Source organism: Lissotriton vulgaris, chromosome 3_1, assembly GCF_964263255.1.
Source record: "Lissotriton vulgaris chromosome 3_1, aLisVul1.2, whole genome shotgun sequence".
Classification (NCBI taxonomy): domain Eukaryota; kingdom Metazoa; phylum Chordata; class Amphibia; order Caudata; family Salamandridae; genus Lissotriton; species Lissotriton vulgaris.
Genome location: NC_141689.1, coordinates 1,705,269,385 through 1,705,413,563, shown reverse-complemented (window position 1 = coordinate 1,705,413,563; position 144,179 = coordinate 1,705,269,385). Strand labels below are relative to the sequence as shown.

Genomic DNA, 144,179 nt, shown 5'->3' with positions numbered 1-144,179 from the left:
CAGCACCACCACATTATCACTCAGCACCACCACATTATCACTCAGCACCACCACATTATCACTCAGCACCACCACATTATCACTCAGCACCACCACATTATCACTCAGCACCACCACATTATCACTCAGCACCACCACATTATCACTCAGCACCACCACATTATCACTCAGCACCACCACATTATCACTCAGCACCACCACATTATCACTCAGCACCACCACATTATCACTCAGCACCACCACATTATCACTCAGCACAACCACAGCACCACTCAGCACCACCACATTATCACTCAGCACCACCACATTATCACTCAGCACCACTCAGCACCACCACAGCACCAACCAGCACCACTACATTATCACTCAGCACCACCACAGCACCACCACTCAGCACCACCACTCAGCACCACCACTCAGCACCACCACTCAGCACCACCACTCAGCACCACCACTCAGCACCACCACAGCACCACTCAGCACCACTCAGCACCACTCAGCACCACCACTCAGCACCACCACATTATCACTTAGCACCACCACAGGACCACTCAGCACCACCACAGCACCACTCAGCACCTCATCTCACCCTCACCCACCCTCACTCACCCTCACTCTCACTCACCCTCACTCTCACTCACCCTCACTCACCCTCACTCACCTCACCCTCACCACCCTCACTCACCCTCACCCTCACTCACCCTCACCCTCACTCACCCTCAACCCCTCACCCTCACTCACCCTCAACCCCTCACTCACCCTCACTCCCGCACCCTCACTCACCCTCACACTCACTCACCCTCAACCCCTCACCCTCACTCACCCTCAACCCCTCACCCTCACTCACCCTCACTCACCCTCAACCCCTCACCCTCAACCCCTCTCCCTCACTCACCCTCACCCTCACTCACCCTCAACCCTCACCCTCACTCACCCTCACTCACCCTCACCCACCCTCACTCACCCTCAACCCCTCACCCTCACTCTCACTCACGCCTCACTCACTCACGCCTCACTCACTCACCCTCACTCACCCTCACTCACTCACCCTCAGCTCACCCTCACTCACCCTCACTCACCCTCACTCACCGTCACTCACCCTCACTCACCCCCTCACCCTCAACCCTCACTCACCCTCACTCTCACTCAGCCTCACTCACCTCAACCCCCCACCCTCACCCGTCACTCACCCTCAACCCCTCACCCTCACTCTCACTCATCCTCACTCACCCTCAACCCCCCACCCTCACCCTCACTCACCCTCAACCCCTCACCCTAACTCACCCTCACCCTCACTCACCCTCAACCCCTCACTCACCCTCACTCACCCTCAACCCCTCAACATCAACCCCTCACCCTCACTCACTCTCACCCTCACTCACCCTCACTGCACCCTCACCCTCACTCACCCTCACCCTCACTCACCCTCACTCACCCTCACCTCACTCACCCTCACCCTCACTCACCCTCACCTCACTCACCCTCACCCTCACTCACCCTCACCCTCACTCACCCTCACTCACCCTCACCCTCACTCACCCTCACCCTCACTCACCCTCACTCACCTCACTCTCACTCACCCTCACTCACCCTCACTCACCTCACTCACTCACCTCAACCTCACTCACCCTCACTCACCCTCAACCCCTCAACATCAACCCCTCACCCTCACTCACCCTCACCCTCACTCACCCTCACCCTCACTCACCCTCACCCTCACTCATCCTCACCCTCACTCACTCACCCTCACCCTCACTCACCCTCACCTCACCCTCACTCACCTCACTCACCTCCCTCACCACCCTCACCCTCACCTCACCCTCACCACCTCACCCTCACTCACCCTCAACCCCTCCCTCACCCTCAACCCCTCAACATCAACCCCTCACCCTCACTCACCCTCACCCTCACTCACCCTCACCCTCACTCACCCTCACCCTCACTCACCCTCACCCTCACTCACTCACCCTCACCCTCACTCACCCTCACCCTCACTCACCCTCACCCTCACTCACCCTCACTCACCCTCACCTCACTCACCCTCACCCACTCTCACCCTCACTCACCCTCACTCTCACTCACCCTCACTCACCCTCACTCACCCTCACTCTCACTCACCCTCAACCCCTCACTCACCCTCACTCACCCTCACCCACCCTCACCCACCCTCACCCTCACTCACCCTCAACCCCTCACCCTCACACAGTGCAATAGGTCTCGGAGCATTTGAGTTAGAGCTTTTAGAAATGTTTATGGCTTTTTTTTTAATTCTTTAGCATTGGCTACAGGAAACAAAAATGCTAAAGATTTACAAAAAAAACCCATAAACAATTCTAAAAGCACTAACTCTAATGCTGCGAGACCTATTGCATTTCCAATGCTTGTTTGTTGTTGCTCTAGCCCCGCCCCTCCACTGACCCCGACCCCACCGGTGCGGCCCTCGGACAGACACAAACCACACTGTAAATTTGGCCCCCGAGAGAAAGTTTGTGAGTACCCGTGGGCTAGACCTTCATTTGTTTTGTTCTGGTTTTTTTGCGATGCCCATCGAACCTAGGGCCATATGTATCATCATCACCATTTGCGATTTCTAAATAGCGATTTTTAAGGAATCGCTATTTAGAAATCGCAAAATGGTATGTACGTAGAAAAACGCTATTTTTTCGCGATTTCCTATTATTCCTTATTTGCGAAATCGCAATTTGCAAATTCGCAAATAAGGAATCATTTCCCATTAATTTCTATGGGCCAGGAGGCCCATAGAAATGACAGTGAAATAATTCTCAATTTGTGAAATCGCAATTTGCTAATCGCAATTTGAGAATTATTTCAAGGGTGCAGGGGTGTCTCAAGGACACCCTGCTGCACCCCTGAAAATTACATGTGTGTGCATATGGCACACATACATGCCCAATGGGCATGTATGTGCGTCATATGCCACCCTCACAAATGCACAATTGTGCATATTTACAAGAAATCACAAATTACCTCCAACTACAAGTTGGTGGTTATTTGCGATTTCTAAACCTGAATTCGCAATTTTGAAAAGATTTATACATAGCATTTAAGGAATCGCAAAATTGCGATTCCTTAAATGCTTAAGCAAAATAAGGAATCGCAATTTTTTGCGATTCCTTATTTTGCTAATTTTTCATACATTTCAAAATCGGATAAAAGGCTGTTTGCGATTCGCTAAGGCCAAAATTCTGCGAATTTCGGCCTTACTGAATCGCAAAAGGCTTGATACATATGGCCCCTAGAGATTACGTGAGGCAAAAATCTGCCTTCCCAACAGGATTGTAATTTTCACTAATGTTGCAAGTGCAGCTGCACTGGGGTCCAGTTGTCAAAGCAGTACACTACATCTGAAGTATGGCTTTTGTTTGGTTTCCAGAGGGGCAGGGTGTTCCTGTAGAAACCCATTTCCATTGCCTACTACAGGCCCCAAGGCACCCTTGCCACTCCACTGCCTCCAAACACTATAGTGATCAGACTATTTAGAAGTGTTTTCTCAAATTTGGGAAGCTAGATTTCCATGCTGACAAACTTCCATTCCAAACGGCAGGTTTGGATGGCCCAGGACTAGTAATGAGAAAGCCCTTGATTCAGAATTGGAGGCATTTTTAGTGACAGGGGGAAAGATGAGGGAAGCAACGCAGAATAGATGCAGCTGTCAGGCCTTTTCTTCCACTGGCATTTCCCCAGTGGGCTGAAGTCCTTGGAGATCGGTTTTGTTGAGGCAGGACCACTCCTGGGGCCTTTGCAAGCTGGATTGGTAAGGTAGGTACTTGGGCAATGTACCATGGTCTGGTTTCTGAGTTGCAGCTGTGGGCCACTTTTTTGGATAGCGTGTTAGCCGATTTGGGCTGTCTGTTCTGTCCAGATGCTGCCACCGGGCCAGAGGGGGCCTGAGCAGCCTTCTGGAGGCAGATGGACCTCTGTTGCCTGTAGGGTGACCAACCGTCCGTAAATTTCACGGACAGTCCGTAATTTCGGCCGTCTGTCCGTTGTCCGTGAAGGATTCTTTAACGGACGCCATTTGTCCGTCATTTTAACAGGGCACCGGTTGCTCCACCCTCAAGCTGGCACCGCTTGCACCCGCTCCCTTCTTCACTCCGATGCTGCATCAAAGCTCCTCAGATGCCCCGCAGCATTGGAGAGGCACAGCGGGGTGGCTACCCTCACACCTCCAGCCCTTGATGACCTGTTAAGAGGTGCTTCGAAGGTGACTGAGAGGGAGGGGCTGCCGGTTCAGGAGCAGAGACATCCATTCACATGCAAACAGCCCTGAATGTGTCATGTCTCTGCTATTTAGAGGTGGGCTCACACATTCCATTTCTACCCAGGGCCCCAAACATCCGAGACTCGGTTAGATTACACCCCTGATTACACCGAGGCAGCACGTGGTTCTCTTCACAGAGCTTAATTACTGATGGATTGATAAGTGCAAGGGTAAATGAATGGACGTATGAGTGAAAGGGTGTATGTAAGGATGGATGAGTGAGTGAAAGGGAGGGTAGATGGACAAAAGGATGAATAGATGTGTGAAGGAGTGAAATGATAGATGATGAGTGATAGGGTGAATGGATGGATTCATGAGTGGATGAGTAGATGGATGGATCGGTGGGTGGATGGATGGATGGATGGAAGGAAGGATGGCTAAGTGAAAGGGTCGATGGAGAGAGAAAGGGAGGATGAATGGATGACTAAAAGAGTGGATGGGTGGAAGGATTTGTAAGTGAAAGGATGGCTAGATTGGTGAAAGGGTAAATGGCTGAATGGATGAGTGATTCGATGGATGGGATGAAGAGTGGGTGGATAAGTGTACAGATGGATAGGGTGTAAGGGTGGATGGATGGATGGATAATGGAGGATGAGTGAAAGGATGGATGAGGGGATGGATGAAGGGATGGATGAGTGAAATGATAGATGGAAGGATTCATGATGGATAGGTTTGCAAATGGTTGAATATGTTTGGAAATGGCTGGGCTTACTTATATACTATTGCGCGACCTCTGATGTGTCTGTAAAACGTACCTATTGTCCTGAAGTTTTGTCCTGAATTTTGACCTCCTGTCCTGAATTTGTGTCCTGAATTTTGACCCTTTGTCCTGAATTTTTACACTCACCGTCCTGAATTTGCACCAATGCCAGTTGGTCACCCTAGTTGCCTGCCTTTTACCAACAGGGCAGCGGTGCCATTCTCAGTCACTTGTTGGGCCATCCCATTATTATATGCAGATTGAGCAGGAGCAGGTGTGCCTGAGGAGAAGTAGCTTCACTTATATCAGATGTGGTTCACCAGTGTGTACTAATCCGTTCACAAAGAGTGCAGGCAACTTTTGCTTTTTTTTTTATCTCAGTGAAGTTAAGAAAACATGCCTCTCCCCCCCACCCCCCCCTCCCTCCCCCGCCACCTTCTTTTTAGAAAACTTAAAAGACTAAGGCACTGTTTTGTGGGAAAGCGCAATCCGCAAATGCGGGCCACTTTTTTTTTAAGGCCCGGGCCTATTTTTTATCCCAATCCAGCCCTGGTGCTTTGACACTTTCTGCAGCAGGCACAAAGAGAGGGAGGGAGGGCAGAGGCAGAGAGATAGTGACACTACAGGGAGAAGAGAAAGCAGAGAGAAGGAGAGAGAGAGAGAATGGTTGCATGGAAAGAGAGAGGGTGTGCAAGAAGACGAAGGGAGCGGGTTGGATTGAGCATTTTTGCAAGGACCGCTTTTGCTTCCCCAGTAGAGCCCCGAATGGATGGCTAAGCTAGCAAAGTTCAAAGAATATATTAGTGGGAGTCTCAGAAAGTATGACGCAAACGTCTGTATCTGTAATCTTCAAGCTTAAAGATTGAAGATGCTTGCCTTCCCCCTCACTACATGCTCAATCTTACGCCAGTACATCTCTTCCTTTTATTTTGCAGTTAGGCAAGGAACATCGCATTTTTATTTGAGCTGTCTCAGGAACACATACGGGTCACTATGCCTCAACGTGTCTGCATTAGGCAGCTTTCTGCCAATTTCATCTCAGAGGTGTTTCATTTTTCTTTGTACTTCCATTTAGTTCAGTCTTGAAGATCTAGCAGGCTTGACAAGCAGGGGAAGGAACAAAACCTCTCAAAGCCATCCTCTGTTCAGCTGCTAAGCAGCAGACATTTTAGACAGAGATCAGTGAGGTGTCTGCTAAATCAAAAGAGCCATGATCAAAATCGAAATGAAGAAAAACAGAGCTGGTGCTACAAGACAGACAGTATAGAAAAGTATAAAATGCCAGCAAAAGGCACAGTCAGTGATTTGCAAAAACACATAAGGATGGTGGATTTCTGCTCAACCCACAATTCCTGGAAACATTTTCTCACTTCACGGGTCAGTGAAAGCCTGCTTGTAATTATTTTTGCCTTTCCTATTTTCAGAAGAGCAATGTGATCTGTAAAACTTTCACTGGGATTGCATTGGACTGTTGTAGCCAATGAAAGCGCGTTGGTCAGGTGCTTGTAACTTGCCTTTCCAGTTCTCAGTGTCAGCATTAGTCATAAGAGAAAGAAAGGTGGCGCACGACATTTTAATATATAGATTACGGAATGACAGCTGGGGTTGTGAAGGAAAGAGAAAACAAAGTTTTAATTAAGTTGGTTAAAACTTCATCAGAGGCTAGGTGCATTTAATGTTGTATAAGTTAATTGTTTATTGACACTTGAAAGATCTAATGAATATTATTTTACTGCAAAAGAAGGTAGGACTAAATGAATAACAAAAACATAAGACAGAGGTTTTGTGTACAAGCATTTGAATATTTCTAAGTATACATAGGGCCTCATTTATGAGGCCCCTTGCGCCATGTGAGCGTCACTTTTTTGTGACGTTCCGTTGCGCAGGAGCCTGCTCCATATGTACGAGGCAGCACTAAGCCACTTTTTTAGGCTTAATACTGCCTCGTAAATATTGTCCTCCCCTTTATCGCAGTTTTCTGCGTTAAAGTGGCGTGCAATGGGTGTTGCTGGGGGCGTTCCCAGCAACATCCATGGCATTTTGACATTGCCCCAGATTTATGAGAAATCATAAATCTGAGGCTGTGCAAAAACGCACGCCTCCCAAGGGCAGGCGTAAATGAGGCCCAACAAAGAGAAATCTCTTTATTTCTCTCTGTTTTTCCCTTTTCTATGAGTGCTGCATTCTACAGCACACATAGAACAAGCATTGGCATATCCAATAGGTCTCGCTTTTGTTTAGTTATGCAGCACAATATCCTTGGTGCAACATCAACTATTGCATGGCTAAACACTTATAAGGTCCCAAAGGCGAGGCCTATTGGCTATGCCAATGCTTGTTTCTCTGGATGTCCCTTCTCTTTTTTGAAACTCAGGAGCAGCAACATTGTTGTGGTGTCACCAGGGCTGTAAATGGAAGCTTTTTCAATATTATATACAAGCCATAGTTGCTGCTTATTTATCTTATGCAAATAACGACCATTGACAAAGCCAATAGTCCTGACTTGTTGTAGGTATGTTGTTATTTGTTGTATCATATATCTGGATGCAATGACAGAAACAGCAAAATACAAGTCTGGCGGCACACTATGCTAAACACAGATTTTTAGCTTACGTGAGTTTAAGCCATGTCCTTAAATACATTGCCCACGCCCATTTGAGAGACTCCACAGTTTTTTCATCCCACTTAAAGCCTTGGGTGGACGGACTGATGTTGTAAGTTATATGTTCATGGAGTATTCTGTATGATGTTGTGTACTGTTTTTGTTGACTGTGAATCAGTGCTGGAATTGGGGGAGGAAATACTCTGGGAACCCATAAACTAGGGGTCAAGGATTGGCAAAGGGGGTGGAGGGACAGAATCATGAAAAACAGAGTGGGACCATCAACTTATACATATATTTTTCAAATATGTGCTGCGAAGAAATTAGCATCTAGGACAAATGCGACAGTACATCTGGTTGCGTTTGCCAGGATGCGCAGAAGTCATCCACAATGTTATGTTCTTGAAAAGTTGATGTGAATGTTCAAGAACAGCGGGAAATGAAGCACATGAAAGAAGAGCGTGAGAAACTAGCATGCTTCGTGCTTGAACGATGCTTCTCGGTATTCTCTCCACCCAAGAAGCTGAATGAATGAATGACTACACATTTGTATAGCGCATAGCTACCCGGAGGCATCCCAGCGCTTCAAAGACCCATTCATTCCCGATGGCTCAGAGGAACAGGAAAGTTTTTTTGCATCTTCCTAAACCTAAGATGGTTCTCTTCCAAACAGATGGTGACTGGGAGGTTGTTCCAGAGTTTTGCGGCCTGTAGGGAGAATCACCTGCCACCCATGCGGATTCTCTTTATCCTTGGAATCGCCAGCAGATTCTTATTACTGGATCTTAGGGTCCGGCCGGTTTGATAGAGGTAGAACATAGGTTGGATTAAAGCTGGTCCAACCTTAGCCAAGGCTTTATGAACAATGGTCATGGCCTTGAACTCAATTCTTTGTTGCACTGGCAGCCAGTGAAGTTGCCGCAGCGCTGGTTTGGCTGAGGTACTTCGCGGAATGTCCAGTAGCATCCGGGCCGCACAATTTTGTGCAGTCTGAAGGACCTTGACTGTCCCCTGTGGGGCCCCTAAGTAAACTGCGTTAGAGTAGTCAAGACGAGATAGAATCAGGGCCTGATTCTATCTATCTATCAAGAAGCTAATAGTATTACACGTGGAAAGCGCTGGAGAGCTGGGAGCTTCCCCCAACCACACGTTCATATTTCAGCGACGGGAAACGGGAGCTGCCTGTCGATTCTCACTGGCGGGGACGTCTCTCCCGTCTGCTGCCAGATAAAAGTGATGGCGACAGACGAGTTCGCAAGAGAATCCATAAAGAAAGCTCTTCATGACCTCAGCAGCAATCGCTCGTCACACTGCGGCCAGAGCAGTGGAAGTGACGCTGCAGGCGAGACGCGACCTGGAATCAGGTGGCAGAGGATCTGGAGCACGCGGCGGCGACATGGCAAGGTGGGGAGGCTGGAGGGCATCGAAGGAGAGCGGAGGAATGGCCAGATCGTGTTTGGGTAACAGTAAATCGGAGTAGTGAACTGTAGTGGGGGGACTGAAGAATAGAATTGAGGTTCTTTACAGTACCTGAGGCAGGGCAAAAGTCCTATAACGAGCGCACGCTGCAGCAGGGGGGGGGGGAAGGGGCCTTGGCGATTCCCTTGTGGGAGCGTGCGGTAATTTGGAGCCGCGCCCTCAGCAAGGAAATCACCAGACGTACACGCGTTGCCATTGAAGGCAATGGAACGCCTGCACCTGTTTGGCTGAAAAGCCGAAGCGATAGGAATAGGTCATTTTGCCTATGCAGCGTATGCGTGCTGAGTAGTGAGACCTAAAAAGGAAAAAGTCTCTTATGATTGTTTTTATACAGATAAACAATCAGCCCCTCAACATAGGCACCTTTGCACCACAGTGCAAAGGTGCCTGCTTTGGCGCACGGCAGTCCATTGAGCGCTGGCGCATGGGAAAAGGATAGGAATGCGCTGTATCTCATAGATACAGAGCATTCCTGTCCTTTTCTTTTGTCGTAAGGCAGTGCAGCAGGAAGGCCAGCTGCGCTGCTCTATAGGAAAAACACATAAATGAGACTCAAAGTATTATAGTATTTATTTTTACACAGTTTAAAGTAAATGCATCATTCTTATACATTTTTCAGTCGCTGGGCTGGCAGGGGAGAGCATTCCATGTCCCCCTTATGCCACAGGAAGAAGTGGGACACAGGCCGGGGTCCAGGCAGAGCTCTACTTCCATGCTGCATTTTCCGGCTGGTAATGTTTTCCACCTAGGGACACCACTCCACCCCACATGTAATTAGCCCCTTGGAGTTCATGTGGTGAGTGATGCTAACATAGTTCAGTGATGTAAACATATTTGTTTGAGATTCTTGCCTTACTCCGTCAACAAATGTGTGGAAGTAACACTATGGAGATACAAGTGACACATTGTAAAACATTGGATTGCTCTCTTGTTGCTCCGCCCATTCTCAGGTAAATCAACATGTGGGCGATAATTAATTTGATCTAAATGCTAAGGCCCTTGTTTCTGGCTAAGTCATGCAGTGCTACAGAAAGTCATATTGCTGCACTGCGTGACAAGGAAAGTGAGGGAATGCTGCATATTTAAGTCAATACAATGCATTTTTGCCTTTTCCTCTGTGCTGGTGCCCTTACAGCACCAACACAGGCACCCTTAATGATGGTGCAAGGGTGCTTGCACTGTAAGGAGGATTGTTTTCGTGCAGGATGGGTCACCTTCCTGCACAAAAACAATACTCTAAGGCTTTTCCCTCTCTATGTGTGTTGTAAAATGCAGCACGCATAAAAAAGGAAAAAGCAAGGAGCCTCGTTATGCCTCACTTGGTAGGTTTTTGGCATATTTCCAGATCTATCACCTTTGGTGAATCTGGGAATGCATCAAAATCAATGGGTGGTTGTGTGGCAACACCAACACAATGCCCATGGAAATGCCTTCCTGGTTCAGAGTAATGTAATGCAGCGAGTTGAGCTGGGTTGCCTTACTCAGGATTTATGAAGCCACTCAGGGCCACGCAAGATGGCCTTGTGTGTCTTCATAAATCTAATTTTTAATTTACGTCGATCTTGCATTATGTCTTGTGGTGTAAGAGTGATGCAAAGGGGCTCTTAAAAGTGACCCTAAGGCCCTCATTGCTAGCCGTATTGAAGGAGTTTACTTAAGGTACAAACTTCATGAAATTTTGAAAAGTAATTGAAGTTGATACATAATTAGAATAAAAAACAACCAAAGTTTCAATTATACAACAATACAGCACATACCATCTAATAGATGTTTAAGATGCCTGAAACAAGCAATTAGGACATTCACTGAAAAGAAGGCATCAATATGGTGGTCAAGTTGAAGTGTCATAAATAGGACATTTCTAATTTCCCAATCCTAGACTGAGTGCAGCAAACCTCATAGATAGCAAATTTAAAGAAAGGATAGAGCAGAAAAGAAAGAGAAAAATGGGGGAGAGCCCGAAACCATGTGTCGATAGCATAAGGATATTCTTTGTCGGCACTCCAAGGGAAGGAAGTGGAGGAATTTCCACATAACTCAGTTTTGTTCGAGTTGAGCTTGAGACAGTTCAGAGACATCCAGGCCGAGATGTTACTCAGGCAATTCCTAAAATTGGTAAAAGCAGCTTCTGAATGCTCCTTGAAGGAGAACGCCAGTTGGGCGTCATCCACGTCAGAGACCACCCTCACCCCGCATGATTCTACCAGCGCTGCAATAGGTGAGAGGTAGGCCTTGAGAAGAAGAGGACTCAAGGCAGATCCTGTGGAACCCCGCAGAGCAAAGGTTTCTCGTCAGAGATGAAAGGACGGAGAAAGGCTTGTGAGACCGGTTTCACAAAAAAGTCCGGATCCAGGACAGGGCTGTACCTTAAATACCCAAGTCTCTTAACCTATACATAAGAATGGAGTGGGCCACATGTCGAAAGCCGCCGACAAATCTAGTTGCACAAGCATAGCTGCTTTGCCCAAATCGATACTCTTGCGGATACTCTTGGATACTTAAAGGAGGGCAGTCTCCATGCTGTAGCCTGCTCTGAAGCCGGATTGAGAGTCATGAAAATATTTTCTCGATTCCAGATGATTGGAGAGTTGCTCTTGGACAATTTGTTCAAGAATTATAGCTGGTGCCAGTAAAAGGGAAATGGGCCTAAAGTTTTTAAAAGCAGCAGGGTCAGCGTCAGGTTTTTTGAGGATTGGAAGGAGATAGACCTGTTTCCACACTGCAGGGAAAATTCCTGAGCTCAAAGAGGAATTCCTGATCTGATTCAGTGGTGCATTCATGCATGGTGCCAGAAGTTTAAAAAAACTGAGCCGGGCAGGGATCGCCAGGTGACCCAGATTTGCAAGTTAGAGGTTTTTGCAGCGAGGTATCGAGAGAGAGAGGGTGGAATGTGGTCATCGCATCATTGCTGACCGACAAAGCCCGTAGGCTCTGACGTAGTCTGTGGGGCGGGGCAAAGGTGGTGTATATAGCTTGGATTTTGTCCTGAAAGAAGTCTGATAAATCCTGTGCACAGAGAAGCGGTAGGGAGAACTGCACTGGCAGTGGGAACTGGCTTAGTGAGCTCTTGTACAATTTTAAAGAGTGTTTTAGCTGAGTTTCCCTGCTAAGCTGATCTTATTGGTGAAGTAGTCTCTCATCTCTCATAGTGGTGAGCTTAAGTTTGTGAAAAACTTTTAAGGCTTTTTTGTATGCCATCTTTGGAGTGGGGTCATGTGATAATCTCCAGAAGCGCTCCAGTTTTTTTCAGTGGCTTTTCTCAGCAAGGAGCTCAGGGGGGGAACCAGGGGGCTGATGCTCTCTGCCTAGAAGTGGAGACAGGTCTGAGGGGGGCTACAATGTCTAGGGCTGAAGATACCCAGTTGTTAAAGCTTAATAAATCACTGTCAGAGTTGCCTGAAAATTGGAGGGGTGTTGTGAAAAGTGCAGGCATATGGCCTGCAGAATACATAAGGCCTTTAACCAGCCATGTCAAGTTAAGACTGTCAAATATATCGTCCAATTGACTAACTTTGGTGCAGTTGTCATCATCCATATGGATGTTGAAATCCCCTAGGATTGTAAAACTTGCATGCTTGAGCAAAAGGTCAGCTGCTGTATCATAAAGTTTTAGCAGGTGACCGACTCTGGAGTTAGGGGGTCTTTAAACTAAGATACCGGCCATCGCAAGGTCTGGCGCAATCTTGACACAGAAGAACATGGCTTCTAGGGCCCCATATTCTCAATCTTCCTATGCAAAACTTCCTAGCCCAGGTTTACCGCCACACCTCGCCCGGTTTTGTTACCAACCCAGTTGACCCCTAGGAGCTGGTATCCAGCCGGAATGGCTAGTGTGAGGTCAAGGTTAGAGCTGTCTTTGATCCAGGTTTCGTTGAGGGACATTTGATCCCACAAATGTGCCTCCAGAGAGAGCCAAATTTAGTCTGCGCGTCCCGCCTAAATGCCCAGCTGACGATGGTGCCAACGGCAAAATCGTCAGCAGCTCCATCTGTAGTCATGGTAGGGGATTTTAACTGTCACCTTTGCGCAAACCTTAGGCCATTAAATAAGGATTGGTCACGGTGTACAGTGGAGAAAGGGCCACACTTCTCGCATTCTATGGAAGGGGTGAAGTTAGATATGGTGCTGAAAGGCCACAATTTGGTCAATACAATGGACCTGATAGAAGTGGGCAGTGGTGAGGAGCTCAATCCTACTTTTAAGGGCAGAGGATGTCGGTCGTACATTGACTACATTATGGTGTCACCTATACTCAAAGGCTGGGTTAGTAGGGTGGACATAGAAAGTAGCATATTTAGCGATCATAACCCTCTGGTGCTAGAATTAAAAAGCGCTACTATTAAAAACACATCATGTGGGGTAGGAGCGACAGAGAAGATATCAGATCAAGGGAGAAGACTTAGATGGTCTAAAATAGATGGGGATAATTTTTACAAAAATTTAATAATTACAGGGGCAGATGCACTAAATACATGCCTCGACCCCAATATTGAGGGGGTCGCCGTAGTAATTGCATTTGAAAAGATGGCGCACCTCATTGACGGACTATTAAGGACCACTAGGACTAGAATATCAATGACCCCCGAATCTAGATGGTTCGATAAAGAATGCTCAAAGGCACACAAAGATCTTAAATCTAGCTTAAAAATAACCCCTAGAGATAGTATTTATTTACATAGCTTAATGTAGGCTGACCTACAAGAAGGCACTAAAAGCCCGTAAAACCAGTCTTCAAATACAAGCCTGGGCGGTTCTAAGGGAGGCGGCGGAAAGTAGAGACCTGACTGAGTTCTGGAAAATTATAAATAAACCAGGTTTCCAGGACTCAAATGCCCCACAAATTTTAAACACCATTTTGCCAGAGCAGTGGCACTCCCATTTCAGAAATGTATACAATCACACGGGAGAAATAAACAAAGATGAAGGGCAGAGGTTAAAAATGACTGCACGGCCAGAGATTACCTTGGCTGAAGTGGAAGGGGCAATCCGGGGGCTAACTAAAAATAAGGCACCTGGCCCAGATGGAATTCCTCCTGACCTATACCTCAGTAAAAGAGAGCTGTGGGCACCCATCCTCACGAGGGTCTTGAACGCGGCTGTGGAGGCGGGTCTACCGCGTTCTTGGTCTCGGCAACCATAGTTCCAATTTTCAAAAAAGGAAATCGAGATGACCCCAATTGCTATTGCCCGATATCTTTGATTGATGTCACGGTGAAGGTCCAAGGGTAGGGTGGTTTTAAATCGCCTGACCAAATGGGCAGATACCCACCAGGTAATAACGGACACGCAACATGGGTTTAGGGAGGGGAGGTCGACCACGGACCAATGCCTGAATCTCCACTTGTTGTTCGCTAAGTACGCCATAGCCAGCAAGGAGGAAGTCTACCTGGGGTTCATGGACCTCTCTGCGGCATTCGATCATGTGAATAGAGAGAAGCTATGGGCCCTGATGAAAGGTTTAGGGGTGGACCAGGATTTAGTTCACATCCTAAGGGCTTTGTACTGGAACACAACAGCGTCCGTCCGTTTTAACCAAGACCGAAGCAAGACCTCACCGTATCCATGTACCAGTGGAGTGTGGCAGGGCTGCATTTTAGCTCCTTTTTTGTTTTCACTATATATTAACAATTTAGATAGGGATTTATGCAAACTTGGAGTGGACTCCCCGCAAGTAGGCACCCGCACAGTTCCCGTCCTGCTTTACGCGGACGACGCGGTGTTATTAGCCCGGACACCACAGGGGTTACAGAGGCTCATCGATAGATTTGTGAGTTTTATGGCCTCACTTGATTTGACAGCAAATCTGGACAAATCATATGTTATGCTCGCGGGGTCCAGACCAGACAAGAAATTTTCTTATAAGATAGGAACCCATAAAATTAGTCTGGTGCAGTCCTTTCCCTATTTAGGTGTACTATTTGATGGGCTTCTAAAGTTTAGATCTTTAGTGGACAAACACTGTGCAAAATTGGTGGCCTCATCTGGTGCTATAATGGGGTACGGGAGAAGGCTGGGGAGATGTTCTCCCGAGCAAGTGATGAATTTGTACAGATCGATATGCTGTACTAAGGCAGCTTACGGCCGGAAGTTTGGGGTTTTGTGAACATATACCCGGTCCAGGCAGAGGAAAACAAATTCTTCAGAAGGATATTGAAAGTCCCATCTATTACATCTGCCTACATTTTACACGAGGAACTGGGTGAACCCTACATTGAAGACCAGATTAGGATCAGACCACTTTTGGCCTGGGTGAAAATCTGGTACAACCCAGAGGCAGACCTCAGTAGACAAATTATCACAGACTGTTTGAAACGCGACAAATGGAGTTCTATCCACTGGCTAAATTATGTAAAGTGCACCCTAGAGGCCATTGGCTGTAAGAACCTCTTTACGGAACCTGAAGCCCTTACTTCCCAGAATAAAGTGACGGTCAAGAAAATGTTTGGGGAATGGACAATTGCAAGGAAGGCGGCTACTGAAGAGTGTAAATCCACAGTTGTGGCTTATAGATTAATGAAAATAGAGAGTGGAAGGGAACCCTATCTCTCACTGATCCATAATGCACAGGACAGATTTTATATGACCCGTTTTAGATTTAACCTGTTGCACCAGGTTTTTTCCTTAACGGTCGAGCAGAAGGGTACCTGCAGCTGCGACAATAGGTCTCCGCAGGATACCCTTCATTTTGTTTTGCTGTGACCTTTTTACTCATTACCTAGGCGAAAGTTCCTGGTGGGATTACTGAAACAAGCCAAATTTAAACATGCTAAGGTAGCATTAATGTTTTTACAGAAGGCAAATGATGCATATACCCTTTTCTGTATTATGAGTTTTATTAAGATGGCAGTGAGGCTAAGGAACTCAAGAGAGATGAGCTGAATATGATGCCCTGCAAATTGAGGCTTTGGACTAAATGAAATGAAATGTATTGGATGAACAATTTTTTTATGTATTTTTAACTGTTTTTATGTACTTTTATGGTATCTTTTTAAGTGCCGAATAAAGAAATATTTGATTTGATTTGATTTGATTTAGTCTGCGTGTCTGGGAAGGGATCTGCAGTTGATCAAGCAGGTCCTTATAAGGGAGGAGTGAGTCTGAGCCCTGTCAGTAGGGGCGGGGCTCGGAGATGGTACAGAGTTGTGTTGCAGGCAACCTGACATAGGAGAGTATTGGCAGATGTTACAGTCTGTCAGTGGGAGGAACCCCATGCAGTCTAGTTTGAAGGTGTGCTCACAATCTCTGATCGACATATTCACAAATTGTTCCCTGGACCAGTGGATGCGTCTGCCGGGAGAGCCACTGGCTCATGTTCCCATGAGGCACAGGGTCATACTGATTTGCATATGGCCATGTCTGAACTGGGGTGGTGAAGTGAGCTGAAGAATGATGATGGATTAAACCCAGATCAGTTGACTGGGGTGAGTGTGTGATTTGCTCAAACGCTCCGTCCATCACCCCCTTTGGTATCGTTTTGTTCGCCCTAAGTTGGCAGGGTATGCCCAGATGTGGGTCCCTTGCTCACTTTGCCACTGGATTCAAGTTAGCCTGGCTGATGATGGCTGAATAGCAAGAAACCAGTCCCAGGATGCTTGTTTCCGGTCCAGGGAAGACATGGCTTGGCAGTTCGGGCTGGACTGTTCCCATGAGGCACAGGGTCAGACTGATTTGCATATGGCCATGTCTGAATTGTGGTGGTGGAGTGAGCTGAAGAATGATGATGGATTAAATCCAGATCAGTTGACTGGGGTGAGTGTTTGATTTGCTCAAACGCTCCGTCCATCATCCCCTTTGGTATCACTTTGTTCACCCTAGGTTGGTAGGGTATGCCCAGACATGGGTCCCTTGCTCACTTTGCCACTGGATTCAAGCTAGCCTGGCTAATGATGGCTGAATAGCCAGAAACTGGTCCCAGGATGCTTGTATACGGTCCACGGGAGACATGGCTTGGCAGTTCAGGCTGGACTGTTCCCAGGAGGAACAGGGTAAGACTGATTTGCATATGGCCATGTCTGAACTGGGGTGGTGGAGTGAGCTGAAGAATGATGATGGATTAAACCCAGATCAGTTGACTGGGAGTGAGTGTTTGATTTGCTCAAACGCTCCATCCATCATCCCTTTTGGGAGAGGCAATGGCAGCATGGCTCACACTGACAGCGGTCCGGAGGCGGACGGGCGCAGACGGGCTTGCCTTACACACAGGGGAGGTGATGCGTTGGGTCCTTGTTGGCAGGGGAGATGATGCGTTAGTTTTCGGAAATGCGGCCTCAGTTCCTTACTGCAGTGCTGTGTCAATGAAGAGTCAGAGGTGAGGGATAATGCTTCGAAAATCTAGATGCTCTGTCTCTATGAAGCAGCGTCGATCCAGACGGTGCATCGATTCTTCAGCAGCGAGCAGTTGCTGCGTTGGAGTCAGAGTGCCGGTGACAGAGTGCCTGGAATTCATGCTGCAGTAAATCTTCTGACGCGCTGTGATGCCAAGCTGGGTAGTGCGGTGAAATCCGTGGTAGATGCATCAAACAGGAACCATGCTTTGGTGCAGGTAGCAGTGATACATCAATTTTTTGCAGCGATGCATCGAGTAGACAGGTGCTAAGAGTTGTTGCATGAATTTTCTCCTGAAGATCAGAAGGTTACACTTCCAATGACCCAGCAGTTGGATTTGGCACCACTTGGCTAATCGGGACTCTCAGCAGAAGAACCCAGGCCCTGAAGGGTGAAGACTTTGATGGCCCTGAGATTTCTTTACAGGAGGAAAGCACGCACAAGTCCCTGGAGATCCTTGGAAGTAGGATGTAGAAAGCAAAGTCCAGTCCTTTCTCTGGTAGGACAGAATCAGCAAGCAGCAGGTCAGCACTACAAAGCAACAGGTAGAGTGGGAGTACCTCCTACATCATCCAGGTCTACTTACTGGCAGAATGTCCTCAGTCCAGAAGTGTTCTCATTTTGGAGTGTCATAGGTCAAATACTTATACCCATTTCTGCTTTTGAACTAGGCATACTTCAAAAAGGAAAGTCTTTGTAGGGGACAAGACCCAGCCTGTCTCTGACTTGGCTCCAGTAACACTACAGGGGGACGGAGGCAGCTTTGGGTGAGGACAGGCACAGCGCTACTCAGGTGTCAGTGACAACTCCTTCCAGCACTCTAGCTCAGGAAGACCCATCAGTTTAGTGATGGCCATCAGCATTTGCAAAGCACACCTCAGTTCCCTTTGTGTGACTGTCTAGAGTGAATGTACAAGAGCCAAACTCTCAGCCAACCCAGACATACATTCTACAGACAGGCAGAGGTACAGAATGGTTAAGCAAGAAAATGCCCTTTTTCTAAAAAGAGGTATTTTATAACATGCCATTTATAAAATAACTTCACCAGTAGATGTATTTTTTACATTTTGAGGTTAGAGGCCCCAAGTACACTTGAAAGATATTTCAAGGCAATGTTACCCTATGGGAGGGTTATTCCTTGGAATAATGAAAAATGAAATTAGCAGTATTTCACTATTAAGACATGTTAAACACCACAGTCCATGTCCTACCTTTTAAATACACAGCACCCTGCCCCAGGGGCTGCCATGGACCTACCTTAGGTGATACTTACATGTAGTAAAAGGGACAGTTTGGGCCTGGCAACTAGGCACACTTGCCAGGTCGAAATGGCAGTTTAAAATTGCACTCACAGACACTGTAGTGGCAGGACTGAGGCATGTTTGCTGGGCTACTAATGTGCGTGCAGGCCCACTAGTAGCCTTTGATTTACAGGCCTGGGACACCCCTGGTGCACTGTACTAGGGACTTACTAGTAAATCACATATGCCAATCATGGAGAAACCAATCACCAATACAATTTAGACAAACAGCATATGCACTTTACCACTGGTTAGCAGTGATAAAGTGGCCAGAGTCCTAAAGCCAACACAAACAGCTCAGAAAAATAGGAGAAAGAAGGCAGAAGGTTTGGGGATAACTCTGAAAAATGGCCATGTCCAACAGGTCAGATTTGACAATAGGCCCAATAGTTGACTCTCTTGAAGTTTGGAGCAGGAATGAGTCAGCTAAAAGGTAGTCAATTCTAGATAAAGCGTTATGTGGAGAGGAGAAAAAGGAGAAGCCACTGCCCGTGGGATTACGTAATCTCCATCCAAACATCTGAGAGATAGTGAGAGAGGTGTATTTTTAGATACATGCAGCTTGTCTGTCTAAAGTGGGATTCATAGGTAAATTTAAATCCCCCCAATATTATAAAAGCATCATTGGGCACAAGGTTTATTTTACCTGACAATGATTAACAAAATTGAGCAATATCAGCAGTCGGTGCAGAAATATGTATGCACATATCTCATAAGAACCACACTGTAGACAAGAGATCAACCATCTTCACTCATCATAATGTTCAGCGGAAATAATCGGCAAATCTGAAGAGCGAGATATCAAGGTAAGTACCCAATTTGTACTTGCTCTAGAGCAAGTTAAGCAATCAATCCATCTATGTCTCATAGAAATGGTTTGTTTATAGCCTAGTATGGATTCCTGAAAAGACAATAGGACGCCCACAGGGATTTACAGTAATCATGAATTTTCCTACATTTGACATGGTGATTCAATCCTTTGGTGTTTAGAGATATTTTTAGGATGGACATATAGAATAGATTTGTACTTGTGAGATGTGTATTAAGGTGAGATCTTATGCTCAATAAGCAGCAAAAAGTGCAAATATAAAGCCACATGGATACGAAGGAAAAGAGAAACCTGACAGTAGATGAAAAATATGGAGAAATAGTACGATGGTATTTGCATCGCAACCAATCCCAGGCAGAGCGACAGAAAAGATAATAAAATAATATAAAACCCACCTAATGGACATAAGTGAAAAAGTCCCTGAGAGACGAGGTATGGTTGGAATGAATGGGTGCCAAGCCGCAAGTGGTAAGAAATCTAGGAGAGAAAAAAACAGAGATCAAAAGACTCCTCCCATCTGGGAGACATCCCAACAGGGTAAAGTTAAAACAAGTAAATAGTAATACTAGTTGGGTCTTAACACAAGTGTATTGCCACACTGGAAGTGTGAGTCAAACAGAAGTACAGCATACTGTAATAACACATTTTGTAACAGTGATTAAGTCACCCAGGATCATATTCTCAGAAAAAGTACTGGCATTTTGAAATTTCAGGAGAAGCTAGAAAAGTATGACTGATTTTTTTCATGTAAATTCCCAGTCCAAATCTGAAACTAGCAATGGCCCTTATAAGGTACAGCAATATTGGCAAACAGGAAGTTCCCCCAAAAAAGGTAGCAGTAAGCCATATTCTAATAAATGAATGAAAGGGGCAGGAATTGGATTGCAAGACAATGTCAGGTTTTCAACATGTGGAGTTACAACATGTGGAACCCAAGGGAGCGATAGAGAAATGCAACCTAGTTCGGTCATGCATAATGCCTGCATGTCACGCTCTCATCAGGGCCATGCCAGCAAAACAGGTAGGAGTATTTAAAATTAGCTCTCTCGCTCACCCAGAATTTCATGGGAATTCATTAATGACTTTTTTGCATGCTGACAATTTCTACAGATCGATTGGTGCACCTTGGTGTTCATGAGACCAAAGTAGGGAATGCCTGGGAAGATATGCAATGCTCAAACTGTTTCAACAGAAGTAACAAATCAAGTGGGGAAGTAGAGAATGGACTAAATTCAAAATGAAACAAGCATTGGCAAAGCCAACAGCTCTGGCAGTGCCTTCGCAGCTATTGGCATTTCCAATCTTTGTTTCCTTTCAATGGGTTTTCACAAAGTGCAACAAAAAACATTCAAGGATGGGCGCCAATGTATGCATACAGAGAACCGAGGTAGCCATCTTGGAATCATTTTTATATAATTAAGATTTAAAGATGGACAGTACTTGTAGTGTATGTGTGGGATGGGTTCCAATGCAAATGGCAATATAAGTTTGGTAACATTGTCTGAGGAGCAGGCAGCTCTTCACAAAAATAAAACAAGTATTCGCTAAAATAACAGCTTTGACATTTACATGATGGGTGCAGTGAGACACTAGCAAAAGTTACATATTATCCAAGCACACATTGACAGTGCGGCCAACTTTTGGAAAACATTGAACGTAACACATTTTCATGTGAAGTCCAAATCCTAAAGGTAGGCTTGAATGGAATCTGCAAGCCTTCACATACTTGTATATATATCAGCCAATTTGCCTGGCCTTTGTTTAAGGAAAGTGCACTGATTTAATATGATTTGCTATTTTGTATGTGTGGGTTATCTATTCAACCATCTACCAGTTAGACATTCTTGAAAGCTAACACAATGAATATTTTAGACCCTTTTGGCAGAAATAAGAAAACTCTCTCTGTTGTCTTGTTTTCAAATAATGAAACAATAGGCTGTTCGTTTCATGCCTGTTCAATATTTCCTCAATCAAGCTGTCTGTGTGCATAGTGTTTATGCCACATTTATGGCTAAAAAGAAAATAATGTGTTTTTTTGTTTGTTTTTTTGCCGTTTTTATATGGCGCTAACTCGCCGGGAAAGTATTGGAGCGCTTTATATGAGCACCCACCAGTTACATTACACATATAACACAGTTATATGTTGTTAATAATGCTGCACGGCTCACCTTTTCTGTTCACTTTTTACTGTGTGGGGCAGCATAAAGCAACCACAGTCTATGTGGGCCAAAAATAAACTCACACGCATTAATGAAAAACAATTACAAACAGTAAGAAAAAGAATAAAATTAAAGTGTTTCACTCAACACATTTTAGAAGCTTGGAACGGTAAACCTTGCATTGATTACCCTTTTAGGTATAACAGGATTCATGCTTTCTTGCTCATCACTTTTTGACATCTCAATTTCGAGTATAAGAAATTCTGCTGTAATTCAATGGAGTACTATGGAGAACCAGGAACCGCGAGCAGCTCACACTAAAATTATGAGCCAGGCCCTGGTCACTAGTGGTTTTAAAATCTGTGAAACAGATTCAATGACTAAATTGTCACTAAAATATACTGGGAACTATAAGACAATGTTAATGCACATTAATTAGGATAACATGATAAAATGTTCACTTCAGGTGCTACTCAAAGGCAACTTGAACTGCATTGACTTAATACTCATCTCCGACAATGGAATGAATGCGACATTCGGGTAACATGCCAACACCGAAAGGCACTACATTAACAGACCACTGCACTGCTTCCAATACAAAAGTGTAAATTGCAAGTGGCACCACGAAATACAATTTACTATAACTGAGATAGAAGTACAAATGTGTTTCACCAAACTATTTCTATAGCATGTGGAACTTTTTACCAAACTGTATGAATTCCATTTTTTTTTTAGAAAGCATTACATTTTCTCAAAATCAGATTTCAGCATTGAATGGCATCTTTAATAACTATTACAAAGAGATGTTTAATTAATTTTCTAGGTAATGCTATTCCTGAGATATATATTGCGATTTTAATAGGTATTCAGTGTTTTTAAATAAGACAGCTCGGCATGCCACCATGAAAAATAGCTTTAAAGTTCTAGTCACTGTAAGGATATGACATTAAATTTCTACATGTTTTACGAAGGGGCAGATTTAGTAGAAGTGACACATAGCTGCGTTAAAGCAGCGATTTGTCAGTCTTCTTGCGCCTGCGGGAGAAAATCTTGCGCCGCCATGGATGCATTCTAAAGACCTGGCTCTTCTCCCAGGCGTACAAGGGGTCCTGCATTCGGCTTTCTGAGACTTTTTTGTTCGTCTGTCCTTTGCGCCTTGATGCCCTTTCTGGGCTAAGTCTGCGCGTTATAAAACCTTTTTCATTCATTCATTCATTCATGCACCGTATTTACAATATGGCACACAATAAAGCAGGGTTTTTTGGTGCATTGCTGGAGTTAACATGAAAGCTGATGCAACTCAAGCAATGTGTCAAAATTAGAGGCGATGCATCAGTTTTAACTGAAGCACCGACAACTGAATGGGTACCAATGTGTTGGAGCGTAAAAAGGTGACAAAGTCACTTCGCACTCAAAAATATTGGTCCTGGATGTGATATATAAAAGTGGGCAATGTGCCAACTTGTATGTGTGACATCAGCACATAATGTCACACGTTGTGACATTACGTGCATATACTTACCTTAGGTGGCCCACTTTCCTCAAGTGGCCCATATTGCAATCAAGTCACTACAGCTGGTATGGTCCCTTGGGCACAGCCAATGCATCGTCCCTACACCTGGGTTTGGCAGCCGTAGGGGTTGTGATGCATTGGCAACGCAGTTTAAGGCTGCACCATAAAAATAAAAGGTTGTAAATACCATTGCGGCATTTTCAAGGTAGCTGTTTCTGACGGAACGCATACCTTGCAGAAATTAAAATCTGAGTTGGGGCAGGCGATTTTCACACAGGTGAAAACCGACGCAGCCTGTAGAAAAGTGACGCATCTGCATTCATGTAAATATGGAGCAGATGCAGCGCCGGCATTGCATCAAAAAAAGTGAAACAATGGCGGCGGAAGGAGGTGCAAAGGGCTTGTAAATCTGCCCCAAAGTATTTAAATAGGAGGTTTTTACCTGTCAAGTTTTTCAAGGGTTTATTTATAAAGGCTTATCTGCTTGAACTACAGTTTTTACACTGCCACAGTCAGGCTACACAAAGTAGGTCTGAAGCCATGTTTGAACTACCACTGTATTGGACGGCACAATAGGTGTTGCAGTCCTCTAATGCTTCCATTTCTAACGATAATGGCATTACTCCTAGTCCTACTCCCTCGCCTTCCTTCCATACAATTGAGGCTCCGCCTCCCACCCAGACCCACCCTCAGCATAAAAACTCTGCCCGCCCCCTCCTCCACCTGTACGTAAACAAGCCGAGCTAGCACTCAGTTGAACCGCACCGGGAGGGAGGGAGGGTCCTCGAAGGAAGGCGAGGGAGTAGGACTAGGAGTAATGCCATTATCGTTAGAAATGGAAGCATTACCTCCCGTCCCTCCCTCGCCTTCCTTCCATACAATTGAGGACATAGCAAGCAGAATAAAACAGAGACGGACAACTGAGTGATAAAGAACACCAAATTTAATACAGTGCCCAAAACACAGCAGATCAACATCCCTGGCCTGCATAGAGGACAAGACCCTGTGGCCCAGAACATTATCCAAACGTTCCAGGCTCGCAATTCGATAGTGGCGGACAAAAGTAGACGGAGAAGACCAAGTCGCCGCCCTACAAATCTCCACCACAGAAGCCCCATGCAACTCAGCCACCGTAGCAGCCATACTGCGAGTGGAACGCCCCTGAACCCCCACAGGAGGAACCACACCCTTAAGATGGTAAGCCAGCAAGACCGTGGACCTAATCCAACGACTCAAAGAGGCCGTGGAAGGCTTAACCCCTTTCCGAGCCGGACCAAAGTTAACAAACAAAGAGTCCCCCACCCGGAAGGACTCAACAACATGGAGGTACCACAGCAAGGCCCGTCGGACATCCAAACAATGCAAGCGAGAATCCTCAGCCGAGGAAGGAGCAGGACAGAACTCAGGCAAAATCACCTCCTGACTGAGGTGAAAAGCCGAATTGACCTTAGGGACAAAGGACGGAACGGGAACCAGAACCACCCGATCCGAAAAGACTTTACAAAAAGGAAACTTGCAAGACAAGGCCCCCAACTCCCCCAAGCGCCTCGCAGAGGTGATAGCGACCAAAAAGCAAGTTTTAAAAGTCAAGAGACACAACTCGAGACCCTCAAGGGGCTCAAAGGGAGGACCAGACAGGACATCCAACACCAGATGCAAATCCCACGAAGGGAAGGACCGAACAGGGCGGGGAAACAAGTTCAACAGACCCCGAAAAAAACGAGGCATCAGAGCCCCCTCATCCTGCAAATTACGCCAGGAGCCCCTAAACGCCTGAATAGCCACCCACTGCACCCGCAGAGAAGCCACCGACAGCCCCAGAAGAGCCCCATCCTGAAGGAACTGCATCACCAAAAAGAGGTCAGCAAGCGTGGGGTCAACACCCTTACCAGCACACCAGACCGAAAAGACCCGCCAATGCCTGGCATAGGACAGCAGAGTGGAGGACCTACGCGACGCCTGCAAAGTAACCGCCAACTGGGCAGGAACCCCCAACCCAGCTAAGCCCTGCCGCTCAACAGCCAGGCCGTCAGGTGCAGCCTCCGGAGAGAATCCAGGGGAAGGGCCGGAAACTCCAACGGGGACGGAACCACCGGAAGGACCCACTCCCGGTCGCAACACAACTCGGACAGGAGAGGAAACCAATTCGCCCGAGGCCAATAGGGAGCCACCAACAACACCCGAGCACAATCCCTCCGGACCCGCACCAGAAAGGACCGAAGCAGCGGAAAGGGAGGGAAGGCATACAGCAGACCCCGAGGCCAAGGACAGGTCAAGCCGTCGACTCCCAGAGAACCGGGACACCTGCCCAGAGAACAGAACTGCACCACCTTGGCATTCCCCAGATCCGCAAACAGGTCCACCACAGGGAGGCCCCAATGACCCACCAACTGGAGGAACACACCGGGAAGGAGAGAGAAATCCCGAGACGACGGAATGGCCCTGCTCAACAGATCCGCCCTCACATTGTCCACCCCCCGAATGTAGAGAGCCGACAGACCCAGCACCCAGACCTGAGCCCACCGAAAGAGGACGCTGGCAATCAAGTTCAAGGACCTGGACCGGGTCCCCCCTTGACGGTTGACATAGGACTTCGCCACCAGATTGTCCGTCTGAACCAACACCCAATGCCCCCTCAAAGAGTCCTGAAAGTGCACCAGGGCAAGCACAATCGCCCTCAGCTCCCGCCAGTTCGAGGACCTCCGGGAATCCAGCAGAGACCAGAACCCCCGAACCTGCTCCGACCCCAGCCAAGCACCCCACCCAGACAGGCTGGCGTCCGTAGTCACCACAAGCGGAGCCGGGGGAGTCAGAGAAACCCCCGCCAGGAGATGTTGGCGGCAGAGCCACCAGGAAAGCTCCTTCCGGATCCGGTCCGTCATGGGCAGCAGGGACAACAGACTCTGAGACCCAGGAGACCAACCCAACAGGATCCAATTGGCCAGGCGGAGGAGATGAAAACGAGCCCATGGAACCAAAAACACCACGGAAGCCATGTGTCCCTGCACCCGCAGCCACTGGACCGCCGGAGAAGCCTCCCGGGACATCAAGGCCCGAACCTGCGACTGAAGAGACACCAGGTGCTTGTCGGACAAGGTAACATGGCCGAGCAAAGTCTGAAAACGAGCCCCGATGAACACCAAGTCCTGAGACGGGACCAAAGAAGACTTTCCCCAGTTCACCAAAAATCCGTGTCCCTGAAGAACCTCCAAGGCCCTCCCGATGTGAGAGAGCAAAAGAGACTCCCCCGCAGCATGCAGCAAGAGGTCGTCGAGATATGGATGAATGAAAACCCCTTCTGCATGAAGGAGAGCCACGAGAGGCGGCAGGACCTTCGTGAAAACCCTGGGCGCAGACCTGAGGCCGAAGGGAAGTACGCAAAACTGAAAATGGGCGTCTCCCACAGCGAACCTCAGGAAACGCTGAGAAGCAGCGGCAACCGGGACGTGGAGATAAGCGTCCTCGAGATCCATGGAGGCCAGGAAGTCGCCAGGCTGAACCAAAGGAATGATGGCCTGAAGGGTCAACATACGGAAGTGTACGGGCCGAACCCAGGCGTTGACCCACTTGAGATTGAGGACAGGCCGAAAGCCCCCGGTCACCTTCCGAACCAGAAACAGAATGGAGTAGGTCCCCGTCCCCACCTCCTCGACAGGAACCCGGCAGATGGCAGCCTTGGCAAGCAAACAGGACACCCCGTCCAGCAGAGCCACCCTGCGGGGACCGGAGACAGGCAGAGGAGTCAGCCGAACCCCAGAATCCGGCGGAACCTGCAGGAAGTCTATCACGTACCCACGACCCACAGTGTCCAGGACCCAGCCATCCGAAACGTCCTGCTGCCAACGAGGAAGAAACTGCCGAAGACGACCCCCCACCGGCAGGGAACCGGCCAGACAGTAGTTGTCAGGGACCCTTCTTGGCAGGGCCCTTAGGAGCGGAGGCAGCGTGCCTGGGAGAAAAACGGGGCTGAAAGCGCCGCCTGCGGAAAGATTGACGAGAATCACGCTTCGGGGAAGACCGAGGGGCCCTACTCCAAGGCTTACCAGATGGAGCCGCCCCGCCCTTATACGGCAAGGCATGCTTCCGCTCCTTGAAAGCCTTCGAAATCATGGCAGGCAATTGGTCCCCAAACAGAGCCAGTCCATCAAAAGGCAATTTCAACAGAGCCGCCTTCTCCCCAGGATCAGCCTTCCAGGACCGGAGCCAGAGGGAACGACGAGCCGCCACCAAAGCCCCAGTGGACATAGCCGAAGACTTTATAACATCCGACGAAATGTCCGCCAATAGCCTAGCCTGCTGTTCCATAGCAGCCAGGAGGTCTGAGCACTCAGAGCCCTCCTGAACCGCCGCAGCCAATTTCTCGAAATCCTGAACCAAAGACTGCGCAGAGTAGGCAGAGAAAAGGCTAGCCCTCAGCGCCAAGTTCCCAGCAGCAAAGGAGCGTTTAAGGCCAGAATCCACCTTCTTATCAGTAGCATCCGCCGGGGTACAGTCCTCAGGCTGAATAGCAGTCTTGCCAATCAGAGTGGCCAGGATAGAGTCCAGCTTCAAATTGTGAGGCAAGGGGTCCTCCCCCTCCAAAAGGTAAAGTTTCTGAAGGAAGCGAGGGACCTGCAACTTATCAACCTCACGCCACTCCCTCAGCACCATGTCCTTGACCGGACCCTGAAAAGGCATGCCCAACCTGGATGGAGAAGCATACTGAGGAAAGAGATTCCCATCCGCCTCCAGCTGGAAAGGAGGGAACCCCAAATTGTCCCGCACATGAGCCAGAATATCCCATCTCTCCTCCCTGGAGATAAACTTCCCACCCGAGGAGGTAGAAGGACCATCATCATCCGACAAGGAAACCTCCCTCGCAGGATCCAGTGAGCGTGGACGAGAAGAAGCCGCAGGCACCGGACGAGCCTGGAGAGCCTTAGACACAGCCGCCTCAATCATGCCCTGCACCTCCTCCTTGGACATGAGAGGCACATCACCCCCAGAAAGGCCCCGACACCGAGGGCGCTTGGAGGGAACAGGAGAGACCTCAGGCGAGGAGGAAGAGGAAGAAGACACCACATGGTTCCGCTTAAACGCCCGCTTGCGACCCATGGCAGAAGCACAAAGGAGCAGAAACCCCACGCTGCCAAATGAAGGAAAAAATCACAACCGGGAACCAATGACAGCCCCGGCCAGAAAACCCGCCAAAAACGGGCCCTACCCTCATTACATTTCCTTTCATTTACCAGTAAATGTAAAAAAGAAAAACAAAAAACGGGCAGCAACCCGTCCTACCAGGTCTTCCAGAAGAGTGTAGTCCGGGAGGAGGCATCCATGACAGCCCGACCCGGAAACACAGCCCCAGCCACAGGAGGACCGCCCAACAACGCTGCGGCTTCCCGAGTCACCGCTCCGCCCCCAAACCACGAGGGAGACGAGGAGAGGAGACACAGCCAGGAGAACGCTGCAGAGGACACCGTCGCCGCAGAGAACCAGCACGAAGACTCCCCGGCACCGCCACAGGGAGGAACTGAAGGTAAGTCCCACTAGGGAGACAAAAAAAAACAGGTGGAGGAGGGGGCGGGCAGAGTTTTTATGCTGGGGGTGGGTCTGGGTGGGAGGCGGAGCCTCAATTGTATGGAAGGAAGGCGAGGGAGGGACGGGAGGTAATGGCGTTTAACTTACAGGCTTTGGGTACCTCTTATGCCATATACTAGGGACTTAGAGGTTAGTGAAATATACCAATTAAGAGTAGGTCAATTCAACCATGTTTAAAGGGGAGCACGAGTAGTTTACTACTGGTTAGAAGGTTTAAAGTGCACAGATATCTAATGCCAGCAAAGATAGAGTCCAGCAAAAGGGAAAAGATCCAGGGTGATCACGCAAAAGGCTGATTTCTTACACTTTCACTCACCCACTTTTTTGTCAGAAGACTCTTAAAGCAAGTTTTCATCTGTCTGCATGGACACTGAGATTCCCATTGCCTTTGCTTTCAAAGGACAGCAGTGTTTTTGACATTTCTTTTATAGAGAAGTTGGATAGCATAATTCCTTAAATGTTTTAAGACATCCAGATGTCCCAGCATGAGGCTGGGGCTAGACATGGTACAAGTAGAAAGAAGACAAAAATAAAAAGCCTCCATGACAAAAACAGTGACTCTCTTGGAACAATTGAATGCCAATTAAGATAAACATTTATGAACTGTGACGTTAGTGTTTTAAAAAAATAAAAGCATGAACTTATCAAACAATAAATTAGTACCCTTTAAAAACAGATATTTATGAATCATATCAAGTGTAGTTTGTGTATATAGCCATTAGTCAATGACTTATGTCAAAGGAAAAAGTATTGATTCTAGTGGCAGAACTACCCAGAGTAGGGCAGCCATCTTGGTTTGGGCACTCTAATGAAAAGGGAGTAATGATGTTGTTTGCTCCTGAATGACCCAAGCACTGCATAGGAGGCTACGTGTGCGGGCTACGATACAGTCTTTCCTCCAGTCGTGCAACACAAGAAACTATAGGTATTACAAATGTTTTGGGGAAAAATGACAGCTTGGCACAGAAAATGAGGAGCTGAAAGTCGGTGTACATTGTGTGCACAGGCAAAATGTCATCATTCTCTGAAAGAGGAGCTAATAGGTCAAGTAGGCTGCCCATTGTCCCATGTGTTGAGGTGGTGGAAGCAAAATTCAAATGCCACTACAATTGACCAATGAATAAAGAGGGCTCATTGAAAACCCTTGTACGTATGTATTTTTTATTTCGTTATTTTTTATTTTTAAAGTTCAAACTCAAAAACTCAAAACTGCACAGGTTTCAATTGGAGTTTTTTGTCAGAGTAGTGGATGTAAATGCAAGATGACTGACAGTTTAGTAGCTACTCTTTTGTGCATAGGTGAGGGGAGGAGTATGTAACTCTTCTTAAATTTAGACAAGCTACAACATATCGCAACTAAGTGCTCTATGTAAAAGGCTCCCCAACACATTTATGAATGGTAGAATTCTGCCAAAGTGTCATGGATTAGTGTTGAAATTAATCTATTTTTACCCAATGGTTCATATCTACAGTATACAAATCTAAATATTTATTTGTAAACATTGCATTTCTGCTCTTAACCCGTTGGCTGCTGCCGTCGGCCAACGGTCGTCGCAAGCACTACCTCGGTAGTGCTGCGCACGTTCGTTGGCCGACCCTGCCCCACCCGTTTTTCGAACGTTCAGCACTGGCACAGATTGTTCGAAGCAGCCAACGGGTTAACAGTTTGCAGAGTACAGGAGCAGTGCATTAGAACAGGAGGGGTGGATCAGTAACACAGGTTACTGGTAAATGTGATTAGTTGTGAGTAGGACAATGCAATGACAGCACATCACATACAATAAGGAAAAAGGCATATATGTGACAGGGCTCCCAAAAATATGTAATAAGGTAAAGTATGTAGCATTAATAGGCAGCTTATGTAGTTTGTTATGTGATTAACAGCAAAATTGTCACTATTTTGTTTTCCACAGCTCTTTTCTTAAATGAGGGCAGTGAAAATCCAAGGTCTGACATCCTGTGCTCAGGAGGGCATATATAGGATACATCCCATATCTCCAAGATCTGGAGGAAGAGCATTAAGGTGCCCACGGCTACCTCTCCTTCTCCCACTCTCTTGGGTCCCTGCAGACCGAAAGGAGATCGGATAATGGGGGTTCATGTTCTACCACCATCAGCCTGTTTCCCTTACCTACCCCAGGTCTGTAGAAACCCATAGCTGGCAGGGAATTTCTCTCTTTGATGGGTACAGCAGTGAGAGAGTCAGTCACAGCCCACCACCTCTCTCTGCTCTCTCGATGAGAGCAGAGAGAATGGGCTGGGAAAGTGTTCGATGGCCAAGAGCGAAATGACTAGTTTGGCAGATACACTTATAATTTGGTAGGGTGTTTGATACCCTCGATTGGTATATTTGGAATCTTAATTTAAAATCCTAACTTATGGTGAAGTAAGATTTTAAATTAAAATTCAGAAAATGCGACTTTAAGAAAGATGGCATTTTCTTAACTTAGCAAATTAGTGCCTTCAGCTTGTCTCTGATCACATATCGGTGTAGGTGGCAGTTGGGCTTTGTGTATTCCTCCTAGACAGCCACACAAGTTGGAAGCTTAGGTATGACTGGATAGGCCATCACTGGCAGGATGGAAGGGAGGAGCTGGGGCCAGCCTCACTTATACCTGATTAGGCTGTGTCCTGTCTCCACACAAAGGGTTGCACACCCACTGAAGTTAGTCTAGAGCTAGGGAAGGGAAGAGAGGACATCTGTGCAATTCAAAGTCATTTCTCCAGAAGCTGCTCCCTACTTCAAAGGCACAGCTGTGTATATAAGAAGGACCTGAGACACCACCATTTCAGTACACTTCTGAACCTGTGGATACTCTGCCAGGAAGAAGGACTGCTACATTGCTGGACGGTACGCTGATAGACCCCTCCTGTACTGACCGGCCGCCCTCTTGCCTGGGTGAGAAGGACTGGAGCTGCATCTCTTCAGTACAGAGTCCAGAGTGACTCCAAGGGCTACCTTTCTGGCCTCCTGATCTAAAGCCTCAGGGACATAACAGACTTACAACAACCTTGAATCAGAACCTGGACCCTGACATCTGTGATTCTACCCTGCCAAGTGATGCCACCCCAGTCCTAGAGCCTTGGAAGTGGGCTTAAGTTTTTTTACCAGTGTCTGTGGATCCAGCAGAATTGATGCATCTCCTCTTCTGCATGGCGCAACCCCGGGTAGCACTGACTCATATATATTTTTTTTATAGATTACTATATAGCGCAAACTTGACCCGAATTGGGTATCAGAGCACTTTACAAAGCACCAGTTGCGTTACATGAGGACACATTCATTTTTCTTAGGTACAGGGAGATTAAGTGATTTTCCCAGAATCACAGGATATTCAGCGTCATTCCCGAGACTCTAATCCAGTTCCCAGATTTGAGGTCAACCACCCTAGCTGTTAGGCCAACTCCTCTCCCCATATATGCTGCTGCCTGGATTGGACCCATCGCAAAGACCCACATTACCGCTATGACCCACAATTCCTTTGGAACCACCACTGAGTGATGCATCCTCAGAAGAGGCCCCCACTTCCCTCATCAGAGGCAAACTTCAGCGACGACACCGGACTCCACATCGCAGCTTCACAAGTTTTTGGAACCGACGCATCGCCTTGACAGCATGCCACATTCTCTGTGCCGGACTTTGCATTGCAAGCCCCTACGATGGAATCTTTGATGACTATGCAGGCCCACGCATTACAGCCTCACCACACCACAGAACCCATGCAAGGCTTTGACTGTGCAACACATCTTTACTGTGGATCCTTACAATGCTCCACAAACCGGGATTTAAGTTACATAGTTCAGCTGGCCTAACGGGGTTCATGTAGCACTGCTTAGCTCAAATATCACTAGCCTCTGATGCACACCAAGAAAGATGTGATGTCATTGTTGGCGTTCTTCAAAGCTATGCCCCAGGCCATGCTCAAGCCACCCCTCTAGGCAAATCATACTAAATTTAGAGAGTACCTACAATGTTTTCTCACTTAAAATACTTTCTAATGTTTGAGCGAGAAAGAAGAGCAATGGTTAAAGATATATACTTTTTTGATAGTATTTATCATATTTTACGTGGTGTTTGTTGCACGATTTATATGCTTGCTAATTATTGTGCTCTGGCATTTAGAACCAAAGCAGACCCTTGCTGTTTTCCCATCTCTAGGCGAAATACTGTGAATGAGGGAATGAAACATAAACAGCAGATTTTAGAGAGAAAGTGTGGAGGTCATGGTGTTGTGAAGAGCATGCTGACAAGCAGTGATGTAATGCAAATGATGGGACCCCCTGAAGAATGTGATGAGGGCCTACTAAGTCTCCCATATCTTGCAGATATACATTGGCTTTTGGCTGAATTGGGGCCCCTTGAAGTAAGGGGGGCTTTGAAACGTTACCTAACCCACCAAACAAAATGCAGGTAGTTGGAAGGGAAGTGGGCTTTTCAAGATTGTATGAGTTGAAAAATTGGGGAATGTCTAGAGAAAACAGGGGTGCTAGAGGTCTAATCGTGAGATTTAAGGGAGCACTGCCAAGTGAATGATTGTATTGTATTGTAATTGCATTTATAAAGCACTTATTACCCCTGACGAGGCATCAAAGTGCTTTTTCAGCGAGTAGCACGCTACTCCGGAACCCATAAAGGAATAGTGTTGAATTAGTATTATGAAATATGAAAGTAGTTTGAGTGGTGGATATGTTAGTCAGTTATTAGGATTGAGAAGGGTAGGTGAGGGATAGAAGAGAGAAAAAGGTTTGCATTTATATAGCGCTTGTTACCCCTGATGGGGTGTTAAAGCACTGTTTTGGCGAGTAGCACACTACTCTAGAACCCATATAGGATTATTGGTGAATTAGTATAGTGAAATATGAAATTTGAAAAGTGGGCATGTTAGTCTGTTAGTTTGATTGAAAAGGATAGTGGAGGGATAGAAGAGTGAAGAACTTACATTTTTTTTAAAGTGCATAGCAGTAGGAGGAGGCTTGGGATGAGGAAAAGGGATGTGGAGTGGAGAGGGAAGAGTTGAGAAAGGCTTGTTTTGGGGGATTGGTGTAGTAAAGAGGTGTCAGATGATGCAAGAAGGGCTACAGTAGGGGAGAGTCTAGAAAGGGTTATTTTGGGGATCATATTCGTGGTATGGGATTTGGGATGAATGAGAGAGTAGATGTAGAGAATACATTGATAGAGGTATAGGGTGAGAATAGGGTAGTGCATTTGAAAGAGTAGTAGAAAGAAGTTTGAGATGAGTCATACAGTTGAGTTAGAAGATATATTGAGAGAGGCATAGGGTGAGAAATAGGGTAGTGTATTGGATATGCTGAATTAGTAGAAAGTAATAAATCAATAGATTTTTAAATTCATGGAAAGTATATAGACGCATAAAGGAAGTACCTATATGTAGATTAAAGATATTGATAGAGGCATAGGATGAGAAATGATATAGTGCATTGAATATGCTTTTTTTAGGAGAAATGTAATAAATATATAGATCCAAGTACATGGAAGTTATATAGATGCATGAAGGAAGTAAGTATATGTAGATTAAAGATGGATTAGTCAAACTCTGGTTTTCAAGTGCTGTTGTACTTAACAATGTATCTTTTTCTAAACATAATTATTTTACATATTTATACAAAGCAATACACATATAAAGGTACATATCTATAGTACAAACAAATGTTTATAAACAGAGGGATATGCTGTATATATCTGTTTGTGCGTGGTGCTTATGTGGGGAAGAGCCAATTCTTGAGTAGTTTTCTAAAGATAAGGTGGTTGTCTGTGGATCTTATGTTGGGGGTAAAGAGTGCCATAATTTGGCTGCTTGAACAGAGAAGGACCATGGTTTTTTACTTGTGTCTTGGGATTTTGAGGCGAGGTGCCACTCTAGAGTGGAGGTTCCTTTGTTGAATGTGTTTGGAGATTTTATTCCTGATGAAGTGTGGTCCCATTCCATGTATCGCTTTGTGAGTGATGCACAGAAGCTTGAACATGGATCTTCTGGCAACTGGTACCCAATACAGGGCTTTCAAGGCAGGGGAGATGTGGTCTCAAGGTTTGATATGCAAGAGTAGTCTGGCAGCCAAGTTCTGAATCCGTTGTAGTCTTTTAATGGTCATTAAAGCTGATCTGTGGTAGAGGCTATTGGCGTAATCGGGATTGGACAGAACAAGGGAGATGGTAGCTTGGACCTTGTGTGGAAATCCCAAATGGGGGAAGATTTGTGGCAGGGTTTTTATAGTACCAAAGCTTGATCTTGCTAGTTTGTCCACTTAGGCATTCATTGATAGCTTGGAGTCCATGGTCATTCTGAGGTTTCTTACTTTCTTCAATACTTTAGGCTGTGATCCCAGTTCATCAGGCTAGGCGGTAAGTGGGTCATAGTGTTTCCAATCGCCACACATGAGTATTTGCATTTTGGAAGCATTCAATTTGAGATGGCTCCAAGTCATCTACTGATCCACTGCACTGAGACAACTGCAAACTGGTGAGTTTCCAATGTCTTTGAGGCACTCCAGTTGAAGGAGTATTTATGTGTCATCTGTGTAGTTATAGCAAGTGAGGTGAAATTTATTCATCAGTACTAGTATTGACTTCATGTAGATAATGAAAAGCATGGGCGAGATGATAGAGTCTTGAGGGACCCCTGCTTTTGTGGAGTATGGTTTGGACGAGAAAGGTAAGGGTATGGATGACATTAGTTCTGTTTCAAAGGTAGGACGTGATCCAGTCTAGAGCAGTCCCCTCTATGCCGGAGTCATAGAGTCTTCATATCAGAGTGTCATGGTCAACTGTGTCAAAGGAAACTGAGAGGTCCAAGAAGAGAAGCGCAGCCACCCCGTTGCAGTCAACTGTGTTCTTCTGGTCAGCCCAGATGGCAAGGAGGGCGGATTCTGTGCCTCTTCCCGGACGGAATCTTGTTTGAAAGTCTTAAAGAATGGCATTCTCTTTTGCTGCTCTTTTGTTTCAGTTTGCCCAGGAACGGTCCATTTGTAATGGGTCTGTAGTTGTCAGGGTTCAGCAGGTCCAAATTTATTTTCTTCAGTAAAGGGGAGAGGTGTGGTGCCACGGCCAGGGTGACTGACGCTGGACACTGGGAGTCACGGTTCGATCTCCGGCGGCAGGGGGCTGCACAGCACCATGCGACTCTGGGTAATAGCTTGTTTAATCTTCCCAACGGCCCCCAGCGCCGAGATACTCCTTCGGGAGTGATTTGTGTGCTATACAAGTACTGGATTATTTTTTTTGGGGTGGTTCCTCTGGAAATATTCTGGTAGTTAAGGAATCGTTGATGATTCTTCTTACTGGAGTGGCAGCAGCAGAGGTTGTTAGAAGAATTGTCTTGAAAGTTTGTGGTGGACACGTGTCATAAGGGCTGGCAGCAAGTCTGCTTGCTTTGACCAGGTGTATAAATTCATTTTGTGAAATGTGCTGGAAGGAGTTAAGTGGGGTGACAGGGTTAGAGTATTCTTGGATTGTTGTTTAGAAAAAGGGTTAGTGCTGGTGCTTTGTGTCCGTTTTAAATATGAGTCCAACGTGTCTGCTTTGTCTGTGTAATGATTTGCCAGTTTGTCTGTGAAATCTTGAGTGATGGGGTAAGTTCCTTCTAGGCAATTTGGTTTACAAAATTCATTGAATATTTCATAGAATTCTTTATTTGCACATTTCGCATTTTGAATTCTGTCTGAATAGTACCTTTTCCGTGATTTTTTGATAGCCGACTTGTATAATCTGTTAATTTTCTGCAGACGAAGTTTGTCTTGTTTGTCCTTTGTTTTGAGCCAGGCACCTTGCAGCTTTCTAATTTGTGTTTTATGTATTTTATTTCTGTATTTATCCAAGGTGCTTGTTTTCTTTTGTTCTGTTGTGTGGTTTTGAGTGGTTTCAGGATATCAAAAGCTTCCTGTAGCCACTCGTATCGTTTTTTCAAAGAATATATTGTTTACATATCTGTACTGGATGGTAATTGAGTTTCTAACTGTTCCAAATGTAGGGGCGTATTATCAAGGGCCTTATCACCGCTTTAGCTGGACTTTTTCCTGCTAAAGCGGCGATAATTTTATCACCCTATTAGCAAGCTGTCGCTAACAGCAGTTAGTGACAGTTTGTAGGCGATAGCGAGCAGTTTGGGGCCCGCTTTGCAAGTCCACGATATTTATCGCTAATGACATGCAAAGTGGACATACCCAACTTGTTAGCGACTGAAAGCAGTCGCTAACATCGCTACCGCCTATTATCAACGCAGGCGTAGCGATTAAAAAATTTGCGCTAAGCGCGATTATTGCTGAAAACTAAAGCCTGCTCAGACCACTTCTTAACCTGTATATCCAATGGGAGTTGGATATTCAGGTTAAGACCCTATTGGCGTTAATGCCTGAACATCACTGGATTTCCAGCGATATTCACGCATTGAGCCGCTATCGCCGGATATTTTATCGCATTTGAGATAAACGTTGCTAATAGCACGTTATCTCTGCGATAAAATCCGGCGATGCACGGCGATAGAAAAAATGTCACTAAGCTTATTTAGCGATAAATATCGCTAGTTGTTGGTAATATGCCCCTGAGTTTGTTCCACGGTCGATAGGTGGATGCATGTAAGGTGGTTTTAGATCAGTCGCTTAGTGTTTGCTTATGTTGGAAAGCAAGCAAATGGTGATCTGACCATGTGACTGGAGTTATAGTTTGAAAGGTAACTGATTCGGAATTAGCAAAAATTACATCTAGGATGTCCCCAGCGATGTGTGTTGGTTTGTGGATGATCTGATGCAGGTCCAGTGTGTCCAGGCCAGTTATTATTGTTTTTGGATGGGGCACAGAACACATAGGTTGGAGAGTATTGTTATTAGGTTTGAAACTGTGTCTGGAAGTGTGTCTGGGAATGTCGCCTTGAAAGATGGACGTCTGGAAAGGAGCAGGAACTTACAGGTGGAAGACGATGTAGGTTTGCATCTGGTGAGAAGAGCCTCACATTTCTTTATGGAGACGTCATCAACTTTAGTTATATGTAATGTTTGCCTGAACACAACAGCTAGGCCACCTCCTTTTTTGCCTATACAATTTTGGGTGATTGTTTGATAGCATAGAGCTGTGGTTCCCAAACTGTGCGCCGCGGCACGCCGGTGCGCCGTAATGAGGAGCCAGGGGTGCCGCGGCCACAGTGTGGAAATGTGAAGCCTCTTGCACCCGCAGCCAAAATACGTCCCCCCTGTTAAAAAACGGGGACACGGTTTGTCCCAAGAGCGCACTGCCGCCATATGTGCGTATGTATACGCGTGCGATGTACATGCATTTTACAATCGTCGGAGGTAGTCTACATTACTGGCATACTCATGCTGCCCGCTGTCTTCTGCAGCCTGCAGTCTTCTGTCATAGGAACCTCTTCCCACGTAAGGTAAGTTAATGGGAAGTTGGGGTTGATTTGTAATTTGAGCCGTTTTATAACACACCCATACTCTTTGCTCGTGCGGCCCCAAGTATGTACTTTAGAGATGGATGGCATATTTCACACTGCCCTGATGTTATCATTTTTTGTGTGTTTTGCATTTATTGGGACCAGGCGTGTCATAGGATGGTGCTTACGCTTGCTCGGTTCAGTGTTGCCATTTGTCTGTGCGTCTTTGCTGCAGAGAATGTGACGAGGTCTCGTGATATTCATTTTGACTGTTTCATGGTGTTTTAGCTGGCAGTGCGCTTCCCCAGAGATCCCAAGCATTCAAGATTTTCAAATGAAGTTCTCCGGTATTTACCTATGTTTCGCTCTTCACTTTCGAGCTATATTTCATAAGCGCGCTTTTAGCATCAGGCTTTGCTTGGATAATTTTATTACTAACCATAAACAGGGCGCCTCTATGAACCACCTTTAGGACCGATGAAATATTCATAGAAGGAGGAGGGTGATGAGAAGCAAGTAGGCGCTAAGGCTGGAAAGCAAGATCTTTAACAACCACCAAACACTGAACCAACCTTACATGAAGCCCCTCAGAGTTTGGTCAATTCCTAGCAATGAACCGTGTTTTGGACTTTCTGCAGAATAAAACTCTTGTTCAACAAATTCCTGGTCTCAGCCTATGTACCCCACAAGCACTTGCAATGAACCAAGCTAATGCTGCTGGGTGCACCCCACCCCTGCCCGTGACCTCGAGAAGATGTGGTCAGTGAGCCGGGAAAGATACCTGGCCCTTGCCGCAGCTTCTAAGCACATCATCTAACACCGGTTAGAAGACTGTCGCCATACTACTGACGGAGCCTACATTCCAGCTATCTGGACGATTCAGCCACAGAAAGGCCTTGACTGGCACTGATATTGCTCTGCTGGCACCCTTTACTCAAAGAGGATGCTACCCTAAACCTGGCACTGAGTGGGCACTTAGAGTGCACTGCTGCCATCCTGCATTGAAAGATAAGATTGAGTGGCACATGGGCAGAGATTGCACTGCTGGCAGCCTCCATCCAAAGGTGAGACTGGCTGGCACATGGCCGTAAATGGGCACAGAGGCTGCCCCGCTGGCATGCTCCATGCATAAGTGGCTGGCAGGTGGCACTGAATAGGTTCAAAGTTTGGTCCTGCATGCACTGGGGTGGTCTTTAGAACCAGACAGTGTTGAGGTGATGCTTCCAAAACTATGCAGGACACCTCAAATGAGACCTGATCAACTGGACACCATAATGTAGAGCAACATACAAACTCCCCACAAGTACTCTAGAAGTAGACATAACTTTCTAAAATATATTTTGCTCCCCTGAAGGCTGTTTTGCAGCATCTGCTTGCTTGCTGTCGGCCTTACATCCTCCCCCACCCGCCCACCGGTAGAAAAAATGGTGGGGAGCCACGGCCAACTGCCAATTAGGTCAAGGGAGCCACGGGTCAAACAAGTTTGGGAACCACTGGCATAGAGGGACGGCTTCATGCAGTACTGGAGCCACATCATCTCCGAACCATGATTCAGTTATGAATAGTGTGTCTGATTTTGCGTCAGTGAGAAGATCAAAGATGTGATGATTGTTTATAGAGAGCGATTGAGCACTTATTAGTAGACAGTTTAGAGAATGTGCTTTGGTGACAGTGAGACTTTGTTTAGAAGAAGAGTGATCATTATTGTGTAGGTTTGTATCAGGTGTGTTTTTAGTGCTGGTATTAGCTGTAATAGGATAGCAATCTTGTAGCTGTTCTGAAACATGGTCATCGTCCAACAGGCTAAGAAGACATTTTGATGGGTCTGTGTGCGTAGGTGGTAGAGAAGGTGTTTGAGAGTAGTTGGTGTGCTGTGTTATTTTTGTGCTGTGACCGTGTTGTGCAGCAGACATGGAGAAGCAAAGTGGTGATGTGTGGCATGTTGCTTATATTGTTTGCGTGTTTTTAGGGTGGAAGATGTATGAGTTAAGCATGGTGGTGCAGCATGTGGGTCATGTAGTAAGGTTCTAAATTGTCCAAAGGATGAGAGGTGGTTAGAAGAGAGTTGCTGTGTTGCTGTATGTGAGTTAGGTATGGTGGAAGAGAGAAAGCTTGGCATTGTAGTTTGTTAATTTGTGTAGTTTGAAAGGTGGGTGTATGATTGTATTTTGTGACAGTAAGTATTATGAGGTGTTGTGCTTGAGAGAATTTGTCAGGCTGGTGTGCATGATATGTTTTGTTTTTGGGTAGTAGTGAAAAGAGGTGCTGATGTATTTGTTTTATGAGATGGATTTGTTTGTATAGTATTGTTTTTGAGCTGAAGTTGTAAGGAAAATGGGGTGGTAATGTGTTTGTGAGTTAGAGTGTATGTTGAGCGTAAGAGGGGATAAACTAGAGTTAAGACTGTTTGTCTTAGACTTGATTGCTGCAAGAAGTAATTTGTGTGGTGCTGTGGAGTGTAAGTGTTGTGTTGTATTATTGTGGTAGAAAGAAGAGGTGGGTGTTGGTTGAACAAATGATGAAAGGCTGAGCATAGGTTTGTTAGTGATAAAAGGTGGTCTGTTAGGAGTAATTAGAGTGGAAGTGAGTGTCTGGAAGGGGTATAATTAAGTATGATATGGATTTTGATTGTGTTAGTGATGAGTGGATTGTTAGTGGTATAGGATAGAGTTGTGTACGGTTTGTAGGTGATGGTGGAAATATGTGGTAACTGGGATAGAAGGGAATATAGGTGTGGTTTGTGTGGGTTTGTAGTGTGTACTGGTATATTGATTTGTGCATGGGTTGATTTGTTGTAAATGTGTGGAGTACATTTGGTGTGAGTGTGTTACTCTGATCATGGGTGGGGTGGGGTGGGGTGTGTGCTGATGAATGAGAAAATGGACAGCATTTCTGGCCCTGGTCCTGACCAGTCTCAAACAGGCTCGAACCCTTGTCCTCTCTATCCTTAGCCTTGACGCCCGGGCTGAGACGCCCGAAACCCTGGCCTTTTATAGCTCTAGTAATCAGGTGAATGTTTCAGCCAATGGGCACCCCAGAACTAACCCTAACCAGTCACAACACTAGCCCTAATATCTAGAACCAATTGGAGACCAAGACCTTACAGCCAACCATATCCCTAGTTCAAGCACACAATCACACTGGATAAAGGCAGAGAGAATAGAAGAGGTGACTGGGTGAATACTCAACAAGTAAATGAACTGTAAGAGGGCAGTACTAATAGGCAATCCACTATTCAGCAGGCATTTTCCCAGGAGTGCAAGGTCAGAGCATTTTGCACCAATGCAAAATGCACCATGGAGAGCAGGTAATGCTGCTGTGTTTGGGTAGGAGCATCTATCTGCAAGATTTATCAGTTGTGGTCTGCTGGGACAAGAGAAGTAAGGAGGCATATAGGTAAAGGAAGGCCTCGGGTAAAATAGAAGAGACAGCAGTGGTAAAATTTGAAGATAGAGTTATTATTTATCCAATTTGCCATATACTGAGGTATAGCATTGCCTCACAGAACTACTGCTACTAAATTAAGCAAGTCAGGACTGCCGAGTGCCCACTTTAAACTGTTTAACCATGTTTAGGTCCCAGCATCTGCTCAAATCCTATTATTGAGGACAAATCATTTAATCTCCCTGTGCCTAAAACAAGACAAACATGAATGTGACCTTTGTTAATGTAACTGGTGGTCATGTAAAGTGATCCAAGTGCTCCAATACTTTCGGGCTGAGTCTGCACTACATAAAAACTGCAAACAAAACATGGGGAAGGAGCAGGAAGTGGCACTGCAGAAACCTTTCACAAAAGAGTGCCAATTTAGGAGCATCGTCATGCTTTCTCCAATCAAAATAATGGTGCTGTGATGTAAAAGCTGATTTGCTGCCGCCCAAAAGGGTCACCAACACTTTCATACTGAAATTACGGTAATAACACTGGGGAACACGTCCACGCCACCCACCAAGCCCTTTTATCACTCAATTCGCTCATAAAATGCTCTATGTCAGGGGTTAGAGACAGAAATGGGAGGTATTTACTGTGCATTAAAGCAGGGTACATGTCCTCAAAAAAAGAAGCAGGAGGACTAACCAAGTTAGGCAGTAGGCAAGTGACATCATGGGACATGACATCACAGCGTGCGCCATCGCCACATGTGACATAACAGCACATGACATTACCCTTGGCACCACAGGATGTGGAATCCCAACCCATGAACTCACAGGAAGTGACATCACAAGAAGTGACATCAGGTCTTAACACTTCAGATTTATGTTTAGCAGTTCCACCATACATACATTTGAGCGCATTATGAGATTTGACAAGTGAGACTTGCATCAGGGCTGTGCCAAAAAAAGTGGCGCAACCCTGATCAAAATCTGGGCCTTGACTTACACATTCATTTTTTTTAACTCAGCCACTAACAAAATTGAAAGCAAGGGGAAGTGTGGCAGTAAATCTATTCCGCTTAATTTACAACAAAGTCTGCATTTTGAAATATCTTAAGGAGTTCGGGAATCTGCTGCAGAGATTCTTGTCTGCCCAGTAAATCTCAGGGAATAATAATAATGATAGGATAACTCTGGATATTAACATATTGCTGGAGAGATCTGTGTTTATCTCGTCCCAGTTTTTTAATCCAAGTAGCATAGAGGGTTAATATGTTTCCTGCAATGCACATCATTGAACATGCAGATGGGCAATTTTAATTTTATGTAGCTAGGTATTTGGGTTTAGGCAAACAGGCCTTTCTGGGGGATCCCCGTGCTTTTTTCTTCAGTGCTGATGTTTTTTTACTCTGAAAGTGCACTGGAGCCTGTTAACCAGGCCCCAGTGCCTCTGCTTTCTCCCTTAAAAATGATGGGGCATATTACAAAGCAATAGCGATAATTATCGCTATTGCTTGGTTAGAGACAAAAATTTACCGCTGAGCTGCGGCGATTTTTACCGCAAATAAACCTTGGTCTTACCAAGGTTTATCGCAAATGCGATAAAAATCGCCGCAATGCATGAATATCGCTGAAAAGTCAGCGATATTCATGAATTAGCGAGCTAATGCTCTTAGCCATGTTATCCACCTCCCATTGGATAACATGGCTAAGAACTGCTCAGGGCAGGTGTTAGCTTTTGGAGATATTCGCGCTTAGCGCGAATATCTCCAAAAGTTGGTAATAGGAGATAGCGATGTTAGCGACTGTTTTCACAGTATTATTTTAAATATATGTCAGTCACCCGTAAGGTAGGCATCCTGCATACAGGAGGCAGGGAGTATTGTATGAAAGGTGTAGACATATAAGTGCAAGCTTATATATCCCTATAGTAGCCTTTTTATATTAAGGTCTACTATATATGTTCAGGGGCCAAAGGATAATATGGGCTGGCGCCCTGGAACCCGAGGTTGGCAGTTTTATTATGCTCCCACTGAAAAGTTTTATTTTTGGTATTGAACGACTTGTCTCATCAAATCTGACATGATTCCATGTCGGATTTGAGGTGATATGCACTCATGTGGCTATCTTAGAGGTTGCCACTCTGGTTGCCCTTACCATTCATGGGTCCTGGCTGACAGCCTACAGCTCCTGCAGTCAAGACAGGAATCTGACCCCCTGCCAGGAGCTGTGCATACTCCCAGGAATAAGAACTAAAGGCCTGCCTGGGTGAGATGTATCACCTCTCTCCCTGGCAGGATGGCTAGTGAAGTGGCACATCAAGGCGGTGAGATTCAAAGCTTCCATCGCCTCTGATATGTAACCAGGCTACCTTCCAAAGGAGGAAATAGCCAGTCCCAGGCAAATTTGCACCCGGGCAGGCTGGAAAATTAGTAAGTGTGGAGGTGTACATTCTCGGAAGGCTAACCATACCCCTAGGGTGGCCTATCTGGTCTGTACAACCATTGATGGGATCTGACGTTTTTAAAAGAGGCAGAATAGAGGGTTCTGGGTCAAAAACGTGGCACACACACCCAAATGTGGTTACCTCAGCTGCACATTGCCCGCTGGGACTAGTAGCCCCTGGCCTACTTGTACCAACTCCTCTAACACCCCTTAATGTAGGATTTAAGGAGCACCCCAGGCACCAGAACCTGAGGACCAAGGACAAAGAAGAGACTTGTGACTGTGACTGCAAGACCTGCACAAAGCAAAGGCATGATAAACTGCACCTGTGGCCACAACCCTGCAACTGTACTACCATGACTTGTCCTGGACCAGAGATCAGCTCCAAAGGAAAGAAGAGCCTCTTTGCAAGCCAAAGGCAACTCCAGAACTCTGTTGGACTAGAGGTACTAGTTCCCTGCAGCCTAAATCTCACTCCCAAAAACAAAGAATCACTGGCCATCAGACCCGCTGAGGGATTGTCCAAAAGTAAATGATACAGTACTTTGTGGGAAATGTAGTTCTGCCCTCCAGCTAGTTTCATGTAGCTGCCGTTTTCCCCTGTCCTCCAAGACGCCAAAGTAACTCAAGGCTGAGCTTACCGCTGCCAAGGCTTGTTAGGGGCCAGTCTGACTACCACTACCTTTGTTCGACACTGTGCCTCGAGGGAACTCCGCAGCACCTTCAACCTGTCACCGCTCCGGCCCTGTTTTTGAGATTTTTCATCCGTTTCCACACCAGTACCTTCTACACTGTAATACCAGGAAACTCGCAGCTTCCGTTTCAGCATCAGGGACAGCCAGGACAACTCTGCACCTGGGCCCTACAAGCCAGGTAAAATTCATCTGACCATTGAAGCCTGATCCTAGGACCCGTAACACCTTACAACCCAGTGGTTTCTACTGGACTTGAACTGCTAGTGACCGAGTTTCACTAGTGTGTTTTCCCATTGACCGCAACGTTATCTTTGTGCAAGAGTTAAAAGCACTGATGTATTTTTCCTTTAAAATCCATGAACCCAGTTATACTCTTCTGATTGTCTTTGCTTTTGGCATCTAGAATTATATAAAAATCTGCTCTATTTCCATAAATTGGTGTCTGGTTTCTTTTGAATAATGTCAATTACTTATCGTCCATGTTGCTACTCTGAAATGCTTAACACCGGCACCTCTAGTAGAGCCTGACTTCTCTGTGCCACACTACCAGGACTGAGCTAGGGATTTATTCGTGTGAATCCATATGTCCTATTTTGGGTAGCATGAAGGTATTGCAAAGTGAAGCCTAACCAGCCTCACTACATAATACCCCACTTCTCTACAGTGGGTTACTGCTTTTTCACACAAAGATCCTTTTGTTACTTGTAGTTCCTAAATTGTAATCCTCCTAAATTAGAATAGTAATCTATGAAGAGCTTGTACACCTTGTAACCCTGCCCTACGTAACACATGCTGTACATTAATTTACACACATATGATTTATTGTCAATGTAGAATCTGAATGTGTTATGTAAAGTGCTCTGGCAACGTGCATTGGGACGATTAGCACTTTAAAAGAAAACAAAATGAAGGTATTTAAATTGTTATTTGTGTAAATACTGGGAGAGACCAACACATCTGACATTCTTAGAATACATGCATATCTCTTACATACAGGAAATGAAATAAATCAAAACATGCCTTGCTTAAGTACCTGTGAATTGATAACAAACTTACACTGCGACGACTTTAGCATACTTTAGTGGTGCTCAACTTGTTGGCAGGGTGAACGGCGTCCACCCTGTGGAAGTGATGGATGAACGCCCCTATCTACCCGTGTGCACCCACGACTTGCGCCCTGTATTAAAGATTATTATGAAGGCAACATAAAAAATATCAACATGCGAAGGTAAAACGGGGAGCGTGGAAGCATACGTGTCTGACAGCAAGCAACTTGAGAACTGCAGAATACAAAAATCACTCTTCTACACTAGGACACGGCGGTTTCGCCAGTTTATCACCCTGACTTTAAATGCTTATTTTTGTTACGTTTGTTTGTGACCATAAAGCAACAGGAGATTTAATGCAATCCCTTTCAAAATGAGGTGTTCAGTTCTCCTTTCTGAAGAGAGCCCCGGGCGGAGAGCGTTCTGTATTAAGGGCATAAGGCTTCAGATGTGCTTAAAGGAATAGAGTGGCGGCCTGCATAGCTGATTCGTCGCGCCTCCCTTGGGGTCATGCTCGGCCTTCCTCTTCGTACCCAGGAGCTATCAGAGGCAGGAGAGCGCGGCCTCCCGCGGGGCGGACGAGGAGGCAGAGGACAAGCAGTGCTGGTGGTAACCCCTTCATTTTAATGAAAGAGAGCGGCTGGCTGCAGGCTTGGAGTGAGAGATGACACGGAGACCGTCTCTGCGGGGCTCCGGGAGCCCTCGGGTCATTATTCAGCCGCAGTGCCGTTTATCGACCTTTGACCCCACGAACTCTGACCTCCAGGGTCACATGCTGTCAGTCACTCTTTCTAAGCCTCCCTGCGCACCCTTGTCTCTCTGAACCCCCGCACGCAGAGAGCCTGTTGCATCTCCTAGAATCATCGACGCATAAACTGTTTAGATATGCAGTGCAAACAGTGGCATCCCTGGTTTGTGTCAGAGAGCCGCGAGCAGACCCTCCGGGGAGCCCCCCTAGCCCCTCCTTCCTTGGTATAACCCACCAGGCCCCGGCTGCATCGACCCCAACTGCAGCGTCTCCTCGGCTGCTGCAGCGACGCCCAGCGCCTCTTATTTACAACTGTAATCGCGCCATTGATCCCCGTAATCTTTCCCTTAGTGAGAGTGGATATTAATTCTCTCGCAGGCAGGATCTCCTTTTTTGTTAACCCAGATAATTAAAATTAAGCCAAGTAATGGCACTCCAGAGAGTCGGAGAGGCGGCCCAGCTTCACGGGAGGCTGCAAGGAGCCGGAAGCCAATGTGCCACGAGGTGCCGCGAAGATTTATTGACGATCCCGCGACACATATGGAGGAATTACGATGCCTGCTTAATTAAAAGAGTTTACAATCTAAAATGAGAGCGTGCAATATTGGGAGTACTTCAGGACGTTGGACAGTGCGGGGACACCGGAACTTGTATCAACGTGTACATGGCCCACGGCGAGGTGCGAGGCTACTTTTCCATGTTTTCTTTTTTTAAATAAGCGCGTCATGTTTTGACTGTGAATGCCATACAAGCAGCTAGAGCATTTTCCTTCGTCGAGATGAGCGCTAAATAAAGCTCGTTTAAAGCTTGCTGTGTGTGGCAAGGGTAACACATTTTCACTTTAAAGACAAGGAAAGTATAAGCTTTGGCCGCGTTTGGGAGGTCTGTGTGGTGTGTTTTGGTGAAAGTAGGAGCAGACATTGCTGATTGGTCTGTATGTTTATGTACAGAGGCCACTGCAGGAAGAAAGTGTTCTGCAAACAACATTGTGTTAGTGCAGGGTCTTTCCCTGCATGCATCCGTGTATACAGCTTGGTATACTTATATACATATATGTTTATATAAATATATAGCTGCGTGAATGTACTTGTTTATGCATCTCTGTAAGAATATTTACATATGTGTGCAAATCTGTATGTAGCTCTGTGTGTGCATATATGTCTCTGCAACTATTTATCTGTATGTATGTACAAATGTATGTATCTATGCATACAATTGTGCACTTCTATAATTTAGCTCTACATGTGTGTAGCTGCGTCTCTTAAAGTGTGCGATTGCCTGTGTGTATCTTTTTGTGTGCATGTGGGCTTCAGTTTGCAGTTTGAATTGTTGCATTGCTCTATCTGGGTGTTGTGTGTACCAGTGGAGCGGACGTCATTTTGAAGTAGTGCTTCTCTGTGTGTGTGTTTGTGCTGCTCCGGTGTTTTAGTGTTGGTGTGTGGCGGTGGAGAGTGGGGGCAGATGTGGAACACGGCTAACTTCCGCGTGCTTCGCCAGGTGGCAGCGCCCCAGCGCCCACCGCGCTCACCCTAAACACATAGATGGGCACAGATCGCGAATCAAGATGCCTGCCTACTGGTATATCACAGCCGATAGTTGGATGTTACGAGTGATACAGCTCGCATTCGGCTGTTTAATTCATGTTGCATTACTTTGCTCAGAGCATCGCAAAAAAAAATCCATAAATCATTTTCTGTTCCTTGTTTTGTCTACGTGCAATTTGTCATGTTGATTTAGAGGGCTGCTTCTGATCGTCGGGCCTCTTAATTCGAGGGTTTCGGTTTAACATGTCGCTCGAGCTGGCTGTTGGAAGTTTACACCAAGGGCTGCACCTCACCAAACCAGGGGGCGCGCGCAGGGAAGGGCAGGGCTGTGGTCGCTGCACTGGGAGGTGCGGAGGCCATGAGATTGGCAGACGTTGCTCTAGGATGTGCCCTGCTGTCAGTCCGGGGTGTGCACTGGAAGCTCTCCTATAGGCGCTGCAAGCCCTGGAACGTGCCGTAGGATGTGCACTGTCAGGCCATGGGAGTGCACTGGGAGTTCTTATAGACACTAGTAGCGCAGGTATGAGCACTGGCGGGCCTGTGCTGGGCGCTGGCTGGTCTGGGATGTGCAGTGAGTGGTGTGCACGCTTGGCCCAGTGCTGTGCATTTGAAGCACTTCACTAGAAGGTCTGGGGTGTGCCCGATCTGCCCAGGAACGTGCACTGAAAGACTTTATGGGCGCGGGCAGTCCTGGGATATGAAGTGCCAGTCCTGTGATCGGCAGCCTGTGGTGTGCCCATCACAGAAGCCCTGTTATAGGCGCTGACATTCTTTGCATGTGCATGGCAGTCCTGAGACATGCGCTGGCACCCCTGTAATGTGCACTCAGGTTCTCTGCCAACCCTGAAAAGTGTAGTGGTGGCACCCCTCAGCTGTACTTCGGCAGCCCTGGTTATGCACCATGTGCACGGCGCTTGCTTAGTACTGGAGGATTCGGCGTGCTGGGTGCCGCGGCGCTCCTGGCGTGCCCTCGGTGCCCTGCCATGCCCCGGTGACTGCACTGCAATAAGAGTTGCTATCCCAGTTCCGCTGCTGCTGCAGAGAGAGCAGCTATGGAGACCCGAAGATCCATTTCTCCAACCGAGTGAGCAGCCTGCAGCTCGCAGAGCACGCGGCGTTTAAAGATGCATCAAGGCCACCGGGGCCACGAAGAGCTGCCTGATGGGAAAGGCCGGCTCCTCGTCTGCAAATGAAACCGCCATTCTATAAGGGAAGTGCAGTTAATTAATTAATATTCAGTCCAATTATATCTGCGTCGCGGTGCTTTTGTTTTGTGCCTGTCTAGTGCGGGACTGAAAGGAAAGTCGGACAGTTCTGAAAAGGGTCTTCATGCCCTGTCAGATAGTGTGAGGGAAAAAGTGGTCAATGGGCAGAAAAGGGGCAACAGGGCTTCTGTAAGAAGGCCATTGAATGCAAACAATTGGGGGCGTGCACTAGGAGAGGGCTGCAGGACATGTTTGGGTGCACAGAATGGGGTGGAACGTTGACAGGCTATCACTGTCCTTGAAAAACGGACATTCCCAAGAATTGTAAATCAGGGTGGCGACTGAATGCGTGCCATCTTTACCTCTCCTCGGTGTAAACGTGGGGTGCAATGGTCGGAGGCATGTCAGGAAAGTAAGACTGATCCCTTCCCCTTTAAGCCAGTGGGTGGTAATACATTCACCCAGCAGACAGCACACCGTACGCCCTCCGTAGGAGGAGGACGTGGAAAAAAACAAATAATAAATGCCTTGTACGGATGACTAATAGCAGCACCCACAGTCAAAAGTACACTTTGCACACGCCATATGCAGATAAACAAATGCGCGCCGTTGGCACCTTACGCCCAATTCGCATTCACACTGAAAAAACAAGGAAGGTGGCATTTGCATGTCAAACGAGCAGGCGCTGCCAACTACACACATTGTACGGGAACACAACGAGCAAAATTGACAGTCGTGTGGAGGAAAGAAACAACGGGATCTCGATCGTGCTCATCATTAAAACACGTTTTAATTGGGAAAACATGGCCATCCTGCTTTCAGGCGGCTGTTTTTTTCTAGGCGTGAAAAAATACACTGGCCCATGTTGATTTTTCACATCCCCTTCAGAAAGGGGGGCGTGATTAGGGTAGTTTCGTCCACTTCAGAGTCCGGCATGTTTTCCTTAGTAATTTAAAAGACCACCCCAGGTGTTAATGAGTGGAGCCCTTGAGGTCCTCCGGACGGTTGTGATCGTCAAAAGAAGAGCAGTTGTTGCCGGACTGGTGCCCTGCAGCAGGGGTTCGCCCCCTCCCGCAATTCTGCATCTAGGTTCGAACGACAGCTTTCTCTGACGCGGGGTCAGTGCGCTTCATGGCGTAGCCTAGCGAGTCACACGGACAACTATTAGGATGAGTGCACGATACCAGAATAGACGCAGCCGAACCCGCTCTGCTCCGCCCCAGCAGCTCTGGGGTCTATGGAGGGGAACAAACGAGCAAAGAGAAAACAAATCATATCAAAGCCGGCCTCGCAGAGCAATCAGAGAAAAAAAACGACACTAGATTTATAGAGACAGTCAAGCGTGACTCCTCGCTGTGCCACGGGTCCTCGAAAAGAGGAGAAATCAGCTGACCACAGGTACATACTAGATCGTCTAGAGAAACAAGCGATCGTCCCACAAATAAGGCGTTGAGACTTGAACCACGCACCCGCCCCGTCCAGCGTGCCCCACTGCATCTTGAAAGCTGCACTCTGATTTAGACCCTCATTTCTCGGGAGTACTCGGGGACGGACCCCTACAGAAAATAAAGGTTTTTCACACGTGTTTTCGTCTGACTTGAAATGCGCCTGGAAGACGCTAGGGGGAGCTTGCGGCCAACAATTGGAAGCAAGCTTGCAGCGAGTGAATAATATGCGGTTGGCGGGCACCGCTCAGAGATCATACCCAGGCACGGCTTCCACCTCAGCCAGCCACCATATCCGTCTGCTGACCCGTCTGCAGAGGTCTGTGCCATTCACCTCTAGCTAAGCGTTGTGTACAGATGCAATCAGTATGAATGTCTGGAAACTCGAGAGATCAACGTCTGATCTCATTACACATTAAATGCTTTACACACGATTGTTTCTATGGCGCGCTTAGCAAACTAGAAAAGCAAACCTGCGTCACTCGAACAATCAGTGACACGAACAGTCTTACTTCCTACGCGTTCTAATTTTTGTTTACATGTTATACGTTTTATGGAGGGGTCTAGCCAGAGTGACGTGGGCAGTGGACAATTATTTTTTTCATGCAAAGTATCGCGCATTAGGGCGTATGGTATTTTAATAAAAACAATTCAATACTTTAAAATCGCTAGCATATTTTTATTACTAGGATGTGGCTGTTTAACATGAAGCAGCGCAGGCGGCGGGCCGCTGGGCACGGGTTCTCCGACGTGCTGTGTGACCTGCTGCCAGACCTGTGCGCTGATTTATATAAAGTGTCTTCCAGGCTGGACGTGCTGTGCTCGGGCAGAGCCTCGCCTCCTGCTCAGCGCGGCTGCTGAGGGCCATTTTCTGCTGCTTCTTCCTCGGCTGTCAGATAGGTCCGCCCAGAGTACGGAGATGGAGTTTTAATAAAGTGCGGCTCGGCCGGCGAGACGCGGGCAGACAGGGAGCGCCGCCGCGTACGTGCCAGAGGAGCGGCGGCGCGGGCCAGGGCTTTGCCCAGCTAGAGATGCCCCTTTGAACGCCCAACGTTAAGCACATACATGCACACATATATGTTCATAGACCGAGGGTGGGGGCGTATTTGGTTTGCCGCTCTGTGGCTGGCAGTGGAGGGTTAAAGGCTGTGGGGGCGCTGGGAAGGGTCGATGAAGCATGTTGCGTGGGAAGGGAGGGGCTGGAAGGTGAGCTGGCACGAACACATGGGCAGTGCGTAGCGGGCACGGATCCAGCTCACACGGACCGACTGGACAGCTCCTCGCCGCCCTGTGAGCGAAAACGGGACCTACAGAGGCAGTCGCAGTGAAGCAAACCACCCCCGCGACGACTGCCCACACAGCTCGAGGGGCAGGCTGCGAATACATTATAGGATTAAATGTATAGAACTATAAAAGGGCTGCGACTGCTGTGAGAGCCACCCGCCCGCTGTTCAGGTGAGCGGGGAGCTCGACGCCTGCTCTGCTCCCCGTGTCCCGACACCACACACTGCGGTCCTCGGTCTGGGGAGCGCCGGGCGGGCTCCGGCGCCGGGGACAGACTGGCGCGCCGGTGCCGCTCCGGAGGGAGCACCTCGGCTTTCACGGCGGAATCCCTCAGCCAACTTCTTGAATCAGAACCCTGGCCAGCTCCGGGGCCCGCCTACCCCTTGACGTTGGAGAGCGGCCCTCTGAGTGGCGCTATCCACCCCTGGCTCCGCCCCCGAGGGCGGCACCGCCCCCCATTGGCCGCTAAGAAGAGGGCGCTGCGCAAAAACAGCTGAACCGCGCGCACGCAGCCCACAAGCTGCCAGCCGCCGCCGGAGCCGCGCAGCCAGGACAGGAGCACTGAGAGCAGCCAGCCACAACGGGACAGTGAGCAGAAAGAGGCGGACCGCCAGCTACGGGCACTGACAGGAGGGTGCAGGGATCAGCAGCACTGCCACAGCCTCCTCGGCGCACAGCACTCACCCTGACCCGCCGCAGCACCTCTCCCCTCCCAGCAGGTTTCCCCGGCTTCAGCATCGTCTCATCTAGCAGGGGAGTGCCTTTCTGAAACCTGGTCACGGGCACCTGCTTCTCCGTATCTGGGATTTGGCTCTTTCATTTTCATGCACATACTTCTCCACAAGCTTTGGAATAAACTGAAACGGATTCATGGACGTTTGAAAACACATTGGGTTTTAAATTGCATTGGATTATTGTAAAATGCATTGGACTGAACATGGACTGGACTGGAAAAAATGAATAAAAACGTGTTTTTAAACATATAACAATTTGAGAACTGGGCATGAAGGTGGATTTAGTCTGGATTGTCGTGCCTTGGCTGCCCTGTGTGCGGAGGATGCTGTACGCTTCCCATTGCCTTCCTCTGCTGCGTGAAGTGATGCGGGTCCCACAGCAGGACCAGTGAAGCCCCCCCACCCCCCAGTCCCGCTCTCTGCTCTGCCCTCCCGTGCTCCGGAGATGCCTCTCTTCCCCTCACTCCTCTCCATCCTGCTGCTGTACGTGGGCTTGGTTCGCCCCCAGCTGCACTACACGGTGCAGGAGGAGCAGCCGCCGGGCACCTTCGTGGGGAACATCGCCGAGGACCTGGGCCTGGACGTGACCAAGCTGTCCGCGAGGCGCTTCCAGGAAGTGCCCGCCTCGCGCTCGCCCTACCTGACGCTGGACCTGGAGACCGGCGTGCTGCACGTGGCGGAGCCCATGGACCGCGAGCGCATCTGCCGCCAGAGCGCCTCGTGCCTGCTGCACCTGGAGGTCTTCCTCGAGGGGCCGCTCGAGCTCTTCCGCGTGGAAGTGGAGGTGCTCGACCTCAAGGACCACGCACCCGCCTTCCCGCGCGCCGACCTGCAGCTGGAGATCTCGGAGAGCGCGGCCCCCGGGGCGCGCTTCCCTCTCGAGAGCGCGCAGGACCCGGACGCCGGCACCAACGGGTTGCGCACCTACGAGCTCACGCCCAATGCGTACTTCACGCTGGACGTCCAGACCCAAGGTGGGGGCGGGGCGGCTGTGCCCGGGGGAGGGGCGTCCGAAGGCGGGAAGTTCGCCGAGCTGGTGCTGGTGCAGCCGCTGGACCGAGAGTCGCAGGCTTTGCACCGGTACGTGCTCACCGCGGTGGACGGGGGCACGCCCCCGCGCACTGGCACCGCCCTGCTTAGCATCCGCGTCCTTGACTCCAATGACAACGCGCCCGCCTTCGCCCAGCCTGTCTACGCCGTGTCCCTCCCCGAGAACGCCCCCCCTGGCACCCTGGTGCTCCAGCTCAACGCCTCCGACCCGGACGAGGGCCCCAATGGCGAGGTGTCCTACGCCTTCAGTGGCCACGGACCGGCGAGAGCTCGCGAGCTCTTCACCCTGGATGCCACCACGGGGCGCCTGGAAGTAGCCGGGGTGCTGGACTTTGAGGAGAGTGCCACTCAGCAGGTGTACGTGCAAGCACGTGACCTGGGCCCCAACGCGGTGCCAGCGCACTGCAAAGTGCTGGTGCGCCTGGTGGATGTGAATGACAACACGCCCGAAGTGACGTTCAGCACCGTGAAGGAGGCTGTGAGCGAGGCGGCTGCACCGGGCACCGTGGTCGCCCTCTTCAGTGTGTCAGACCGCGACTCGGAAGAGAATGGGCAAGTTCACTGCGAGCTTCTGCCAGCCGACCCCCCAGCACCCTTCCGCCTTAAATCCTCCTTCAAAAACTACTACACCATAGTGACCGACGGGGCACTGGACCGCGAGGCCGCGCGCGACTACACACTGACTGTCCTGGCCCGCGACCGTGGCACACCCTCTCTGAGTGCCACCAGTTCCATTCGTGTGCGTGTGGCAGATGTTAATGACAACGCCCCGCGGTTCTCACGCACCACCTATGATGTGTATGTGACTGAGAACAACGTGCCCGGAGCCTATATCTTTGCTGTTAGTGCAGCAGACGCAGACGAGGAGCGCAATGCGGAGCTGAGGTACACCATCCTGGAGTGCGACATCCAGGGCATGTCTGTGTCCACCTACGTGTCCATCAATCCAGAGAACGGCTTCCTGTATGCACTCCGAAGCTTTGACTACGAGCAGCTGCGGCGCTTCAGTTTTGCAGTGGAAGCACGTGATGCTGGAGTCCCACAACTTAGTGCCAATGCTACCGTCTCCATCATCATACTGGACCAGAACGACAACGCCCCGGCTATCACTTTTCCACCTCCTGGTTCTGCACAAGGACCTGCTCAGCACCAACACTCAGGCCCTGGCCCGCGCGCTAATGGTTCTTGGGCAAGAGAGGCCCTGCTGCCACGGACTGCTGAGCCTGGGTACCTTGTGGCACGGGTGGAGGCAACAGATGCAGACGAGGGTGAGAATGCACGGTTGACATACAGCATCTTGAGTGGCAATGAACAGAGCATCTTCCGCATGGACTGGCGAAATGGTGAACTGCGTACTGCCCGTAGGGTGCCTGCGCAGGCCAAGGCCCTCACGGCCTACGAGCTGCTGGTGGAGGTGCGGGACCATGGCCAGCCACCACTCAACTCGACTGCTTGGCTTCGTGTGGCGCTTGTGGATGGTTCTGTGGCAAGGACAGGCATCGGCGAGCAGCGGCCTAGTCGTGGTGCAGCTGCTGAGAGCTCACTGGACCTGACTTTGATTCTGATCATCGCCCTGGGCTCGGTGTCCTTCGTCTTCCTCCTGGCCATGATCCTGTTGGCTGTGCGCTGCCAGAAGGAGAAGAAGCTGAACCTGTACAGTTGCTTGGCTGCTGATGGCTGCCCCTGCTGCTGCTGCCCACCCGGCCGCCGGGCCCGGGCACGCAAGAAGAAACTGAGCAAGTCAGACATCATGCTGGTGCAGAGCTCGGCCTCTGCCCTGCCGAGCGCACCGCCGGGAGGCCCACCCCCAGAGGACACTGGCTCCTTCGGCTCCCACCACCATAACCAGAACTACTGCTACCAGGTCTGCCTGACCCCCGAGTCTGCGAAGACTGACCTCATGTTCCTCAAGCCCTGCAGCCCCACTCGTGGCGGGGATTCCGAGCTGAGCCCGTGCGGAGGGGCCCTGGTGACCGGCTACAGCGACCAGCAGCCTGACATTATCTCCAATGGCAGCATCTTGTCCGGAGAGGTGAGGTGATACTGGGCTTAAGGGGGCTAACTTAGGACATTCATGGTTAAATGGACATCCTGTCTCCTTTAGGTAGAATGGAGTGGCCAGCTCCTGCATGTAAATATGTCATGAACCTAGACAGAAAGCAACGGAGGGCTGAACACCCTGCATCGAATGTACTGAAGGGAGTATTAATATTAAGTTCCTCTACGTTCGTGGGGATGTGTGGCAGGGGGTAACCTGCAACCCCTCATCCATAGGAGCCTGCATCAGGGTGGAGCCTGGGACCATAGCTCAGGCATGAGATCCACTTATGGGCACAGAGGGATCCATTTCATGCAGAGGGGATTCAGTAAAGGGAATCTTCACCAGAAGCCAGGAGCTTCCACGTTGAGTAGGGTTTGTTGAATAGCTTCTCTTGTTTGGTGATGTACTGAGAAGGCTGTGGTGTGGGGGGGGGGGGGGGGGGGGGGGTTGCGGTGGGCCTGCCAGGGACATCAATCTCCTGCCTGAAGAGTGACTGAAGGAGGTCATGGGTGCTTGGGAAAATGTAGTGAAGTGATCTAATCGTCCAATGGAGGCAAATTTCAGGGTTTTTTAAGAAGAGCAGTGAATTCAGTGAAGCGAGGCGCTTTGAAGATGTATTCAGAGGGGCTTGGACTTTGTGTATAAGTGAGAGGGCCAGGCTTGTGGGGTGTATCAGAGTATGTGGGGTTCAGGTGCACTCCATGCACGGGTGGGCATCCATCTCACTTTGGGAGCCGGCTAGGGGTGGGATTGACACGCAGGTCGATTCTGAGCGCCCGGGAGCTCTGATTTTATCAAAGGGGACAGCACGAAGGAGGGGTCAGTCGGGCGACAAATAGAAGCCCACCTGCCTCCGCAGGAGTTGTTGGGGGATCTGAGAATCTGAGAGCAGGAGTGTAACCCTTCGGAGTAGTGTGACCTCCGGGGGTTTTGCTCCCCTTTTCCATGGGGGGCGGGGATGGCATCGCTGCGCACTGATTACAAATACATGCTCTCTGTCTCCGGCTAAGCCTTTTTAAATGACTTAAGCGTTTTACGTTTTGTTTCCTCCTGAAAGCAGATGTCCCTGATCCCCTGTTATCTGCAAATCCCCCGCAGCTTATTTACTGCATCCCGAGCTTACGTCCCCGCTCCCCTCACGCAGAGCCGCTGTCCAGCACGACCTCCCCCTCAGCCTCCCCCAAGGTTGCCAGGCTAGATCGCCCTCCTGTGAAACACACACCGAGCATCTCCGCCTGCAATGGGCCCCAGCACTGGCTGGACCTCGAGTTCAGGAGCATTGAATCCATGCACAGAACCCAGCAGTTGGTGGCACGACGAGAAAACAAATCTGCAGCTAAACGCCTACATGGCGTGCATGCAAATGAAGTCTGCTTGGCACCAGCCACTGTGGTACGGATGCTGGAGGCGAAGCTACCTGTGAGCAGAGCTTGCCAGCCAAGATCGCTCCCCTTTTTAAGCACCCCCACCCGCTGCTTCCCTTTCTGTACATGCAGACATTGGTCCTTGTATGTTCATACATATATGTATAGTCCCAATAACATACTACTTGGGGCAACAGTGCTAATAAACGCACATCCATGTACTTCCACGGTATAACAAATCTGACTTAAGAAAAAGGTTTATTGCCATATAGATTGCATTTTACAGATTCACCCGGGGAATCCGCTGTGGTAGTAGCCTCTTCGATTCAATTTTACTTCAATGCACAAATGTAATCCCTTTACATCGCTCTTTCAACTAAATATGTTTAAAAACACATCTACATGAGAAACTGCAGGGTATAAACCATACATGAAATTACAGAGTCTAATATGCTATTTATTACCATTATTGATGGGTGGGAGGGCTGTCATTACCAATTCCGTGCTTCATCTCTCGTGGGCCATGGCCCTTTCCCAAGCTCAATCGTGAATATATATGTAAATATACGATTATCTAGAAAAGATGTGTGCTAAAACTTAATGGTACCGACTTCAACACTCCTTGCCAGCAACTCCACTCCCTGCCAGAAATCACACACACATATATGTGTGTGATAAAATTATATATGTATATATATATATATATATATGTGTATATATATATATATATATATAAATATATATATATATATATATATATTATACATACACATATCTTTTCACAGTGTCATTTGTTCTGTGGGTCTCCCTATTTGACACCTTTCACTGCCTTTATTTTTTCCATCTCTGCTAATCTCTGTGTTCTCGTACATGCGCCTCTGCCTTTCTCTACCTTCTCATCTCCCTATCTGCTCTCATCTCGCTGTCTTAGAATCCCCCCCCCCTTTTATTAACCTTTTCCATGGTTGTGTCCCCTTTTCTCTCTATTTTCCCATCCTCTTTTCCCGTCTCTGTATTTGCCTCCCACTTAACCCCGTTCACTTCATGTCTGACCACCCTTTTCATCTCCCTTTCTCTGCCTTTTGATTACTCTCTGCATCAGCTCTTTAACTTCTTAAAATAATGAATGGATTTACACAGTGCACCACAACAGAAAAGACTGTCTGTTTGTCACTGTCTCTGCTTCATTCAGTACACCAATGCCTTGGTGAAAAACGATGGCATTTGCACAGAAGGCGTTGCACCATAAAGCACACACGGTGCCCACTCCATATCCTACACTACGCCCCTTCCCATATAGGTTTTTGAAGGGTCACAATAGACGGTAAAAACATGAATCAGGCCTTTAATCAACAGGTTGGGATAATGCCTGCCTTTCAGTAGACACACTGCATGCGTGACTAGAATGCACAAAGGAGTGTATTTTAAAATGGTGCACTCAACGCATCTAGTCGAACTATCATGAAAGCTTCGCACAACTCTGCATCAATTGGCGATCACAAGTAGTGTGCCTGAAAACGGCCATATTTTAACCTACCTGGGTAAAAATACACATTTATTTGTAGGAGATTGCACACAGACCTACCAGTTTCAGCATAAAAAACCCAGACCTCCTTTAAAAATACAGAACATCAGACTCCAAGCCAGTACACGCCTCAAAAGACCACAGTCTCCTTTTCCAGGTTGCTGGTTCTAAGGTTTCTTGCTCCACCTACAACATATCTCTGTTGTTTTCTTTTTTTGTCTAGAATAAACATCAACGGACAGAGCTCAGTTATCTGGTTGACAGGCCGAGGCGGGTGAACAGGTACGGACACAACTGTTCCTGCTCTTCTTGAAACATCTTTTGCATTCTCTGTAAAGCATGCTGATAAAATGTCGGTAGCCCGAACCAGAAATGTAAACCGTAATAAGACATATACCATGGGCATCTGGTATGCTTGTGTTGGCCACTTGCTTAATATACAATGCATTTTATTGACGTGCTAGTTAAATATTTGCGAAATGTATTTCTCTATAAGGGTTCTGAGTTGGGTTCAGTTGGGTCCAGTTTCCCTTCCATTTCAAGAACGTACAGGCAGGCTGCACACACCGTGTGCAAGACACGTCAGAGCTGCTTGCCTTGACTGCTGCAGCTCTGACTCAAAGAGCAGCCTGCCCTCCCTGCCTGCTTGCATCCCACGGTTGCAGGCAGGCTTGTGGTGCACGGAGCTGGTGTGAATGCAGCACCCTCTGCGGCCATGGGATGGCAGAAGATGGTTTTGTGAACGTCTCTTTCATAAGGCGGGTTTTCATAATTCCCATATTTTATGTTTCCAGCTCTGCATTCCAGGAAGCAGACATAGTAAGCTCTAAGGACAGTGGTCATGGAGACAGCGAGCAAGGAGACAGTGATCACGACGCCACTAATCGAGGTCAATCCTCTGGTAAGCCTTCTTGAAAGGGATGACTTCGAGAACAAGTCATCGATCGCCATGAACAGGTGCCAAATGCTGAACGCTGGGGTGGGGGGGGGGGGAGGGGGGGCAGTGGGGCCTGCGCTGCTGTGTGTGCTGGACAGGCATGGCCACACACGTGGAAGTCCAGGGGGTATGTTATTCTGTTAGGCAATGGCACCTCGATTTGTTTCAATACTGTAAGACACACACGTTGAAGGAAGTCCAGAGGGTTTTTGTATCCTGTTAGGCCATGACACCTCGAATTATTTCAATACTGTAAGGCAGGTGTGTCTACTCGAAGTCCATGCCTGATTTCCAGAATAGCCTCATGCGTTAGATTTGCATGATCAATAATGATCAATAAAAAATGTCATCTTGTGGTGAAGTTGGAGGCTTAGGAATAAGGAGAACTGGGTTTAAATCCTGGTTCCCACTTGTGTGGTCCTGGGAAAATCAATATATGTTCTTGTGCAGATCTCGGTTATCTGCCAAAAACGGAGAGGAGTCAGATGTGAATCATTTTGCTGATTGTAAGAAGATTCATTGCCTAGTTAGTGGCAAGTGAATTTGCTTTGCACAATTGTACAAATACACCTTCCACCAGTCTTAAAAATATCAGATGTTGTATACGGTGGCTGTCTTTTTTGTGCAATTATAGAATGATTTGAATGTTATTGTCCACGTTGGCTATCTTTTTTTTTTTTAGGGTGGGGGGTGGGGGTTGTAAAATGTTATTACGCAAGGGGGTTGTTTCCGTTTTTTTTACACACAATAACTGTATTTAACTCACCTCTTAGTTATAGCATGCTTCTGTGCTATACCACAAGGCGAGTTCTCCTGTTACCTGCGGTGAGCTGCTTTTACGACACAAGTAATCGTCTCATGAGTGTATTCCTTCAAAACACTATTGGAAACCATCCAAAATTTTGAGACTGCCAAACTAAATTAGCAATTTCCCATTAAATGAAAAGTGAAAGAAAGGGCAAACCAGGCCCCCTCCCCCAATGGAAATGAGTGCACTTTCACCATCTCGAGCCCACTTTCCCTGAAAATACGAAGAGGATTAGCGGTGGGGTTTCCTCCTTGGGAATCTGCGAGGCGCCGAGCCGTGGAAATGCCTCTGCTATAGAAAGTGATGCTGCAGCTGCCTGCGGGCGCCTCACCTCTTGCCCTCTGGGTCCGGGCTGAGCCCCAGTAATCCCCAGCAGTGTCCTGGCCGGCTGCGGACGTTGCTCCAGATACCCCCGGCCCCTGCTCGGGGCTTGTCTGCGCCCTCGTGCATTGTGCGCCCTGGCATTGAAGGACCCTTGCGAGTCATTAATATGCAGCCCTAATGAGAGCTCGGCCGAGCCAAGAGTCCCGAGGGCCGCTCCTTGCGAACAGAGCGCCTATTTTCCGCCTGGGAACCCCTCAAGTCAGGGCTCGGCAGAAGTTTGGTCCTGAACACAGCGCCTTTCATTGCGCCCTCCTTGAGGGGCTGGGGGCATTGTTCCCTCAAGAAGCTGCGCATTTAGCCTCTCGCCGACCTGCGCGCTTTTAGGGGCGCTGACACAGTAATGGGCATTTCGGGAACTTAAGGAAGCCATTCTTGTCCCGAGGCCGCATCTCATTTACTCGGGCTCCCCATTCCGCCTGGCGCGCTCTTATCTCGATGTAGAATTTCAATCAGATTAGTCCATCAGCATAATGAATCACAATAATGAAACAAGCAGAGCTTAATTAACATGTGCACGAGGTGCAGGATTCGCCGAGGCTGCTGGAAGCAGAGGTAGAAGCACATTCCATCCTGGCTGACTGATTACCGTGTCTGCAAGCGCCAAGTAGCGGAGAGCGCGCAGCAAGCGCGCAATCACATCTCTTACGTGTGCTGACTGATCGTCGAATGTGCAGGCAGCAGAGAGCACGCAGCAAGCGCACACGCTCATCTGTTACCTTTGCTGACTGATCGTCGAATGTGCAGGCAGTAGAGAGCGCACAGAAAATGCAATTTCATATCTCTTATGTGTCTGTGTTGACTGATTGCCCAATCTGCAACAACCAAGCAGCATCCAGCGCGCAGCAATCGCACAAGCATGGCTCATGTGTGTGCTGACTGATCACGGTATCTGCGACCAGCAGGCAGCAGAGAGTGCATAGCAAGCAAACAGGCATATAAGTCTTATGTGAGCTGACTGATCTCGTATCAAGGGCACAAATATATCTCTTATGTGAGCAGACTGATTGCCGGATCTGCAGGCAGAAGAGAGCGCGCAACACGCCCCAATCATATCTCTTGTGTGTGCTGACTGGTCAGTATATGCTGGCAGCAGAGAACACGCACCAAGCTCACAATCATATGCTTATGTGTGCTGACTGCGGTATCTGCAGGCAGCAGAGGGTGCATAGCAAGCGAAAAGGCATATATCTTATGAGTGCTGATTAATCGCCTATCTGCGACCAGCAGGCAGCCGAGAGTGCGTAGCAAGCGAACAGGCAAATCTCTTGTGTGTGCTGCCTGGTCGCCATATCTGCAGGCAGCAGAGAGCGGCAGAAAGTGGCAGGCATACCTCTTATGTGAGTTGGATATAGCTCAGCCTGCAGCAGGAACTGAACCCTGAGGGTCACAGCTGAAGCAGGCGCAGCCGTGGACGGTTTCCTCTGCTCTTCACCCCTCACCTCCCTTACATCCCCACATAATCGCACCTAGGACACCTCTTTGGATTGATTTGTTTTCAGCCCGGAAATAAATGTCTACAGCTATTCAACAATAGTCACAGTGGGGCACATTAGCAAAAACCTAGTTAAAATTATCGCCGTATTAGCGGCAGGTAAGCGGCAGGTAACTGCCGCTAAAACGGCGATAATGGGCTTGCTAATATGCGTTATAGAATTCCAATAGAAGCCATGGTTAGATGTGCAGGACATCTAACCTAGGGGCATATTATCAAGTCAGGTGATAAAATTATAGCTGCTTTAGCGGCAGAAAACTGCAGCTAAAACGGCGAAAATGGGCTTGATAATATGCTCTGTGGAATTCCAATTGAAGCTCATGTTAGATGACCTAACATGATCTTCAATTGGAATTCCATAGAGCATATTATCAAGCCCATTATCGCAGTTTTAGCGGCAGTTTTCTGCCGCTAAAATGGCGATAATTTTAACGAGGTTCTTGCTAATATACCCCAGTGTCTTTTAACTCATCACTAAAACTAAACTGTGCACACGAACATAATTTTATGCACCTACGAGTCAAAGTAGGAGGCCCTGGTCTGAGGGCGGGATTAGGTGCAAACTGTCAGTCAGTTCAGCCATCCTCGGGCGCAATTTGTGGCTGTTTGAAGTGGCTCTGGAATTATTCAACTGTGCAGGAGTTTGTTGTCTTAATACTGTCGATGGTTAGTGGTTTATGGATGTTGGGGTGACACACTTGAATAGTGTGTGTCCCTTAGTTAAAATATATAGATTCCCCAGGATGTGTAACTGTATTCCTCTTTATTGGTGAGTCAAACCAGTTCTGAGTATTTCTATAGTTTGATTTATATTCAGTTTCTATGCAGAATCGCCACAGAAAGCGTGTATTGCCCCTGCCTAACAGCTGTTATGTAATGGCTAGTCACATAATGTTCGAAATTGTGTACAAGATGCTTTTGAATCAATGGATTGTATCATCCGCATTATTGGGCTCTTCTATGTTTATTTTTTAATTTAGCTGTTTAAGTTTTATGCAGAAAGCGCCCAATATTTGCCAGTGGTGGCATGAAGGTGCATGGAATCACGCCAACCCTGTCTGTATGCGCAACAGCAACGCTGAGCCGATTCCTTGCACTCTGCTTGTTGTTTCCTGGTGTTCTTTGGCATCTAAAGGACGCTCGAGGGAGGCCACAGCTTCCTCGGAGTGAAAGGGGTGTGCGGGGGTCATAGCTTCGCGCCGAGGTCCATGCCCGGAAAGGGTCTCGTTCGTCCTGCCTTTGCCTCGCGCTGTCTTTCGCCCTGCCTGTGCCTCGCGCCCTCCTTCGCCTTGCAAAGTGCCTCGCGCTCTCCTTCCTTTGCCTCGCGCTCTCTTTCGCCCTGCATATGCCTCGCACTCTCTTTCGCCCTGCCTGTGCCTCGCACTCTCTTTCGCCCTGCCTGTGCCTCGCACTCTCTTTCGCCCTGCATATGCCTCGCGCTCTCCTTCGGCCGCCCTGCCTTTGCCTCGCGCTCTCGTCCCCCCTGACTGTGCCTCGCGCTCTCCTTTGCCCTGCAATGTGCCTCGCGCTCTCCTTCGCCATGCAAGTGCCTCGCGCTCGCGCTCCCCTTCCCCTGCCTCTGCCTCGCGCTCTTGTCCCCCTGCCTGTGCCTCGCGCCAGACGCTGCGCGCGCACGTACCCTCGCTGCTCACTTTTAAATTCTAGTCCACGACCAACCGTCGGCTCCTTCCTGCTCTCGAAATTCATTTGCTCAGCGGACCAATATTTAATTACAAGTTATTAGTATTCATTTCTTACCAGATGATGGAACGTAAATTACATTTCCCTCCCAGGCCAGGGGACCAGAACTGCAGGCCTGTTTTTTCATCTGGCGCTTTCCCCTTCGATTGACAGAAACATTGGTGCCGTGTGTTTCTGCAGCTTCCGCGTCTGGACTTCTGCAGCCTCGCACAACAAACCCAGACCGATGCCCAGTGCACAGCTCTGCCTGGTGTTTCTGCATTAACACACTGTTACACAGACTCTTATCTTCACTGTTTGTGTTTGGACATTGCTCTATTTTTTTAGAATTGCCTTGTAGAGATTGTACTTCTCGCAACGATTTGATTCAAGTCCTACCATTTCATTTTTTATTTATTTGAACAAAAAGAAACTGGTAGGACTGGAGGCAAATCGTTGGGAGGAGTACATAACCTGGCTTGCTTATTATGTAAGATTGTGTGTATATAAGCAGATACTGCAATCCATGTCCTTTTCTGACGATTTCTCAAACCTTATTGGTATTAGAGACTAGAGATGTATTTCATTATTCTTAAATATGTTTTCAAGGAAAGCCAACTCACATTTGCTCACGATTTTGTAAAAAAAAGTGAGACTGTAAGACAAATGGTAGTAGATACGTAAATCTTCTATCTTTTTAAGCAGACCCCCGAAAGACTGACTTCCTTTGCATATCTGCCCAGATTTCTGTTTTTAAACCCTCGGTAAAGAGCACGTTTTTTAGGAGACATTATTTTCTTATGAACAGGTCTTGTCAGAGGCATCTAGTGTTGGGCGGTGGGAGCCTTGCAGAGCACGCTGTCCCCTTTCCCCTTGGAGTGACAGGCACCCGGTGACAGGCAGTGCCATCAATTTTTGGATGGTGAACTGTCTAATGAGTGCCCGAGAAATATCTAATTTGATATATGGAGCACGCATTTAAATAATAATTTGTGCGTGGAGATGGTTTGCTTTCCACGGCATATTTTATTTACTGTAGACATTTTAAGGTATTATTCTTGTGTTAATCTATATTCTATATACTTGTGTCTGTGATGTCAGGACAGATGAGTGGGTCGTGATTTACTTTCCCTTCTTATGATTGAATCCCAGGCTGCATAATCTATGGCTACGTACCCAGTTGTCAGTGTCATTTCGAAGGCTGTCAGTACAGTCACACTCGTCCTAAGAATTCTTCGTAGCATCAAGCGATGCGAGACGCTAGCCAACAGCTGGCCGGAACCAATGTTTCATTGACGTGTTTGTCAATATTGTCGGCAAGCAAGTGACGTCAAATGGCCCATTGCAGCTCATTCAAACGTATGCCATAAAAGCAATTTACAATAGCAGGCACTCTAGCATGCATGCAGCAATACCCTCCTTTCTATTGGCATGTATGTATGTGTGATAGAGAACACAGGGACCCTGCCTATTTTGCATTCTATGGTTTTCAACTCAGCAGTAGGAATGTTAATGTAGAACATGTCGATTTTCTAAATGCCTCAACATATGAGTATTACCTATCATGACTAATAGGGAGCATTATTGATTACTGGTTAAAAGCACACCATTTCCCCCTGTTTTTATTCTATTGGTATTTTATGGACTGATTTTGCTGGGCCTCTGTCAGTGCCTACGGTCTAAGATTCTGGGTCTACCAGTTATCAAGGTTAATACTCGCCACCTTCTTGTAGTTAGTGTGTGTTTGCACCATGGTTTCCTAGGATATAGTCACTCCCAAGATCATATTCTGTAGACACCTTCTTAGAAAGGAATCAACCTATTCAAGGAGGGAAATCAGTTCTTTTGCTGCATTGATGATCAAGGGAGTGCCAAAAAAATAAAATACCCTGAATACTTCTGAGTGAGTGGGTGTGGTGAATGAACCCCTCATTCATTCGGGATATTGTGTCCACTGAGGGTAGGGAATTCTGAAATTGCACTCCTTCCTTTTCGCCATCCTTCTTTCGGCCTTTTGTCCTTCCTTCTAACCATCCTCCGTCTGTCATTTTATAACTCGTTTCCTTCCTTCTTGAGGTCATTTTGGTACCTTTTCCATCCACCCATCCGTCCATGCATCTATCCAGCCTTCCATCCATTGTACCTTCCTTCTTTCTTTCATCCTGTTACTCTATTTTCTCCTCCAGCCATCCATTCATTCTTCTCCCCAGCCACCCTTCTATACACCCACTATCCATCCTTAATGTTCTCCATCCCTCCATCCTGCTCTCCAGTCACCCAACTCTGCATCTATCTCGCTATCCGTCGCTGTTCTCTACATCCTTACTCCCAATTAACTCTGCGTTCATCCATCCACCCTCTCTCAATCTTTCTGGACATACCTCCTTATCTCCACCCCTCCCTCCCTCCTTTCCTTCCACGGCCAGAGGTCATACTACAGAGCATTTCAGAAGCTAAATCCCCATTCAGTCAAAGGAGCCATAAACAACGTGAACCTTTCACATTACAGAGGGATTGCCCAGTGACACCGCTCCTCCACCCCCTCAATCCATAGGCTGCAGTGGGGGGTAATGAAGCTCCAGCTGATGTACAGAGTATCGAGATTTTGTCCTTTTTCGCAAATTGATTTTAATGAGAGGGTTTTACTTCTAAGCAGCTTAGCCCCTGAGGTTAGTACGTGTGCACGTAAAGGAATATGCAGGTATGATAACCTGCATGGCTAGAGAAACGCAGAAAACGTATGGACTGTTTTAGATTAAGAGAATGGATGCGAAAAGGCAGAATATAGTTTTGCTTTATTCATTCTGGTTTAATATAAAATACAGTGACGTTAAAGCAAAGAACGTGTCTTTTCATTTTTCACAATTCAAGCACGAGGATCACAAAATTAGTAGTCAAAATAAACATTTGCTTGCTATATCTTTGATTTCAGTCATGACCATCTCTGCCATGTGACACGGTTTCTTTACAATACCGACTGCAGATGGCCGCTGATGGTAAAGCTTCTGTCTCTTTCTCCCGGTCGCAGGCACTGATCTTTTTTCTAACTGCACAGAGGAGTGCAAAGCGCTGGGCCACTCAGATCGCTGCTGGATGCCTTCCTTCGTCCCTTCCGACGGACGCCAGGCTGCAGATTACCGCACCAACCTCCACGTGCCCGGCATGGACTCAGTTCCGGACACGGAGGTGTTTGAAGCACCAGAAGTGCAGCCGGGGGGCGAGAGGTCCTTTTCCACCTTTGGCAAAGAGAAGGCCCTGCTTGGAGTCGTCAATGGCGGCGGGAGCACACTCGAAAGGAAAGAGAGGAAGGAGTTGGACGGCCTGCTATCCGGCACCAGAGCGCCTTACAAACCCCCATATTTGAGTAAGTTGTCTATTTATTTGCCTATTGCAGTGCATGCGCACAGAGCCACCAGCGGATCCAAGCAGCCAGGAGCTCTTCAGGTTTAATGTTTGGAGAGAGGCCAGAAGTCTTTTTAGCCGTAGACTGCTCACATTATTGAAAGGATACTTAATGAGTTTGTTTTTGTGGCTTCTCAGATGCTACTTGAAAAATCAATCTTGGAACCTGCTTGTTGTTTTGAATCACTTGAAAGGGTAATACATTTTCCCCTTTTGGTAAATGAAATGTCTGGCTGCGTCTGCAGGGGATGTTTCTTTGTCAGACACAACTGCACTTGTTTTTGTCACTTATTGCTGATCGCATTCCAATTTAGAGAAATGAGCAGCTTTTACACAAGTGTGCCCGGAACTACGGTGCCTCGGGTTGTATCCGCAGGACATCGTGATTCTGCATTGTTCCTTGTAGGTTTCACTTGTGTTTCTTTATTCCACTGTAGCACTTAGCTGACATCACGTGACAGTTCCACTGTCCTTCAGTCAATGGAGTGGTATGTAGTCTTGTAATAATTTGGATGTAGGCCATGAGCTTGGAGATTGTAGGGCATATTAAACCATATTTGGATTATGAAAGGGGAGTAACTTGGGGTTCAGCAGAACCAGGGTCTCATTTATTTTTCCAACAAGAACGTTTTGCCTCCTTTGCTTTGAGACTTCATCAGGACCAGGGACTTTCTTATTTGAAGCAAAATATTTTGCTTTCTCCATTCTTTTAATGTGAGCATACTGGTTTACTCTGATTAGGCTCATGTCAAAACAGGAGATTTGGATTTTTATTTTGCATAACTGAAGATATTTTTCATTGTAAAATGCTATTTAGTGCTGTTTTAGGTGTGGTCTAAACTTGGGGCTGTAAGTGATGGATAACCTTACAATGGACATGTGCCACTGTTAAAAATGATAGTTAAATAATTCTTTTTTTTTTCTTTACAACTAGTTTAAATTACTTTATTTTTGTGGCATTCTGTCTGGTTAAGGGACCAGCAAAGCTGTTGGTGTCTCTCTTTAAAAAACAAAATGGTGGGATATACACTGAAGTGGTAGATTATTGCATTTGTCCAATTTAGTTTAGCTAAATATTCAAACATTTGTTTTCTTTTTACAGATATTAAATCATTTGGGCCATTTTTGTTACATTAAAGAATGCAGAGTCAGGTGATTTACTTCATAACCAACACAATTCTGCTATAGTATCTATTCTGTGATATTAAATTGCAGCATACATATTGCAGTAGTCAGACAAACCCAACTGTGCATTCCACTTGACATGTAACCTCTCAGAGGGATGATTCACCCTAAATATATTAGACTCTAGCCCACAAGATGTAAATGAGCCCTAATACTAGTGGTCCATGGCCTGGACCTCACCCTTCACTGATTGTGGCAGTCTGAGCTGCTCTTCCGAGACTTCTAGATCTCATGGCTTTCTTCAACTCGACCACCATCTTGCTAACAAGAAACAGCATCCGAGGATCAGTCCTGTTTCTGCCCTCTGATTTAATTTACATTCAGAATAGTATCCATAATTTATTCTAGGACCCATGACTACCTAAGCACAGCTCTGCCAAGGTAGTAAGGACATTTTTTGTGGGGGTATTAGTTGTTTCAGGGCTCTTCAAAGCAGAACCTCTCTGTGTATTTGAATACTCTGTTAGTATTAAAAAGGTGGTTGCAGGTCTCATAGGGTAACCTCACATTTTCTTCCTTGTCGTTCCTTTCTTCTAATGGTTGTTTACTCAGGATTCAGTTTATTTGTTTCGTGTGGCCAGATTGATTGATGGATTCTGTTTCATAATGCAACGAATCGCATGTTCTCTTGGTTTATTGAAACACTCAGTACTCTATGGGTTGATACTCATTCTGTTGTTGCTTGTAGATTGTACTAAACTATTAACATTATTCAGTCATATCCGTTCAGTTAGTATGTTTCCTTACTTACAAAGATTTCAAAGATGCAATGTTGATCCAGGTCAGAAATCACACACTAGACAGCATAGGGTTTCCCTAATGGCTTTGCTGATCAACTATGGCAGCACCTATACATTTATTTTAAAATACATTCAGTAGATGTGGCTGTAAGACGTTTTTTTTACATAGTTTTAATTCATCCACAATGAAAATGGGTTTTTTAAATAAAAAATGTATTGCATGCTGGAAAAAGTCCTTCTAAAAAATGTAAACCGTTACCTTTATGTTTTTGGACAAGCCCATGTTAGAGCAATGGACACAAATTGTATATGGAATTAGCGAAAAATTAATGCGTTCATGGGTTCTCCACCTGTGTAATCCACCTCCACCTCCAGGAGTGCTTTTCTTAGTCCTTCCAGATGATCTTCTCCCAGTCTTTCCCAGTGGATGCTCAGATGCCTTTGCAAGAGTGCCCACATGGAGCTCTGGGCTGAGTGTCACTTGTGCCGGAAGGGCACAGGCACTTCCAAGTGCTAAGCTACTGACATGCGCCGTCCACACAGGGATGGGACTCTGCTGCTGCTCCACCTGTGTAGAGCATCCAGAGTCTTGCTTATGTCGAACTACTTATCCTCATTTCACACTTCACCTCTGTCACATATAAATGCCAATATTACCATTTCTGTACCCTGTAGGATGCTCTGCAGAGCACAGTAACTAAGGTTAGGTCTCTAGACCCCTAAGAGGGTAGATTTCTTTATAAGCGCTGTTTCATTAAATTGCCTGGGGTGTATATGAGACAAGGTGTTTATAACAGCACCAGACATGAGAGTGCATAGTGTGGGGTCGGGGACGACGGATCTCTCAGCTCTTGCACTCATGATGTTTCATAAAAAGGCTATTGAGCATGAAAAGTACGGTTTTCAAAGGGCTACATCTTCACAATGCAAATACATGATGTGCTTCCACTCATGGAATAGGAAAACATAATGTTTAGGGATTCATAATGTTTTAGTGTATTTGGTCATTCCCAGTGTTTGAAGTGGGGGCAGTTATGCAGTTGCTTTCTCACAAAGGGTGGACTAGCTGCAGAGAAGCGCCAGTACTAAAGCATGAAATGTGTAGCAGCCCTGCTGAGAAATGGTGTCATTAACTATTAAAAGGTTAGGAGTGTTCTGAAAAGTGACTTCACTGTCCATTAAAGGCGTGCCAGTTTGCTGAGAAGTGCTGCCACTGTCCCATTTAAAGTATTGTACATCTACAAAGACATGCTGATAGTCTAGATTAAGAGGTTATGAGATCTGCTGAGAAGGGTCTGTTCTGTCCGCTATGTCAGGCCTGCTTAGAAATGCCCGCAGTACCCCCAATACGGACGGTTCTGGCAATCCGCTGAGAAGTGATACCTCTTCCCCATTAAATGTATTAAAGGCCTCCTGAGAAGTATTGGCAGTGTTCCATTAAAAGTTTTGCAGACATGATCAGAAGGGCCACCTATTTCAATTGCTAATACAGCGACTCTCGTACTTTACTAGAAGTCTAATAAAAGGTGTCACAACACTGCTTGGAATTCTGGGTACTGTCCATTAACGGTATCACAGTCCAACAGAGTAGTGTTGGTACAGTGCATGAATAATATAGCATTTCTACTGAGAAATGTTGCATATTAAGCGTGGTAGCCCTTTCATTGTATGTCAGTGCTGATGCAAAGTTCATCCTTGCAGCTTACATTCGTTCTGCATGGCCTATTGGCCCTCTCCGAGACTCACTCCCGGTTTACAGCAGTGAGTTGCTGCAATTTTTCTTTTATTCATATCAAGTATTATGGACCCGGCATTAAGGGAGCACAAATCTCTATAAATAAGCATGGTTCCATTTTAAAACAGTGTATACATCACATATTTATGTGTGGCCTTGGTGTAAATTTGTACACAGGTAACCTTGCACATCTTAGTTGTTAAGCCTTACATAGTGGGGAAACTTTGGTTTAAGAGCAGTTAGGACTGAGCAGTGTTCCATTTCAAGACTGGGTTCTTATTTATCTATCTTATTTTTTTTATTCTAATAAAAGAACATTATGTTAAACAGTGTAGTTTTTGAACTGTTAAGTAAATCTATAATTTAAAGGGTGCTCTGACTACTTCAGATTTAAAGTTTCTTTTTGTTCCAGATTTGTTTTCTTTTCCCAGTACTCATTAAATGAACATTCGCCACCCATAACCTATTTCTGCGGGCTAATGTGCCTGTTAGATTGATTTGTTACTTTGTGGCCACAGAAACGAATCCTGGTGGGGCCTACTCGGCCTTTCATCCAGATCGATAAATGGATTGCCATTGTGTTGGGCAGTTGGGCCAACCATTAAAGCCGAAACAGCTGAATGAAAATTAAATGCTGCCTTGTAGCTTTTATATACCAGTGGTGCATGATTATTTACAGCAGTATAAATTGAATCAATAAGACATTGCTGCTCTCTGGCTGCGGTCTTTGTAGAAGCCAGTCATTTTATGTTACTTTTACCATTGTTTTTGCTCTGCACCAAAAAAGGTAGCAATTCTGGTTGGCCTTGAGCTGCATTCAGGTATTACAGAGATTAAGTTCTAGTGTAAACATTTTTTAATCCTTTTTTTCTCAATGAAGTGTTCCATCGAAGCCAGATAGTCCACCCTGAGCTGCATGTAACAGTTTAATCTGCCCGTGGCAAGACTTTCTGCGAGAAATGTCCTGGTAAACATCTATAAACAATAAATATTCAATAACAAGTTGTGTTATGTCCATTGATTTACAACGTTTGTGTGTCAGTTTTTCAGGGCTTCCACAGTCTAGGTGAATGTCATTATAATGCTGTTTTCAAACCTCAAGTTAATTTAGCTAGTAGTTTGCTGATGCTTGGCTCTTTTCTGTTCAAAATCTAATTCCAGATTTTGTTTCTAATGTCAGTGTGAGAACTTCTATTACAAACCTAAAAATGGTCTGTACAGGCACTAGTGCTGCCTCAACTTCTTTTGTGTAGTCGAGTTTTGATGTCATCTCTGTTAAGTCGAAATAAATGTAAACATTTATGACCAAGAAAAAAAGAGACCCAATGAAGGACTCCACATCTTTCTAGACACAAAACGATGAGGAAAGTCCAACCCAAAAGACAGATTTAGTATTGCAAATAAGACAAATATGCTACATTCCAACCAAATTTCATAATCTATTCCAAGTTGATGAGGGATTTTCTCATACCAACAATCACTTCAAACAAAAAGAAAAGTGTCATTCAGGACAACTCCAACAAATTCATATGCTGTTTTTCTTAAATAGATCGTCATTTACAAAGCTCTTAGAAGTGAATATTGCTTCCAGTCTGTCAGCTAGGACTGCTCACTACCATTATAACACTTCCACCCTGTCCATCCACATTGGTTGGTAATGTAAACAAACTCTCCCAAATAGTATTCCTCCACTAAATACATACAACCAATGAAAGAGTACTAAAGATTCATTATTATTTACATGAACACACTTTAAAAATTACAATATATTAAATACGTTTTCCCTAATTTGTTATGTCACTTCAAATGCCAGGAGTTTTTGGTGGCAATAATGAAGTGGATTTACTAAAGGATTGATTCGGGACCGTATCACATTACCAATTATTTAGCCATCATATTTAGAGGTTTGAATCTACACCTCTACATGGGTCACCCCCAGACCAACCCAAGAATTACACAACCGTAGTTTTAATTCCAGATCTGGAATTTCATAACTTTTCCTAAGCCTTACGGGCATATATTTCCTTTTCAGATTACTTCATTGACTGTCAAAGAGCGTTTAACTTCCTGAATATTAAGGATTGGGTACACATAATGTTTGTTATCCATTATCTCTTGGTGGGTGGCTGGGATTTTCATGGTAGAACAATATCAAAGCAACAAACCTATAGTTCATGGAAGATGATTTGAAGTAGAAGTCAGCCCTCTGTTTCTTTCAACGGTCTCCAGAGTGGGACCAAATCCCAGCCCTCATCAACATTAGACACAGAGGCTGAGGAGGAGCCTGAATAGGTTATCCTTTGTAGAGAATACTGTCATTTTAATCTCTTTAGTGTCTTTGTTTCAAATTGGGTGCAATAAACTCATGTTTTCCATCACGATTTATTGTACTATTGCTCCTGTAGTGATGAAGATAGTTTGTCCTGAATGCTACTTTTATAAATCCGTGCCTTCAAACAGTCATTAAAAAAAAAGAACCTCCTAGTGTTTGTTTCCACTTTCCCGCAGCCAAGATATTGTTCCAAAATATTGGCTCTCCTAGAATTGTTTTTGACAGGAAACCCTTCTAGTCCTCTTCATGTGCTTAAATATTATTCATAGCTCAATATTTTGTGTTCATTCTCCTAGACGTCTGTATTATGTTTTAGGAGATTCAGAGCTTCAGATGTTTACATATATAAAGATTATTTTACTTTAAAATGATGGCATTAATGGATTATCAGTTGTCACATTTATCATGCTGAAAAGCTGTTCCTCTTGTTTCTATTATGTACTAGTAATGTGGCATAAGCCCAGGCAATAACTGTGTCACAAAGGATTGAATCATCCTGATGAGTCATGAGTCTCTATCCCCAATTAAACCTTGGAGACCCTGTGAAAGTGCCCTGGCAAGAAGACAGACTTGTCAAACAAGGAAGCCGTCTATCTATGTTGTGTGGTAGTGACACTCCCTTACATGGTAGTCTTTTCAAGGAATTAGAACATCAGAATGTAGAGAGCTTCACTGTTCACAATATGTTGCTCAGGGCTAATAATAGCTACACAAGGAATTTTGCACCCAAATACCAATTTTTGTCTTACTTTTTCTTCCTTTTTAATTTAGAGCATTCTACCCTCAGTGGGTGGAATGTTTAATAGCCTTTCTCCCTTGGGCTGTACGAGTTGTTAAATGTTCTAAATCAAACTTTACCATGTGTTGACTGAGACATTTATTTGACAAAGTTCAACATTAAGGGCCTGATTACGATTGCAGTTTTCCCGCATCCTCCAGGCCGGCGGAAGCCACCACCGGCCCGGAGGATGCGGGAAAACCGCTGCGGACTGAAAAAGACCCCCCGCCAGATTAGGATGGCTGGGGGATCGTTTTTCAGTCCGCAGCTTTTCCGCCGCGGTCGCCTTCCGACCGCGGCGGAAAAGCTTTAACATGGCTGGCGGTGTCTATCAGACACCGCCAGCCATATTATGATGTCTGCGGAAAGATGCCTTTACACGGCGGCATTTCCGCCGTGTAAAGGCATACGGATTCGTGTTTGGGGTCACGTTGCGGGCCCCCAGGGGTGAAGGGGGTGCACATGGGGGGTACCTACGGTACCCCCCTGCATTTGCCTGCACAAAGCAGCAGGCACCGCGAGGTGCCTGCCGCTTTGTGCATGCAAATGCACAACTCACATTTTTATCATTGCGGCGGGTGCTGCTTCAAGCAGCACCCGCCGCAATGATAAAAATACAGGATGTGACCGCCAGGGTGGCGGTCACATCCTAATTTGCACGGAGGGACCGCCGCTGCCCCTGCGGACGGTCCCTCCTACTCTATGGTGGCGGACGGACTCAGGTCCGTCCGCCATCATAATCGACCCCTAAGTGTGTAGTCAGTGAGCTGAAACTTGATGCACTGACCCCAAACCATCGCCTTGGCATAGCCAGGGATCCACAATATCAACTCCCACTGGAATGATGGGAATTCTCATATTTGCATGAAAATATTCCTGTGCAAATAAAGGTACAATCCACATTGATTATTTAGCCACATATCCCCTTTTATAATACTAAATAGAGCAGGACACACTAAAAGTTTTACACGTTGGTGAAAATGTCACAATTACGTTATTTGCACTCTTTGACATTTTTATGCCAAAAAGATTAAGTGTATATCTGTGGTTGGGAGGTAGGGGGTGTAAACTGAAAACCACGAGTCTAAAAAGACTTTACCCCCATTTATATGATAGTCAAAGAGAATGACCTAACATCTTCCTTTTGACGTATTGCCTGGATTTCTTCTACTTTTTTTTTTGGGGGGGGGGGGGGGAGGGGGGGGGGGTTCAGTACTTGTTTTTTTTTAGATTAAAATTGTGTTTGGTCAAATTGTTTCTCAGGATAAACAGGAGAAGAATAAAAAAAAATCAGACGTGAAATTGCTCATGACTCTGTTGTCAGGTCAGCATTTAAAAGAATGTTGACCTATGAATAGTTTGCAGCTTGCTTATTGCTTTGAACATGCTACATCCATTTGAGAAGAGAACAAGAAATAATACAAGGACAGAGGTCTGTTTCAGATTCCTCAAGGGAATAGCCAGAGTAGAAGTAACATGCTTTTCTGTACTGAACAAGTTATTCTTAAATGTGGGATCCACGTGAAGGACAAAAGCATGATACTTGACAAACTCTGAGATGGAGATAACAATTAGGCTCGGATTCAGAATGCACATCAGATTCAGGTAAAGTTTATAGAAAGGATAAAAGTACTGACGATCATTTATGCCCGAAGCAAATTGTTGGTAATATAAGCCACGTGGGAAGAGCAGGAGTGGACCTTCAGGTGCACATATGTGTATTATTAGGGCAGGGAAGGGAATGTGCTGCAAGGATGCTGCTGGTGTTCTTGATCGATCAACAGATGTAATATTTCTTTTCTCGCTTGTGGTTACTTACTGTCAAGCACTGCAACATCTTGGCACTACTACCTCAGGCAGAGAAGTGGTCATCATGCAGACACGAAAAGGGAAGTCCGGGGCTTCTCAGATTCTAAATGGCACACATTCCCAGTAAAACAAAGACGCATCAGCTGCCCTCGCCATCACCAGCTCAGCTTGGGTAATTGCGTTGAGCATTTGGCACTGGTGATGGACTTAAGGCACAGATATACTTGGGAACATTGTTTGATTTGCAAACCAGTTTTGCTGACTTTAAGCAGTCATGTATATTCAGGTCTACTTTTATAGATTGACCCTTTCCTCCAGGCCATCACACACAATGTTTCTAGTCCTGGACTTTTGTGTGACAGCCTAATGCATTATGGGTATTGTAGTACAATTTTCCTTCCATTGGACTAATGTTGGTGAAATGTTCAGGAATAGAGACAGAATCCATAATGACACCCCAATTATTCACTTTTTGCGCCTTGACTCTAAATGTCACCACACATTGCTCAGGAGGCGCCCCACACTCGTTTTTCCCCATGAGACCATCATTAAAAACATTAATACATTCAACTCTACTGTTTTTAGACACATTTGAAAACGGAACTTTTCTGAATTCTATTGAAATTGTGGAATATTTGTGTCATGATCCGTTTGTCATAATCCCTTGAAAATGTAATTGAGAATGCTGAATTGGTTATTTCATCACTTATTGTACATTACTGAACAGAATATCAAAGTCCTCAGTATTTAACAGGCTCCTACTAAACACATGCTGTCTTTGAGCGTCACTTAGCCGCAGTTGACCTCAGTGGTATGACTGCTAATTATACCTTGACTGGTCCCTTTGTGGAGATACTTATCATCTCTTCCCCCTGTCACACCTCTGAACAAGCATGAGGAACATTCTCTCTGTTTTATTCCCTCCTTCAAGAATGTTTTAATCACATTCGTGAAGACTTCATATTCTAAGTAGTCACTCTAACATCAGCTCTCTACATGAGCCACCAGTTACACTTATTGTGTAAAGTGTCTAACAGAACATTAGAATAAGGAGTCCCTAGACTTCTTTAATCCCAGGTGAAAGTAATGTTCTGTCTGACATTATGGCTAAATACACATATCTCAAAATATCCACTTTGACAAAACTTCCTAAAACAGTTTTACATTTTTGAGGCATTACCTGCAAATAAAATCAAAACATACAAATTCTTTGTTAAAGTCAAAAGCACCAGACCCAGTGTGAGTGTGTGTTGCACTCACCAGCACACCAGTTGGTTGTAGGGGAGGGAGCGTAGGGTGTGTTTCATAACTCGGACAGCTGCAAAGGCTTGTTCTGCAAAGAGCCTTTGAGCCTCAAGCTCACTTGTGTTCAGTGGTCTGTAGCGTAGGTAATCTGTACATTATTGTGGCAGATGTACCTGACAACCGCTAACAGCTGGGTTGTAACCTTACACCAGGGTCAAGACTTTTCCTTTGAAAGCCTTGAAGTGGAACTAATTCCCACTCCAAAAATTGTTGTTGTTCAGTACCACAACTGCCTGGTTGCCTCTGGTTGACCCTTAGTTCTTCATTCAACCGAAAGTGACCTAGAAAGCTCCTAAAAAGTGTTACAATACCCAGGTTGGTACCTTTTATTGTGAAGAAAGCCACATGATTTTCTCCTAAAACACACTTCTTTTCGAAGCCCCTCCCATCCAGAGAATTCCTAAATTATTGCTGAGAGCTGCTAAAAGCCTAAATTATAAATTGCCACTTTGTATCCTGCATTTTGAGTTTAGTTTACTAAATTGTTGCATCTTTTGTTTTATTGCCGAGTCTCCATATTGTGAGTACACAGCAGGTTCGAGTTTGTTATCAATCAAAAGGGCCAAGACTCCCATTTTGAAATGCCACTGATCACAACTGAAAGTCTGAAACATGATTATTTTCCATATGGTCGGCCATAGGTTCCCTCCTGTTTTCACCTAAGTGTAGACTGAAATCCACACTTAGAGGAGAACTCATGCACTTAGGTGCACAAAGGTTTATGAATAGGACTGGAAATGCTGAATGTTATTAAAGATATACAAGAAGGAATTACAAATTGCATATTAATCAGACAGCTGCTAAATTATTTCTACAAAAACCCTAAAATATTACCAAATGCATGAACATTATTTAAAGAGATAATTAAGCTTTTGAAATTAAGTTGGAATACCTTTTACATTACTTACATTTATAGCATATTTTCAAGAGTCACAGTAACTTAAAATAAGCGTAGAATTTGCCACTTTTCTGACGTAGATCAGAGTGCACATTCCTTCTGCCTTCTTTACCTTTCTCAAGATGACTTCAAAACACGGGGATGATTTCAGTCAGATATTTTGAGGCAGAAAAGTGAGCGAGCTCTTCTTCGCTTATGTTTGGCTAGAAGTCGGACAGTGAAGTGTTTACTATGGCATTAAGGTTCCAAAGATGGATTTTTAGCACTTGCTAGCATTATGCAGCAGAGCATCCTTTTGATCTATTTCCACGTCACGTAATTTCCCACTCGTAGATTGCATTGGGTACTCAGTGGTTTCGTAGCTTTGTCTCTTGAGATTATAATACAAGGCTTGTAATATCTGTTTTGGCACACCGGGCAGGACTGGCCTTTTATTCAGGCCTTTGCCGATGGCTTGGAGGCACTGGAGGCCGGGTTTAAAAGCCCAGGGCTGCTGGTGCCTCTGTCAGATACTCAGTACAGAGGTTTATATTGCAGCAGGTACAGGGGTTTTTCAAGAGTTAGAGAAAGCAAGGAAGGTGGAGAGTAAGAGACCAGAGAGAGAAGAGAGAAAGTAGGGAAGGAGAGAAAGAAAGATAATGGATGGATGGAAAGAGAGAGGAGTATTTTGTCATGTCTGCTTTTCGTCCCACACCTCAGCTCTGGTGGCACAATAATTGCTTGTTTGTGGTAGACAAGACATTCAACCTGTTCTAGAACAGAAAATTGTGATTTACGGCAAAACACTATCTCTTTGTGCATCTGATAGTACACATAGGTAATGTGATGTAAAGTATTAGTGTGTTGCTCCAGGTACGTACTCCTCTCCGCCGTCACGTATTGGTATCCAGAATCAGGTATCACCTAGACAACAGTGAAACACAAAACAGTTCTGTGTACAGCATCTCTTGTTTGAGAAGTTCCTACTGTAATAAAAATCTTCTGTAAATCTATCTAGTGCAAGTGGAACTAGGTCTGCGCTAAATCAGGTAATTACACTAAGCAAGAGATACTAAAACATATATAGTCCCTACCAATGTAAACAACTATACGGCGGTATTGTAACTTTTGTGTGTACCCTAAATCATTATTCTTGTACCACTGTGACCAAGATGACTTCTCTGCTTTAGTCAGTTTGCATAGTAATCGGTGCCAAGTAACATAGTTTACCTCGGGAGTAGGAACATCATTTCTTTCCTTAAAGTCAGTGTTAAGATGTACGTATTTAGAGGCTTTATTTTGGACTTTTTCTTGTTTTTTGCATTAAACATCAGCTGCCATGCTGATGAATAACTTCTGCAAAGAAGGACTCCCGGGTAGAAAATACTTGTAGACTTTGTTGACATATTCAGTGTGCTATTTTAAAAAAAGCTTCTGTGCATATAATTATTCTGTCTAATTTGTCAGAACGTATCTATGCTTTCTTGCATTTTTAAATCGTTTACTGTGCTCATAAGTATATGTTGTCTGTCTCCGTTATGTAAGTCTTGAATGCATTTTCTGAAGAACTGCTATACCGAAATAGTGGGGCACGTTCAAATGCAGGATACAATGGGATGTCCCTGCTAAGGAAAGTGTCATTGTGTTCTGTGGAGCTGTGCTCGTTTCAATGGTTGCTTTGTATTTGTGTGTATTAGTTGGGAAATAATGGCAAGTTAGCAAAATCACTCTTTCCAGGAATCAACCGCATACTTGTTGCCTTAAAAAAAGTGCTGGTCCACTGAAAGTCATGGGAGCGAGGACCTGCTTCTGTCCTGATTTTACTTCAGTGATTCAGAGAGGGTCTGGTGTAGATTGTGGCATAGAGTGTGAAGTGTGGAGTAGAGTGTTGTGGCATAAAGTGGTGTGTATTGTAGTGACATAGAGTGGAGTCACGTAGAGTGGCGTGCAGTGTAGTGGTGTAGAGTAGAGTGGATGTGGGGAAATTGCTAGGTGCAATGTTTTACATAGCTAAGTACAGTGGTGATGAAATATTGTCACTGGATATATTAATGCCAGTGCCAACGGGCATAGCACATGATATCTCCTGAACATATATATATAGCAATCTATACACTCATTTTGGAACTTGTCAGGTCATTTGTTGAATTATAGTTTAGCACAGAAAAATAAGATCACACTATTGCCACTTTCTTTTTATTTCCTTTTACTAATGGTTGTCTACAGCAGCAGTGCTGCGGTTCAGCTTTGGATATATTATTATGAATGGGCGATTGGGTACCAATAGTGACTCAATATCCATATTTAGATATGGATGAAGCTGGTCTCCGCTATATAGCTAATAGCAACAAATGATTGTCCCATATTAGACATCACTAGTGCAGAGTGTCCAAAGAAGTTCCCCATTGAAGCACATTGCTTCTATCAGGTCCTTTTCCCTCCCTCACCCTGTATCACTCCGCTTTTAAATTCTCAGTTTCTATATTTTCAATCCCAGCTCGTCACTCTTCCCTCACCTACTCCCTCCTGCACCTGCCCAGCTCCCTTCTATGCAATGCAACAGCAGGGTTTACATTTTCCTGCTGCCATTTATGTACTGGTGTAGTTGAACAAGGCTGATTACAGTTTGGCACTGCCCAAAACTGACAGGCAGATAATCTACTACTGCGCTATGGTTAACCACTTGTATCATGCAGGGATGGGATGGGATGCAGAACCAGGGAAGAAGAAGCAGGGTAAATGAGTAGGAGGTAGAAAGAAGTAGGGTACAGGTTTTGGGTAGTAAAATTGGGGAGAAATAACAGGGGCACAGAGATAGGAGTAGCACATCGCAGAAAAAACCACAGTAACATAAGTGTCACATAAAGACAAGACGAGCTCAGGGAGGGAGGATGGCTACAAAAGCAGAAAGATTAGTGAGTGACCAGAAATGCACATAGCCCAAGGAGCACAAAAGTAGCAGTGGTAAAGTCACAGAATAAATATAGAGCAACAGAAAATGCATTGAGAAACGAGCATTTGCAAAGCCAATAGGTCTCGCCCATGCAAGAGCTATTGGCTTTGCCAATGTGTTTTAGCCATGTTGTACAGCAGTGTGGCATAGAGGAGAGTGGTGTGGCATAGAGTGGAATGGCAAAGAGTGGACTAGAATTAATTAACTTAGAGTGGAGTCATGTGGAGTGGCTACAGTGTAGTGGCGTAGAGTAGAGTGGACAGGTGTAGAGTGCATTGGCATAGAATGCAGAGTATAGTGGCATAGAGTGCAGTAGCATAGAATTCAGTAGCATAGAATGTAGTATCGTAGAATGCAGTGGCATAAATTAGAGTGTTTCATAGTAGAGAGAGGGGCACAGAGTGCAGTGGGGTAGAGTGCAGTGGTGCAGAGTGGATTGGTGACATAGAGTACAGAGGCGTAGAGAGCAGTGATGCAGAGTAGATTGGCATAGAGTGGTGCAGACTTCTAGAGTATAGTGCCATAGAGTGCAATGGCATAGGGTGCAGCAGCGTAAAGTGGAGTTCTGCATAGTGCAGAGGCGTGGAGTGGAGTCATCCAGAGTGCAGTGGCATAGATTACATTGGCACAGCATGCAGTAGGACAGAAGAGAGTGGGGTAGAGTTCAGTGGCGTAGAGTGCAGTGTTGCAGAGTAGATTGTCATAGATTGCAGTGGTATAGAGTAGCATAGAGTGCAGTGACTCAGAGTAGAGTGGTGCATTGTAAAGTGGCAAAGAATGCAGTGGTGTTCAGTAAAGTGGTAAAGAGTAGAGTACAGTGGCATAGAGTAGAGTGCCATAAAGTGCAGTGACATAAGTTGAGTGGTGCTGAGTGAAGTGGCATACAGTGGAGTGGAGTGCCATAGAGTAGAATGGTTTGGTGCAGAGTGATTTGTCATACAGTGTTGCAGAGTATAGTGGCGTAGAGTACAGCGGCATAGAATTCAACGGCATACAGTGCAACATTGTAGAATTTAGTGGCATAGATTTGAGTGGTGCATAATAGAGTGCTGTTGAGTATGGTACAGTGGTGTAGAGAAGAGTGGCATAGAGTGCAGTGGTGAAGAGTAGAGTAGGGTGGAGAAAAGAGGTATAGAGTACAGTGGCACAGAGTGGTGCAGAGTAGAGTATAGTGGCATAGGGTGGAGTGGCATTACCTGTAGTGGCATAGAGTGGAGTGCTGCAAAGTGCAGTGGGGTAAATTGCAGAGTAGAGTGACAGAATTTAGTGATGGAGAGTGCAGTATTGCAGATTAGAGTGTCGAAGAGTGCAGTGATGTAGAGTGGTATAGAGTGCATTTTGTTATAGAGTGCACTGGTGTAGAGTAGAGTGGTATAGAGGGCAGTGGCTTAGACTACAGTGGTGCAAAGTAGAGTACAGTACCATGAAGTACATTGGTGTAGATTGTAGTGGGGTAGAGTGTAACGACTTGGAGTGGAGAAGAGTAGTGCAGGGTAGAATGCAGTAGCATAGAGTTGAGTGGCATAGACTAATGGTGTGAAGTAGTGTTGAGTGCCACGTCATAGAGTGTAGTGATGTACAGTAGATTAGAGTGACATATGGTGGATTGGACTAGAGGGCAGGGGGTGGAGAGTGTATTGGTATAGATTAGACTGCATTAGCGTAGATTGTATTGGCATAGAGTGCATTGGTGTAGAGTGCAGTGTTGCAGAGTGGCATAGAGTGCAATGTGGCAGAGAATGGTGGAGTAACCTAGATTGGGGTGGTGTAGGGTAGGGTGGCATAGAGTGCATTAGTATAAAGTAGAGTGGTGCAGATTAAAGTAGAGAGGCGCAGAGTGCAGTGGCGTAGAGTAGAGTGGTGCAGAATGGAGTAGAGTGCTGTTGTGTGATGTAAAGTGGAGTGATGCAGAGTAGAGTGGCGTAGAGGGTAGTATGTATGGTGTGATAACACAATGCCCGTACAGACAACTTATTTCCAATTGAAATGACCATTATATTTGCACAGGCATACAGTTTTACTAATAAAACTATACAGCTCACAAACAATAATGCATGGAAATGGCATTATGTATTGTATTCATTTGCTTTGATCATTTTAAAGTATTTTCTTCCAACACAATTCAGAATTAACAGAAAATTTGCTTCATTTGTGATTTGCTAATTCGGATATATTCTGAAATACTTGCACAGTGCATTTAAATGTTGTTTCCTCTACCCTAGCATACAGCAAGATTGTCACATAAAGTCAGAGAAAAAAAAGTAAACATTAACGGCCACATGCATCATTGTTACTTTTTGCGATTTCTTAATTGCAAAAATTAAGGAATCGCAATTAAGAAATCGCAAAATGCTATGCATTAAGAATTCGCAATATTTTTTGCAATTCCTTAATTTTCCGTAATTGCGATTCACAATTTGAGAATCGCAATTAAGGAATCCCTTCCCATTGATTCCTATGGGTCTAGAGGCCCATAGGAATGAATGGGAAGCCATTCTCATTTTGCGATTCGCAATTAAGGAATCGCAAAATGAAAATGCTATTTCAAGGGTGCAGGGGGGGGTCCTGACCCCCCCCTGCACCCCTGAAATTGAACTTTAAGAACATTTTTCACACACACATGCCCCAAGGGCATGTGTGTGTGTAAAATGAAACTTTCAAAAATGCACTTTTGTGCATTTTTGAAAGTTTTAGCAAATTACCATGAAGTTCAACTTCATGGTAATTTACCTCTTCCTATTTGCGAATTCGCAAAAAAAAAATGCATGCATTGCATTTAAGAAATCACAAATTGCGATTTCTTAAATGCAATCGCAATTTAAGAAATCGCAACATATTGCGATTCCTTAAATTGTGAAAAAATTTAAAAAATGATGCATCCCAAAAAAGGAAATTGCACTCGCAAACGGCCGAATTTTGCGATTCGCACCGTTTGCGAATGCAGTTTACCTTGATGCATGTGGGCATTAGCTCCCTAGAAAGACATACCCTAACATTTGCCCTGTGTCTTTGAATGCACAGCAATTGTGACAAGATAGGAACAAGATTTACAGGCCTGTTTTAAACAAAGGAGCACTCATGGAAAAATACAATGAAAGGTAGTGTGAAAAGGCTTTGCTCGAGAGGGACTAACTGAACCTGGATAGCCTAGAACAAATAAATCTTGAAAATATAAAGTGAGAAAATGAGAGTTACTAACCACAAAGCAAATGGTAAGCAACAGGTGGAATGCTTCCCCCCCCCCCCCCCCCAAAGCTTTCTAAATGACCCCAAGATCTCTTTAGCAAACCAGACAGCTGTGCTGTCTGGTAGGCTTTGACCTATAAATAAACAAAAGGACACAGGAAAAGCACAGAAATATTGGGGCCACAGAAGGAGATGGGTAGCTAAAAGAAAATGAGCCATTCAGTGATACATTGGCTTTTAAATCACAGTGGAGTTGCAGAGAGATAGCAGTGGCCTGCAAGGGCACCCCCAACACATAAAAAGAAGGAGCACTGGGGGGGGGCAAAAAGAAACAGAAAGAACACAGGCACTAAAGTAGCAAATACATTCTGAAGCAATAGGCTGGAGTGATCAGAAAAATGTGAGGAATATAACAACAGGACATAGAGAATCAGAAGAGAAATTGAGTTAAAACAGGCCCATACTACGGGAAGGGGCATGAAAGTTGGAGTGTTGCAGACAGAAGCACAGAGAGATAGAAGGAGTACTAAGGCAGGAATGGCACTCTATGCAAGTTTATCTCTGTGTCATACCCTTCAAGAATACTTACATCCTCATTTTAAACTAGTAATTATGAATACTGAGGGGTGGGTCCAATATTTCTAATAATGGAACATTTAAATATGTTTACGATGATTAGTATGGTATTAATGACAAACTTTCTAGTTTCCGGGTTTTTTGATGTTGTTGTTTCTATTGTCATTGCTATTTCTTTGATCAATGCTTGACATATTACATTGCTGGCAGAAGCAAAAGTGGTCAAAATTCTCAATTGAGCTTTTTGCAGAAAGTACACAGTGAGACTGGTGCTGGTATTCCACTATTGAGTAATCATTGGAAGTGCTGTCCAAAGAACTCCTTAAGTTACTTAAATACATTCTTTAATTTGGTAGAATAAGGTGGAGCTTGGACCTAGTTGGTTCAGGATATTTAGACAGCATTAGAAAGGGTAATTGGGTGACTAAGCAGCTGGTGTGGACCACTCAGAGTGATCCTAAAGCAGACAAAATCATGTCAGCTAGATAGAGTTACACAAGACAATAGGCATCTTGTAGCCATTACATTTTGAAAGAGTATCCAGACACAAATAGCTGTAGAGAAAGTTGCACCACCTGAGGAAAGGGAACGATTCAAAAAGGATATTAGTATAAAGGAGTGTGAAGCAGACTTAAAATAACTTTATGAAATATAGGGAAAACAAGCATTAGTAAATCCAACAGGACTCTCTTTCTGAGCTATTACCCTGATCAAAGTTGTTGGCCCTGTTACACAGCAGTGTGGCATGGCTGAAAGTAAATGAAGAAAAGTGATATGATACAGCATAGCACTTAAAAACAAAATGAAGGCCGGCAGAGTAGGAGGCATCTTGATGGGCGGTATGGTGTGCAACACAGAAGGTGTAGATGCCCCCTGACCTGCCCTCCTACCATCAAAAAATGCGTTATGATGCCGCCAGCGTTGTCTGCATCCTAGCTTTTTTAAAAAAAGCATTCAGCCATGTTGCACAGGTGATACCTATTCACTTGCTAATGCTTGTTTGTTGTAGGTGCCCTTTTAAGGAATGGGGATTATTATGAGGTGTATATGAACCAATGATAAAAAAAATGCACTGGGTGGTTTGATTGTATGGGTCCCATAATAGATGATGGCACATTGTTTAAGGAAGGAAGGACTAGACATTGGAAGTCTGGATTAATTGTGCCTCCTTTAACATGGTTATTGCTGCCCTGCATTGGAGGGTGAGAAGGAGCAACAATGCTGGTGGGCGGGAGCTAGCAACCACATGGGACAACGGTCAAGTAACAATGCAGGATGAGAGGATGGGAGGGGCCAAGCAATAGTAGGGGCAAGGGCAAGCAAAACAATGAGATGCGAGTGTGATGCAACAAATCAGACAAGCAACAATGCGGGATAAGAAAGTGTAAGCAACAGCACAGGATGAGGGGGTAGGAGGAGACATGGGATGTGGGATGGGCACGTTATAATGGGCCAAGCCAAACAAAGCAGGAAAGGTGGGAGTGGGAATGAACAACGCAGGCAAGCAAAAATACTTGGTCAGAGGGGGCAAGCAGTGGAGCGGGACTGGAGGAGGGTTGGCTTACCAATACAGGCACTCCTGTGGAGTGCTGCAACTGAAGGAAACACGCAGATAAAAATACTCTTTTGCAACTGCCACAAAACAGGCTACATGTCCGGAGGGGCAGTGAGAAAAGCAGACAGGGTGGCACCCCAATCCCCTCTTTTCCAATGGGAAACCACCATTTACCATGAACGCTGATGCTAACCAATGGAAAAGGGGCGGGGCTGACAGTACCCTTTTTACAAGCAATATGTCTCGAAGAGGCGTGGCCAGCAGCTTCGCTGCTCAAGCCCACGCCTCTCAGAGACCTAAAAAGCAGCTCTGGAAGTGCAAGCAGTGGGAGGACACTGGGCAAGGAAGCCATACTTGGGCCATGCACTAGGGGAGAGACAAACACATGAGGATGTGAGGCCAGTATGCTGTGACCAATGTGAAGCAAGAAAATGAGTGATGATGATGATGTCAATCAATGGCAAGCAGTAGGCACCGGGTAACACCTGACCTTCTGCCTTGTTACAGTGTTGTTTATTGCCCCAAACTGCTTGTCTGGTAGCTGCAGTAGCACTGAAATTCATGCTATAAGATGTCAAATATATATCTTGTGTTTAGGGATATTGCTGTGATATAGTCTTGGTTGCCTCCTGTTAGCTTAATGGTGTTGGAGGAGCAGCATTGGACATCAATACTAACATCATGACAAAGCATGTGTACATATAGAGACAGGGTCTCAATTATGAGAAATTATGCATCGCTGCGTGAAAGCAGCCATGCGTCACTTCTCAGTGCGCACTCCTTGTGACATACCTGATGCGTCATATTTAATGTATGACGCATCATGTCGCAAGGAGTTACAGATACGTCAGTATTTCTAACGTATCTGTAAGCGCAAAAGTGACGCATTGTTGGAGCGGGTCACAAAAGTGATGCAACTCCAGCAATGCGTCCTTAAAGGGTCTGCGTCAGTCTTACGCCTGCTGTGAGGCAGGGGCAAGATTTTGACGGCATCCTAGAAGTGACGCAGTGAAATTTTCATAGATTTCACTGCGTCACTTCTATTAGGCTTTTTGCGGGGGAACACCCCCCCCCTGCATACATTATACCTGACGCATGTATAATGTAGCGCAGGGGTAAATAGTGCGCAACAAGAGGCATGTTTTACGCAGCCGATGCGTCACAAAAAGTGACGCATCGGAAGTGCAAAACTGACGCAAGGCCTCATAATTGAGGCCAACAGTGTGTACATAGTGTAGTGGCATACGGTGCACTAGAGGCTGAAGTGCTCTTGGATTCATATGCTGTGCACTTCCATTTATCTTCGATTCATAAGTGGTGATTCATGCAGAGAAGTAAGGCTGTGGCTTGAAATATCAGGTATGGGATCAGAGGATGTGGGGGAAATTGCTAGGTGTGACAAGAACGATGCTCAAGGTATGAATTAATGGCTTATTTTGAGCCCCCTACTATGTAATTGCTCTGTAATGTGCTATTTACCTCAATGTTATCCACTGTATATGCTTTGTCCATCCACTTTATATGCTTTGTCCAGAATACATACATTTCAAATTTGGCCACGGGAGAATGTGGGTTATATTAAGTGCTTGGGGAGTGGTATTTACAACGTTTCAATGTTTAGCTGAATTAAACATTTCTGACCCATACATTTAAGAAGCAATATGGAATTAGGCCTGTGAGAAATATTTATTATACCTGTGCGAAATTCTGCAAACTTCCCCGCTGCAAGTTTTTCACAAGATTGCACATTCTTTTCAGTGAGAGACTAGGCTGAACATGAAATGTTTTGCATTAGACATTTTCTAGTTATTTTTGTGTGAATCTGTTTTTATTTTTCATAGAATGAACATGTTAGGGTCCAGATACACACAGCGCAAGGTCCACAACCCTATAAAGGGCCGGCCGCGCAATTCAATAGAGCCTCGAGGGATTTTGGGAGGCTTAGTGGAACAGCTTATAGACAACATATCGCCTACAACCCTTGTTGCGCCGGTCGCATGAGGCATGTATCGTAGTAGTAAATTACAATCATGGATGAGGTTCAAGACCCTTAATTAACATGTACAATAACATAACAGAGAGAAGAACAGAAGGTGTAGGTAAGAGGCCTACGGAAAGAAGGTAGTGAGGAGCAAACAGATAGGTAGCTATGAAGGGGTAAAAGGATTAAGAAAGGAAGGGTCCCTACATCAGGGGAGCTATGTTGAAGCAACGGTGATGTGCAGTGTGCGGGCGAGCGGGGGAGAGCATAGGGAGCCAGTGTATTATTTTAGTTGGGCATGGGTGGGTACACGTATCATGCGGGACTATGAGCAGAGTCATTTTGGATGTGTAAATTGTAAATTGTAAATTGTTGTGTCTTGTAAAGCGCACTGCTACCCGGAGGCCTCGTAGCGCTATAGACCGCTGGGGAACCCGTCCTGGCTTTCCCTGTGAGATAGTCCCTCCTGGGGGTCTCCAAGGTGAAACCAGGCATCCCCGGCGTTTGTGTGGGGCCGTTGTGGAGATGAGGCAAGCTAATGCCCAGAGTTGCCGAGTGTGCTCCCTGGTCGGAGTAGGCACCGATGCGAGAATTATCAGTCCGCTGATCCTGGTCCAAGACCCTGCCGCGTCAGGAATCGAACCCTGGTCCCGGGCCGTCCTCTGCACTCGGGTCTGCCGCCTCTAACCAGTGAGCCACACCTTTCCCACCCAAGTAGTCTGTCAGGGTCAGACGGGATTATAGCATCCTCAAATAGGCGTGGGGCCCGGAGCTTCGGAGGTAGGAGACGTGCATGCTCTGCTTTACAGAGGTATGTAACTAATGGAATCCAGATTGAAATGAAGTGGGTATCGCAGGACTGCAATCGCGCTGTGAAGAGTTCCATAGTCACTACATGCGATAGGCGCATAAACCAGGCAGCAATTGGGGGGGTCTCAGCTTTCTTCCAATATAGCGCTATGAGTTGCTTAGCGGCACCCTGCATATGAAGAGCTATGTACCAGTCGCTACGGGTAAGCGCTTTTAAGTTGTCGGGCTTGCGGCCTTAAAGGACCGTGGCTGTGATTTCAAGCAGAGGGAATCCCAGTACCTCCTCAATTCTAATATTTATTTTTTAATTATTGTTGTTTACATGACGTTTTTATATAAATAGAATTGTTGTGCGGTAAGTAAAGTTGACAAGAAGGGCTAAGGAACACAATGAATACAGAACGGCAAAAGGCACAGAGAGATAAAAGATATTCAAGAGATAAGAAGCAAGCACAGAGAGGCATATGGAAAAGCATGCGGCAGAAAAGGTACACAGTTAAATGGAACACATACGATGTAAAAGTACAGCGGGAGGATTATAGAGACACAAACAGCAACAGATACAGAAGGACAGCACAGGCAGATATGAGGAAACGGTAACACACTGTTAGCCAGATACTTTTTCTAGTGTGTACGCAGTGTGCTGGTCTGCCTACTCACATTCATTCCTGCATGAGTTTTATGCTGCCACACATTACACAGGGACCGATGGGTCGGTATTTCATAATTTCATCATAAAATGAGAATGGGGCAATGAAGGGAGTTGAATTTTCAGATGGACGATGCTGTTGAAGACAGCCTGGATGCAAGATCCTACTGGGAGGGGATATATAATGCATGAGGGACAGAGTTATTGGAAGCACAATTGATGCACAGTTGCTATATTGGAGTTTCAGATTTTCAAACTACAGGTTTTACATTCCACGCAAACACTAAAAGTAGAATGGAATGAATCTTAATCAAAGAACATCAACAATTGGCTGCGGAAGAAGAGAGAAATAAGAGCGGCCTCTGGCCCCATTAAGAGAGGTATGGTGGACACAATCGGCAGCTGGAATGAAAATTGCCGGCAGGTACATAGGAGGCAGTCAACACAAAGAGGGGTAGGGGCCAAAGGCACCCATAGAGGCTCAAAACGGTATTAGGAAGGCACAGAAGAGATATTGAGGCAAGAATGGTGCTAAAAGAGGGGAAGAGGGCAGGGAGAAACAAAGACGAGTGGGGGAGACAATGAACTTCTGCAATATGAAGTTAGCCTACTTCATGGTGCTTGAAAATAAGTCAAGTAAAACTCTGGTTTGTCCATACATCCTGCCAAGAATGGAGCTTTAGAGCATTAAACCTGAAAAAAGGATTTAGGGGTTTTGATTCATAATTTTTTCAATCTACGAGTGGCAAATGTGTGCCATATAGTCAATGAAAAAGTGCATTTTGCTTGTGACCTAATTCACATGGTGCATTTCCCTTCACACAGACGGTCCAGGTCGTCACAGGATTTTCACAAAGGGACATGAATGGTGGAGGGGTATGGGAAATCAATTTGTGTGTGGAAAAAACATGCACATCTCAACATTTGAAAGCGATGCAATAGCTTCTACATCCTTTTTGGCCATTCCAGCCACTACTTTAATCAGGAACTGCCACTTCACAACCATATGGAATGGAGCAGTACACATGGGTTTAAATATGTTCTCTAACTGCATTAAAAATTCTCAGACACCAGCATTCATTCAGGGCATACACTTTGGTGCACATGACACCATTCCTACCCATAAACTATTGGGTGGAAATTAAGTCATTTCCATTACATTCCCCCAACCACATGTTTAGATAGGTCTAGATTATTTTTGATCTCAGACTGACCCAGTACATTCATCTCAGGAGTTAATGTACAATAAAGTATTGTGCTTGGAACACACTGGGAAGTGTGCATTGACTGCCAGCTCAGCCTCCCTCTATCAGCAGTACGACAATAAATAATTACTGGCCTATATATGTTGAGTTATGTGTTTTACTGGAAATAAAGCATTTCAATAACATTATAAACATAAAACATACTTGAAACACGGGCATAGATGTTTACTTTACTAACATGAGATTTGAAGTCCGATTACTATAACCTAACATGTAGAAAGGCAAGGGCTTCATTTGACAGAACTCTATCTTCTTTAAGCTACTAGAACATCGAGAGAGCCATCCCCTAATAAGATAGGCAGTGAAGATGCGCTAGTCTTGCTTCTACTAGCCTGAAACATTTGCATTTGAACTCAAATGTACACGAAGAGGGTCAGGGTCATACTCTCTTAATCTTTGCTGTTGTGTGTGCTACTTTGTTCCCAAGTACACTCAAATGGAAATGTTAATCACAGGCACATAGGATTTTTGGAGAGTTGTGTCACAAAAGTAAAGATTGTGTGTCAGGACATTCTATATTTGAGCGGAGTGTTCTACTTCGGGAAGGGTATTTTGGATCTATTTATGGACATCGATGAAAAAACAAGATGTGCGCTTGTAAAGAAAGAACAACATCTAAGGATGCATTAAAAGCACTTTGGCATGAAATAGATAATAAGCTTTTTGCAAACACTGTGCAGGCTGACTATGTGCCTTGAGTCACCATTTAAAAGCCAATTTTAACGGACGATCCCACATTAATGCACCATGCAAATTCATTAAAATGTTATTGAAGCAAATAATCATAATTTCCTTAAAATTATACTTTCAAAAGCGCCCTTGCCAACAGGCTTCTCCATTTAGCCAGCGATTCTGCGGTTATGTACATTTGGTGAACTAAATTGCAGGTGCAATTCAGGAAAGGTCTCAAATCCCATTCCTTTAAGAAGGTTTATATTGCGCCAGCCAGACACAGAGGAGCAAGAGAGTGCTTTCATAGGTATCGTAGTTTACAAGCTTTGTTTGGTCGCAATCTTTTCTTAATGGGAATGGAAATACCAGCATCAATAGCATTGAAAACGTTATCTTGTGTTGCGATAGACATGGTATTAGTTCCTATTTCCAGCAACCTCTAGTGTAGCAGTTGGCTAGCATTAGAATTTGAGCCCTAATCCTGCCCTGAGTAGGGAGGAGAGTACTGTGGGTGGAATATTTATGCATGGTACAGACGGCATACCGGTTTTATGGCTAAAGTGGTCTTGAACGTCTACATGTCCTACCTTCTTGCAGAAGCAATTCCCAAGAGTTGAGTAAAGGGAGATTCCTAATAACTGTTCTGTAACCATAATGCTCGGTATTTTGGTTGTCTTGTTGATCTCTTGAAATCACTGTAAAAGTTTTGCAGCGTGAATCTTTCTGGATTCACTATGCTGTGCATATTCCGCGGTCTTGTGGTTGGGTCCGGATTCGTAGTCTTTTCTCTCTTTTTTTTTTTTTTTTTTTTGTGGCCCAGGTGGGCGTCGGCGTCACCCTTCCTTGGGTGTATTTCCGGTGACGTCGGCATGCTTCCTGCGGAAGCTCCCATCCCTGGGCGCCATCTTCAGATTCTTTTTTCCGCGGTCGGGTCTGGATCGTTCCCGTTGGGCTCCAGACATTTTTGGAGAAAGTACTGCAAAGCGAGAAGTTCGAGAAGAAATTAAAAGAAGAAGACCAAGGAAGACTTCGCAGACCATTGGCGAAGAGAGAAGGAGGAGAGAACGTCGAGAACTTCGACGATCATCGACGTCCACGCGGTCAGGGAAGCCTGAAACGCTCGAGGATGGACAACACGCCGTTCAAGTTCTGCCCGAATTGCAGACACAAGTACGCGCAGAAGGATCAGCACCCGGTGTGCAACCTTTGCCTACCGGTGGACCACAGAACCGAAGACTGCAACGCCTGCTCCGTCTTCGCCGCGAAGACCCTTCGTGTGAGGAAGAGCCAGAGGGTAGCACACGCCACCCTCGGAGGAAAAGCCCCGACGCCTTCGCTGTACGACCTGGGGATGTCCTCAGAGGAAGAGGACAACGCTGCCGCCGAACACGACAGCTACACGGTCGTAGAGACCGATTCCAAGAAGACGCCTGATAAGGTAGGAGACTCGACGTCCCACAAGAGCACGAGAGACCCTGAGTCTCGAAAGAACGAGGGCCAGACCCCGAAGGCGCCGACGCAGCGACATCTGCAGTCCGCGACCGCACACAGGCCCAGCGGATCCTCAGAGAAGGAGTCCCTGGCGCCGAGAGCTGTAGAACAGCAGAAGGCTCCGAAGATCGCCTCCGAAAGGGGCCGGGCTGTTGAGCAGCAGAAGGCGCCGAAGATCGTCTCCGAAAGGGACCGATCGCCGTCGAGGGAGAAAGACCCGAAAGCTTTGACGACGTCCAAGGACCCGAAACCAAGTTCGACGTCCAAACCTTCGACGCCGAGAGTCTCGCCGCCGAGCCAGGTGACGAAGAGAGGGGCCGAGCGTTCCGAGGCTGAGAACGCGGCCGAAAGGGAAAAGAAAAGACGGCGTTTGGAGGCCGAGATGGCGAGCATCTTGCAGCGGAAGAAGGATTTCGACGCTGAGATGAGTACCTTTACAATTCCACACAAGACCAAGCACGTGGTGCTAGATCTGGTCGAAGAGGAAGAAGAACTCGGCGACGGACATGGCCCGGCCGCCGAGATGGTCGACGACCAGGGAGATGAGGAGAATCCCTACGAGGATTACGGCTATGACGAGGAGGAGGGCAGTAGGTTGGACGCCGAGTCGGTCACCTCTGACCCCATCGAGGAGGATTACCTGGATATCGACACCGAGAGCCCGGAGGAGGCGGTCGACACATACCCCTCGAGGCCCTCGCCGCCTGACGACATCGGGGCATACAATTCGGCGATACAATCTGCCGCAGCGGCATTTAGGTTAAAGCTCGACGAGGAGAAGCAGAAAGCAGACTTCCTGCTCGAGACTTTGCTCCCAACACAGACAAGGAGCCAGTTCCTCCCAATGCTCGAGAGCGTCTTGGCTCAGGGACAAGAAGCATTCAAGGAGCCCGCAACATGCAAGGCGGTAACCCCTAGAACAGAGAAAAAATACAAACACTCCACGAAGGACCCGGCCTACATTCGAGGCGAGGTCTCCGCAGACTCCATTATCACGGCCACGGCTAGGAAGAGGGCCAACGTATCCACTACCTCGGGCCCACCACCGGATAAGGAGAGCAAGAGGATGGATCTGGTGGGCAGAAGGATCGAACGGAATGCTGCGACCCACTGGCGCATGGCTAACTCCAACGCTCTTCTAAACAGGCACATGTACCAGATCATGGACGGCCTGGGGCACTTGGTGAAGGACCTACCCCAGGAGGCCAGGCAGAAGGCCGAGATGTTGGTCGAAGAGGGGAAAAATGCGGCAAATTCTTGCCTTAAGACGGCCCTGGACGGGGCAGACACCGCCAGCAGGCTGATGATGATGGGTGTCACGGAAAGGAGACACGCCTGGCTCAGGATTTCAGGGTTCAAACCAGAGGTGCAACACAGTATCCTCAACACACCGTTCAACGGCGACACGCTCTTCGGGGCAACTGTGGACGAGAAACTCAGCCAGCTCAAGAAAGATAATGAGACGGCAAGGTCTATGGGGGCGTTGCAGTTCAGAGGCAACAGAAGAGGCACCCCGTCACGGAGGCCCGGCGGGAGAGGTGGAAACCAACCAGGTACATCACACCAGGTTTTCCAGCAAACGCACCAGGCAGACTCACAGGGACAGCAAGGTCAGCAGAAACAGTCCTGGCAGTACCAACCAAGAGGTCAGTCCTTTCGAGGAAGAAACGGACGTGGCCAGAATAGGAGAGGGGGGCAGCAGCCCTCCTCGAAGTGACTCCACAGAACTCTGGGTGCCCAGCCACAGAAAGGACCCGGGGGGGCACCACGTACCAAGGGGTCGGGACAATCAAAACACCTACGACCACATGACACCAGTGGGAGGAAGATTGCAATTTTACCTCCAGGAATGGAGAGAAATCACATCAGACAAATGGATCCTAAACATCATCCAATTCGGGTATTGCCTGGAATTGGAGAAAAGGCCAACAAGCAGGAAACCAAGGGGAAGACCGCCAGCAGGAGACCAGCTGGCGAGGCTTCAGGAAGAGGTAAAGGAACTTCTGCAAAAGCAGGCCATAGAGCGAGTCCCATTCAAGGAAAGGAACAAGGGAGTCTACTCGACGTACTTCCTGGTACCAAAGGTAGACGACAAGATGAGGCCCATCCTAGACCTGAGGTTCCTCAACAAATTCATAAGAACACAGAAATTCAAAATGACCTCCCTGCAGGAGGTGCTACCGCAACTGCAGGTCGGAGACTTCATGGTCACGATAGACCTCAAGGACGCCTACTTGCACATACCGATGAACAAAAAGCACAAACATATGCTCAGGTTCACAATCGGGGGAGGCCACTACCAGTTCACAACGCTGGCCTTCGGACTCAAATCAGCACCAAGGGTATTCACGAAGTGCCTCGCTGCAGTTGCTGCACACCTACGAAGACAGGGGATACACGTATACCCTTATCTAGACGACTGGTTGGTGAAGGCGAGTTCGTACCAAAGGTGCAAACACCACGCACAGACAGTGACGAGCACGCTCATATACCTGGGGTTCTCCGTCCATTGGGAAAAATCGTCAATGGAACCGGAGCAAGTGAAGACCTTCCTGGGGGCAGTGATCAACACCGTGCAGGCCAAGGTGTTCCCCAGCGAGAAGAGAGCAAGGGCGCTGGTCAAGGAAACTCGCCTCTACCGGAAGGGGCAAGCTCGGACAGCGAGGACGGCGAGCAAGATCATGGGGATGATGGCATCATGCATCCACCTGGTGCCGAATGTGCGGCTACACATGAGACCCATGCAGGAATGGCTCCAGGAACAGTGGTCACAGGCGTCAGGCAGTTGGGAGGATCTTGTGGTGGTGACGCACGCAGTGCAAAGGGAGATGACATGGTGGACCATGGAGAACCTAACAAGGGGAAAGCCTCTAACACCCCCAACTCCGACAGTGACCATCACCACAGACGCATCCCTGAAGGGATGGGGCGCTCACATGGAGGAGCTCAAAGTGAGAGGACTGTGGACGCCAGCAGATGCGACAAAGCATATCAATTACCTAGAATTGAAGACAATCTTCCTTGCACTGAAAGCCTTCCAGACAAGACTGTACAAGCAAAGGGTGTTACTGCAGACAGACAACACCACGGCGATGTTCTACATCAACAAGCAGGGTGGAACACAGTCAACAACGCTTTCAACACTGGCACAGGAGATATGGAGATGGGCCATCCCTCTACAGATAGACCTGCTAGCCATACACCTACCAGGGAAGGAGAACATTCAGGCAGACTGGCTGAGCAGACAGACATCGGCATCCCACGAGTGGGAGCTCAATGCTCAGGAAACGAGGTGGTTATTCAACAGGTGGGGAACGCCATCAGTGGACCTGTTTGCAACACGCCAGAATGCGAAATGCCAGTACTTCGCATCCAGACTACCCGAAAAGGGGTCCCTTGGGAATGCCCTATGGATAGATTGGTCCGGGACATTTGCCTACGCTTTTCCCCCGATACCACTGATACACCGAGTACTGAGCAAGTGCAGAGCGAGCAAGATGACCCTGATACTGGTCGCGCCACAGTGGGCGAGGCAGACATGGTACTCGCAGATCATGGAGATGTCACAGAGTGCACCCCACAGATTCGGCAGAAGAAAGGACCTGCTCTCCATGCAGAACGGAGAGGTGCTGCACCCAGAGCCAGAGACCATGAGCCTAGTAGCATGGCTCCTGAGGACATAGAGTTTGCACATTTGAGACTGCCAGAGAGCACCCTCAGGGTCCTTCGGGAGGCACGGAGGCCGAGCACACGGCGGTGCTATGTCGCAAAATGGAAAAGATACACGATGTGGTGCAAACGTGAACAACTTCACAAGAAAATGAAGAAAGACTCCACAGTGCTGCGATACCTGACACACTTGCTGGACAAAAAACTCAGTTCATCCTCCTTGAGGGTTCACTTAGCGGCTATAGTAGCCTACACAAGGGGTGAGATGGGCAGGAGCTTCTTCACATCCCAGGTTGTCAAGAGGTTCCTGGAAGGAGCGAAGAGGATCGCACCGCCCAAGCGGGTGCCACCACCAGCATGGAACTTGAACGTAGTTCTCACGGAACTCATGAAGGAGCCCTTTGAACCACTGCACAGGGCCTCCTTAAAGATGCTAACCATGAAAACAGCCTTCCTAGTTGCTATAACGTCATTACGCAGGGTAAGCGAACTACAAGCGCTGACGCTACAGGAACCCTACATACAAATACATAGTGATAGGGTTGTGATGAGGACGGACCCACACTTCATGCCGAAGGTGGTCTCCAGGTTCCACATGAACCAGTCCATACAGATACCGAGTTTTTTCCAAAAACCAACCAATAGCGCTGAGCGAGCTCTGCACACCTTAGACGCCAGAAGGGCGGTCATGCATTACATTGAAAGGACAAAGGAGCACAGAAAAACGAAGCAGTTCTTTGTGTCATTCGCCAACAGTTACATGGGCAAAGCAGTAACGAAGAACACTATTGCACGATGGATAGCACAGACGATTCAGCTCTGCCACAACAGGGCAGGACAGGAACTAGACGAGGGAGTGCGTGCACACTCCACTAGGAAGAAGGGGGCCACAATAGCCTTCCTGGCTAACACGCCCATACAAGACATATGCCTGGCGGCAACATGGGCTTCAGTGCACACGTTCACAAAACACTACTGCGTGGATGTGCAGATGAACAAGGAAGCGCAAGTCGGACAAAAGGTGCTCCAGCACATATTCAGACACCAGAACTCATCTTCCACCCAGCCGCCACGGAAATGAGAAACCGCTACAAAATCTATGCACAGCATAGTGAATCCAGAAAGATTCACGCTGCAAAACGAATAGTTTCTTACCTGTCGGTGTAGTTTTGCAGCTTGATGATCTTTCTGGATTCACTAGCGAAGAACCCACCCACCTCCGCCAGAAAGATGAGGCTGGAGAGAAAAGGGGTGGTCAAAAAAAAAAAAAAAAAAAAAAGATGAAGAGATAAAATGGATTTTACATACAAGGCGGTTAAGGAAAAATCACCTACATAGAACATTGCCATCACTTCGGAAACGAAGGAAACACGAAAAAAAGAATCCGAAGATGGCGCCCAGGGATGGGAGCTTCCGCAGGAAGCATGCCGACGTCACCGGAAATACACCCAAGGAAGGGTGACGCCGACGCCCACCTGGGCCACAAAAAAAAAAAAAAAAAAAGAGAGAAAAGACTACGAATCCGGACCCAACCACAAGACCGCGGAATATGCACAGCATAGTGAATCCAGAAAGATCATCAAGCTGCAAAACTACACCGACAGGTAAGAAACTATTCGTTAAAGATTATACACAAGAGAAAAGGATGTCTCCTTGAGTATATTTCCTCCTTTTGTGAAGTACTTCTAGCCACCGTTCCTCCTCTATTCTGTGGAGGCATCTACTTTTGTGAAGTCTTGGCTTAGTAATACATTGGCACCACTAGAGGAAAACTATTGGTGTGAGGTACATACATAATGAAAAAAAAGTGACACTTCATGAAGAAGCTCATGGCATCTTATACACTTTCTTTGTCAAAGAACAATGAAGCATGTGTATGGACAATGAAGCATTCAGTTCTCTATAGTGATGGCATGGCTATCCACGCTAAGTACATTTTGCAATGCCATCTTGAAATGGTATTTAGTCCAATGGGTAAAATCCCATTATGGTCCTATTCCCATCTCTGTGGCAAGGAATCATGCTACAAGCAGAGTCGCACATGAAAGAATGATGCAATGCATGTAATGATCGATCTTGCTAGGGTTCTTTCCCACGCACGTTTGTGTTTGCCCCATTTAACCCGACTCAAGTCCACCACCCTGGTCCTCTCTTAACTCTGTGTGTACTCTTCTGTCTCCACTCCCCATGATGCTGAGTACCTGTTCGCCCATGCCCATCATGCTCATTTGAACCATATTGCCTGCAATATGTCTCACTTGTTGCTAGTGATCCGGCTGCATCACTGCACTGTCGGCATATAACTGACAGTGTGAGTTTCAAGCATAGTCAGCCACCATGTATTAGTTATTAAATACTCAGGACAATGGCGTGCATTGTGGCCCTGCACTATCGGGAATTGTGAGTGCAGGCAACAGAGGAGGAGAAAAACAGAGACCAATGCCGAGTATATGCTGATGTAAACTGGAAGTAGGTGCTTAGATAGTGTGACCAGATTTTCATGTTAAAAAACCGGGACAGGAACCGACATAGACATAGGACAGCATTTCCTATTAGGTCTCAGGTCATCAAATATATATATATATATATATATATATATATATATATATATATATATATATATATATATATATATATATATATATATATATATATATATATATATATATATATATATATATATATATATATATATACATCACAGTTCCCAAGGCCACAATGTACCTACTGCACTCTGGATGAGTGCCTCCATGTCATGTTTGGTGGGTCCACTTTACCTATCATGCTCCAAATCTCCAGAATGAAAATACGGGGCACAGCAGTGCAAATTTATCATCATTTTAATGCAAGCAGATGCGTTTCGGCATTGTCCTTTCTCAATGCTAGTTTAAAACGTATCAACACAGCAGGTGATGCCTTTTAAATACAACAGATGTACTCCCATTGGAGGATTGTTCGTAATACTCGAGGAAGGACTGCTGCTGTTCTGATTGTAATTCAATGGTTTTGGCAGGCATGTCTGGTAGGTTTGGGTTTCATATGACTTCATAGTAATATGTCAGTCTGCCATTTCAGTGCTAAATTCAGTTAAGGCCCCCAGAATGGTAACTTTGTTGGGCTATATGATGAAATTTTAGTTTTTGCCCTAGCCAGTATTCAACGTTAGCCTATCCCACTTAAATGTAGTACACAACTTGTGCTAATCAATAGGATGATTTACAGGTTTTGAGCACTTGCTTCTTTGATCTATGTGTAACCTGCAGATCACAAGTATGAACGCTAGCAACACAACAAGCGGATAAAATGAGCTCTGTCGTGTTGAGGAACAGTACTTGCAGACTTATGAAATGGGTGTAGCAAGTGCTATATTAACAAACATATACTTGGTGTTAGATTCATACATTAAATACACATCATGTTTGAGCAGAGAATGTAGGTTTGATTTGAACTTGAAGCAGATATTGTTACATTTGACTTTTTCATTTAATTTGCTTTTATTGTGCTTTCAAAATGAAAGTTTATGTTTTGAAGAGGGTGGCTACTTCTGTTTGATTGGCTAAGTGGTTCTAAATGCTTGTCGTAATAATTGCTAGCAAAATCGAAACCTTAAAGAGAACACAATCAGAGTCACTATGGTGAATATGAGAAGGATTGACAAGGGTCTAGTGGTTATTGTCTGCCTCCATATTCTGTTTATTTCTGGTCTGTTCTGAGAATGTATATCCAAGGGATTCTTCATCTGGCAGCACAGCAGTAATGAATGCATTTGGAGTGTATGTTACTGTCGCCATGTACAGAGGGGGGCCTGATGCAGCTCTTCTCAGGAGATTTCATTCAAGTAGCCTGACTTTACCATGAGCAGACTTTAAAAGCTCCCAGGTTACATCAATCTCTTTTGCCAGCAAGGAGGTCACATATATAATTTAAGTATTCCTGGAGTTATCCGTCCACATTTTTTCTCTGATCTCACCCGGTGCAAGTGAGCAAGTGAGCAAGTTAAGTCATCTAGCATCAGCAAAACCATGGACGGGGTACCTAGGAAGGTAATATCTGCAAATGTGCGAATTTATGAGTTTTCACTACCTTTTAGATAACACTTTTTCCCAACATCAAAACATTCAGTAAAAATTGACCAGAATTTCAGAGCTGTCCTAGGAATCACAACTCTCATGAATAATCCTGGAGTATTCCGTGAGTTCCGAAACGGTCGAAAATACAGACGAGAAGTACATCTACTGGAGTATTTTCTTTGAGATTTTGTCTCACTATGGCTAAATTAGCAACAAATGTAAGCAATCGGATAAACAGTTTTTTGTTCATAGAAGTGCTTCCTGGAATTCCATCCACCATATGAGGACAAGTTTTAATATTTTTTATGGCCGAAGGCTACAGTAATGGATACTTCACTTGATGGTTTTTCTCAAATAGTTGGATTGTTTAATTTACCGTTCTCTTTAGGTTTTGAAATTCTGTTCCATAGACTTGTAATTGTCCAGAAGGCAGGTACTTTTATGTGTATAGAACAGTCCTCCTGGAACACCCTATACCCCCAAAACCAAAAAAACAAAACGATAATTTCGGATGGTAAAAAATATGGGTCCCCACACATTAGCCCCTAGGCAGCAGAAGGAGACAAATTAATAAAACACTGAGACACTGGTTGCGCTTGTGACTCTAATGAACCATTTATTTACCCAGTCCTGATGTCATGGCAGCCACCATAGCTGCTGATAAACACAGCGTTCAAATATCAAACCCCCATGGCAATATCCGTAGTTGAGATGGCCAATCACCAACATAACAACAGACACGTGATAGGAAATGGTTATTTTTAAAAGGAGAGAATAATGCTAGGGAGGGGCCATATTTGGTTTGAGCAGATTAGGTAACTCCAGTACTTAGTTAAGAAATCCCATCACATTCCTGTGTAGATTTACCATTTGCAGCTTATCGCTGATTTCCTTTATTCATCCAATTGGATTCCCTGAAGGAAAAAATGCATGTGCAGTGTACATGTGAGACAGGACCAGGCTAAGTGTTCAATAGCCACCAGACCCAAGCCTTCTTTAAGGTACATTTTTTCAAAAAACCTGATTTTTGCCCACTACCATGTTTTAAAGTAAACTATTATCTGGAGAAAGAATGTGGAAATAACACATTTTTCCTCTGCAGAACATGTTACTTCAAACAGCAGCTAGGAGTTTGCAACACATTTGTGACCATATCATGAAAAACAAATAGTTTCGCCTAATTTACATTTCACAGTACCAATTTGTAGGCAGTATTTTTATAGTAATCTAAACAGTACATTCATAGGATTCATTACAGTTTGTAAAGGCTTTCCAATTTCTTTTGGAGTGTGGTATGTGCTTGGAACGCAATTAAGGTTGTGTTCTCACAATACACCTTAGGTTGGATCTACCACCTTCTTAGTTGACCTAAGTATCACTGCTCCTATCTTTTTCTACGTGTTTCTTGATATGTTGTAACTTGATCAGAAAGCCCTGGATTTTCATTAGGATGTGTTTGGGAAACAGAAGGGGCAAGTCTGTTCTGACTGGTGGTATAATTAGAAAGTGTTTATTATCAGGAAAGGTGGTGATACTCCGACTTGATTCTTTTTAGGCAACAGGGTTGCTCTTTGAGCAGAGTTCATACAAATGCTGATAATAGTGGTGTAGCAGCACATCATAGCTAGTTATTAAAGATATAATCAATTTTAGGTACTGTGCATAACCTTTTAGTAATACTACCAAGGATTTGTTCTGGTTCCATCCACAAAACCACCGCAAAGTCCCTACGTGTATTAAAACGAAAAAGTATACATTCATTTGAGAGTCCGTATCCTTGCATTATATGTAATTTTACAGTGATCTCCTAAAATTCTTGAAAGGATATGTTTTCACCACGGAAAGTTCTAATTGATATTATCTTTTTAATGTGATAAATGAATATCTTGGAAAGAGATGAAGACGGTACGATAAATACATTTATGTGTGTAAATTAAATACGTTTGCAAACTCAGGGAAGCAAGTGTTACAAAAAATACCTAAGGCTCCGAGTTCTATCATGTACTTAATAGAAGATAATATGGATTTAGTTAATAGCACATAAAATCACAAATTCACAGATGCCCAATATTTCATTAGAATGCTATAATACCAAAACATTTTCTTTTTACTGTATTATATAGACATTGACTGGAGGATTAAAGTGAAAAACTATTCCAGGGTTGCCATGTCACGGACTTCTAAGCAAAGAGAGGCACCTAACCAAAGGTGGGCTGATGCATGTACCCATTTATACAAATATGTAATTCTTATAAACACTGATCGGAAAGTGATACATAGTTTTAATTACTTAGTAATTGTCTGATACATGAGCTAGTTTGTAATTAGCAATACTGTGCTCGTTACCATCTCCAATATACATGAGTAATGGTCAGTGCATACGCAGGTCGTAAACCGAGTCACAAGCCAAATGTTTCATGTTGTTAAACCTATGGGATTTGTTTGGGAGGAGCACTGCTTAAATTGACGTTAGTGTTGTGAGGAATATATTTCTGTTACAATCATTAACAGAAAAATGTAGCTACTTGTCTTAACTTAGGCACTCAAATATTGCTCTAATCACACTGTCAGTAATGGCATTACACCACATATTCAATTCCCTGGATTCAAAACACTCCTGCAGTTTTCTTTTTAGAAATGTGTTATTCCAGTTACCTTCGCACATCTCTTAAACCTTGCTACTGTACCCCAATGCCTGCCTGATGAGGCTCCCCTACTTATAGACATGCAATTTCACCTGTTAGCTATTACCTCTCTGTGTCCTGTCTCCCCCATGCAACTTTATCAGGCCACTTCTGCCTCATGCTCGATTGTCGACCTCCAGATTACAGTAGCGGCCAATGTGGATAGAGAGGAGGGCAGGAGGGGTATGTGGAGACGGATTGACGGATGACAGAAACAAATAAAGTAAATGGTAGAAAAACACTTACCTGCCGCATCACCGCATTGTCCCCGCCTCCACTGCAGGCACACGCTCCCAGAGTCCTCTGTGAGCAGTCCTAACTCTGCTTTCATGCTGCTGAAAGCAAAGTCAGGATTTGCCTGAGCGCCGATGACTTGCGCTCCCAGTTAGAATGGGAGCCTATGCCAACTCTCTCCAACCAGGCATGGCAGCTCATGTTGGAGAGAGCTTCAGTGCGCATGGCGGTATGGCTGGCCTCAGACCGGTATGCGCACTGAATAGCAGTGCAAAACACTCCTCTACCAGACTATCATCCCCTTGGACCGGCCTCAAGCCTCAGCTCCAGAGCAAAAATATAAGAATAATAAACAAGGGTTTATTATTGCTTTTTTTTTTTTTTTTTTTGCTGCCGGCAGGTGGGGCGTTATTCCTCCGCCATAGCACAAGAGCCGCTCCTGCCAGAATATTGTGGAGTTGAGTATAGAAAATGTAGACTTTCTTACCTGTCAATATATATATTTTTTATAAAATTTATGCCTGGATATTTTGTCCTACGTATATTCCGGGGTCGATATTTAGGGTGCAAAGCTCATGTTCGTTTTGGAATGAATTATTTTTTTATATTCTCTACACCCCTGTCTTCACTATCAAATGCATTGCTTTTTTATAAGCATGCAAATGTTTACAATTGTAACAATAGAATTCCCGACGTTAGAAGCCGCCTTCCCCACCTTGACCGGTGACCTCCCTGAGAAGTTTCATGAAAAGCTCCACTATAACTTCAATCCTTTTCTTTTGAAGCAACAAAGTGATGTCTCCTCTGAATAGATTGCTGTGCTGCCTTTGACGGAATTTTCCAATTTATAATGTTACTTAACTGTATTGAACTATGGAGTTTAGAATGCATGTGCGTGCTTTCCAAACAGTTCTCAATTTACTCTGACTGTTGATGATTGAAAAATCGAAGGAGAAGCTGACAAAAAAGCAAAAGGTCACACAACTTTCAGAATAAACATTTCTGCACCAAAAATGTTTTCATTTTATTCAGACTGATTGTCGCAGCACTAGAAATATCTTGCATCGAGAAACAGAAAGCTTGCTTATTTTATTTCTCGCATTCTTACTTACATTGTTTCTCTCCATTTTGTTCTATTTCTCCTTTCCTTTGAACCTGCTGTTTCGTATTCCTCTCTCATTTCACTTTTGTGGTGATTGCGTTTCCATTTGAATTTTGTGCTAATGTGTTAGGCTACTTACTGCATTTATAAATGCGAGCTTTCATAGAATCTCTTTTTGAGCTGGCAGCATAGTTTTCTCATCTATTAGACATCCAGAAAAAAACCTTTTACCTTTTGTAAATGCGTACAAAAAATAAACATTGTTTGCGATTGGTTAGCAACAACATCCCAAGGTCAGTACAAAAGCCATAAAGAAGATAAACCCTTATCGGATCTAGTAGTGTCAGTGGAATGTCAATTGTGAAGCACGGAATAAAGTTGAAAAATATGGAGGTGTCCTTAAGAATGTAAGTGCTTTAAAATATTTCTTCTTCGCAAAGACCCCTCTATTCAAGTAGGGCATTGAACATGAGTCTATGTGGGAACAGCAGTCTCTCTGCAAGTTGAATGATTTTATGTTAGCAGCTTTTATTAGGCCAGATTTAACAGCACAGCTGTCCGCAAGCACTATTGTTAACAATTCTTCTAAATATACTTCAGAATGGGCATCCTGCTGCCACACGCACCTAGAGAGCCAGGTGCATATAGGTGCACAATCCAGTTGCTTGACGCAAAACAAGCACTGGCTAAACAATATCTGTCTTTAAAGTGGTAATGCATGAAAAGACACACATGCACTAATGCAGTTTGAAGGCCTTAACATATTAAGGTTCAGTATTATTGGCTTTGCCAGTGGATGTTTAAATTGTGATGCAGCCTGACGCTAGTTGAGGAGTCTCAGCATAGCTCTGTGTGCACAGATTCCTAGGTTTTGCTGAACTTTAAAATGACTAACTCAACTAATAGAATGGCTCCTTGTAGCACATGGTCTTTTGGTGCACTGCCTGAGCTTGCAGGTCTTGGAGCCAAATATTACAGATATAGTGAGTTAATATTGGACTGACTTATTGGGCAATCAGAAAATTCCCGATGGGCTGCTCCGACAGATCAATGTGTGGGCAGGTAATTAGCAGTTTGGGGGTCTGTTTTATTGCTAGATGGGCTGGTGTTTACTGATGATTTCCCGGATATCACCACAAACATTGCCTGCAGCAAGCACGAATGCATGCAGTATTTCATACCTTGCGAATTACACATACAGTGTGTTTTTAACAGTTCACGACTGACCTGATTTGGAAATGTGGGCCACGTTTTTAGCTAACTTGTTTGCATGCAAATGTGAATGATGTCCCTGACTCTGCATTCAACACATAGATTTGCTGGTTAAGATTCATTAATGATACACAGAAAGAACCACATATTTAATAAAATAATAAAAAATATAAGTAATTAATTTGAATAAAAAAGTTCAGACTGAAAATGTATAATTAGAGAAACATTTAAACTTAGCCTCCCTTCCAACAATTGCTTCTAGCAAGGTGCCACTGTAGGAGCTGGAAGCTACATCATATATATGAGATACCACTACCCTTCAACCTGTGAAGTCCCTTTGACAATATAGTCATGAAGAGGGGAAATAAAGATTGTTCAACGCCACAAGCTGTCTGACATTTTTTGCTCACAGTTCCCCCACTTCATTTATTTATAAGTTTTATATAGCGCTAGCTATCATTTTCACATAACCTCTGTGTGTGGTGGGTACTCAATGTAATACTCAAATGTGAAATGTTGTGGCTAGGTCATACACTGCTCGGATATCATTACTAATAAAAAAAAAGAATTCGCTAGTGACCAAAATGGCATGTACATTTACTGTTCTCGAAACTTCTCTCGATCAAGTAAGATTTCAATATTTCTTACTTTTCTTGATGAGAGGATCTATTTGATTAAGATTAGGCTCTTGAAGCAGCCGCAAGTAAACTATTTCAGTTTAGTTAACTTTCTCTCACTGTTCATAACTGTGCACATTTCTGTAGCAGTTGTTTATGATCTGGCTTGACAGTGCAGCTGAGGATAGACAATTCTGTGAGCAGTACTAGATAGGGGCTTTAACTCTGTCCACATGTTGTAAACCAGGAGTACATGTTTTGATTGGGCAGAAGTCGTTTGCTTCCACAGAAAAGTCCCACCTTGTACGCAGTTGCGGGGAATGAGATTTTGATATCAATTTATGATTATGATAAATTTAATAAAGAATCCCATTCATCTGTTTTGGACCGCTCGTATCTGTCATTGAGGAAAGGACCACCCCCACATTGGTCAGACAAACCCCATTAATTGACGCCACTCTGAAGAACCACTTACAACTGATGAAGTTTTAAGAGTTTATATAAGGTTGAATTTAAATGCGTTACAATCCACTCAGGATAAGATCTCAAAGTATACAAAATACAAAATCAATTAAAATATCAGTCGCTTTAAGCTTCGGTGTGAAGTGGTTCCCTCTGCGTCATCTGCAGTAAGACAAAAACAATAATCGAGTTAAAACTGTCCCTACTCTATGCTATGTGACAACCCTACTTCGCAAGTTTCTTCCCTAAAAAGGTGTCAGCAGTTTGACTTCCAAAGAAGTTCAAACTCTCTTTAGCCTCTAAAGGAAATCTTAAGTTTCAAAAGCAGTACCCTATCTGCCTACCCATCCGCTCTCTAAAGGGTCCTCGGCCTACTGCTCCCTTGCGCTCTGATGTTTCAGCGCATCTGCTCAAGGCATCTACCCTTGCCTTTGCCTTTGCAATTCGTCTCGCTGTTCCTAATCTCCCAATTGCTACGCTGATGGTTCTTCCCTGATTGCTCTCTCCTCCCCGGGGTGCTGTCCCTAAAATACACAATCACCGTGTGGGTGGAACGCCCCTTGACGCCCACCACGGACTTTCCCCGATGATGTCAACTTCCTGCTTCTTCCATTGGTCCACTCCTTGCGTCGTCCGTTAAGTTGACCCTTCTCCTTTGGATGTCATCTTCATCATTTCATCGTCGACATTTATCGATTCTTTCAGATCATGTAACATAGAAACTTAGACAAGGCCTTAACTCTATGTCTCTTAACTTGACCCTGCTAGGTCCTGTGAATGGTCTTGTCAAAACATAGTCTACATTCAAAGTGTCTCTCCTCACGTTCGAGCAATAAGCTCCGTCCGGCATTGTCACCTTAAATCTAACAAGTGCTAGACTTCTCGGCTCTCATGTCCACTTCAAGCTATTTACGACCTTCACAAGCCCTCTAAATTACATTCATGTGACTATGCTCCTTCGAACTCTTGGTCAGCTAGGTTACAAACACAAATGACCTAAACTCTTCCAGCATTCCTACAGAAACCCTCTACACAGCATAACCTTTAGCATACATTTTATATATTCGTACTTCAGCAAAAACCCTAGTTATACATAAATACATTCTACATCAAATATAAGTAATACATAGAATACGACTGTATAGAATATAACTTATGCATTTTCCTTGGTTACATCTTTATGTGAGTTCTCTTATACATTTATCCACGTTTCTCCACGTTTACGTCTTTCCACGTTACATTTCTCGCCGCTTCTCCAATTTAAAGTTACACACGTTTAAAGTTACACACGTACACGAATTCTACTGTGCACGTTCGATATTTCCTAAGCATTTCTACACATTTCTATATATATACCCATCATGTATACGGGTCTTCTAAATCTAATGCATTTTAACATGTGAATACATTTACATTTCCTATACCATGTTATCACATTCATTGGCCTTTATACTATAGTCGCCAACTTTACATTACGATATACGTTTCATTCCTACGTTTATAACATATACGTCTAGATATGGTTACTATGTACTTTGCATTCAAATTGCGCTCTCTCAGTTCCCCCCTTTGATGACTTTTAGGAGTCATCACTAAAAGCAATTTGAATACATCACTTATACCGAACTAGTTACATCAGTTCCTCTTTTTATCGATTCAAGTGTTCTCAGACTCTTATACTGTTGATCTTGTAGAACAGCTAGTCTCCTTTCTTGGTCTCTCATCGATCTTCGTAACTGGTTCGACCTATACCATTTATACAATTTTACTAATCCTAATAATGAAATTATACAGATTAATACTATTAATACAGGCTTTAAAATATACCAAACTATATTTTGCCCTAGATTAGCAAACCAACTTCCAACCTTTCCCACTCCATTTCCTACTTTTTCCCAAACATTTATTTTTGATAAATCTTCAATTTCTTGATGAATCTGTGTAATGTTCTGTATGACTTTCTCAAGTGGTTTTGAATTATCAGGAATATAAGTACAACATTCCTGAACTTTCAAAGCTTTACAAACTCCGCCTTCTTTTGCTAATATTACATCTAAAGCAAGTCTGTTCTGTAAAACCATTGCTCTAATCGACTGCATTTCACCCTCTACTAACATCAATGATCTTGCAGTGCTGGCAGACAATCTATCCACGACTGTCGCTAACCTTCTAATCTTAACATCGTTAAGAATCAAACCTAACAACGGAAACATCGCTCCAAATACATCTCCTACTACTTCTGCATCTCCTACTTCCCTTTTCGTTCTCCTCGAAGACTTTCCTTCTATGATCGCCAAATCCTTTGCATGATATATTTTGGGGAAGACAATTGCCAAGTAACACGAACCATACCAATTATCTGGAAGTTTTACATAGGCATTTCTCCCACATACAAAATACACATTCGGAATAGCTTGCATCCCTTTCATAAAATCCTTCGTGTAGTGCTCTAACCTAAAAGAGTGCTCACAACTAACTTCACCTACAAATTCACTCTCATAATACGTTTTGCTTCGAGTTAAACATAACTTTCCCTTCTGCGTTCTATCCAATGCTATTGGACCATTACTACCTTTCTTTTTATGTGCCTTCTCTTCTTCGGTCCAGTCTATTTTCCATTGTCCTGACATTTTTAGAATCTTCTGCCGTCTGCATCGATCATCTACTTGTGCTATAAACCTTTTCTCTACGTCTGAAACTTTACAAGTCAGATTATTTCTACGTGCATACGATGTATCTAATGTATCCCAAGGAAGAAAGAATTTGGCTAGTCTATCTTCCTTTTTGTAGTAGTCCCACTTATTCATTTGCTTATAATTCGGAACTTCAGGCAGTACCGAATCATAATTTGAAAAGTAGTACTCAAACCCTTCTCTTCCATAAAATATACTAAGCAGTAAACTACATGTTATCCCATAAGTCAATGGGAGATGGTGATATCTAATGCCTTCGTCTACAGAAGCCGGCAATTGCATACAAACGTAGCAATCTTTTGCCTCCATGGCATCGATATATTCGTACAATAATTTGGCATATGCATTTGACCTAAAGTTTCCCTGTGACTCATCTATGTGTAATCTACGAGCTTCACCTGCAAGTAACGCTTTTTCACGTGTAACAATGCTCTCCTCCTTCTTCCCCACGAGAGCAGGTTTCAAAGTCGTTACAATTTTTACATTTGCTATTCTTTTATCATTCTCATGTCCTGTCATGTAAGATATCGTTACTACTATGATTATGAGAAATATCACTATTGCTATAAGTGTACCTACTATACATCTAGCTTTTCTGTTTGGGTTGCCGTTCTCCATGTTATCAAAACAGCGTACCTCGTTCTCTAGCGAAAGTTCTCTTTCCAGTCTTTGGTTGCTTGTTTGCTTTCACAGTCTTTTAAAGTGCTTTTTATTAACAGGTATCTTTCGCAACAATGTCTTTTTCTCTTCTTAGCAGCAGACAACCCTAGCCCTTCTCCGTCCTCTAAATGTAATCCCTAATTTTATTCTTCATTCCACTCGGCGCTAGGTTATCTTCTTCTTTATAACATAAGTACAAAAAGTCTTTTATGCATCAACAATTATTTTCGGACCTGCAGCTTTCACAACAATAATTAATAGTTCAAAGCGAATAACTTTTTCTTCTTCTTCTGTCATTTGCTGACCAACTGTTGGAAATTGTAATCTTTTTAGCACTAGATCTTGAATTTTACTCAAACGTGGGGGTATGGGAAGTGTGAAAGTCAGTAACCCCTCAGTCTCGAGTCCAGGCGCCAACATCCATATCTCCACTGTCACAACTGGATCGAGAGTGGTTACTTTCACGCTCTTCACTCTCCCAGATTTCTGTCCCCAATACATCTGCTAGATAAGTCCACTCTGGGGTGGCGTACCTTCTGCAGGGCACACGTACCCTTCTTGATCTCCGTGGACTCTCAGTTCCTGAATCTGTCGTTTCTTCCTCCTGGTCCGCTTCTTCAGCGATCGGGGCAAGAGTTCTTTTCTTTTTCCTTTCCGAACTTGGCCTTTTCCTTCTCTCCGGCCAACTGGCTTCGTTGCTTTCCGTCTTTCCGCTCCTTGTTCCAGGACCTGTCTCTTGGTCACTCTCAGTCTGCTCGATATCTGTGTCGGATTCCCAATTACTTTCTTCCCCTGAGGCAACTTCGGTCCCACTCGTGTCCTGACCTTCGTCGCCCTGTTCCAACACAGTTTCAGCTTCTTCGATCACCTCCACAGCTTGGCTTTCCCCCTCTATGGCTTCTCCGCTTCCCGCCGGATTCTCATCCGAGAGAGGAGCTGTGTCTTCTGGAGGTGTTGGCACTCTTCGGGTGTGTGAGGCATGTATCCAGTTTGGCAGACCTCCACACTTCACTGCGGTATTCGTTACAAGTATGACTTGAAACGGTCCTCGCCAACGCACGTCTAAGCAGTTCTTCCTGACATGTTTCTTCACCAGGACCCAGTCTCCTGGACTCAGGTCATGGCACAAGTCTTGTACTGATGGAACCTCTGCAGCCTGGACCTGGAGGGACACAGAATTTACGGCATCAGATAGTCCCTTGCAGTAGTCCAAGATCAAATCGTCTGTGATGTTCACTAGCGCTGCAGTCGGAACCGATGGCAATCTCATAGCTCTCCCCATTAGCACTTCATGTGGAGAGAGGCCTGTTCTTCTATCAGGTGTGCTACGTATACTCATGAGAACTACTGGAAGTGCGTCTGGCCAACTCAGGGATGTCGATGAACAAACTTTAGCCAGTCTGGACTTGATAGTACTGTTAATTTGCTCTACGATCCCTGAAGCTTCTGGTCGATAGCTGCAGTGTAACTTCTGATCGATATTCAAAGCTGAACACAGCATCTTCACCACTTCGCTATTGAAATGAGTTCCTCTGTCCGATTCCAAAGAGGATGGCACCCCAAACCTCGGTATCAGCTCTCTAAGTAACAATTTTGCTACTGTAAGTGTATCGCACCTACGTGTAGGGTAAGCCTCAACCCATCTAGAAAATATGCAAACAATCACTAGCACGTATCTGAGTCTGTTGCATGGAGGCATTTCTATGAAGTCAATCTGCATCCTATTGAAAGGCCCCCCAGACCTTCCTATGTGACTCAAGGTAACTGGTGTTCTCTTTCCCACATTTAGTTGCTGACAGATCGTACATCGCTGACACACTGCTTCTGCCGCTACTCTAAATTTAGGGTTAAACCACGTTTGTCTGAATACTCTCACCATAGCATCTCTTCCTATGTGTGCTGATCCATGCAATTTCCTTGCCATTGGACTAATGAGTTCATTTGGTAATACTGCCCTTCCGTCGGCAGAAACCCAAAAGTTCATCTCACTTTTTTCGCACCCTGCTGTTTCCCAGCCCTTTTTCTCATCATCTGGTGCATTTTCCTGTACTGCTCTCAATTCATCCCACGTATCCACCGTGTCTAACAACATGGTCAATTCAGTTCTTTCCTGGATTCCCCCCACTTTTGCATCAGTGTGAGAATATCCCTGCTCTGCGCAGTAACGCGCTACTTCATCTGCATATTTATTTCCTAGTGATACAAAATCCGTATTTTTGGTATGTGCTACACATTTGACCACAGCTATGGCCATAGGTTTCTGCAAAGCCTCTAACAGAAGTTTCACGAATTCTCCATTCCTAATAGGAGAACCCGAGGAGGTCATGTAACCTCTTTGAGACCACAACTGCCCGTAATCATGAACTACGCCGAAACCATACTGACTATCAGTGTATATGGTGACTCGGAGTCTTTCGCCTGCTAAGCAAGCACGAGTCAAAGCCACAATTTCAGCTACCTGTGCGGAGTGTACTCCTTCCAGGCAAGCGGCTTCTATAACTCTGGTAATCGTGCATACTGCATAAGCTGCTCTCAGCTGACCGACATCGTTTCTTACGCATGAACCATCAACGAAGAAAATTTCGTCTGGGTCTGTCAATGGCTCATCTACGATATCAGGTCTCGGTTTGGTACATAGTTCAGTCACATCGAGGCAGTCATGCTCTGTACAATTGTCGTCGTCCACTTCATTCGGAAGTGGCATCAAAGTTGCAGGATTCAAGACAGAGCATCTCTTTAGGGTCACATTCTCGGCAGCCAGTATGACCTGCTCGTAGCGTGTGAGCCTGCTATTCGTCAGATGCTGAGTCTTAGTCCTGGTCATTAACAGTTCTACAGAATGTGGTACATACACTTCTAACTGATGACCCATAACTACGCTTTCAGATCTTTCAATGCTGACACCCGTTGCAGCTACGGATTTGAGACATCCGGGCAACGCTGCGGCTACTGGATCTAATGTAGCCGAAAAATACGCCACTGGCCTGCGCGCATCTCCATGGACCTGTGCTAATACCGCTAAAGCGCATCCCTCTCTCTCGCAGCAGTAAAGCAAAAAAGGTTTCTTATAATCCGGCATTCCTAAAGCCGGGGCAGGACATAAGTCCTCCCTCAGCTGCAAAAACGCCATCAAACAATCTTTGTCCCATGGTACCGGATCACTTACTCCTTTGTGCGTCAGTTGTAATAACGGTTTTGCCTTCAGTGAGAAGTTGGCTATCCACTGTCGACAGTAACCGACCATGCCTAGAAACATCCTGACTTCTCTTTGTGTTGTAGGCGCGTTCATTTTCATAATCGCCTCTATTCTGTCTGGAGACACCTTCCGCTTTCCTTTTTCAATCCTGTGGCCCAAGTATTGCACCTCAGTCTTACAATATTGCAATTTACTTGGAGACACCTTGTGTCCGTTCTCGGCCAAGTGATTTAACAAGGTGATGGTGTCTTCTCTGCAAGCTTCCTCAGTTTCTGACGCAACTAGGAGGTCGTCTATGTACTGGACTAGAACTGAATTCTTGGGCAGTACTAGACTCTCAAGATTTCGTTTCAATAACTGGTTAAAGATCGATGGGCTCTCCTTATACCCCTGAGGGATACGACACCATGTTAGGACGCGATCTTCCAGCTTGAAAGCGAAAAGATATTGGCTCTCTTCATCTAACGGTATCGAAAAGAAAGCCTGGCACAAATCTATCACGGTAAACCATTCAGCTTGGAACGGTATCTGGAATAATATCACTGATGGATTCGGTACCACTGGACAACATGAGACAACAATGTTATTAATCTTTCGAAGATCCTGCACTATCCTGTATTTTCCACTAGGTTTCTGCAAACCCATGATCGGGGAGTTGCATGGACTTCCCACGATCTCCTTCAATATTCCCTGTTTAATCATGGATTCGATCACAGGCTTTATTCCTGCAATCGTTTCTGGCGTTAACTTATACTGTGGTGTTCTTGGATACTCAGCATGGGGTCTTACCAAGATTTTTACCGGTTCCACTCCCTTGATCAATCCAATTTCTTCCCCAGTAAAATCCCATACCTCAGCTGAGACTTTCTCTCTCAAGTCTTGTGGAAGCTCCTCCACTGTTAAGGTAGGATAAAGTTCCACACATTCCCTTGAGTTTACAACTTTAAAATCAGCGTCCTCATCATTGGTCTGCACTTCTACTCCCTCAGGTGTGCAATGTATCGTGCAATTTAGTTTGCACAGCAAATCTCTCCCTAATAAGCACACAGGACTAGAATCGCAGATCACAAACTGATGTTCGTCACTGTAATTCCCTATCCTTACTGACACTGGTTCGGTCAAGGGATTCGTCATCCTTTTGTTCGCAACTCCTACCACCTGAACCGTTTCTCCTGATATTGGCAGACCCGGGACTACCGCAGATCTTAACGTGGATCGAGTGGCCCCTGTATCTACCAAAAAGGTTGTAGGACATCCCGCTATTTCCGCCTCTACGTATGGACCTCTCTGATCTACTTCCAAGGCGGCTCCTAGTGTACAATCTTCCTCCCTATTCGCCCTCTGCCCTGTAAGTGGGTCCACGTAGTAACACTCCTCTCCTCCTACAAACAACGGCATCTGTCTGTAGGTTTTCCCTCCGTTTGTGATGCGAGGTGGTTGAGGAAACGGGGCTCGAGGAGTCTGAGTCCCCCCTTTGACAAACCTGCCCTTCGGGACTATGGCTCCCTTAACCACGTTGTTCTGGACCTCTTCCTCCTCCTGCTCTAATTCCCCTGACTCAACATTGTAAGGACACTCGCGTCGCCAGTGTCCCACCTCATTACACTGATGGCATCTCGTCGTCTTTTTCAGTGTCGCGATATCCATTCTCGGTCTCGGTCTTTCTTCCTCGTCTCTGCTCTGATTATTCTGTTTCTTTGCCTGCGTCCCTGTTCCCTGCTGCCGCGGTTTATCCTTTCCAGCAGCTTGCATTTGCACTAGCATTAATTTTTCTTTAAGCTTCTTTGCCTTTGAGTCTATCTCGTCACTACAATACCTTGCGTATCTCAGAATCTCATCTAAAGGTTTGTTCTGCCAACAGATCAGATGCTGTTGGATCATTAGGCATATTTCTGGTCTCAATCCGAGGACAAACTTTGAAACAAACTGTCCTATGTCCTTGGGATCCATCACATCTAACCCGCTGTATTGCTTGAATGCTTTCAGCAATCGCTCGTAAAACTCATGCACTGTCTCTTTCGGCTCCTGAGTAGTTCGATCTATCTTTACCCAGTCTATGTCTTGCACCGGCACTTTCTCTTTTAGCCATGTTATTACTCTCTCGTATTTTTCCATGACTCTATCAGATGGACCATTCGTCCTGGCGTCTCTTGATGGCTCACAAGTGGGCCATTCAACACTAAGCTTGCACGCCGTCCACAAGTCTCCGGGTACTACGATATCGAACAGTGTGTTCAAATCGATCCACAGTACCTTCGAGATCTTCACGAATCTTTCTACCTGCTTATACCACTCGACAGGATTATCTCTAAGCTTTGGGAAGGAATTGGTGAATGCCGCCAAATCCCCCCTACTCCAGGGCACATGAACGTAGCTTCCATTCGCGATTTCTCGCAAAGGGAAGGCTTCCATTCGCATCAAGCCTGTGTCCTGGGAGCCCTCAAGTACACTCCGTCTAACAGAGCCCTTTCTGGACCATCTTTCCTCCCATCTATCTAGATCTCTCCATATTCTGATACTTACGATCAATTCCCTTATGTGTACTTTCAGCGCGATCGTTCTGCGATCATCTAAATCCTGATCCGTGCAAGTTAGCCTATGGTTACTCTGTAAAGCCTTAGTTCGTGACAGGTCTACCATGTACCTGTTTGCTAAATTTGTTAAGTTCTCATGAACTGTCCTCGCTCTTCGAGTAATATCTTTGGATAGAAACAGTATCTCATCTGGTGTATACGAGTCTAATCTCTCTAGTGCCACTGTGCCATCAATCAACTCATCCAGATCTGCCTTCAAACTCATCACGTCTAGCCGTTTTGCTTTTATTTCAGCTTTCAGCATTTCAGTTCTATGTTCCTCTCTCATATCCCTCTCACTTCCACTATGCGCCCTACGCCTGAGCACAGGTGAGTTATGAGGAGTCTTCCTTCCATCTTTTCGTTCCCACCCTTCTAGATCCCAAGCCTTTCCATCTCCACGTGGGGTATGGTGGAATAATGCTCCGTCCCCCAACCCTATGTTCCGATTTTTAGGCTCGGTTTCTCCAGATGTGAGATAGGATCCACCGTTCGGTTCTAACCCATTATAACTCGCTTGTTGTCTGGTGTCGCTTAATAAAATGAAAGGCCCTCGCCGGTCTTCCGTGTTCCCATGATCTCTTTCGTGATCACCGGATGCATGGCGAGACGTTTCGCGACTCCCTAAATTCTCATGACTCCTTCCACTATCCCCGGATGCATGTCGAGACGCTTCGCGACTCTCCATGTTTCCGTGACTCCAATGTCTCACATTCTCACCTGGGGCATGGTGTGTGCACCTAAAGGTATTCTGGTACTCCTGTGTTCTACGTTCTCCTTCACTGAAGGTGACGCGAGGCACTTCGCCACACCCTGCACTTCTGTCTTCGCACATTAGCCTGTTGCTGTTATCAGTAGGATAAGTATCCCTTCTGCTCTCTTGGCTTCCTCTCTCCCACTCGGGGCTGCTTTCGCCAGCTCCACAATGAGAGAGAATCCTGTTATCCTGCTCTCTCCACTCGGATCCCGTTTCTAAACTTTTATTCCGAGCTTCTTCGGCCGCGTCCCATTCTCTCAGGTATTCCCTTAATTCCTTATGGGTTTTCGGTTTAGGACCCCTCAAATCCATTGGCCCTCTTCGACCTCCCTGTTCTACCCTGGGACCCGTTGCGGAATCTAATGGGGTACTCCGACTTATTGGTGCTCGTATTTGCCTGTGGGAATTCATTGTGGCATTCCTATTCTCCTCTTCTGCTCTTTCATTGTCCCATCGTGCCTGTTCCTCCTGCTGGACCCCTTCTGGGTTATAGATTGACACAATAGGGCCTATGGTGACCGGGACCTGCAAAGCGTCCGGCATTTGGTATGACCTAGCGCATTGCGTCTCCGGCACCTTCTGGACCACAAATCTTCCCACTACTCTCTGTTCAGGACTAGCTTGGGGTATTTCTACAGTCTTAGTAGCGTCCCATTCTGTTACTGGGATCGACTTATATTCCCCCCACCTAGTTCCGTCCGTTTGTGGTAATATGGGACTCGCAAGTTCACCGCTGTATGGAGGTGGTCTATCTGTTAATAGCCTTTCTATTAGATCCTCCTCCGACTCGCTTTCCTCATCCACTTGTTCTAGAGGTTTCCTTTCTCCCGTAGCCTCTATCATGGTGAACAGTTTGTCCGCTTCTACCTTCTGTACCCTCCATTTCTTAGCTTCATCGTCCCATTTAGCATCCTGCACTGCTTTTACCGATCTCCTCACTCTTTCTTGTCGCCTCTTTACGCCCCTTTCGTGTGCTGTTCTAAACCACACACCAAGAGCTTCAAATTGTGTTGGCCTTGGTAGAGGTCTCATTGAAAGCATCGTCGCTTTCAGTTGATTCAATACTTCTAATTTAAACGTTCCGAATCTTGGAAACGCTAGTTCTTTTTGCCCTTCGGTTAGCCTGTGCCACTCGGAAATCCATAATATCGAGTGTAGGCCTACATTTACTGCCATATGATATGCAGGTGTGCCTTCTGGTGGAGCTTCTTCTCCGGCATACAAATTTCTCCTTTTCTTTTTAAAGATTTTTCCTAAACCCTTAAAACACTTCATTTTAATAACGTACGATATTTCTTACTTATTTGCGTACTTGATAACAACCACCAATCCCTGTACGACTCTCGCTAATCAGCCTATCCCAGCACGGTTCTACACTAACCGACCAATCTCAGCGCGGCTCTACGCTGACGTCACTTCTCTCTTCTTCAGCAGCTTCCCTCGTTCCTCAACTCGTCTCACGATTTCATATGCGTTTTCATTCATACATTGAAAAATGACTACTTCCGTCCAAGCGATCACTTTTCTCTGACTGTACGGCCACAGTCTAACTGTAATTTCTACCTCAACTGGCACAGCGTCTTTCCTCTTACGGTCGGACACTTGCCTCAACTGATAGGTTACTTACACACAGTAAACGTACGACCAGCGTCCGCTACTCATTCACTCACACATACGCTCCCCCTATCATCGGTCTGTCGGGAAATCAATGGTACCTCATGACCCCCTTTCAATGGTAGACAAATTACTCTGGGTGTTCGATACACCCGAACCACTTAAGCCCTCTGGACATAAGATTTCATCCGGTTGCGCGCGCTCACAACCTTCCCTCAATCACACTACAGGCATTCAACTCCGCTTGACATTACAACACAGGAACAACATAAAACACCGCAATCTTACAACGCATGACCCTTATACTCACTCTCGACCGACTCTGCTGCTTTTCTCTCGATGCACCGTCAGCACCGTCTTCGGCTGCAATTCTTCTTCTGGTCGACGATGACTAGGGACCTTGGGGTAAACTAACCTGGCCTAGGTCGTCTTCCTCAAGAAGATAACCATCCTCTGCTACCAACTGCGGGGAATGAGATTTTGATATCAATTTATGATTATGATAAATTTAATAAAGAATCCCATTCATCTGTTTTGGACCGCTCGTATCTGTCATTGAGGAAAGGACCACCCCCACATTGGTCAGACAAACCCCATTAATTGACGCCACTCTGAAGAACCACTTACAACTGATGAAGTTTTAAGAGTTTATATAAGGTTGAATTTAAATGCGTTACAATCCACTCAGGATAAGATCTCAAAGTATACAAAATACAAAATCAATTAAAATATCAGTCGCTTTAAGCTTCGGTGTGAAGTGGTTCCCTCTGCGTCATCTGCAGTAAGACAAAAACAATAATCGAGTTAAAACTGTCCCTACTCTATGCTATGTGACAACCCTACTTCGCAAGTTTCTTCCCTAAAAAGGTGTCAGCAGTTTGACTTCCAAAGAAGTTCAAACTCTCTTTAGCCTCTAAAGGAAATCTTAAGTTTCAAAAGCAGTACCCTATCTGCCTACCCATCCGCTCTCTAAAGGGTCCTCGGCCTACTGCTCCCTTGCGCTCTGATGTTTCAGCGCATCTGCTCAAGGCATCTACCCTTGCCTTTGCCTTTGCAATTCGTCTCGCTGTTCCTAATCTCCCAATTGCTACGCTGATGGTTCTTCCCTGATTGCTCTCTCCTCCCCGGGGTGCTGTCCCTAAAATACACAATCACCGTGTGGGTGGAACGCCCCTTGACGCCCACCACGGACTTTCCCCGATGATGTCAACTTCCTGCTTCTTCCATTGGTCCACTCCTTGCGTCGTCCGTTAAGTTGACCCTTCTCCTTTGGATGTCATCTTCATCATTTCATCGTCGACATTTATCGATTCTTTCAGATCATGTAACATAGAAACTTAGACAAGGCCTTAACTCTATGTCTCTTAACTTGACCCTGCTAGGTCCTGTGAATGGTCTTGTCAAAACATAGTCTACATTCAAAGTGTCTCTCCTCACGTTCGAGCAATAAGCTCCGTCCGGCATTGTCACCTTAAATCTAACAAGTGCTAGACTTCTCGGCTCTCATGTCCACTTCAAGCTATTTACGACCTTCACAAGCCCTCTAAATTACATTCATGTGACTATGCTCCTTCGAACTCTTGGTCAGCTAGGTTACAAACACAAATGACCTAAACTCTTCCAGCATTCCTACAGAAACCCTCTACACAGCATAACCTTTAGCATACATTTTATATATTCGTACTTCAGCAAAAACCCTAGTTATACATAAATACATTCTACATCAAATATAAGTAATACATAGAATACGACTGTATAGAATATAACTTATGCATTTTCCTTGGTTACATCTTTATGTGAGTTCTCTTATACATTTATCCACGTTTCTCCACGTTTACGTCTTTCCACGTTACATTTCTCGCCGCTTCTCCAATTTAAAGTTACACACGTTTAAAGTTACACACGTACACGAATTCTACTGTGCACGTTCGATATTTCCTAAGCATTTCTACACATTTCTATATATATACCCATCATGTATACGGGTCTTCTAAATCTAATGCATTTTAACATGTGAATACATTTACATTTCCTATACCATGTTATCACATTCATTGGCCTTTATACTATAGTCGCCAACTTTACATTACGATATACGTTTCATTCCTACGTTTATAACATATACGTCTAGATATGGTTACTATGTACTTTGCATTCAAATTGCGCTCTCTCACAGTTGTGTTAATTTTTTTTTTGTTTATTTACCCAGCTGCCTGACCTTGATCTTTCAGGGGCACACACATGACATTATACTTCCATAAGAGTGTTTTAGATAACTAGATAATTCATTGTGTTTTGTGCCTCCAGCAGGACAGATGGGAGGTGGGTAGTCCTTAACCTACATGTATGTTTCGGCCTGCTTGATAGTACAACTCTCGCCTGGGATTTTAACTTACACAAGTATTATTCTACCGATCTTTGCTTCTATGCAATATGATATCCATTCACATGCTATTTACTTGAAATGCTTCACATTACCACACTACATTCCTTTAAAGCCAGACATATAGGCATTGCCAATGCTTGTTCTTTAAAGTAACGTCCATGCTCAATGCATAATGTTATGTTTTTACCACCTGCCATGTCATACATTTTGGCAATCTGTTACTACCTCTGGCACTCTCGTATTCCTATATGGTATGCACTTTTATTAGCAGCGAACACTTATTATCGCTGACACAGATCTTAATTGTTTTCTACCTGTCTTGCTTCTTTAAACATAAACGAATATGAAGTGCCAGAACACTCTTTTTAGGTATTAGTATGATCTATTTATTAGCACCTCATACTCATCATGAAAACATGTAAAGAGATACAAATCACTGTAGATGATGCACATGTATGGGTGTCTTGCTTCACAACCTTTTTTCACTTCTGTTTGTAATGTACCGAAGGTAGATGGAGGTCCTCTTATGTCTTGAAGTGCTAATCTACTTCTAGAAGTGACATCTTCATCATGTGCGATAGTAAACGCAGACATAGGAGTAAGAGTTAGTGCAGACGTTCATGCAGCACGACAGACAAACTCTGAGCAACAGCTGCCATTCCTTGTTTCCATATTGCTCTCTGAAGAGCATGCACTTACATGATATGTAGCACTTGCCCTGCAGAAAGTGCAAATTTGATAAAAAAGGAATGCATACGTCCATCCTACATAAATACACATTTGTACATAGGATGTGGGTTTTAGGATAAGTCACAGATTATTTGGATTGATATCTTAAGCTTTATCAGGAATTTATTTTGAATTCGACCAGTCAAAGAGATCTTTTGATTTTATTTGGAATGCCAGAACCTTCCCTACTTAAACTGGCACACAAATTATGCAGATGAAAGGTAATTTGCCTAGACTTTACTACTGTTGATGATAGTTTTTCAAATTTAATATTTGGAAATCATTTTTAAGCTACATTCAATCCTTACATACACTTGCTTACTTTACAAAGCAATCCATTTGTACAGTCACCGCCACACTTTTTTTCTACTTACTAAAGCAAGTAAGCTTTTCACATTTTAACCCTCATCAAGCCTGCTCCTCTGGAGTTACATATATCTGTTTTGTTCTATGAGGTGCTGTTAACAGAGGTTAAACTTGGAACCCTGAGGTTCAAATGATAAGACAATAATTATTGTAGAAATTGACATTTATGGTCCGATTCCTCCAGCAATTGCTCACCCCGTCCCCTTCCTGAAGTTCTACAAGATCATTTTTACTGCTTTAAGCTGTCAAAATGGTCCAATGAAAAATAACCAATCTGTTATACTTCAATGGATCTTAGAATTTCCAATGGGCCTTGTAATTGCCCTAGGCATTTTGAGGTTATTGACATTAAGGCCATTTTGTTTTTAATGCTCTAACTATCATTCTTTTTTTCTGTGCTGTAATTATTTGCCTTAATTTCAGTATTTACCTCTTCAACTGTTATGGCAGTTTAGATTATAGGTTAAGGACTTTCTCACTTCTGCACTGGTGGTGATAACTCGAAGTGGCTAACAGAATAAATACCTTTAGTAAAATTGCATTTTCACTGCATCCTAGCTGCTAAGTTCAGAAACTGAGGTATTTTTAAAGAGCAATTATGTTATTTAAAGATATCTTAATTTCAACATTTCTTTTCCTAATCAGCTGAAGCTCCAGTCTTCCATAATCCTCATGGTATAAACCCATATAGTAAAATCATGGTATGAGGAGCTTGGTACAACACTATTGAGGTTTTAATACCAAACAGCAATAATACGTACTACACAGTATCAACTACCACTATCTCTTTAATGAAAGTATATATGGACATGTGTAGATTAGGTATTCTTAGCTCTGCATCTTCTTACTTTGACAACTAAGTGGTTGTCGATAACGTGGAGGCTATATTGTTGCAGGTAAGTATGTTTTTACCTCCGTATTCAGACATGTAACCAGTAAGAGGATGCACAATGCACAACCACAGGTTTGCTTGAGTGGTCAAGGTGATCTTGATATTTCAGTTGTAGGTCTTACTTGTTTCTATTTGTTTACATTGCATGTTCTGATGTGGGTTATGTAGACTTGAATCTCATAGAAATCTAAGCTGTCCGATTGCATCCATTGTCGTGAATAGATGAGTAAATAGATGTGACTGGTTTAGTAATGTTTTGCTCTAGACAGAGATCCCTTCCGCAACAACCAATTTCGTGAATGAGGACCAAAAAATTAGAAGAAAAAACTCCAGAGTTAATGTGTAACTTTCTAGCATGTATTTTACACAGGCTCGTAAAAAACATGTAACTTCAACTGTGTTGCTGATAGAAAAAAAATGCTAACATATACACATTCAGCCAATAAGATGGATTTGGTAGCACATTTATAATTAGGTTGCTTTAATTTGGACTGTTTTGTGACACATCCGTTTGGTGACATATGAGCATAACCTTTTATAATTAGTAGGATGTTATTTTGCTGACAACACTCTATTTTTTCCCCACAGCGCGGAAAAGGATATGCTAGTCAAATGAGCAGGACTTTCGAGAAGCAGCATGATTTGCACAAAAGGCGACCAACAAAAGCATCAACTTTTCAACTTCATTATCTTGGCCACCCAGTTTTCTCTAACTTGAAGGATTAGTGTGCTGTTGGAGACATCACGGCCAACGATTGGACCTAATTGCTCTCAGCAGGCCTGAGAAATGAGTTGAAATATGTGTGGAACTAAGGAAACTTAAGAGGCCAACGAACTTGCCTCCCCGATCAGTGTGTGCCTGTTTACAGCACTATATATCGTTCTCCAAAATGTCACTGAGCCCTTTCGATGTTTATATTCACCACAAGAAGCCAACCGTTCAGATGGAAGAACTATGTGCATTCTGAATGCAATATCACTGTTTTAAACTTGACTGTTTTTATATAATTTTTGTGTGATCAAGTGTTTCCCAAACTATTCAAACTTTACAAGAGATTGTGGTCATGTTCCGTTCACCTGTGGGTCATAAACATGTTGTTAATCTGCAGACCCACAAAATATCAAAGACATTCTGTAGTTTATACACCGTGTTCAAAGTGTTTACTGTACTATTTCAAAGCTTCTAAATAAATATAAATATATATATATATTATATATTATATATAATTTTCCGAAAAGGTGTACAACTTAGTTGATTTTATATATTGATGCCTACAGCCCACACCACACTCTCAAGTAACAAAATAAACAGGAGCACCCAGGATATCCTTGGCAAATAGCAGAGCGTCATTAATGCCCATTTTCCATTCAGGGTCAGTTTGTTTTTGTCCTTGTATTAGAAGAAAACAGGAAGTCGAAGCTGTATAAACTACAACACTTTGTTTAATAGTTGTACAGATTTTTCAATGCCAAAGATGCAGCTCTCAATACTACCAGATTTAGCACTATGTACTATCAAGGAATCTTACAATCTCCATTATTTTGACTCTTGCTGTGGATTTTAGTTCACGATGGCATTCACGTTTTTTTAAAAATGATCTACGAACTCACCTGCTTATGTTGTTCAAAACAACACTGGGTATGTGTACAGTTTGCAATGTAAGATATATAACTGAAGAGTACTATTTTAAATAATGCCCCAGAACATATAACTTAAACGTACCTTTCTTTAGCATAGTTTTGTGGAAACTTAAATATATAATATATCTTCTAATCCTGGCTAGAAATGTTTTTGATAGTGGAGAGATCATATGGTATAATGTTTTCCAATCCATTTTTTTTACACAAAGGAAGTTTCAGCTTAGCAACATGGCACATTATTAAACACTTCAATATTACCTGTGTCTATGAAAATATTTTTTCCATGGTTTTAAAATGTAAGTAAAATAGCTGCTCCATAAAAAGAGAAAGTTATCCATATAGACAACGTACAGTTTAACTTTACATTTATGTAAACCAAATTTTAGGCATCACTGAAAAAATATTAAAGCTGGTGAATTTTTTCTTTTATTTTTTCATAATTCAAAGTGCGTTTTGAAGTATCTTCTGTCTTCACATTTTATTCCTGGCATAAAGAATATCTTTGATACGTAATGAATTTCGGGCAGCAGTGTTCTGCCCACGTTTGAGAAGAATTCCATCTTCACTTGTCTGCTGACCATCTTTCATACTACAATTTGTATTGTATTGAATGTAGATTCTACCACCCACAGAAGATCTCGGAACCGCTGCTAGCATGTACATTTTCAATTTCACTTCAGTCTGGATTTTGCTGCAAAATATCCTTTTTGGTGAAATAATTCCACTGGTTAAAGTGAGGATCCCCAAAAATTTCAAAAGTAGGTTTTGCAGATTCTCACTCCTTTGGAATCAAAAGAATAGCCGCCCTGATGATATTGTGCAAGATGCTGAGACGCATCACTGAACGTCCAAGACTCTCATTATTCCTTCCATCAAATGGAGACTTTTTATGATATTACTGCCTTAGCAAACTTGAGTTCTTTAATATCAGAAGGGTGTGTTGCTCACAAAGTATTTTTTCATATTTAAATTGATATTTAGAAGTTGTTACATTACAGATATGTTGGCTATCGCAAAGATCTTCACACACTGATTTAATCATGTACTTACATTGTAATTTTGCTGCACTGTTTTTTGCATTAGTCTGGAAAAGTTCAAGTAAGTTTTTATAGCAAGCAAAAGTTCAATGTGGTCTTAACCCATATTTTGTAATTGTAATTGTAAGCTGAAGTTATATAGCACACTGTCACCCACCAGGTATCCTGGCGCTGTGAGTTACCAAGATGTCAATGTGCCAAAAAAACGGCTATCCCCAAGTCTAGAAGGGCAAGGAAAGAAGAGGGGGAAGGAAACGTTTCTGAAGAAATCAATATCACAAACAATGTCTTTATGGTTACTCCTCTCTAGGGAACGACCACATTTTCAGCTTCTTCCTAAATTGAAGCAGAACCTGAATTTGTCTAATATTGGGGGGAGAGCATTCCACAGCCGGGAGGCTGCAGAGCTGAAAGCTCTGCCACCTGTCCTAGATCATTTTATTTGTGTGGTGTTCACCAGATTTGTTGTATTTTCACTTCTCCTGCTTCTAGTGTTGACTTTTTTTCGCCTAGGGTTACATTCAGAGAGATGGAGGCATATGGCACTTAAAAATTGAAATACAAAGGACCTTTGTTATTTGGATGTCAAACAGTTATCAAGTGTAACAGTGGGTAATACATAATGGACATACCTCAGCATGCATTCTCCCAGCCCTACTCGCACAATCTTTGGGATTTATTTCCAGAGGTCCTGTTCTTTTAAAGAATATTGTGGTTGAATTGGCCTTATAGCATGTACCAGTAGGAGAACGTACATCATTTGCATATTTTATCTGGTTTAATTGAACTAGGTCCAAGTGGAAGTTAATTTAAGGATAGTTTACACACCTGTCTTCCATTGGAGGTCTGGGATATTGTCAGTGGCAGAGCAATTGTGCTAAATGCAAGCAAGGGCATTGGAGCTCACTGCTTCCCAGTTAGTTAATACAGTATACCTAAATCCGTTGCTGGAGACCTCTCACATAATAGACCTCTTTGCCATTGCACCTACTGCTCTAGTGATAACTGCAGGGCCAGATTTTCTTCTTGAGCTGGCTTTCTGCTGTGGGAATGTGCCATTGACTGGAGTTCATGAAACAAAGGGTGTTTCAGGTTTGTCATTATTGCCTTTCACTGTGGGCTATCCATAGTGGACATCGGAAGATAAGTGCCATGCAACTATGGTTTTGCAGCGTGAATCTTTCTGGATTCACTATGCTGTGTATTATTCCGCAGTCTAGTGGTTGGGTCCGGAATCGTCGTTTTTTTAGTTTTTTTTGTTTTCGTAGCCCAGGTGGGCGTCGATGTCCCACCTTTTGGTGAACTTCTTGTGATGTTGGCACGCTTCCTGTGGGAGCTCCCACCTTTGTGCGCCATCTTCAGATTCTTTTTTCGGTCTGGATCGTTCCCGAGGGGCTCCAGAGTTTTGGAGTAAAGACGACGCAGAAAAGCTGTTTTTGCACGGAAAAGATTGAGAAGACGACGAGGAACAACATCATCGAGCCGGGACGACAAAGAAGAAGGAGAGCTTCGACGTCCAATGGGGAATGCGCACACAGGGGCCCCCCTGAGCACAAGAAATGGACAAGACACCTTTTAAATTCTGCCGTAACTGCCACCACAAATACGCGCTGAAGGACCAGCACCCGGGTTTGTAACCTCTGCCGACCGGTCAACCACGAGAGCAAGGACTGCAACGCCTGCTCCGCCTTCACACCGAAGACTCTCCGGGTTAGAGAGCGACAGCAAAGAGCTAACTACAACATGCAAGGCAAGGGTCAACTGTCGCCCCTTCGAGACCTGGGGCTCTCGAGGGATGAGAAGGATAACGTCGCCAGAGAAGACGATGACTACACGGTCATAGAGACCGATAAGAAGACTTCTAAAGAGGTAGGAGTGTCGATGACCCCTAAGCCCCCGACAGACCCTCGAAAGTCTGAGTCAGACTCTCGAAAAACAGAGTCTAAGTCCTCGAAGGGAATACTGGTGCCAAAAATCTCGACGGCCACAGCTGCATCCAGGGACAAACAGCCCAACGGATCCTTCGAAAAGGACTCCCAGGCGGCGAAGACCGGCGAAAAGCCAAGGTCGTCGAAGCACTTCCCCGAAAAGGAACGTTCGCGAAAGAGAAGGACCCGAAGGTCGCTTCAGCGTCGACAAAGGACCCAAAGCCCATTTCAACGTCGACATATACGTCAAAGAGATCAGCCAAACCGTTCATCGCCAAACAGGCCGCCGAACTGGAGAGAAAGAAAAGACGGCTTGAGGCCGAAATGGTTAACATCCTGCAAAGAAAAAAGGAGTTCGCCGAAAAAGATGCAGAGGTTCGCGATTCCGTCGAAGCCAAAGACGGTGATCGCTGAAATAGAAGAGGAGGAGGACTTCGATGCCGAAGAGCCGCCGAAAAGTCCAGAGAACCAGGACCATCCAGAGGAAGAAGCCTTCTACTACGAGCAGGAGGGTGACGACGATCAGCGGACGACCCTCGGACCGGCATCCTCGGGTCACAGGACCTGGAGTGGCAGGACCTCGACACCGAAAGCCCAGAAGAGGCCGTGGACATTTACCCTTCGAGGCCTTCGCCACCAGATGACATTGGGGTCTACAATATGGTGATCAAGAACGGTGCAACGGCCTTTGGAAACAAGCTAAATGAGCAAAAACCAAAAGCAGACTTCCTCTTGGAGACCCTGCTCCCCACACAGACTAGGAGCCAGTACTTCCCCATGCTTGAGAGTGTCATGTCCTAGGGGAAAGAGGCATTCAAGGAACCAGCAACATGCAGGTCCGTTACGCCTAGGGCAGAGAAGAAATATAAACACTCCTCTAAGGATACTCCCTTCATCCGAGGATCAGTTACAGCGGACTCCATTATTGCGGCGACCGCCAGGAAAAGGGCAAATGTGCCAACAACATCAGGGCCACCACCAGACAAGGAAAGCAGGAGGATGGACCTAACTGGGAGAAAGATAGAAAGAAATGCAGCGATGCACTGGCACATGGCAAACTCAAACGCCCTGCTGAACAGGCACCAGTACCAAATTCTGGACGAGATCGGACAGCTGATCAAGAACCTCCAAGGCGAGTACCAACAAAGAGCTGCACACCTAGTGGAGGAGGGGAAAAATGTGGCAAATTCTTGCCTCAAAACAGCCTTGGATGGAGCTGACACGTCCAGCAGGCTGATGATGTTGGGAATCACTGAGAGAAGGCAGGCCTGGCTCAGCATCTCGGGCTTCAAACCAGAGGTACAGCATAACATTCTAAGCACCCCGTTCAATGGGATACACTGTTTGGGGCGCCGGTGGATGAAAAGCTCACCCAGCTCATGAAAGAAAACGAAACTGCAAGGTCCATGGGGGCCTTACAATTCAGGGGGATGAAAAGGGGTGCCCCGTCACAGAGACCGAACGGAAGAGGGGGAAACCAGCCAGGAACGTCACACCAGACATTCCAACAGTCCCACCAGAGTGACAGTCAAACACAACAGGGACATCAAAAACAAACCTGGCACTACCAGCAAAGGGGCCAGTCCTTTCGCCAGGAAGGCAAACGGACGTGGACAAAATAAAAGAGGGGGCCAACAACCCACCTCAAAGTGACTCCATCACGCAATACGTGCCCACCCACGCAACTCCTCCCACGGTGGAGCACAACAAGACCAACAGAGGTTTACACGGACCAAACATCAACGAACATGTAACACCAGTAGGAGGCAGGCTAAGTAATTTCTTCCAGGAGTGGAAGAAGATAACCACAGACAAATGGATACTCAACATCATACAGTTCGGATACTGCATAGAACTGGAAAAGACACAGCCAAACAGGAAAACCAAAAAAGGAAGGCGCAGTCAGGAAAGGAGCTAGAGCTACTTCAAAAAGAAGCGAAGGAACTCCTCCAAAAGGAGGCCATCGAACCAGTACCATACAGAGAAAGGAACAAGGGAGTCTACTCAACCTACTTCCTGGTACCAAAGGTGGATGAAACACTGAGACCGATCCTGGACCTAATGTTCTTAAACAAGTACATAAAAACACAAAAGTTCAAGATGACGTCCCTACAAGAGGTCATTTCTCAGATAAGGGACGGAGACTTCATGGCCACCATAGACCTCATAGATGCCTACCTGCACATCCCAATGAACAGGCAGCACAAACATCTACTGAGATTTACCATCAACAAAGATCACTACCAGTTCACAGCCCTAGCATTCGGACTAAAATCCGTACCAAGGGTCTTCACCAAGTGCCTCGCAGCAGTGGTGCGCACCTAAGGAGGGAAGGGATCCAGGTATACCCTTACCTGGACGACTGGCTATTAAAGGCAAGTTCACACAGGACATGCAAAGAACATGCACAGCGCGTGACAAGTACACTGGTGGACCTGGGATTCTCCATTCACTGGGGGAAATCCTCAATGGAACCAGAGCAAGTAAAAATCTTCCTAGGAGCACAGATCAACACCATACAGAGCAAGGTGTTCCCCAGCGACATGAGGACACTGGCCCTGCTGAAGGAGACGCGCCGCTACCAGAAAGGGCGAGCTTTGACAGTGAGGACAGCAAGCAAGGTCATGGGCATGATGGCCTCCTGCATACCTCTGGTCCCAAATGTACAGCTCCACATGAGACCATTCCAGGAATGGCTGCAAGAACAATGGTCACAAGCTACAGGAAATTGGGAAGATCTAGTGGTTGTAACGCACGCAGTGCAGGAGGAGAAGTCATGGTGGAACAGGGAGAACATAACAGACGGGAAGCCTTGAACACCACCAACCCCAAAGGTGACCATCACCACAGACGCATCCCAGAAGGGATGGGGAGCACACATGAGCAAGCTCAGGGTGAGGGGTCTGTGGACTCCAGCGGATGCGGTCAAACACAAAACTGTGTAACCAGAGAGCGTTGATCCAGACAGACAACACAACAACGATGTTCTACATCAACAAGCAGGGAGGAACACAATCAGCCCCTCTATCGAACCTAGCACAGGAGATATGGAGATGGGCCATACCACTCAAAATAGACCTGCTGGCCAAACACCTACCAGGGAAGGACAATGTGGAAGCAGACTGGCTCAGCAGACAGACATCGGCATCCCACGAGTGGGATATCAATACACAGGAAACGCAAAGGTTATTCAGAAGGTGGGGTACACCGACAATAGACATATTTGCAACACACCAGAATGAAAAATGCGGAAACTTTGCATTCAGGCAACCAGGGGAACGATCTCTGGGGAATGCCCTATGGATAAGCTGGTCAAAAACATTTGCTTACTCTTTTCCCCCCGACACCACTGATACACAGAGTACTCAACAAGTGCAGAACCAGCAACATGACTCTGATCCTGGGGGCACCCCAGTGGGCCAGGGCAGACCTGGTACTCACAAATAATGGAAATGGCACAGGGGGCTCCCCACAAGTTCGGGAAAAGGAAAGACTTACTCTCCAAGCAAAACGGAGAAGTACTACACCCAGAGCCAGAGAGCCTCAGCCTAGCAGCATGGCTCCTGAAGACATAGAGTTTGCACACCTGAAGATACCTGAGAGCACCCTGCGGGTACTACAAGAGGCAAGGGGACCTAGCACATGAAGGTGCTATGTGGCAAAAGGGACGAGGTTTACACAATGGTGCAGCAAGAAGAAGCTACACAAGAAGATGACAAGTGAATCAGCGGTGCTAAGATATCTCCCGCACCTGCTGAAGGCAAAACTAAGTTCATCCTCGCTAAGAGTACACCTAGCAGCGATAGTAGCCTACACAAGAGGAGAAACAGGGAAGAGTTTCTTTACATCACAGATAGTAAAGAGATTCCTGGAAGGGGCAAAGAGGATCACACCACCAAAGAGGATGCCGCCACTGCCATGGAACCTTAATTTAGTCCTAACAGAGCTCATGAAAGCGCCCTTTGAACCCATTCATAAGGCCTCCCTACAAACGCTGACAATGAAAACAGCCTTCTTGGTGGCAATCACCTCGCTGTGCAGCGTGAGTGAACTACAGGCGCTAACGCTACAAGAACCCTACATCCAAATACACAATGATAGGGTGGTGATGAAAACTGATCCACACTTTATGCCAAAGGTGGTGTCAAGGTTCCACATCAACCAGACAGTATAAATACCAAGCTTCTTTCAGAAACCGGCCACAAGCGCAGATTGGGCACTGCACACTCTGGACGCTAGAAGGGCAGTAATGCACTACATAGAAAGAACCAATGAGCACAGGAAAACAAAACAGTTCTCCGTGTCCTTCGCAAGCAGTTTCCTGGGTAGACCAGTAACAAAGGGAACCATCGCACAAACTATACATTTCTGCCACAGACAGGCAGACCAAGAACTAGTAGAAGGGGGACGAGCCCACTCTACAAAGCTTCTTTCATTGGTAATTGGCTATATTGAATGGCTTACTGAGTTCATCAGGTTACTGACTCATATCCACAAGTGTGATACATTGAGTATCGGGGGTGTGGTGTCACAATGTCAAAATTTAAAAATCGATCTAAACTTATATTGACCCAAGAGTGTTGATTAGTACTGTATAATCATGGTTAGAAGATGTAATTGTAATTGCATTTATATATCGCTTACTACCTCTGATGAGGTGTCAAACCGCTTTTTCGGCAAGCAGCATGTTACTCCGGAACCCATAAAGGATTAGTGGTGAATTAGTAAAGTGAAATATGAAAGTAATTTGAGTGGTGGATAGGTTAGTTAGTTATTTTGATTCAGAAGGATAGTGGAGGGATAGAAGAGGGAAAATGGTTTGCATTCATATATCGCTTGTTACCCCTGATGGGCTGTCGGGGCTCTTTTTGGGTGAGTAGCACGCTACTCAGGAAAGCATAAAGGATCAGTGTTGATAACTGACAATAACCAGTATAATTACTATTATAGAGTCGTAAATAGCATCTGTGTATTTTGCATTTGCATCTAAGGGGTGGCTTGGAGTTGCTTTACCACTGTTGTCTGAAGTCAGCAGTCACTTACGAGCTGTTTACTTCGAATTCAACTAAAGGCAGGGCAGCGAGGCAAGTTGGTGTGCTGTGTTTTGCATGAATAGAACAGAGCTGAAAATCTTCACGTCTACTAACCTCAGCTCTCTCCCTGCCCTGGCACAGTTGAGGCTGCCTAGTACCATCGCAGGCGTGGAAACAGGCACTCGTGGAATTAAAAAGAGTAAATCTATACTTCCTTATATATATGCTTACCTAGATGATACAGTTGTAGCCACTATTGTTGAGTCTGCATTATTGACCTTGATATTGCGATACACAGGCAGATCATATATGACATGTACACTGTTGCAACTTGAGGCAATATGGAGTTAGGCAGGGAATTTAGGCATTCACTGTACTGGCTTCGTTATGTCAAAATAAGGGTTTGCTTTGTGCTATGGACTGATACAATAGCTTGAGACTAAAGTGAATACAGTCAAATCATTCACAGTTAATGCTATGATTTATCTTGAGTGGTATCAATCTTGACAGATCACTTGGATGTTCCTTATAAAAGTTTCCGATGTCCTTTTTATGTCTAACTTGAAAGGACAGCTTTCTGCAAGACTTACAGCTTAAAATACACATCAAGTGAGCCAAAATATTAGTTTATTTGGCTCAGCTCTTTTCAGCTAATGCTCTGAGAAAGAGTCAGTCACATCTTGAATTAACCCAGAGGAGTGGCATCATGTTTTGTCTGTTGTGTCATGCTTCCTCCTAGGTAGTGCTTCCATTGCAATGAATGAGACACTATTTTACATATGGAAAGTAAATTCAATAATCATATTTGTGGTTGCATTGAACTCAAGATCTTGCACATGCGTTAACAATCTTTGTTTTTTTGGGTGCAATATTTATTTGTTAATACTTTGGTCAGAAATCAGGTCCAAGAAGGACTTTCAGGTGAACAAATTTTTGGTTTGTCCCTTTGCTGATAAAAACTGGCTGAATCTTAGGGGGCTGCACGAAAGTCTAACAGTTTAATAAATAAGCAGCAATCTTGTGAGACTTTGGGTGGCATCTTTGTTTTCAGGCAATTTGACCTTCCACACTTGAGGCTTGATTTTAGAATTCAAATTTGTATAAACAATATACGTTTGATTTGTATACTTTGCTAAACGCATGCAGGAAAAACTGCCTTGTTCTGCAGCTTTTCAGGTATGTGAACTGAGCAATCCAGTTTGCATTGTTTGACCTGTTTATGGATGGGCTTTGTCAGATCTAAGGAACATTTTTGGCACATTTCAGGAAAACCATGAAGAGAAACAGCTGAAATTGAACAACTAATTAAAATGTTTAATTAAGAATTGTGGGGCATATTATCAAGGGGGTTTATCTCCGCTTTTTTGGCTTTAAAAGCCAAGAAAGCGGAGATAAAATTATTTCCCTATTACCTAGCTGTCGCTAACATCAGTTAGCGACAGCTAGTAGGAGATAGCGACCATCTTGGGCCCCACTTTGCATGTCAGTGATATTTATCACTAATGACATGCAAAGTGGGCGTGCCAAGAAGTTAGCGACTGAAAACAGTCGCTAACATCGCTATCTCCTATTACCAACTTTTGGAGATATTCGCGCTAAGCGCGAATATCTCCAAAAGCTAACACCTGCCCTGAGCAGTTCTTAACCATGTTATCCAATGGGAGGTGGATAACATGGCTAAGAGCATTAGCTCGCTAATGCATGAATATCGCTGACTTTTCAGCGATATTCATGCATTGCAGCGATTTTTATCGCATTTGCGATAAACCTTGGTAATACCAAGGTTTATTTGCGGTAAAAATCGCCGCAGCTCAGCGGTAAATTTTTGTCTCTAACCAAGCAATAGCGATAATTATCGCTATTGCTTGGTAATATGCCCCTCAATTACTTCACTGATAGATGTCAAGAGTGTCATCCTGCGCAAAGTTGGTTAACGTACATCAAACTTGTGTTTGAAAGTTGTTGTGATTGCCTAAACCATTAGCATCCCCACATGATTAAATGTTACATTTGAGAGAAGAGAATCTGCATCTTATAGGCGGTATAAAATATTTTGTAGGCAGAAATTATTTTCACTTCAGTCAGTTGCCACCATGTGTCTAAGAATAATGAGTGCTCTAGATTAACAGATCTCCTGTCTCCAGGATGTGCAAATATGGGCAGAGTTGTTTTTGCTACAATGTGGCATATGCCTTTGCAGTGTGATTTAGTTGATTTTGTGTTAGTGGGTCACAGAATAGTTGGTTGCAGCTGCAGCCTCGATTCTGATTTGCTAGGTCGTTATGGTTTCTGCAAATAATCCCATCCCCTACATGAGGACTAAATTACAATCATGTGCTGCCGGCATGCAAGCACTTTGGTGACAGCACAGTGAAAGCACAAGCATCTGGGCAATTTCAAAAGTTATGTGTGTTGGCTCAAACAGGCTTTTTACATGCAATACACGGTAAAAAAGGAATAAGAATATCACCCTGAGTCTGGAAACGATAACACATTAGGGCATTAAATAACAGGTAGATTTAAGGGAATCTGGCCCTTTGTGAGCGCTATTTTTGTATTTGGGATTAATCATCCCAAATGCAAAAACCGCAATTATAGAAATCGCTAAATTGCGATGAATTGCATTTAAGGAATCTCAATTTGAGATTCCTTAAATGCAATTCATGAACCATTTAAAAATTGCGAATTCGCAATCTTGGGCCGCTAATTACAGCGAAGTCTAACTACGTGGTAAATAGCAAAAACTTTGAAAAATGCACTAAAGTGTATTTTTCAAAGTTTCATGTTGCGCACACACATCCCCTAAGGGCATGTGTGTGCGTAACATATGTGCACACATCAATTTCAGGGGTGCAACAGGGTGTCCTTTGGACACCCCTGCACCCTTGAAATCGCAATCTCAATTAGCAAATTGAGTTGGTCTTTCCATTCATTCCTATGGGCCTCTAGGCCCATACGAATGAATGGGGAGATATTCCTTAATTGCGACTCGCAATTTGCAAGTCGCAATTAAGGAATTATTAGAAATCGCTATTTTTGAATGGATTTCTTGATGAATAGCATTTTGCTATTCCTTAATTGCAAATCGATATTTTTCGCTATTAAGGAATCGCAAAATGTGTTCTTGATGAATCTGGGGGTAAGCGTCTAGCTTCAGTAAAAGTGTCATGTCATGCCAATTTCAATATGGGTTGCACACAAAATAGGACTTTCGATTGGAGCAATATTGAGAAGGTTCCCAGTCCTGAGTTGTTTTCATATAATTGTAGAAGAAAAATTTTGCAGCGTTCCTACAGACAAAAATATTTGCTTTTTCCTTTCCACCAACCCTCTTATTACTATTGTGAGTAAAGAATTTGCAAAACCAGTTAGGTTGGGCTTTAATGTTGTAACACAGGCACACAGTGAAATGCACAAGAGTATATTTGTGCATGCCTACGTTTGTATGCATTAGTACATTCATCCGCGGTCCGTGCAGGTAACAGTGGTGGGGCGGTGGACCCGAATAAGGGGGGATTTCGAGGAACGATGCGGAGGGAAAATTAATTATTTATTTCATTTTCCCTTGGCATTGTTCCTCGGAAACCTCCCTTACCTAGCCCCACCACTGTTACCTGCACGGACCGCGGCTGAGTATATTACTGTCAGACATGTTGACTTTGTTAAAGTACATTTCCACTTTCAACAGTAGATATAAAATAAATTAACTTCCCTGATCCAAAGGTAGCAAAGCGTTGGACACCATTTGGAGATTTTCTGGATTCTTGTACGATTGAAACAAGATTGTTTAGAAAACGGTTGCTTTTTAAAGTTGTTGTCAAACTTTCCCTCCATTCAGTACCTCCTTCCTTCCACTGTGTAAGACTGCAGTGTAACTAGACCTTTCAGAGAATAAGAGGTTACATGAAGGTTCCAGGAGGCCATTGAGGTCAGGCTTGGTTTTAATTGTGTCTTGTTTATGAAAGATATGGAGACTAAAAGTGTTCACAATAACTTTGAGCTCCATCACTTCCGTTTTTTCCTTTCCACAAAGTCATTCAATATGGTTATCAAAGCTACAATGCTGCCTCCCCTTCTTAAGGAAGAATGCCACGTGCAGTAATTTTGAAGGACACAGACCCTCTTAAAATGAGAAGATGTCTTCACTGGAATTTCCTCAGATTTTTGGCCTTTAACAGAAGGCCATTCCTTTGACCTTAGTTCTGCATCCCGTCCTCAGTAATGCTATGTCAGTGATTACAAAGCTCTGAGAACTAAAAAACACATGTATGTTCTGCCTTAGGGGACCTTTCGAAAACTGTGTTTAATTGTGTCTGTGTTAGATATTGTTGCAGGAAAGGCTATCTTCCTTTGGAAAGAGGCACAGCTTTTCAGAAATAATCCCTGTTCCTCAAACCCCATGAACTACATTCGTCCCGGTGATTAGAGAGGAATATGGAGCTCATCATCCAAAGATATAAGTGTCCCTACTTGCTTGGTATCAATTTGAAGCCAATTAGATATTCAATATTTGATGACACCAGTCTTCGATCTGGACCTCGGAAAAAACTCTGCTCTTCTTTTGTTTAGCTCTATTACATATTTTGCAGCTTATATCTCTGTGTATGGATGGTATTGTACAATAATATTGTAGCTTAAAATGTTCTCACAAAAATATTGCCTTATTCGAGTTAATAAGAAAAAATTTACTTAGTTGTAAAAGGATTTTGCAACTTGATAATTTTCTAGATTCATATTCTGCATATTATTTATTCATCTAGAGGTTACCTCTGGAAGTGTTAAATTAATCTAAGATTTTGGAGTGGGTGTTGACCATGTTGGATACATATCCCTGCTTATATGTTGATCATAAGCCTACAGTGCCCTAAAACGTGCCCTCGAGTTTAGATTTGTTTTTCATTGCTGGGAAGATGAGAGGACCTCATGTGAATGTAGAAGTGTATCACGCTCAAACCTATTGTTACAGATAAGTAGCCAATTGCTTTTCAACTCGGACCCTCGTCTAGGGCACACATTGTGCACATCTTTCGTAGCAGTATTTCCCTCCTGTAGAGGAGGGCTTCATGGGAATATATATTGCTAAATACATGCTAATATAGTGCCAATGCTTTCTTTTGTGACCTAATATTTATGCAATGGTGCTTAGTAAAACTATGTGGGGAAAAATGCATTAGGCAAAAGTCTATTGTGCCTTTCTTTCTTGTAAAATGCACTTTTAGGCTGGTTCCAAATGCTTTATTTGCCAGTGCAATGGGCATCAATATTATTTGTAGAATCCATCTAGTAATTGTCCCTCCTGTACTAGGCAAAGCTATGTTTTGAGTATCATTTACTGTGTAAAACTGATTCGTATTCCTTTCTAATGCTTTTTTACGTAGTGCATAAGAGATCTCACAAATCACTGTTTATAACGAGCCATGATTGAGAGCTTTGGCTTTGACCCTTGGGGCAATCTCCCTGTCTCACAGTGCCTGTCAGCAGGTAAAAGTGATTGATTTGCTTGCTCCACACTTATACATGTAACCAACCTCCACTGGCCCTCGGATAAGTGGCAGGGTGTACCTTTCCTGCATAACCCCAAAGGCTGGTACTTGTTCAAGAATTATTGCCAAAACAACTAGAGGCTACCACCAGACTACTGATCCACAGCTGCCGATGTTGTACTGCTGGTCAGACTCAACTTACTGATTTGCCTTGCAAAAGGATCCTGACTTCCAAAACAGTTTCTGAGTCCAAAGGTAGAAATCCTCACTGGACGAAGGCACCAATAGTATCTTTCTAGCGAGGGACCTTCCTCAGGTGAAAAATATCATCTTTCTCCAGCTTTCTCCAGCTCAGAGCTTTTCTGCCAAAAGTCAGCAGCTTCACTGGGACTTTTTTCGATGGTTGTCTGGCCATTTTGACCCATCTTGGCCACAGCCGGCTGCTTGCAGCACTGAGGATCTTCAGCTTTCATTTCAGAAACTAAGTCAGAAGGTAAAAATTTCCACAGGACTAAACCTGGTCCTTGTACCCACTTTCCTCTTTGGGTGGCCTTAACTTTAACTTTGACCTAATCTAGCGAGACCAGATATCCTGGGTTGATGCTTTGCACTTTTTGGCACTAGAATCATATAAAACTTTGAAACATCATATCTCTGGTTCCCTGTATCGGATGTGTCTCATTTGGTTGTCTAATTAACAATTACAATTGATACTATTTTATTTATACAGTGTAGTGGGATATTGTGTTGTGCTTTCTATTTTTTAACTGTTTTGGTACTGATAGTTGCTTTACACAGTTGTCCCAAGTTAAGCCTGTCTACTCTATGCTACAGCTACTAAAGGGTGAACTCAGGTTTAAAGCACTGAGACCTAACTGGACTTAGTCGGGAATTGTGGCATTATTATTGAAGAGGACTAGCATCAACTACAACGAATATTCCACATTGTTAGAGGGACATGACCAGATTTCCCTTTTTCTTTATCCTTTATCAGCTATAAGAAAGATCCAGATTAGGTTACAGATGTATCAACCTCTTCACACAGTCAAACAGCCTAGAGGTTTTTTTATCAAATTAACTCTGCAGTTGGGTTATAATATTTCAATTGAAACTTAACTTTAAATACATTCAACAGTTTACACAAATCCTGTTGTTACAACCTATTTCTAGAGGCTTATGCAATTGATTTCTACTGACATGGTTACAGTATTGGCTGTTGAGTGTGTGCTGTAAGACCATAGCAGCAAGTGTTATGTCAGAAAAGGTAGCATTCTTATTCTAATGGAAATATATCACACTTTAAACCCTTTAGACCAAATCTTTTCATGCGACATGGTCTTTAGAGAACCATATTCCAGTCTAGTTGTGACATCACAACTCACCTGCAATGAGAACTTTATATCGCTGTTGTACTGTAGTATTTGTAACAGCCTTCAATTAAAAATGCCCACTTACAAAGTTAAAAACACAGATCCCTACATAGAACATTGACTGTTACTCAGACACATGTCTTGTGAACAGTCTTTCCCGGAACATTCACAGTCATTTGGTGCTAATGAGATATTTATGTTATTAAGTATATGCGCTACGGGAGACAGTACATGCCAAACTGTAAAATTGTATTGTTTTTTTTTATACTTATAAAGCTACATGCACTTGTGCATGTGAATATCTTCCCTTTATTCTAGGAGTGGTTTGTTGTTTAACAATAATGTGCTTAGGATGAACTAGGTTTTTAGTGTTCCTCAGAATTTTAGGTGGTTGTCATATATTCTAATTTTAGCGGGAATCAAGTGCCAAATAGTAAGTGTCTGAAATGAGAAAAAACTTTATCCAGTGTAAAAACCTTTTAAGGAAGAGATGATGAAGATTGGAGCTGACCTACTGTGATAGAGTATAGTTTGGTGGTAGGTACTGCATTACTCAATATGTAATTCTCTTTGCTTTAGAGGTAACTTGTTTAACCACAGGCAGCCAATGCAATATTTAAAGGGTTGGTAAACCATGCCACCAAATATACAGATGAAGGTGTTGTCTCATATTAGGTTAAGACTGGTATTAACAGAAACATAAGTTAAGAGAAAATCCTACATCGGCATCACATAAAGAAAACTTATCCTTTAGTAACTTGATTAACTTGTGTCACTAGGGAACTATTGGTGTCCATAATTCACCTCAAATTTCTTACTTGGTTTGAAGGATTTAAATTTGGGCTATGCGCTTTTGACCTTATGACAAATGGATGATAGTTGGTTGATTTCCTGTAAGCTCCTATCTCTGTTGTTGATTTGGTTAGTTAGATATCCTTGTATGGCATCCATTAGTAATCCATTTTGACATTTTTGCCAATGGGCCTTAAACTTAGAACTGAATTTTACTTCATACTGCTATTTTGCAGATTGAAATACCACAAACTCTATTCAAGGGTATTAGAATGCTTTATGTTATTAGCACTCATTTTACACAAGGTCACATTCACTTTTTTTTGAGACACAGGAAGATTAAGTGATTTGCCCAGAATTACAAGATGGTGAGCCGAAGCAGAGATTTGAACTTGTATTATCAGTTCCAAAGTCGGCAGCTCTGGCATAACATCTTCTCCCTTTGTAGGACTTGAGGTTGAAGGAGGCGATGAGTTAGGTAGTGGGCTAAGTTTTATGCGAATGAGACAGTGGCAGACGCTAAGGGCCAGTAAGATTTATCAAGCCACTCAAGGCCACCCTGTGTGGCCCTGCATAGCTCAATAAATCTAGAGTACTGCAATACAGCGCACAGCACTGAGCTGCTTTACTCTCCCCCAGAGAGGCGTTCCATGGGTGGATCATGGGTGTTCCCATGCATCCAGCCATGGATTTTGGCACATTTCCAGATATACCATTATTTGTAGACATAGGAATGCGTCAAAATAATATGCCTTTACAGATGAGGATTAATGGGGAAAAATATCTTCATTTCTTCTAATTTTTTCATTTTTCTATGTGTGCTGCATTCCGTCGCAAGACAAAATTGCCTCAGAGGATTGCTTCATCCTGCTTGCAACACAGGCACCCTGGCACCACGGCACAAAGGTGACTTCATTGGTGCTAGGTAGCACATTGTGCGCCGCACAAGGAAAGGACAGGAATAATGTTAAATGTGACACATTCCTGCCTTTTCCTTCCATTCAGAGTTGCAAGGGTGCTCGCTGCGCTGAGTGAAATAATGATAAATCTACCCCTTAATGTACTCTGGCTATGGATGGGAAATGTGCTACGGAGATAGGGGGAATTCAGATCAGAGGGATCTTTTAGAGAAGAATAATCGATCTAGTGCAGGGTAGTGTCCAGTAGTAAGATTTTTAGTTTCTGCCACATTGTTCGCTGAACATTATTAAAGACAGAGGTGAGGTTTAGTTACAGGATGCAGCAACACCATTGAATCAATTGTGTCTTCTTGTCACCACATGTGGCAATTAATACAGATTCTGTGCCATTACTAAGGAGATTCTAATTTGGTTCGTTCATCCATCCCCAAGTGAATGCTGATTAATGACCAAAGGGATATCATTCCACAAATTCATACAAGATCAGTCCATTGCGTTTTGGTTGGTAGAAGGATCAGTTGGATCACTGCTAAATTGTTTTAGAATATGTTCAACACATTAATCCTAGTGTTTGTTAGTGATTATTATTCCAGATTCAGAGGGGTTGAGGATACCTCTGGTTGGCACAGGAGTAATACAGGCCACTGTATCCCTGGTGGCACAGAGTCCCAATTCAGCATAAAACCTAAGAATATCTTGAGGTATGGGAGTCCTTAGTGCCACTGATTATATTCTGCAGGAGGGACCCCATCATTTTATGCCATGCCACGGCTGGAGGGGATGAGTGCTGAGCTTTTAAGGTGGCTGCTTTTCAATATATGTGCATGGAAAGGGTCTACAGGTGATTCTGATGACCTACCAGCTTTGAGATTGGAGAGATTGTCCTAAGATAGCCAGTTAAAGAGAAGCATTAAGGACGTTTACAGATAGTTTAATTCACAAAGTGCCTCTCACAGCAATAGAAGAACATCTAGGAACAAATCATACGGGACAACTGAACAACTGCTGTTCTGACATATTTCAAACTAAACATCTGATATTTCAGGAGTTCAGCTGTGTGAAGGGTGCATGTAATATGGCATGCGGCTGAACCAAGATCCAATAACGCAATAACTGCGCAACAACAACTTAACAATGTGAATGAATATGTACGAAGTGCAAATCAACACATACCTGCCGCCTTTATACATTTGAATGCAAAACAAAATCATCAAACTTTTTTCGGAAGAGTAGTTGTTCTTTATGAGCACTCAGAAATGTATTCTTTCGGGCAAAAGGGCTTATCCTCCAAATTGGAGGCAAGATTAAGGTTGACCCCTGGGCCATTATGATTTCCTTCAAATTGGAAGCAAGATTAATGTCGACATCAGATCATCATCAGATTTATCACTGAACACCCTTACATCTTGATCATCAGAATCAACAAAATGATTAGGAACTTTGGGCTAGATGTAGGTAGGAAAGATTTACCGATTTTAAATTACCGAATTTTACCGATTCGGTAATTTAAAATCGGTAGATCTATGGGTCCGACATGAAGGTATTCCAGATGTGCTGGAATACCGAATCGGATGAATTCGGTATTTACCGAATCGGTAAATACCGATTCACACAAGGGTGCAGGGGGTGTCACTTTGACACCCTCTGGCACCCCCAAAACAGGCACGGGTGCCATGTGGCAGGTATACCTGCCCTAAGGGCAGGTCTGCCTGTCACATGGCATAGGTGTGCATGCACACCGGAATCGGTATTTTACCATCAAATTGGATTTGATGTTAAAATACCGATTCGTTAAGGCTCTTGGGACTCTGTAGAGTCCCACCTACATATGGGTCGCTCCGAATCGGTAAATTTACCGATTACTTATTTTACCGAATCGGTAAAATTACCGAATCGGTAATTTTACCGATTCGGTAAAATAATGCCCCCTACATACCATTCGCCTATTTACCGATCGGTAACGGCCAAAAATACCGATTTTCGGCCGTTACCGACCTACATCGGGCCCATAGTTACAGCCAAAAGTATCAACATTAGATTTATCAGAGTTACCCATTGAATTCTACAGAACAGATGCATCATCGTCAGCTGAAAAAGAAGAAAAGTTTGAGGAATTTCCCCCAGCACACTCAATATCAAAATCATCCTGATTGCTTAACACATTTCATGTAGAATCAGGTACATCAAAAACACTTTTACTGACTTTAGCAAGTCTGAAACACTCCATCACGAATCATTGTTACGTTTAGCAGGTGTTTTACCCATTCAGACAATCCTATATGTTCCAGAAAATGTGGATTCTCCTTTTTTTGACATGATATGATAATTTAATTTTAACCCATTTTCCCATAGATAGTTTCATGAAAGATCATCTGTCTTAACACATGTATCATAGGTAACTTTTGAGCTGGCGTTTGCAGGGACACTCAAGCTGGCTTTCGCATGCATATCCTTAAGTCTAATGATAGGCAAGGTTTTCCATATAACATAGGTATTTGTAAAGAGCATGTTTCCCCAAAGGCATCCAGGCACTGAATAGTAGATATTTACTGTTACCCGGCTCTATGGTACTCACTTTATCGATCTCAGAAGGATTAAAGACTGAGTGGCCCCACAGGGATTTGAACTTGTGACCATGAGGTTGAACACAGACCCCAACAGTGGATGCATTAATCCATTAAGCCACCAGACCCGCCCAACAAGAAGGGTTAAGCATAGTGTGAGGAACTCTTCCTTTAAGCACGGAAAAAGGAAAAAATCCTGTAATCGTCTTGGGAGAAATGTGATACTCCCAAATTTTA

The 144,179-nt window shown here is 45.0% G+C and overlaps 1 protein-coding gene across 2 annotated transcripts; it reads left to right on the top strand.

Annotated features, from left to right (window-relative positions):
- Positions 1-52,474: 52,474 nt before the first annotated feature.
- On the top strand, positions 52,475-125,072 carry PCDH10 (protocadherin 10). Of its 2 annotated transcripts, XM_086962157.1 has the most exons (6): positions 52,475-55,758; positions 58,880-58,938; positions 59,451-59,557; positions 66,986-67,321; positions 103,121-103,205; positions 123,763-125,072. In XM_086962157.1, the coding sequence occupies exons 1-6, from the start codon at positions 53,122-53,124 to the stop codon at positions 123,788-123,790; spliced, it is 3,252 nt and encodes a 1,083-aa protein (XP_086818283.1). In that variant the 5' UTR covers positions 52,475-53,121; the 3' UTR covers positions 123,791-125,072. The 2 variants fall into 2 exon arrangements, with proteins under 2 accessions (XP_086818283.1, XP_086818284.1); XM_086962158.1 differs by lacking the exon at positions 103,121-103,205.
- The last annotated feature ends 19,107 nt before the right edge of the window (positions 125,073-144,179 follow it).

Coding starts and splice junctions, on each gene's coding strand:
- PCDH10 (XM_086962157.1), top strand. CDS start 53,122: ATGCCTCTCTTCCCCTCACTCCTCTCCATCCTGCTGCTGTACGTGGGC. Junction 55,759..58,879: donor GCAGCATCTTGTCCGGAGAG/GTGAGGTGATAC, acceptor TTTTTTGTCTAG/AATAAACATCAACGGACAGA. Junction 58,939..59,450: donor AGGCCGAGGCGGGTGAACAG/GTACGGACACAA, acceptor TTATGTTTCCAG/CTCTGCATTCCAGGAAGCAG.